Source organism: Tubulanus polymorphus, chromosome 5, assembly GCF_964204645.1.
Source record: "Tubulanus polymorphus chromosome 5, tnTubPoly1.2, whole genome shotgun sequence".
NCBI lineage: Eukaryota > Metazoa > Nemertea > Palaeonemertea > Tubulaniformes > Tubulanidae > Tubulanus > Tubulanus polymorphus.
The window spans coordinates 1,826,601-1,936,409 of record NC_134029.1 but is presented as its reverse complement, the minus strand read 5'-3'; the positions used below and the strand labels follow the sequence as shown (position 1 = coordinate 1,936,409).

The 109,809-nt window shown below is 36.2% G+C and overlaps 16 protein-coding genes and 1 non-coding gene across 24 annotated transcripts; 10 read left to right on the top strand and 7 right to left on the bottom strand.

The window, feature by feature from the left end:
* The first annotated feature begins 3,864 nt into the window (after positions 1 to 3,864).
* On the top strand, positions 3,865 to 10,964 carry LOC141905306 (centrosomal protein of 120 kDa-like). The gene is made up of 21 exons (XM_074794143.1): positions 3,865 to 4,040; positions 4,708 to 4,976; positions 5,529 to 5,670; positions 5,784 to 5,944; positions 6,033 to 6,350; positions 6,443 to 6,541; positions 6,610 to 6,768; positions 6,831 to 7,173; positions 7,250 to 7,382; positions 7,459 to 7,608; positions 7,875 to 7,992; positions 8,091 to 8,158; positions 8,233 to 8,329; positions 8,404 to 8,532; positions 8,618 to 8,707; positions 8,793 to 8,885; positions 8,987 to 9,099; positions 9,180 to 9,228; positions 9,311 to 9,433; positions 9,521 to 9,765; positions 9,846 to 10,964. Exons 1-21 carry the CDS (start codon positions 3,995 to 3,997, stop codon positions 10,072 to 10,074), a joined length of 3,174 nt encoding a protein of 1,057 aa, XP_074650244.1. The 5' UTR covers positions 3,865 to 3,994; the 3' UTR covers positions 10,075 to 10,964.
* A 1,119-nt stretch (positions 10,965 to 12,083) lies between these two features.
* LOC141905883 (stAR-related lipid transfer protein 5-like) lies at positions 12,084 to 21,327 on the top strand. The gene is made up of 8 exons (XM_074794965.1): positions 12,084 to 12,104; positions 12,187 to 12,308; positions 17,600 to 17,733; positions 19,027 to 19,076; positions 19,551 to 19,677; positions 19,995 to 20,109; positions 20,203 to 20,296; positions 20,379 to 21,327. Exons 2-8 carry the CDS (start codon positions 12,245 to 12,247, stop codon positions 20,536 to 20,538), a joined length of 744 nt encoding a protein of 247 aa, XP_074651066.1. The 5' UTR covers positions 12,084 to 12,104; positions 12,187 to 12,244; the 3' UTR covers positions 20,539 to 21,327.
* Positions 21,328 to 24,125: 2,798 nt separating this feature from the next.
* LOC141905367 (histone H1.0-like) lies at positions 24,126 to 25,274 on the top strand. The gene is made up of 2 exons (XM_074794209.1): positions 24,126 to 24,329; positions 24,569 to 25,274. The coding sequence occupies exons 1-2, from the start codon at positions 24,191 to 24,193 to the stop codon at positions 24,943 to 24,945; spliced, it is 516 nt and encodes a 171-aa protein (XP_074650310.1). The 5' UTR covers positions 24,126 to 24,190; the 3' UTR covers positions 24,946 to 25,274.
* Positions 25,275 to 26,125: 851 nt separating this feature from the next.
* Positions 26,126 to 31,765, top strand: LOC141906068 (thyrotroph embryonic factor-like). The gene is made up of 6 exons (XM_074795245.1): positions 26,126 to 26,306; positions 27,162 to 27,470; positions 27,865 to 28,002; positions 28,170 to 28,214; positions 28,759 to 28,838; positions 29,459 to 31,765. Exons 1-6 carry the CDS (start codon positions 26,213 to 26,215, stop codon positions 29,681 to 29,683), a joined length of 891 nt encoding a protein of 296 aa, XP_074651346.1. The 5' UTR covers positions 26,126 to 26,212; the 3' UTR covers positions 29,684 to 31,765.
* Positions 31,766 to 34,769: 3,004 nt separating this feature from the next.
* LOC141906086 (semaphorin-2A-like) lies at positions 34,770 to 47,030 on the top strand. Of its 2 annotated transcripts, none has more exons than XM_074795279.1 (18): positions 34,770 to 34,906; positions 40,454 to 40,940; positions 41,938 to 42,043; positions 42,125 to 42,167; positions 42,256 to 42,306; positions 42,384 to 42,491; positions 43,089 to 43,176; positions 43,694 to 43,834; positions 43,954 to 44,078; positions 44,157 to 44,274; positions 44,354 to 44,411; positions 44,493 to 44,646; positions 44,729 to 44,915; positions 45,051 to 45,175; positions 45,333 to 45,487; positions 45,746 to 46,044; positions 46,128 to 46,243; positions 46,320 to 47,030. In XM_074795279.1, the coding sequence occupies exons 2-18, from the start codon at positions 40,805 to 40,807 to the stop codon at positions 46,419 to 46,421; spliced, it is 2,112 nt and encodes a 703-aa protein (XP_074651380.1). In that variant the 5' UTR covers positions 34,770 to 34,906; positions 40,454 to 40,804; the 3' UTR covers positions 46,422 to 47,030. The 2 variants fall into 2 exon arrangements, with proteins under 2 accessions (XP_074651380.1, XP_074651379.1); XM_074795278.1 differs by lacking the exon at positions 34,770 to 34,906 and adding an exon at positions 37,040 to 37,196.
* Positions 47,031 to 47,637: 607 nt separating this feature from the next.
* Positions 47,638 to 49,036, bottom strand: LOC141906156 (uncharacterized). 2 transcript variants are annotated; one of them, XM_074795374.1, is made up of 5 exons: positions 49,017 to 49,036; positions 48,655 to 48,848; positions 48,313 to 48,353; positions 47,960 to 48,089; positions 47,638 to 47,772 (listed from the first exon to the last, which is right to left on the bottom strand). In XM_074795374.1, the coding sequence occupies exons 2-5, from the start codon at positions 48,742 to 48,744 to the stop codon at positions 47,671 to 47,673; spliced, it is 363 nt and encodes a 120-aa protein (XP_074651475.1). In that variant the 5' UTR covers positions 48,745 to 48,848; positions 49,017 to 49,036; the 3' UTR covers positions 47,638 to 47,670. The 2 variants fall into 2 exon arrangements, with proteins under 2 accessions (XP_074651475.1, XP_074651474.1); XM_074795373.1 differs by lacking the exon at positions 49,017 to 49,036 and having other exon boundaries at positions 48,655 to 48,963.
* Positions 49,037 to 49,511: 475 nt separating this feature from the next.
* LOC141906079 (phosphatidylinositol-3,5-bisphosphate 3-phosphatase MTMR2-like) lies at positions 49,512 to 56,995 on the bottom strand. Its single transcript, XM_074795269.1, has 18 exons — positions 56,610 to 56,995; positions 54,711 to 54,789; positions 54,531 to 54,625; positions 54,343 to 54,453; positions 54,075 to 54,176; positions 53,910 to 53,993; positions 53,678 to 53,752; positions 53,515 to 53,589; positions 52,895 to 53,083; positions 52,089 to 52,180; positions 51,915 to 52,008; positions 51,729 to 51,827; positions 51,540 to 51,647; positions 51,364 to 51,456; positions 51,165 to 51,278; positions 50,892 to 51,071; positions 50,445 to 50,594; positions 49,512 to 49,745 (listed from the first exon to the last, which is right to left on the bottom strand). The coding sequence occupies exons 1-18, from the start codon at positions 56,871 to 56,873 to the stop codon at positions 49,734 to 49,736; spliced, it is 2,016 nt and encodes a 671-aa protein (XP_074651370.1). The 5' UTR covers positions 56,874 to 56,995; the 3' UTR covers positions 49,512 to 49,733.
* A 177-nt stretch (positions 56,996 to 57,172) lies between these two features.
* LOC141905543 (phosphatidylinositol-3,5-bisphosphate 3-phosphatase MTMR2-like) lies at positions 57,173 to 61,521 on the bottom strand. Of its 4 annotated transcripts, none has more exons than XM_074794439.1 (17): positions 61,414 to 61,521; positions 61,192 to 61,225; positions 60,947 to 61,019; positions 60,760 to 60,869; positions 60,588 to 60,665; positions 60,385 to 60,483; positions 60,218 to 60,301; positions 60,011 to 60,085; positions 59,853 to 59,927; positions 59,585 to 59,770; positions 59,398 to 59,492; positions 59,229 to 59,322; positions 59,054 to 59,149; positions 58,692 to 58,799; positions 58,158 to 58,250; positions 57,957 to 58,070; positions 57,173 to 57,869 (listed from the first exon to the last, which is right to left on the bottom strand). In XM_074794439.1, the coding sequence occupies exons 1-17, from the start codon at positions 61,440 to 61,442 to the stop codon at positions 57,702 to 57,704; spliced, it is 1,611 nt and encodes a 536-aa protein (XP_074650540.1). In that variant the 5' UTR covers positions 61,443 to 61,521; the 3' UTR covers positions 57,173 to 57,701. The 4 variants fall into 4 exon arrangements, with proteins under 4 accessions (XP_074650540.1, XP_074650541.1, XP_074650542.1 ...); XM_074794440.1 differs by having other exon boundaries at positions 60,760 to 60,866; XM_074794441.1 differs by lacking the exon at positions 61,192 to 61,225 and having other exon boundaries at positions 61,414 to 61,497.
* A 239-nt stretch (positions 61,522 to 61,760) lies between these two features.
* On the top strand, positions 61,761 to 61,832 carry Trnam-cau (transfer RNA methionine (anticodon CAU)). The gene has a single exon. It is a non-coding gene; the product is annotated as a tRNA-Met (tRNA).
* A 400-nt stretch (positions 61,833 to 62,232) lies between these two features.
* LOC141906081 (mitochondria-eating protein-like) lies at positions 62,233 to 72,274 on the bottom strand. The gene is made up of 11 exons (XM_074795272.1): positions 72,164 to 72,274; positions 70,848 to 70,953; positions 70,278 to 70,500; positions 70,104 to 70,199; positions 68,923 to 69,093; positions 67,636 to 67,852; positions 66,551 to 66,709; positions 66,277 to 66,452; positions 65,892 to 66,018; positions 64,965 to 65,127; positions 62,233 to 63,815 (listed from the first exon to the last, which is right to left on the bottom strand). The coding sequence occupies exons 1-11, from the start codon at positions 72,248 to 72,250 to the stop codon at positions 63,778 to 63,780; spliced, it is 1,563 nt and encodes a 520-aa protein (XP_074651373.1). The 5' UTR covers positions 72,251 to 72,274; the 3' UTR covers positions 62,233 to 63,777.
* On the top strand, positions 68,366 to 75,627 carry LOC141906080 (GH3 domain-containing protein-like). 2 transcript variants are annotated; one of them, XM_074795271.1, is made up of 6 exons: positions 68,366 to 68,404; positions 73,129 to 74,205; positions 74,286 to 74,547; positions 74,666 to 74,808; positions 74,894 to 74,988; positions 75,063 to 75,627. In XM_074795271.1, exons 2-6 carry the CDS (start codon positions 73,236 to 73,238, stop codon positions 75,279 to 75,281), a joined length of 1,689 nt encoding a protein of 562 aa, XP_074651372.1. In that variant the 5' UTR covers positions 68,366 to 68,404; positions 73,129 to 73,235; the 3' UTR covers positions 75,282 to 75,627. The 2 variants fall into 2 exon arrangements, with proteins under 2 accessions (XP_074651372.1, XP_074651371.1); XM_074795270.1 differs by lacking the exon at positions 68,366 to 68,404 and adding an exon at positions 72,573 to 73,033.
* A 229-nt stretch (positions 75,628 to 75,856) lies between these two features.
* LOC141905200 (transmembrane protein 144-like) lies at positions 75,857 to 79,305 on the bottom strand. Of its 2 annotated transcripts, none has more exons than XM_074794003.1 (11): positions 79,212 to 79,305; positions 78,777 to 78,948; positions 78,562 to 78,684; positions 78,262 to 78,361; positions 77,900 to 77,980; positions 77,697 to 77,787; positions 76,965 to 77,059; positions 76,783 to 76,880; positions 76,430 to 76,647; positions 76,293 to 76,343; positions 75,857 to 76,211 (listed from the first exon to the last, which is right to left on the bottom strand). In XM_074794003.1, exons 1-11 carry the CDS (start codon positions 79,212 to 79,214, stop codon positions 76,128 to 76,130), a joined length of 1,116 nt encoding a protein of 371 aa, XP_074650104.1. In that variant the 5' UTR covers positions 79,215 to 79,305; the 3' UTR covers positions 75,857 to 76,127. The 2 variants fall into 2 exon arrangements, with proteins under 2 accessions (XP_074650104.1, XP_074650103.1); XM_074794002.1 differs by lacking the exon at positions 77,697 to 77,787 and adding an exon at positions 77,188 to 77,290.
* A 132-nt stretch (positions 79,306 to 79,437) lies between these two features.
* Positions 79,438 to 82,206, bottom strand: LOC141905057 (beta-hexosaminidase subunit beta-like). The gene is made up of 12 exons (XM_074793788.1): positions 81,797 to 82,206; positions 81,598 to 81,716; positions 81,407 to 81,517; positions 81,231 to 81,332; positions 81,053 to 81,161; positions 80,775 to 80,979; positions 80,613 to 80,699; positions 80,435 to 80,513; positions 80,190 to 80,361; positions 80,022 to 80,112; positions 79,820 to 79,924; positions 79,438 to 79,729 (listed from the first exon to the last, which is right to left on the bottom strand). The coding sequence occupies exons 1-12, from the start codon at positions 82,203 to 82,205 to the stop codon at positions 79,663 to 79,665; spliced, it is 1,656 nt and encodes a 551-aa protein (XP_074649889.1). The 5' UTR covers position 82,206; the 3' UTR covers positions 79,438 to 79,662.
* A 23-nt stretch (positions 82,207 to 82,229) lies between these two features.
* Positions 82,230 to 85,180, top strand: LOC141905056 (small ribosomal subunit protein eS6-like). The gene is made up of 5 exons (XM_074793787.1): positions 82,230 to 82,304; positions 82,539 to 82,670; positions 82,921 to 83,131; positions 83,438 to 83,587; positions 84,736 to 85,180. Exons 1-5 carry the CDS (start codon positions 82,299 to 82,301, stop codon positions 85,125 to 85,127), a joined length of 891 nt encoding a protein of 296 aa, XP_074649888.1. The 5' UTR covers positions 82,230 to 82,298; the 3' UTR covers positions 85,128 to 85,180.
* A 238-nt stretch (positions 85,181 to 85,418) lies between these two features.
* Positions 85,419 to 89,006, top strand: LOC141905371 (uncharacterized). Its single transcript, XM_074794215.1, has 5 exons — positions 85,419 to 85,465; positions 85,867 to 86,118; positions 86,196 to 86,813; positions 87,285 to 88,068; positions 88,426 to 89,006. The coding sequence occupies exons 3-5, from the start codon at positions 86,213 to 86,215 to the stop codon at positions 88,616 to 88,618; spliced, it is 1,578 nt and encodes a 525-aa protein (XP_074650316.1). The 5' UTR covers positions 85,419 to 85,465; positions 85,867 to 86,118; positions 86,196 to 86,212; the 3' UTR covers positions 88,619 to 89,006.
* Positions 89,007 to 89,273: 267 nt separating this feature from the next.
* On the bottom strand, positions 89,274 to 106,444 carry LOC141905800 (C-Jun-amino-terminal kinase-interacting protein 4-like). The gene is given in 33 exon segments (XM_074794836.1): positions 89,274 to 90,915; positions 91,209 to 91,337; positions 91,973 to 92,014; positions 92,182 to 92,358; positions 92,510 to 92,671; positions 92,746 to 92,917; positions 93,000 to 93,151; positions 93,285 to 93,352; positions 93,436 to 93,516; positions 93,863 to 94,115; positions 94,737 to 94,823; positions 95,171 to 95,386; positions 95,896 to 96,073; positions 96,151 to 96,306; positions 96,643 to 96,874; positions 97,261 to 97,308; positions 97,794 to 97,982; positions 98,336 to 98,368; positions 100,354 to 100,398; positions 100,578 to 100,777; positions 100,984 to 101,131; positions 101,223 to 101,279; positions 101,357 to 101,414; positions 101,693 to 101,710; positions 102,174 to 102,203; positions 102,963 to 103,003; positions 103,164 to 103,277; positions 103,418 to 103,523; positions 103,758 to 104,015; positions 105,121 to 105,396; positions 105,446 to 105,604; positions 105,762 to 105,882; positions 105,993 to 106,444. Coding segments are annotated over 33 exon segments (4,440 nt in total). The 5' UTR covers positions 106,311 to 106,444; the 3' UTR covers positions 89,274 to 90,799.
* Positions 106,445 to 106,732: 288 nt separating this feature from the next.
* Positions 106,733 to 108,846, top strand: LOC141905677 (exosome complex component RRP43-like). Its single transcript, XM_074794646.1, has 11 exons — positions 106,733 to 106,795; positions 107,050 to 107,086; positions 107,232 to 107,295; positions 107,367 to 107,440; positions 107,516 to 107,561; positions 107,643 to 107,748; positions 107,828 to 107,873; positions 107,965 to 108,061; positions 108,164 to 108,284; positions 108,362 to 108,468; positions 108,684 to 108,846. Exons 1-11 carry the CDS (start codon positions 106,779 to 106,781, stop codon positions 108,794 to 108,796), a joined length of 828 nt encoding a protein of 275 aa, XP_074650747.1. The 5' UTR covers positions 106,733 to 106,778; the 3' UTR covers positions 108,797 to 108,846.
* Positions 108,847 to 109,809: the final 963 nt, after the last annotated feature.

Sequence of the window (109,809 nt, the reverse complement as noted above, 5' to 3'; positions counted from 1 at the left end):
TTATATTTTAAAAAAATACCAGTTTTACTGGTTTCGGTTCATTGACTCGTCTGGAGTAGGCTAGTATCTGTACAAAACGAATAAAGCTCGTACGATTTGATGGGGTTCTGGCAGCACCGAGTCTGACCCTTGGTAAATGGTAAATATTAAAACATGAGTGCCTTTGGCGCCCTGCCCTGACAGATTAAAAAAGGTGCAATTGGCAATTTGCAACAAGCATGTCCCTCAGGTCTTCCATACAAAACAGACATTATAAAATGTCAGGGCGAAATTCAAAATTCAAAATTTCAGTCACGGTCTGACTACTGGGGTTTGACTTGTTGCTTTATCAAATTCAACCAAACGAATGACAAATTTCAAAATCATATTTATTCTCATACAACAATTATAGAAAATGCCAGGAGTGCTTGAGGAATTATAATGTGAGCTCCTCAAACACGTGGACTTTCAAAAATGACTAGTCCAACTTCCAACTTCATTTTCATAGGTTTTTTTTTTTGTTTGTTAGTATAACTAAAACATGAAGATGAATTGGTTGAATTTTTATGTGGACAAATATATAATCTCAGTTACACCTGGCCACTTATTTTGGATGATGATAATTTTTTCCTTTTGGTTTACAAGGGTAACTGTATTTGGGTTGTGTCATTGCCTGGACTCTGCTCTGATGTCAAATGTTGCATGTTACTATCATTGTGTCACGAAGTTATTTCCAGTCAGTAATCGAAAGATCTTCAAAACAGAGAAATGCACTTGCATTACTTGCAACTTGCATCACCAACTGATCTTCGGGACGCTATAACTACACAACACGTCGCTACTTCTGTTCGTCGCAGAACCAACCAGAATTCGGGGATTCTCTGCAGATCATTCAAAATCACAGTTAACGTATTATCGCATCGTCCGTAAATAACGACAACATGTGACTCTTTCGTGAATGACTGAGAATCCGGATATTACTGTCCAACGTTTGCACATTTTCGCACGGTGGAACTCAATTTTACACGTTCTCGCAGTGGAAGGGGTTTTAATGAAGTTATAGCATCTGCGTTTTCCGCAAATTTGGAGGACCAAATTTAATTGGACAAGGGGGCATCTGTCACCCTGATATAATTTGCATATTTCATAATCATATAGATCTACAATGTCATATCGAACAGTTCATAATATTTCATAGCTCTACTACATATTAATGATAATAATAATAATAATAATAATAATAATAATAATAATAATAATAATAATAATAATAATAATAATAATAATAATAATAATAATAATAATAATAATAATAATAATAATAATAATAATAATAATAATAATAATAATAATAATAATAATAATAATAATAATAATAATAATAATAATAATAATAATAATAATAATAATAATAATAATAATAATAATAATAATAATAATAATAATAATAATAATAATAATAATAATAATAATAATAATAATAATAATAATAATAATAATAATAATAATAATAATAATAATAATAATAATAATAATAATAATAATAATAATAATAATTATAATAATAATAATAATAATAGTAATAATAATAATAATAATAATAATTATAATAATAATAATAATTATCATAATCATAATAATAATAATTATAATAATAATAATTATAAATATAGCTGCAAAGCAGCGATAACGGGTTTTCTGGATGCATGTGATCGAAATGAAAAATTACCGGGTATTCGATGGAAAAAATAAAATGAGATGATTTGGATATTATCGGAGCAATCCTCTTTTTGGTTGAATGGTCTAACCCAGTAAAGTCCCCGTGATTTGGAAATTCTCGGAGCCCTCCTTTATTTACTTACTAAATGACGTCACAAACTGTTATTTCGCCGGTGCTTGTTGTCTAACAATTCAATTCAATTCTTTATTTACAGTAACCTAATAAGTAATTTTAAGTTTCAAATAGGATGGAAAGTACATTCAGACAATCTGTTGGTTCAGAGAGACCGTTATTACAGTATCAATTTATACATTTCGTTTCGAAGCTGTCAGTTGCCGAATCTGAATGAAGATGAATTTTATTTGACGAAATCGGCGGAAAATATATAATAATAATAATAATCAACAGAATTTCAAGAGGGTTTTCGACGAAAGTCAGAAAACCCTAATAATAATATAATATAACTTATGACTATAGTGTCAATATGTGCTTTAAGGTCGTAATCAACATGTGACATTACTCAACATGTTTTCACGATAATTAGCTATTAGTCAGTGCTCATCGATAATTAATTAATGTCTCTCAAACATGTCACTAGGTGTTTGTTTGTGAGTCCTGATGTCTACAACTTGTCTGACACCTAGTTCTCACATTATACTCATGATTCTGTATATAAAGACTATGTAAAGCTATGATAATCATTTTCTCATTCCGGGATGCAATAAAGATTGTACATATAAGGTTTAACTGCCTTGTTGTTCCTGCTGGATGGAATCCTGTACCGCTGGTGTAAATGCCAGTTCCCCAGCCAGCCTGCCGATACATCAACCAGCCGCTTACAAATGACATGTTTAAGAGCTCCAGGCTGTTGTTTATTAAGAAGATTTTTTATGACTGCAGTATTTCGTCTTGACTGTTTCAGGGCCGGCGGAAGGAAAAACACATTGGTCCGGCCAAGCACTGGTAGGGGATTCGGGGGTCCTCTATTTGAAAAAGCTTTTGAAATATTTAAAACCAGGAGGAGCGTTTTAACGAAATTCTGGCATGAGATATATGAAATAAATCCCCTTACATCGGGACACAATTCACGGCAAGATGATACTATAGATTTTATGCAAAATTTAGTACGATTATTATCAGCATTAACATATATTAAGTCAAAAAGTGAAACATGGTCGGCAAAGTTTTGGTCCGGCCAAGGCCGCCACCGCCGGCCATGAGTTTTTTGGTCATTGTTCGGAAGGTTGACCACATTTCATCTGGGTTTGCATGCGGCAGACTTTTCTGATTTGTCTGCCCAGGTCTTGTTAGCGTTTTGAATACAAATTGGTGGTTTCCTTAGGAGATTGTCGATGGAGTTTCTTTTTATGTAGCTCTCTTGTATCCTAAGCCGCCCAGTCTGGATGTTTCAGTCTGGTGGTTATTAGGCTTTTATGTTGTTTCACAGAAAAAACCTATTGTAATCGTCGTGATTATTATTCATCCACCTGTTTTAACAAAAATATATCCTGATCTTCACGAGTCAGATTCTACTACTGTCCATCCTCAGTTATGTATGTTTGTATTGGAGCAGGCGGATCCTCGGAAATTCTGCCGTTTCTTGTCTAATTTAATCATGAGGATCTGACCACAATCAGTTCACACTCTACACAAAAATCCCCACGTTGCGGATTGCCGGTACTCGGACTCATTTGGTCGCCTAAATTGTAACTTTTCGACAATTCTCGATCTCGATCTTTCTCGATCTTGAAACGCAGTAGATTATGTATAGGCCTATGCATTGTAGATTGTATTTTCAAGTTTAAAAAGTGACTCTCCTATTATGTTATGTTATCATTAGTCGGTGTCTCTTTGTATTAATATCTTATTGCCGTGTCGGTCCCATGTAATTTTGTCATTATACGGATGCAATAAATCTTGAATTGAATTGATCGGTGACAAGGAGCAGGGGATGCATATTCAAGAATCCTAATCCGGATTTACGATATTTTTGCTACTATTGACTCGAATTTTTGTTATCCCGACAATGAATAAAGTACATAAAGCATCAGCTGCATATGGCATTCTATTTTCCTTTTATTGGTTACCACATGGCGCGCAAGGCCCCGACAAGCCTAGAACGAGGCAGTGAGCTCGTGACGCCATGTGCAACAGTTCGCCTTGGCTTTAGGTGGAAATTTGAATCGATTCAAAATATATCGAGATATCTGAGAGAGTTTCCGTCCGTTTGTTGCAGATTTATATTTGTATCTGGTTACAATACACTACAACATAAAGCCCCCCAATTTATACAAAATGCCGATTAAAGAACGTTTTTTAGTGGTTGTAGCAGTTTTAGAAGGTGAGAAATTATTCTATTCGACCTAATCCGCGCGAAAATTGTGGTCGAGCCAACAAAAAAAAGTCCAACAACAGTCAACATGGCTGGAGACGAGTGAGGCCGAGGGGGGACCGAGAGCAAGTGAGGAAAAATGAATTTGAGTTGGAGGGTTGGGGATGGAGAGAGAGAACAGAGGGTGAGGATTGATAAAGAGTGTGACTCCTGACCTGGAGGAATAATAGCAACTCGTGTATGAACATGGATCAAATCGTTCATTTAAGCAACGCGATTACAAGGATTTGCTCACCCCGTCAATTTATGTAAAACGTAACCTAATCGTACCTCATAGCGCTTTGATTCGATTTGAATGATGGTGCCCGTGACAGTAGAGATCATTTGTACACCGAAAAACAAAATGGCGGCTTTTTCAATCGCAGAAAATTCAGATTACGGCTCTAGAGAGTCATTTATTTAAGGTGATTTGATTCGTATCACATGAAAGTAATTGACGGATAAAAGCGATTTAATACGAGTTGCTTAATAAGAACACCTCGAGTATCTAACCATTGTTTAGCGGGACTGTAGCAATATTCTGTAGCCATACTAGAAGGCTTTAATTACTTCCCCATTCATTAGTTATGGCTGTTGATCAGCTGGCGTGCTGTATCTGTTAAATTCTGTTATGCAGGGCGCAAGTTTCCCCGTCGGCCGAAACATAAATTGATAGCGGAAGCTCGATTCGACGGAGAACTGCTGGCTACTGACCCCGTGGAACACTCGGAGAATCCTGATTTTACTCAAGAGATCGCGTGGGAATTAGATAAGAAAGGTTTATCGCAGCACCGTTTACAGAGGAGTTCTATTAAAGTTCAGTATTATGCTGTAGATACTCAGAGTACAATGAGGGAACCAGTCGGGTATGTGATGCTTGATTTACGATCTGCATCGAATGTTCAGGTGAGTAGTAGAACTGGCTGTTTCGTGGTCACTTACCGGGAAATCGGGAGAAAGTTGGGGAATTTTCATTTCTTTAAAAAAAGTCAAGGAATTTTGTTTAAAGCTAAGTAAAAAGTCAGGGACATTAGTTGCGATTACTAGTGTCTGTATAATCAAACCATTTTCTCTCTTGTATTTGATTGTGTTAATGAGCAGTCGAGGAAATCGGCGTGCATATCAGGGTGTGGTCAGGGATACAGCAAGTCAAGTATTAATTCTGATATATCTTAAATCTGTCTCGCATAGGCTACAAATTTGTCTTGGACTCATTATTCAGGAATTATGGGTTTGACTGCTGGTTGTGGTAGAGTTTCTAAGTTATTCTCTGTCCCCTTAATTTTGGAGAAGAAACTTTGAACCTGTTGATAATGCCCTGAGTGACGCTCAGCGGGTTGAAACCTCAAACGAGTCAATGATGCCCTGAGTGACGCTTTTAGTGGGTTTGGAGGGATGAATGAAGCAATATCCATAGTAAAGTTGAACTTATCGATAGGCTGTAATTGAAATTTTCAGACCGCTAAATGGTATCCACTGCTTCATGGTAAATACAGTCGATCGAAACCGGAAGTTAGAATCGGTATTTATATCGATGATGATTCTAATACTGAGCAACAAGGATTCAAAGCTAGAAACGCTCCAGGCAGAATTGGACAAGGTTTTACTTTTACACTTTAAAAAAACTTCACAAATTCACAATTTCTATGAATATGCTGCCCATTTTACTGTATTTGATGCTAAAAAATTATTGTTCTTCATTTTTCTGTGTAGCGCCGACTTCAGGAGCGGCTTCACTTCAGAATATTGATGTACAGTTATTGAAGCCGGTATTGATTGAAGAAGAAGGTTATTATCAGATCGGTCCCGATGATTCATGCTCGGAATTATTTTGTTTAAGCGTAACGATTGCATTCGCTTCAAATTTAACACAAGTGCGTATTATTCGAATCGCTATCCAGTTTCAACTTCCGACAAGTTTGGTGAATTTTATGCGAAAAATCGGTTAAATTTATTTTCCAGTTGGTTCCATCAAGTCAGCCATTGCCCGCCGGTCCGGGTGGATTTTTCTTCTATTACTCGTTGCTAGGAAATGACGTGACAATCGAACCGTTTTACGATTTGTTGGACGCTAAATTCGCGGCGGAGCGTTCGACCGTGCGAGTGCGCAGCAGTCTCGACGTGCTGCGAGCGTTTCTCGAGAAACAGCCCGGCTTACAGGTTCATCTCTGTTGCGGGGATCAGTCTCTTGGTAGTACTAACATCAGTCTGAATCAACTGTTGAAGAAAGACAGCACTGAAATATACATGAGACCTGTGCTGATTGAAAGTATATTCGAGGTATTTACTTATGATCTCTCAATAGATGTTTAGTAGTGAAGCTTATGTCGTTATCTTATGAAGTGATCTTTTATGATTTGATTTGATTTTAGTTATTGGCACCCGCTCGAGTTCGCAGCCAGATGGCGCCTATTGCACCGGACACAGCTCCGTCTGTGGGAATTTCAATCATGCTTCGTAAGGAAGAACAGGTAAAATATGTGATCGATCATGATATCATAAATGTAGTAAATTAGTATTTCAATATCTCTGGGTGTAGGAATACTGTATGGTTCTTAAAGATCAGGGAATTCTGACTCTTCTTGAAAAGTCAGTAAATTTGAACTTTTGGTGTCTTTTTCTTGCTGGTTTCAAGTGGCACGTAGAACCTCGTAAAGAGAAACCGTCCCCACTGAGAATATTTTATGATTTAATCGCAGTAATTTTGGATTCCCTGGACTGTAAGAACCCTCAAGTATCATTGGTATGTAATTCTACTAGGTGTCGCCGCCGAGTCCATCAAAACAAGAAGCAGATCAAGCCACTGCAGTAGCAGGAGCAACTGAAGAAAAGAAGAAATCTCCACCAAAACCAACTGACGAAAAGAAACAAAAATCAAAAACTAAAACGACTGAATCGAAACCTCAACCTGCTCCAACAACGAAACCTCGAACGGATGATGATTATACCGAGGATTTCATTAGTGAGAAAACAGAAGAGAATGTTCCCAGTATTCGAGAAGAACAGAAGAAACAAACACCTGAAAAAACTGTTCACGTGGTTCCAGCAGCAGCATTACCTCCTAGTTCACCAGTTCTACCTACGCTACACTCAGTAGTTCATGGTAAATACAATTTTATATTCACACTTTACTCAACAGCTGATGTTTGTCTGCACAATGTAATGTTATATATTTTCAGATGCAGTTTCTCAAAGTAGTGCCACACAACACCACGTATCTATCCCACCACAGGCTCATCATTTTAACTTCTCTATTGACCTGAGATTGATTTCAAATCTCGATTCAAACGTACCGCTGAATGTTTATACGAGGTCAGTTAGAGTTTAATCACTTACAATTCACAGACTTCTGTCAGGCAATTATCAAATGAACGTTTTGATATTGTAGATATGTGTATCCATTTTTCGGGAGTTCTGCGCCAGTAATGACTAGTCCTCCTGTAGAAGTGCGTAAAGGAATGCAAGTCGCTCTTCCGCAATCATTCTGCGCGTTTGATTTTGCCACAACCGTGAAACAGTTAGAGGATACATTCAGAACGTGAGTTTATCGAGTTTTTACTGTATTTGAGTAGTGGATAGTCATCGGCTTCTGATTTCAGTCTGAGTTTTAAAACGAAATTATTCATCTTAATTCTTTGTCAAATTGATTGATAATTTGATGTTGAGTAATTGTCTAAGGCTTGCTGAATTTTTGTCTCCTTATGTAAAGTGCTGAGATAACATTGAAGATGTTGCGCTATATGAAGAAAGTAACTTATTATTATTTTTCAATCTCTGTTTCTAATGATGAATTCTTTTCTATAGTTTACCATTAGTTGTTGAAGTGTGGGATCGAGATCGACAGAAATCACAGGATTTTATGATTGGTTTGTGTCAGTTACCATTGCAAAGTGTTTTGACCGCTGATAAATCTAGAGTTCAGGTATGAATCTAACCTAACTGATTATGTGAAATAGTTTACCGAAGACTTGTCAAATTCCTCCTTTCTGATTGGCTTCTTCCCTGTTTGTTATTTTCTAGCAACCTAACAGTTCTATTGGTTGGAGGCAGGCATTCAGTTCTTTAGTTCCCGTTAATGCTAAATCGGGGTAAGATTTGGAGAACAAAACAGACTTAGAAAACCTCGAGCTGATACTATAAACTATTCTCCATCCATCTTCAGGGCCCAAAAGAAAATCGCTGATCTTTTTGTAACTCTGAACCTTGAAGATAAAGGTAGTGTTCAAACCCAACAGGTCACATACCCATCTGAATCACTAGTAAGTAAATATTCCATTCTGATTCATGCTTAAGTTAGTAAAATGTGTTCTGATAGTTGTAAATTTTCAATTAGACTTTGTCAGAAGAAATTGCGAAACCGACAGAACCGACTGTAACTGAACAGCGAGAAACTGCTGAATATCAGGCAGCCATGGAACTAGAAATGTGGAAGGAATTACAGGAAAATATGTTCGAGAACAAGGTATGTTGTTACCAGACTAGTGCTGACATCTACATGTCTTTACATGAACTATCACTCATTTGAATGTAAACTCATTCTAAATTAGTTGAAAGAGAAAGAATTCCAGCATATGAAAACACTGGCAGAAGAGTGGAAGAGAAGGGACAGAGAAAGGGAATTACTCGTCAAAAAGAAGGTAAAACACTACATCCTTAATGTGTTAATAAAAAGTAGTTGCAGTCATTGTTTCAGTTAACATATTCCTGGTCTCATCTATACAGGTTGCTGAATATACACAACTTGAAGAACATTTGAAACGAACAATTGCAGATTTTGAGAAAAGACAGAAAGCATTAACTGATGGTGAACAGGAGGTATGAGATAACTACAACACCTCGAACTGGATCCAGTTCCGCAGTTCTTCGGTTCTAATTCATTCTACGATCGTTTAATTGAAAATGAATTTTCTCTTCAGGTTTCCAAACATCGCTCAGATCTAGAACGTCAGCATGAGAGAAAAATTCTCGAAACGCGAGAAGCGTCAAGACGCATGAAAGAGGATTGCGATCATCAGATTGAAATAGAGAAGTGAGTAACGCTTCAACGGCTGCGTTTGAGTTTTACAATTCACTGGTTAAAATACTGAATAACTGTTGAATTTCTTACAGAATGAAGAACAGAGAACTGCAAGAAGTTATCAATAAATGTAAAACACAGGTAAGTGTATTATTTAAAATTCACACAAACATGAATGAAATCTTATTCGGACGTTTGTTGAGTATAAAGCGTCTATTTTCAGTTGGAAGATGCCGAAAGAAAAAACCAAAATCTGGACCGTGAATTTCAATTGTATAAAGAGCAACAGAACACGAAACCAGAAGTACGATTACAATCAGAAATCAATCTGCTTACGCTCGAGAAGGTAAGATTCAGTGCTCTAATCCTATTAGAAGGTAATATCCCTGAGGAAGGAGTCTGGTTTCTCTAATCTCATATATTGATTATCCAGGTGGAATTAGAGAGGAAACTCGACGCTATCACTAAATCTAAAGTACACTACAAACAGCAGTGGGGTCGAGCGTTGAAAGAGTTAGCGCGTTTAAAACAAAAAGAGCAAGAACACGCGAAGGCTTTACTGAGAAAACAACACCAAGAATTAGAACACATGAGACTGAGATATCTGGCGGCCGAGGAGAAAGAGGTCGTCAAATCAGAAATGAAAGAATTGGAAGATATTAAAAATGAAATCAATAAGTGAGTATCGTCGTAACAAATGAAATCTAGTCAAATTCGAATAGATTAGTTACAACTGTAGGAAATTATTTGATCTATAGGTTGAAAGAACAAGAAGAAAAGAGATCTAAGTCAGTGAGTCCGGAGAGCGACGAGATGGAATTATTAAAACCGGATTTAGACGCCAGTTTTGATGATCACATCGCGAGACTGATTGAAGAGAGAGATGCTCTGCTGAGAACAGGTGTTTATACGAACGAAGATAGAATCATTTCTGAATTAGATCGCCAGATTCGTGAAGCTATCCAAACGAACAAAGCTGATGCTTGAATATTTCGTTTGTTTTAAACCCAATAAGAAACTGTGAAAGCATTTACGATGATTTACAGCTGGTCTGTTAGTTATGTAAGCATTTATATATTCTGTTGGCTCTTTGTACTTAATCTACGATATGAATGTATCTATGGTAAATGGGGTTAGTTTTATACTTGTATTCTCTTTCTCTGTTGGGGTCATTCGTTTATTACGTACACGTTAGGGGAGGGGGAGGGGTCGGTGCAATTGCGTACTGTAATGCTTAATGTATATGAAAAAATGGCCGATTTTGCGTACAGAGGGGGAGGGTTGAAAAATTCAATTTTCGTACGTAATGAATGAATGATCCTACACATGATATTGATGATAGTATTTTCAATGATTTTAATCAGTTTTATAGTTTATTTTGTCGGTATTAGTTATAAATCTCTAGTTTATCGGAATGACAACTGGTTGAGTTTCTAATATTAAGCTATGGCAAAAAATGGATTTGATATGGACCCTCACGGTTGTCTGATGAATGAACTAATTCAATTCGTATGGAGTCAACTGTTTTGAGTTTACTGAGGAACAGGTCCGTGCTTTAAGTAATTTACATGTAATAGTTTTATAAACTTCAATTTACCTTGTGTAGAATGTTGTATATATAGCTCTAGTTTTAAAGTCTATGTCTTTAGTTTATTGCAGCGGCTTTTTTCAATTTTATGAATAACTTATTAATCGATTTGTCTGTGCTGTGTCTATTAGTAAAATAATTCAGCTGAAATACATCTCGAAACGGATTCAAAGCAGCTCACTTATGTATATAGACCCCTTGTGTGTGAGGCTGGTTCCTTATGCATTTATCATGTTACCCTCACATGCATTCATTCATTTATATCTTTTTGGTCGAATAAAGTTTTATATGTACATGTACATCCTAATAGAAAACATCTTCATTTATTGTCTGTGGCTGTCATACTGTGGAGGAATCCAGGATTTGACTTTATTTCGTCTACCCTTGATCCTTAATCCTCTTTCGACTTCTACATTAGGACCACTTCAACTGTCGTAACAAGTCAATAATTATCTGGCCAGTACCGCTGCTGCAGAGATTAAAGCCGCTGATTGATTGAGTGAATGAACATAATATTGTACGTTAGTTAATTGCAGATTCTCAGTGGAAATCATCGGATTTTATTCAATTTTTAAATATCAATGATATGAACCCAGAGGATGAGTAATTATAGAAGGTCATTAGTTAAACCATTAAGGGAGCAATAAAAGTCATTCCAGAACTGATTTATATATTCTAATTTCCTCCCTTGAATCTCTTAATGAAGGCATTCAAAACGATGTTTCTCTAACTCTTGGGATTTGACTACGTATGAATTCTCGACAACAATTCCATGCATTTCCTTTAAACACCGTTATTCTGATGATTGCTAATTCAAAATCTTCACTCTTGACATCTGTTCCGATGCTATCAATTTTGCATAATCCGGTCGACAGTTTGGGATTTGGCCACCTGATGGCAGCACGCAATGTTACTGCGACGACAGTACAGATGGTAGAACACTTAGCTGACTAGCTATCATTCACACGTGTGTCACCGCTTGTGGTTATATGTAAAAACAATCAGGATATTTCAACCTCAAATACGGAACATACATACCGTTACAATCATAAATATACCATATATAGTAAGTAAGAATCTGTTTTCTGAAGTACTGAAAATGTGTCTTTCAATTTAACTAATAATAGAACAAATTAGAAATGAACTTAATGGTTGATTATTTTGAAACAGATAATAAAAATCAAAATATATGGATTATGGAACATGATTGGAGCGAAGGAGCATTCCAATTTAGAGTCGTTACAAGTTTTTGTGCCTTATGGGTATTTGAATTATTCAGAAGAATTGCGATTTTGTTTATACCCAGTATAGCCATGTTTGTTAATTTAATGATTGATTTACATGCATGCATCAATCGTGATTTACTGTGAAATTTCAATTAATTTTCGTAGATTGTTGTGGAACTCAATCCATTTTTCAAGTCTTTCAAGTCAGTCTATTAATCACTAACACGGGGGGGGGGTTGGTCGAGAGGATAATATATACAGCTTTCTGGATTTTGTCGCTTTCAGTAGGTTGAATATCCTAGAGGATCCACTCCGTCTTTACACGAGTCTTCCTATTAGATACATGTTTCCCACAGAAGAGTTACAGAGAACTGAAAATCTATCGGAACAAGCGACTAACATAAAAGGTTTGCGTTCTGAGTGTATGATAAGTGTGGTCAATTGGTTGTACCCCTGCCTCAGTTCTCATAAGTCCTTGGTTCTATCATGGACTATTAATCGATTCATTTTTAGTCCATGGTTCTATATAGGCCTACCAATGTGTAGGGGCTGACTAAAATAGTTGATCAACCTTGGGGTTAAGGTCATGCCTGAAAACTGACCCTAGTGGTAAATATACTTATTTCATTCGCTTTTCACCTCGGCTTGGTTGTCGTTTGGATTATGATGGTAGTTGGATGACCTCATAATCTATGAATTGAGTTGATAGCGGGTTCAATAGGGAATATCATGTTTTTGCTCGAATTTATAGTTTGAAATATCAGTCCCAAACTCTGCTACAGCTGTTTGGTGTGCGATTTCTTCTGTGATTTTTAAAACCATACGACACAGTCAGCCCACGCAATGAATAAGTGACGTTTTCACAGCTCATCCCTGTATTATTCAGGATATAAATTCTCTCTTCATCATTTCAATGATAGGACTACATTGTCCACACAGTATAAGCTCGCAGCGTGTTGTGAAGCCATAAAGCCATAGCTTGTCATTTCAATGGAAATGCGTGATTGCAAGTGAGATTTATTCCCCTGCGAGAAGAGGAGTATAGTACCCACCCGCGTCCCGCACTGAGGAACAGAAACAATATTACTGTGGTGTTAGCGAATTGATTATTAAGGTTAGGGGATTGGTCTTCTGTGATAATCTAGAAGGACACGGAATTTTAGATCATAAGAAGAGAAGACTAATGTAGTCTTACTTTGATGGAGAAAAGAGATTCATGTTGTCTTAAGTGGTTGCCCATACCGATCCCTCCCCCACCGCACGGATTCAATCAAAAATCCATGATTCTTTTATGTATACTATGTATAGCTTCATTTTTTCCTAGCCCAAATTTTGCCAGGTATATTTCCTAATGTAAGCGTGGAATACAATATTCATACCTTCAGAATTTTGTGCTTGAACTTGTTTTTTTTTTTTTTTAATATTTGGGTCAAAACCTACCCTGGGTTGGTAACCACATTGTTCTAAGTTCGAATGAAAAGAGAAAGGTTTCGTGGTCCTGAATGGTTGTTATCGAATATTATCTGAAATGGTTACAAGGATACGAAAAAATGGCGTGGTCTAAAACGTGGTCATACTTATTTGTTTTTGAAGGTATTAATTAATATTCATTGATTTGACATTAGATTTACGTATAACATGTCTTACTGGGTGACTTTAAATCAATGTCTTCTAAATACACACCATCGATCCGCCGATCAATACCAAGATTCACATCGAATCAATGCCGCTAAAATATATAAATGTACTTAAAAAATCGTTGATAATCTTGAGTTTTTTAGCATCCACGGAAATGATGTCGTCAATAGCTGATATTTTCGCTTGGGTTGATTTTGTTTCGTGTGGAATTTTCTGGTGCGGAGATACAACATCGCATTATTGCCGTAACTCGTTTGACTCTGAAACTACGTTCCCTTCAGCTGTTATTGAAGCGTAATTACGGTTCTAGTTTATCTGATTAGCTTCTCTCAATCAAGGGTAACTTCTTGAATGGTTCCATCTTCTGACTGACCAATTCCCCGTGGGTCAAAATACTAAATCAGCTTAAATCATTAGAATTTGAACTGATGGGATACTGAAATGGAATTGCAGGTCTTGCAACACCGTTTTCTCCCGCGTAACTTTTCTCCGATTCATCGTTGGAACTGTCCGCACCCTTGTAGTGGTGCCGTCAAGTCAAGTTTACCAACAAGAGGGTTCCACTAACTTTTACAACGTTATATTGTGTTACAGTTTAACAATTTCATGTTTCACGAAGACATTATCTCGTGCGAAATTAGGAATTTGTGTATAGGGGCACTTAGCTAAATTGATGCTTGGTTCGATATGTACAGTACATATTAATCAACGTGAAGTCTGTGTGACACAGTGTCATTCAACTGAATCGATTACATCTCTTTCTCTCGCTCTCTTAAAGTTTACAGAATTCTCGGATATTTTATCTATCCAAAGATCGGTATCTGTCCCTGGCCCGTTGTGGTCATGTGACCAGTGTACTGGGAATCAATGGGCTCATTCAATATAGCAAGTTGTAACAGTCTTTCATTGTTTGATTCGAAGGATAAGACCCCCAGGAAAACAACTTTATGTAGCAACTCTTTCGAACCAAGAGACAAACGTGATTATTCATACATTATTTGATTTCATGAACAATTAATGACCTTTAAGATTTCTTGAGTGTAGCTTTTGCTCGCTGTCACATTCACAGATGCTTCATTATCTGGTTTTATTTTAAAAAGGGTTAATGTTTAAGAACACGTACACAGCGAATCCGGTTTAAAAAAATCTCAATGGATCGAGCAGTACCCGCTCTGCGGGTGGTAATTATTATGCAAACACTGATTCTGATATTTGTCGAAGTAAATTGAACAATGTTGTGAACATTTTGAATAAGCAGAATGCATTGAAAACTGCTTGAAATAATGTATATTGTTCGACTATATTGTTGTGTTCACAACGGGCGTCGATGACAGTCACTGGTTCCATCCAGTGCTAATCGTTCATTTTGCAGGGATTATTCTAGTGGAGCAGCCTTTAATCACAGTGAATCATACGACGAATTCAGTCAGTATTTCATGGAAATATGCTGTCCGGACATGATGACTGTTTTGGCTGGAAATCAAACCGGCTTAAACCCCTAATCCCAACGATTACGTGCGTAATACACAAATAAACAAGGCACGTATAAACACTAAATCTCAGGGTACAAATATAAAGGTTTTTTGTTGAGATTTTTAATCGTTAACAATACATTCTGCATTTAAGGATTTCGGGTTATTGAATTTTTTAAATTCTTTTCATTCCTTCAGTATGTTGGTTGATTTTCTGTCTGGCGCATGCCATTTTATCGATTGCTGTTTTGAAATCAGAGTTTTTACCTCTATTGATATAGAATAAAGCATCCACTTATATTAACCTGTAATTGAACTGAGTATTTTGTGTAACAGCTTGAAACTGGTGCAGTACTACCCCTTACACTTTCCGCGCACTGATATTCTATCAAGATCAATACACTGTTTTATGGATATCGATCTATGATAGTGATTTATATGCGACACACGATTTACAGCGCTACTTTTTATATTGCTTCCATGTGAGTCGGATGATTACTGTGTATCCGTGAGGAGAGTGTCCGGCTGACCTTTACCCTCCAGCCCTACTACATGCTATTAGAATTAGTCTGGGATTGTCTTCGCAACGTCTCCCATCTTCTCCTGTAATGCTGTTATGTATACGGCATATCTTGACCTTGGAGAATGTCTTGTCATACCCGTATAGAATTTAAAACCGCCTCTTTAACCCCCTTTTCCTTCATCAAGTCTATTATACTGACAGGTTTATCGTAACATACCGAACATACCGTTATGCCTCTATATATTCGCTCTTCTAATGAAACCGCTATTGTTAGTAACATTAATTATTCATAATGTTAACATCAATGTGTGAATATATAGTAAACTGACCAAATTGACAGTAGGTGGACTGTTACACATGCAGTTATACATGATGTTAGTTGAATTACACAAAAATCAATTATTAATCGATGATTGATAAGATTGGAGCTATGTATTGATCTATTGGCGAAATAATAATGAATATCTCTGGTAGTTCCCGACGACGGAAAAACCAGCTCCATTAAGGACCCGCAGATCAAGGGTGACGGTGACATCGCGGGAAAAACGTGAGGACGCGCTATTCATGAAATCTCTATTAAAACGATTACCCGTGTAAACACTACGTCTCTACAGGGCTGCAGGACATCCATTCTCTTAGAACCATTTGAATTGTAATTCATCGATTTAGAAAGAAATGAAGAATTAATCGATTAGTTTCCCGCCGGGAGTTGAACTCGCGCGGGACTGTCATATAATAAAACTAAACATACATAAGAAAACTAAACGTGTTAAAAATTGATACAAGCAATAGAAATAAATAGATCAATACCCGACCAACACTCGCCTGTGTGCCACAACGATCATGTAAAAATGTCCATTCACTGAAAATGAAATTATCAGCAGAAAATCTTTGAAAAATTCGCCGTTTTTCCATAGCATCGACGATGCTAATGAACTAAAGTCATTATGTTTGATTTCGATTCTGCGAATGCCTCGAAGCTTTTGTTCGATCTTATGAAAATTTTCAATGCTGCAATGTTTTGATTAAAATCTATAATTTCTCTATGATCCCCTTTCGATTTATTCGTTTCTATGTAGAATCCCGGAGAAACACCGCATATCATAACATATCGAATACATGAATATGAATATATGAATACGTATGTTTTTATGGTTAATGACTATATGAACATGACTAAACCAGTAACCACCAATACAATACAGTGATATTCAGTACTTTAGGGTATTACTGAGTTCATTCACTATGAATTGTTAATCTCTTGATTAAAATCCCAGTAAATCTAAGAGAGTATCGTGGTTAACTGTAGTGTATCGTGCAGTTAGTGGCATTTCTCCAGATTTTAGTTCATCGAATGTAAGTAACACGCAGTTCAGTTAAGAAGGTAGATTTTATTTTACGTTGCCGATTACGACTGGTTAGTGCTCGTAGATTTCCGTCGTAATTCTTAATTTTGCCAAGGTTTGTGCGCGATCGCCACAGAAAATGTGCTTACTTCAATTAATCTATCTAGCAGGTAACTGTCATTAGTTCGTTAGTATTGTATATGAGGGAGGGATTCCTTATTTATTCGCAACGGGTTTTTACTGTTTTTCAGTCGATTTTAACGTCGTCATTTTTTTTCATTCAGATTGCTATAACTTGTTCTATTGTGTAGGAATTATAAAAACTGGTCTACAGAGACCCGCTTCAATCCGTAAAACATTAGAATTGTTGTTATGTGTTCGTATCCCAGGAACGTCGCGAAGGCCTTCGTACTCGATAAAGAAAACATGAATTTGAATATACCCATTGCGGGCATGTTTGCGTGTGTGGTGCGGGTTACTTGAGTTCTGTTTCTTTTTATCGCTCTAACGACAGGGTTTTTCAGATTACTAGAACTTGGTCTAAGGTGTAGGAATTATTTTTTCAAAACTCGTCTACAGACCCGCTTTACCCAGTAAAATACAGATTAATGGGTTTTTTACTTTTTTGCTAGTCTATCCAGTGTATAAACTCCCTCTTTTCCGCTCGCTCATTACCGTTTTATTTTCTTTCCTTTTCACAAATATTCTATTTTTTTCAGTGGAAGAAAACTACAAAATGGGCCCATCTCGGCAACCTACGATTGACGAACTTACACAACTCGCTCATGAAACTGCCCGAAAGATTGAAGGCTACGTTTCCGAAGATCGGCAAACATGGGCGAAAAAGAAATCGGTGGGTTCCCCGGACAAAAGGGCGAGACGCTTTTTATATTCTTCGCAATGCCGCCATGTGAACCCCACATAACTTATAAATACATACGTTGAGGAAATTCATATATATAGGGCTTACATAAAAATTCCAATAGAAAAAAGTAATTTGTCCGTCCGACTGGTTGTGTCTAAGACACGTCAATTTCCAAGGTTTCCGTGTTGACTGCGTCGGAATTCTTACAAATCCTATTATAGAAATCCTACAATTCCAGCAATAAGAATATTGGTAATAGATCAGTGGTTAGAACGGCTGCGTGTGGGTGTATACTAGCTATAAACAACCGTAAAAACCTTACTCGCATAATCTCCAGTCAAACATCCTCACATTGTAATTGATTTTTTTTTACCGTGGTCTTAACTGAGACTGTCTGAATTACATCCTTATCAGCCTCTTATGGTGGCTGTTTCGGGCGGGCCATAATAAAAACTTTTTCTGAACGGCTAAAGGCACGATAAAAGAATTTTCATGCTGGCCCTGCATTTTTTGTTTTCTCGCGCGAGAAAACAAGACGTTTTGAATTCTAGGATGAGAAAATAAAAAATGGGCCAATATAAATTTTTTAAAATCATTGCTTAAGCCGTTCAGAAAATGTGGCCTGAATCAGCCTCTACACGTGGACGTCACCGTACACAATCATAAATCTATTGTTTTTACTATTGAATAACAGCAATGTTCCAAGTTCGGGCAAGATCAATATAATCCGATGTTGTGATAGTTCAGTCATACACTGGTACACAAAACCAATACATTTCGATTGTAGACCCCTGAAGCTAAAATACCAGTTCCCGTCGGAATTATGACGGAATTTATCGAAATTTTTTCTGATGTTGCTGTAAGGAGAATACCATCGATTACTTGTCAACAAATCACGGCTAATTTCGCTCTACAGATGTTCTTGTGATCTCATTAACGTAACGCGTCACTCGCACACGCACTGTGCGTGGTATTTCTTCATTCACTTCATTCAAATAAGTAGTCTCGTCTCTACAATAATCAATATCTAATCAGAAGAAGTGATTAAATGCTCTTCACATTTCCTGAAACCGACACTCGATCCCCAAACATCGATCATCAGAGATTATCAGAAATAGGTCCTTCGCGGCCATCTTGAATCTCTGTATTACAGTTGTTTTCGTAACCACTTCACTTCATGCTTATTGAATATATTGTATTGAAACAGGATCTACAAATTCTTCATACTTATCAAACATTTTCGACTTTTCTTATCTGATGATTTGTTTGGTTGTATTTCAGAACATGATTATTGTTCACTCACGCTCATCGACTGAATATTCTGGTAAACTGTAAGTATACTTGTAATCAATATAAACCCCGTGGAATAAAGATGAAATTGACGAATTTATCCCTGAAGCTCATAATAACATTCGTTTGTGATTTCATAAGTGATTGCGCGCATTATGCTTGCATTCAATCATGCGATGAAGGTGTTCCCGACCTTCAAACCCTCTATCTCATTTTCTCGTGGTACGCACGTCTATAAATCATCATTCCTCCTTGAATCTATTTTATTTCATTTTTACACATTTTCGATTCGATTTTATCCGCGAAAATAACGCGGAAGAAAAACTAATTTCAAAATACACGATAATGAGGTTCATTGAAGCATCGTTTTATGGTCCATGATTGAAGGGAAAACCCTTTTTAATATGGCAATGTGCCATTAGGGATGTGAATGAGGATTAAGCTACTATTCACTCCACTTCACTCCACTCACGATCTCATATTTTATACCGACTTATCATACGTGTAATTAACAGGTTTGTAGCGGAATCCATAATAAACTTCAGCCCCGAAACGGTTTTTGAGTTCGTTAGTACAGGATCCACACGTGTAAAATGGGACAAAGCAATCAAACATATAGAAACTTTAGAACAACTTGATCAGGTATGCTACAATAATTTCTCCTATATACGCGTTTCACAGACTGTTGTTATTGACGAACTGCGAGATTTATCATTTGAAGAGATTTGATATACAACTGTTTATTAACAGTCAATGACTAAAATGATTACAATAATTTGATGTAGTTTCGATGACAATCACAGCTGTGATATAAGTTTACAGTCACAGCCAACAATCATCGAGTGTAATTGATATATCGAACTACATTTTATCAAAAGTTAGCTAGTGTCTTAGTCTTACAGTAGATGGCGACACTTCCTGATTGTCATATATTGAAATGATTTATTTGATTTCTTTAGGATTTATTCATACAAAAATGTTTAGTGGGAAGTCAAGCTGGAGGAGCGATCTCATCTCGAGAATTTGTAGATTTGGTGCTAATAAAACGATCTACTGATTCTTTATCACATACAGGTTTGTGAAACATTTCATTTAAAGCCATGATTTTTACTTTCTGATTCGTTCCACCAATAGTGATCGTTGTTTTCACTCAATTCCTTTTTTCAGCTGTAAGTATCGACTATCCCGCGTGTCCTCCGAGTCCAAAGTGTATTCGAGGTTTCAACCATCCTCTCGGAATCATTTGCTCACGAATACCGAGGTACGTTGACAAATCAAAAATATTCCACCATACCATCGTCTTCGCTGATTTTAAAAAAACCTTTTTTTGCGCTCATTTTCAGCGATCCGAATAAATGCCGAGTGACGAACATAGTACAATCAGACCCGTGCGGTAAAGTGCCTCATGGATTAATCGACACAGTTATGCCTTCAATCGTTTCGGACTTTTTCCCGCGGTTAGAAAAAGCTCTAAATAAAGCGAAGTCTGACCAGCGTATATAACTGTGATAAACTGCAATAGATTAGAACATTTATATCCACGTTATATATTTATTTTTTGTACCAGAAAATATAATGCGTAGCTATGTATATTTTGATATGTTAGCAACGAAATGTTGTTATATACAAACTATTATATATTTTACGTTGACATTATAAATGTATATATATATATATATACACCAGAAACTAAGGACTTTGAATAAGAATTAAAGATTGGCGAACAAGATTTTTGGAAGTTGTAAAGAATGGAAAACCAGGATATAATGTGTAGGTGATCGTTGTATCCGCTTGTAAAAAATGGAGAAAGAAAAAAAAATAAATGGTCACAATATGGATGTCTGTTATGTTAGAAAAATACTGTCGGTGTAAATGTTCTTGGAATGGTGAATGATGTCTCGCTAGATTAAGCATCGATCAAACCTCACCTCATTGAGATGTAGCTAAAAGATACTTTAAGCAGCAAACTATTAAATTAGAGCAAAGTTACGAATTCACCCTCCTGGATTCTTTATTTTTATCATAGTCGATAGGAAGTTATATATATATATTTTAGGAGGACAAAATAATGTCGCTGCTTGTTTTATACTTATGAATATGTGATGATTTTAAATTCCACCGAGAAATTAAATGTGATAAACGTCTACCAAATTTGGTCTTAATCTATAATTAGGTAATTGATGATCAGTTACTCGGGTTCCCGCTTATTGGGTTCTGTGGATTCATGATTGTATCATATCTATGTATCAAGAGTTTATGTTTATCATGCGTGTTATGTACACTGTGTTGAATAAAATAATGACTAAGTATTTTTTTGTATTTCGAGAGATGATATCGATTGGTTTTACCCCCTTAAGGATATTCAAACTACCACAGACTGATTTATCTTACGTATCCGGATACATCCAGATTAATCTAAAGAGAATGGCTCTAAGTGGTCACAAATGTTATGATAGAAGGAAAGAGTCTGTCTAAGCCACCCCCGTGATTAATACAGTTTCAGGGGTAGGTCTTGGGACCTGTTGAGGGTAGCACAACTTTAAAAAAAGGGCACGATCCACGCCCAACGAAGGCAAATATTGTAGAAATTTACTGCTTTTTCGTGCAATCTACAAGCAATGAATGCAGTCCTACAAGTTGATTGCTTTCTAGACAATTTACTGCATTAAGATGTAGTTCCCAGGCAAAAAAAAGATGAAATCCTGAAGATGCTATGCCTTTTTGTTGAAAAATCTCTCGTCTTGTAAAAATGTGCCCTTTTCTACATTTGGGGTTAAAAGGGACGACTTTATAAATGTGCCCTTGTTACTTTGGGGATAAAAAAAGATGAAAGAGGGCATGGAATTTTCGCGACGGTGTAGCCCGTACCTAAACGGTGCTATACCGTCTGAACCTGTTCCTGGTTTTCCAGAAAGATTTTTCTCAAAAACCAAATACATGCGCGAGAATTTCCACAGCACGAGGTCTGGTTGTCTCTTCCCGCCAATAAGCCCTGGTTGGACGCGAGACGCGCTGTAAGGATCATTTCGCGCCGGCGGGAAAATCAACAATTGCATGAATCTCTAAACAAGAATTGCATTTTATTATTTCAATCAATCACTTAGTTTTTGAATGATACGGTTTTCTATAGACTCAAGGCGGACCTAGGATCTGATTCGGGGAGGGGTACACCCTAAATAGGATAATCGAAAAGGATTTTTGGAGATTACCAGAGAACATGCTTATGAATTCCAAATTTCTTAGTATCAGTTGATATTCTAAAGTTAGTAAATATTTTTCATTTTCCCTTAAACTTCTCACGGCAACTTGACATCTAAGGGGCACCCCCTTCGCTCTCCCTTTGGATTCGCCCCGGGGAGGAAAACCATTTTGCGCACAAATTTATGTTATAACTTCATATTTCTGAACAGTTTTCATAAAATAGGTATCAAATTTTCAATTATTCTGCATCAAATTCAATGAAGCAGGTGTAAAATGAAAAATAAAAAGTAAAATATTTTGTTTGCGATGATTCTTTCATTTTTGCCTTTCTGTTGTACACGAAAGGATATACTATGATTTTGGTACTTGCCAATTAATTCAAAACATGTATATTTTCACTCAATGAAAGGCGGCGCGATCGGTCGCCCACTTGATACAAGAAACACAGTGATAATGGATACATATATTTAATCTTATGAAGTTGAAATTGATTCATTTGAAAAGGTGCAAAAAACTGGCATTGAATGCAAGCTTACAGAGTGTGAAACCTGCATGGCCGCGCGACGTGCTTTCGTAAAGGTCTAGAACACTGGAAAGAGTGACCGGTCTCGCCACATGCATGTATGAGTTCATCCTAGCGTAATAGAAGTTATCTTTCTAATTTCCACATTTTCAGGGACTTAATTAATGAAAACTATTGTCCATAGATATTGTTAAAAAGGAAAAACCAAAACAACATTCTATGCGGCACCTGGCGTTGTTCGTTCTTACTATGTAATTTTCAAAAGGCTAAATTCAACCCCAAATTAAAGTATCTTAGACAAGACGAAAAAGCTTAATGCTAATTTTCATCGAAGATGGGGAACTCAAATGATAATTGGACAAAATATAGAGTAGATTCGACGAGTCAGTGATGAGTTATTCGGGTCCGAAATTTCAGTTTGAATCGCTTCCAAGTACGCAATTGGCTGCATAAATTTACTCGCACAATGACGTTCACGAAGCAGAAATTTGCTGGCTGATTTTCTATGCAGTCAATCGTCAAATTGATACAAGATTTATGGCATAATAAAGCTCTTCTTTTTAGCTTTCATCTGATACTAAATACTAAATATTGCCGGGTCCAATCATTAGGAAATTTTGGATTTTTCAAATCAACCCTTCGCCTTTATCTGACGGTGTATCGGTAAACGACGCCATTTTCCAACGAAGCAAACCGATATCCACAAAAATAAATCATTTTGTTATGGACCACCCAAAGTCAGCCTTCTGTCGTCTTTAAGGCTTCTAATCAATGAATTACCCTTATAGCTGTTAACCAAAAGCAAAAGTCGACAAAAATTCGGCAAAGTAGGAAAAAACTGCGATTTGTGAGAAGTGTAGTTAATTGAGTAATATGGCGCTTGGGGAAGTTTGTGTTCATGTTCTCAGAGAAAACGGCGATATTTTTGTTTGGGTTCACCGGCAACTATCGAGACCAGTCGCGACTTATGGAATGGTTTTCGGTGTGACTTTTTTCACTCATAGGATTTCTGATCGAAATTCGATCGCTACAAATGACGCGTCGCTTTGTCGAAATCACCAAAATCTCTATCGTAAACATTGCATAAATATCGCCTAATTCGTCGTTAAATGGCGATGACGATTCGAATAACGCTTGAAATATCAAAGTATCAGATCTCTTCCGTCCGTTGCGGAGAGTTTCGTCTGGCGCCGGTTAAAAGAGAACGCCGAAAAAGTGTCTGGAATTGTGTATGCTAGCACAATCGGTAACACGGTAACAGACATTTTACAGCGCTCGAGCTAGCTAGCGTGCGACGTTACATTCGCGTCGGCAATCGTAGTATGTTAACGTTGAGCGCTACTAGCGAGAGTTCTAATAGTAGAGCGAGCGTCTGCTAGTCACGATACTTCACTATACTGTTCATTCTTCTCATCATCAACTACAACTAAAATGACGGACGGAGGTGACGCTACACCAACCAAATCCCCGAAAAAGGCGGCAAAACCTAAAAAGGCAACTAAACCCGCGGACCATCCGAAATATGGAGATATGATAAGGGCAGCAATTACTTCATTGAAAGAACGTTCAGGTAAAGATTTTTTCAAAATATCCTTTTTTTAATTTTAAACAATGATTGTAACAATTGATGCGTTTTGATTAAATGGTTATAAAGATATATTTAGTTTGAATTTAAACAATGGAAAAAAAGGAAAAACATTTTAATTCTTGTACTTTCAAATGAATAAATTTTAATTACAAACAAATTGAAGATGTTAGTGAATTTAGAAAATGAATTTGAATATAAGGTTTTCTGATTTTTATTTTCAGGTTCTTCGCGTCAGGCAATTATCAAATACATTAAAGCTAATTACAAAGTTGATGATAAATGTAATACATATGTCAAACTGGCGCTGAAAAATGGAGTTGTTCATGGGAAATTTGTACAAATGAAAGGTGTAGGCGCTTCGGGTTCATTTAAATTGCCATCAGATTCGAAGGAAGATAAACCGAAAAAGAAGGTGGCAAAGAAACCCGCAGCAAAAAAGCCTGCCGCCAAAAAGGCACCGAAGCCTAAAGCGAAGAAACCCACCAAAAAGGTAGCCACAAAATCGCCGAAGAAGGCTAAAAAACCTGCAGCAAAAAAGGCTGCTTCTAAATCTAAAAAAGCAGCTAAGAAACCAGCTAAAGCTGCAAGGAAGAAGTGAATATAAACTTTTCAAACTTTGGGAACGTGAAAGCATTTGTGTATCATATCTTGTAAATATCAATGTATATATAACAATAATGTAACTAGTTACTTTTAGAATTTATATTTTTTACGTGTAATAGGTGTCCTATTAAGTACGTGCAATTTTCAAGGAATTAGACCCAATTTGGAAGTAATTTTGGTGAATCTCATTCGGAGGGGTTCTCATCAGAACTATCAATACTAAGTATTGGGATGTGAAATAAGTGGAATATAAAGTTATAAGTGTATCATTTTGTAATATATTGGGTAATTGTTAATAAATGGTTCTTTTAGGACACAGTTGTTGGTAACCTAAAAATCTATTATTTGTGTCTATTTGTTATATTTTCTACGCTTAGAAGGACCGTGGATTTTCTTAAATAGTGGAGCGTGGATTGAATTTCCCAGATATTTTATCTTATTCGCGAAAGTTTTGAGGAGAGGCGGAGTTCTCTGCCAGATGTCCCTGAAATCATGCGAAACCTAATCGGGATCGATCCGGACTCATCTCTAGCGAATTAATTTAGTGAATGGGGCCGGGCTACTGATTTTATACGAAAAAAGACTAATGTGCTAGTCTATCATTAATTTTTCTGGTTTATTTCCGATTTACATGGCAAAACTTATAGACAAAATGTTTCATTCGATCGAAGCTATCGACGAACCCGACTAAACAAATCATGATTCGACCCTAACCGAAGTGAACGTCCTACGATTAGAAACAGAAACATCGTCGTCATAATACATGTTTACATTATTTCTCCATGAAAGAACACATTTGAACGGGCCAGGCCGCAGCTTGCTGCGCGTGAACTGGATTCGAACCCGTATTGATTGTAGTACGTCTCACGCGTGAATCCATGTGACAGCGGTGGACTTATGGCTATTATTCGTTCCCAAACCTCAAAACCACGTAAAAGCATGATAATAAAGAAAAATACGGTATATTTAAACGTATATGCAACGTTAATTCATTCTTAGATACTTTTAGAATTCCATGATTTATTGAGTTATTAGGTATGAACTTCAAAACAAAACTCAAAACAATTCGCGCATAACTAGACTAACGCGATTGTTTGGGATTCGAACCCGAGTGTTTGTTTTTCAGGACTGTGAACGAACATGCAGGTTGGAGTGACGTGTAGTAGATCTAGGTCGAAGCTGTTTGTATACATGCATACATTGGCACTGCGTGAAAGATAGAAGATACGTTCTTGCTATTTGCTACTGTAAGTCGCACAGAAATGGATCAGGCTGGAGCAGGTTTTGGTGGCAGTTTAATACTGAAGACACTACTCGAAAATCCGGATCTGTTAAAGGCACCAGAGCCGAACGAAGGTAAAGTACCTTCCTAAAAATTCAATCCAAAATTTTGATTGGCAAAATATCCACTTTCAAGGGCACTTCCTATTTTCATCATGACAATACGTTATTATGTTCACCTCATCAATCGATTATATTATTATATTATGCGTGCATGTAAATACAAAGTATTGAATAGAAGTTGGTGTTTATTGTAACAAATTGTATACAATTTTATAGAAATATAACAACAGCATAAAAATCACCTCTACTACCAGTGGTGTGACCTTTAGAACATCGGTTGGTGTTAACCCTTTTTCTGCTGCATGTAACCCGTGATAATGAATGTGACACATCCATTTGGGCCCCAAAAAGATATTTTAGTTTTTAGATGACATCTTCAGATCCTATTTCTCAAACATATTTCAATTCAAAGCTACTCATGTACTAGTGTTTCATATAGTGTTACAGGTGTTACAGGGCGTTACAAATATTCACTTACGTTTCATTATGAAGAACTGGGATTTCACTCATATTTCACTTTTTCCAGATTGAGATGAAAGGTTATATGCAATATCAGGGGCTGACTGCCCATCATATATAATGTTACAAGTTACATGTAACTCGACTAAAAGCTAAGCAATTTGTGGTCCCATTCTAAGCCACTCATGTCAAAGCTGCGAGAATATTTTTCATATCAGACCTACCTTCAAAATGTAATAAATGGGCCAGATACAACAAAACTAGATAAAAACCAAGATTACAGTATGTTAGTGTAGAGTGTGGCAGTGCTGTGCTGCAATTACGATCCCCTGCAATCATTTTAGAGGCTTGAAAATGAACTGTTTTAAACCGAAGAACTTGTGTCATTATGACTTAATCGTTTTCCAGATAAGAAGAACAAAGGTGAAAGTGGAATATACGATGCGTCGGCTGCGTTCCTCGGGCCGACATTGTGGGATAAAACAATCCCTTTCGACGGAGATGATTTCAAATTTGAATATATGGATCTCGACGAGTTCTTGCACGAGAACGGTTTGAATAACAATGAACAATTAAAGGGTTTTAACGGATTGGATACGTATGATATGTTAGATGCTAGCAGTCTTGATGATAGTACTGGTATCAGTTCTCCTCCCAGACTGCTCCTCGATCAAACTCCATCTCCGCAATCAAGTCTTCATTCATCACCACGACCAGGTAGGCCTAAATTATCACTCATTATCACAATTTATTATTTAGGGATTTTTCTTTGAACTGGAATGTCTGTAAGATGGAAATTCTTACCTCCCCCCAGCTCTCTGCAACCCCTCAAACATTAGATATTCCATTATTATTCCTATTTATGCTCATATCCAGAGTATATATGTGTTCAGAACTTCACCTTAAGACATTTTTAATTGAAAATAGTCCTACACCAAGCATTAGACATTTTTGAGGGGATTGTTTCAGGCTGCAGATTGTATCAGGTAGGGAACTGTTGGAGGGGATGTATCCAAGTAGAAAATTGTTGGAGGGGATGTATCCGGGTAGAGAGAATATCCAGTCTGCACTAACAGTTTTCATCAAAGTCCATAATCTTGTATTTCTGTAGTTGTGGAAGATGATAAACCAGTAGAAACTCAGCTGCAGCAGCAGACTCCTATTCAGAGTCCACATGTTTCACCAGCGAGATCAGAATCACCAGATTACGACATTCAAGCCCATGATTTGGCTCTGGCTACAGTTCCAGGTATGCTACTAAATACTCTAAGTTCATTTCATTGACGACGAATTAGACATCGGCTTCACATGGAGCTAAGACAGTGAAATGTTACCAAAAACAATTAATAATCATTGGCCAGAATGCGTCGTACCATGGTTTGGTACGTACGGTAATATTTTAAATCTGGCTCCTAGGTTCATGGACTCCTCCACATCAGCCAGAAGATATTCACCTGGATTGTGAGTTTTATATAAAGGTTTCTTCTGCTACTGTGCTATTAATTGTAAATCCCTCGTAGTTTGATTCTGCATCAAATATATTTCATCCTAGATTATGACTAGATTGAAGAAACTGGTGTTTTCACGTTTGGCGATAGTTTCTTCGCAGTCATTTTATTTCAGTCTCGATGCACAGTTTTGACAGATTTTTAGTGATTCAGTTCATGAAAGAAAGTGACAAAAATCAAAATAAACTTGGATTTTAGTTGTCAATGTTTTTCTGTAAACATGATTAAGGCCCGTAGCTGTGATTGAAAATGTAAGAAAGCTTTTTTTGCTACAAGTATATTTGCATGTTGCAATGTCGCCTAAAATGCGCTATTGAACCTTAAAGTATTTCGCTAAATTTGAACGAAAATTTTGTTGTATGATGCAAAAACAAGTTCAGCTTCTGTGATCTAGTTAAGCTTGCTTTCAGCTGTGTTTATTCATCAAATATTGAGTTTTAATACTGGATAAATCATCATTGCCATTTGAAGTTTATTTCATCGTGTTTCTCGTGTAGGCCAAGATTTCGACCCACGTAGGAGGCATTTTTCTCCCGATGAGCTGAAGCCACAGCCAATGGTGAAAAAATCAAGGAAGGTAAAAATGAAATCGATTTTTAGAATCCACAACATTTTTCACGTAATGAATATGAGATCATCCCTTTATTATGTACTAATTAGGGGAGGGGTAAGTGCAATTGCGAACTGTAATGCTTAATGTATATGAAAAAATGGCAAAAAAATTTGCGTACAGGGTGGAAAATATCAAATATCATGCGTACGTTATAAATGAATGATCCCTATAGTATTTGTAGCCGCGATCACACGCGCATTTTTGACACAGGCCAACCATTCACACTGTGCCAAATTGGGCCAAAACGTTGGACCAGGCCTGTGTCAAATTATTTCTTATGAATGCTAACTGGTTCTGCGAGTGACTCGCCTCACTTGGCACAGCGTGGTAGCATTATAGTAACACATGAATGATTCACGTGTGAAAGCGTTCTCTTATTAGACGTGTTCCAAATTTGATTCGGGTCCGCTCCGGGTTAGTTTGACCAGCGCCAAATTGTCATCGTAGTTGGTATGAAACTTGTGAAGTATATCTTGTTATATTCTGTGTGCTTTATCAATTTTTCACCTGATAACAGCTGTGATTAAACTGTTGTAGTTTCAATGAATCTTCAAATGCGGAGTTTCTCTTTGATTTATTTTAAGATTTTTGTGCCTGAAGATCTGAAGGACGACAAATACTGGAGTCGACGCAAGAAAAACAACATTGCAGCGAAACGATCGCGAGACGCTCGCAGAATCAAAGAGAATCAAATTGTGCTGCGGGCTCAATTCCTCGAGAAAGAAAACAGCGGCTTGAAATCGCAGTTGGAGAAATTCCGAAAGGAAAACGCTTCTCTGAAGGTCAGGCTGGCTAAATACGAGGGTTAAATCCACTCGCTCTCAACGCTCGTCAATTCAACTGTTGTCATTGTTTATTTTATGTGAATTTTATTTAGTCATTAATGTAATGATGTGTTAAATACTATTATCCAGACTCCTGTGTACTGATTTCGTGTTAGAATCGCACAAGAATTTTTAGAGCTCGATCAAGTAGTTTCTCAATTGTAATTTCTGTTATTGATATTAGTTGTGTTTGTTTGGCTGACTGAGTAAACTGATGCTTCATCTCAATACAATATATTCCGTCACTATCGATATGGCTGCTCCCAGTATTACTCCTATTACTCTGAAGTTTTCTTCAGCGTATCGATTCATATCGAACTGGCTGAGCGAACTGACCCTCTTGAGCCGGTTCGCTCGGTCATGACTGGTTTAACAGAGTCACCATGAACGACGGATAAAGAGTCAGTCGACTCAAGTCTCCCAAATGAACACAGTTGTAACAAGTCCATTCATTCATTCTACAATGACTGACTACTATTCACTTTTCACTCTGTATAAATGTCATACAATTTCATCATTAAATACTTCATATATGGAAAGGGATTATTTAAATGACTTGTAACTGATTAAACGGAAAGGTTTTTAGATTCAATACGGTATTTGTATAAGGGGGTCATTCATTAAGTACATACACATCCATGGCTGAATTAAGTTGAAATTAGTCACTTTTCTATTTGTACATAATGTTAGGCTTTGAATTGCAGAATTTTGTGTACGCGTATTTATGAATGGCCCTTGACTCTATTTAAATCGTATCTCAAAGGCATTGATTTATCTCATTTAGTTTTCAGTTGTTTACTGTAAATAAGGTTATGATACTTATTTAGATAATTTGAGTTTTAATTTCTTCACATATTCTTCATTATATCGTCTTCCTCTGTTGTAAATGATACGGGAATGACTCTTTGTCACAAATTTACTAAAGGTTCTTCATAAATTCGAACTTATATTTTGCACATGTATTTGCAATAAGATGAAGTGATACAGATTTAAATGATGAGTACGGCTGTAATTAAGACTGATAGGGAGTGGCGCTTGTATTTAGCGAAAATCATGTGCTGTTTGATATTCTTTGATGTGATATCGTGAAGTCAGTGAAATTTGATCGCGTTGTTGTGAATTCTAAACTCTGCACGCTTCACTTTCGAAACTTTATTACAGTTTATGTTATGTAAAACCAGGGACTCGAGTCCGTGGTCAAACGGCATCAATTCTGTCTATTTCAATAACCGCAGTATCAATTATCACCAGTGACAGTGATAAGTGGATTGATTTCACGGCTTAACTGAAAGGTTAAACTATGACATATTGTATAATGTAACCTTGATAAATCCTTTAAGTCTAATATAATAAGATATGAAGTGTTGTCATATATGCGCTGTGATATTTAGAATATATAAAAGCCGGTGAATTATGTGAGGTGTCAATGTGACGACTTATATTTTGAAATAGCTTTGTTGAATGATGTAAGAAGTTGTTTCGTTAAGGAATTGTATGAGTTGATTTTAAAAATGTTGAAGGTTGGATTTAATTTCAACTGGAAGAAAAATTTAGGAGGCAGCCACCTTCCTAGGTGAAGATTTAGGATTTTCAAAAAGGGGGTGCTCTACTGAGAAAAGGTAGTGAAAAATGTTCACGCATTCTGAGCATTTAAGGTACTGTTTCGATCATCCCATTCATCAAAATTCTACCCATCTCTTGCCCCATCATAACCCTAGAATAAGAATTTTAGCCAATGGGGATGTTTTGCTTAAGAGTGGCGGCGCTCTAGCATCCAAAGCACCTCACTGAATCCGTGCCTGTTGAGATATGATGAATTTCTCTATATTGAAGATTATTTTCTATCAGCAATGAGTCTCAATAGTTTTGAAATAAAAATTCTTATGTAGACTGAAACTCGTTAAGAAATTCTTTGAAATTTGAATATTACTTAAAGTAGGTGATCGTTTTCAAAGAAACCTTTTATTCCCAAAATAAAAGCAGGTGTTGTATCTAATGTACCCTGAAATATTCTGCCTTTGTCGTTGTAAAATTTTGAGGCTGATTACATGTACAAATTCCTCTGTATCCAAACTTTATTGTAATATAGTTCGTTTATATTTTACATGTAAATTCTGCTAGTTAGTTTTTTTGTTTTCATGGGAAAGAAATCAAATCGGTGATTCAGCGAACTCTGCAGTGCGCATGATGCCACCACACGATGGAAAATGAAGTTCCGCTCGCTTTTAATTCAAAAGTGCTGAAGAGTAGTACTCTTTTCGACTCAACCTGGAGATCAAATAATCATCAATTCACGCATACATCACTTCTTGGCAATCAATATATCCTAGTGCATGAGTGATGAAAAGTGAAATCTATTAGTCCAGTGAGATCCGAGAAAAGTGCAAACTACTTAGTCAGTAAAGCAGAAAGATATTTATTATTATGATCTGTGGTTTGATTATTATAATCTTTCGCTTTAAATTCTTGCTGTGGCATGTGAATTTGCCGCTTTACTGGGTGCTAATACATTCGCTGAGCAAAGAGTTCTATTAGAAATAGCTTGAAAATCAGCTTCAAAGTAGATACTCCTTGAATTAAGCTTCAATATTAATACTTTTATTCATTTCAAACAAATCAGTGCTGAGTGGCGAATGAAATTTGACAGTAATCCTCAATATCTATATTCCTCACATGCCACAGTAGAATAGCGAGGCCGTATTAGATCTTGACCATGCAGTGCTGCCTCTATAGATAACGATAACGGAATTTCTGTGAACTAAAGTAGTAGCACATCTACCGCCGGTACATAAATTTCCTTTACGGAAATTGTGGCACTATATTCAATTTTTAGCAAAGCTCACTTGCTTAACGGAATAAGTTATTCAATTAATTTTTGGGAGGGGAATCATTCATTGACCAAATAAGCTCCCACTGTTTCCTTCCATCAGTCTTTTTGCGAGAAAATGATCAAACATCCGAAAGTAAAAATGCAAATATCCCGATACCGACTCTTTCAAAACCAATTCTTTTGTAGAAATATTTCCAGGTTGTCGCCGTTGCCAGAGTTTCTGAGAGTCTGATCATTTCTCCAGGCCATTTTTTGATTGAATGTTTTCAATTTGTTTTATCCGATTTTCATTTTGATTAAAAAGATAGCATTAAACCATGATACGGTATACTTGCTACAGGGCCGGGTTATCATTGTTAGGGAGTTACAGTGTGAGGTTTGACACATGGTCCATCCTCAATTTCCAGGGTTGGATTGCCTCCCGCCGACTGAAGCTCAGGCCAGGTGCAATTCAATAAAAAATACTGTTTTATTGAAACACGACATTTGACCACGGAATAATCCTTTCATTACGACTGGGATGGATATTATGATGCTAATGCAACTACGTAGCAAGTAGTGACATCTAGTGTACATCTAACAGACGACGACTCCCTAAAGTTTTACTTCAATCATCTGCTGTTGTATCTGGCGGTAAGTGCGAGCATGATGAATCTTGGTACGCCACTTTTTGTTTCAGGCTTTCTTGTAAGTAACATTAAGAATCAAGTCAATAATTGCGACTGCAGAGTTCTGGATCCAGTTCCACTTTCCGAGTTAGATTTGACTGAGCTCTTTTTGATACAGCTGTTTATCTCGATCGGCCTATCGAGGCTTCTCGCATCTGCCAACTTGAATGTATTTTCTTTATCAAACTATTACGATTTGGCTAGGTTATAGTCATTTATCGCATAGCGTCCAGTTTGCGATGACCTTTCTCCAGAATCTAACAGGTCACGCGATGTCCCCATCAAACTCTTTAACAAATTTTTCTCAATTCAGATATCTCATTATATTGCTATTAGGGAAAAAAACTTAGTATTCTTTTGCTCTTTGCAACAATAAATATTCAGAGATTTTTCTGGTTTTATGCATGTATTATTGTACATAATACTTCATGCAATGATTGGAATGCTATTGTTATTATTTTTCCGTTATAATTGATCACATGCCACCGTCGATTATAACAGTTCGTGTTAATGATGGTGACAATGATTTATAAAGCGTCGCAGTAACTTGAAAAACAATCTCTTATTATATACGCGTAATTACACAACCTCAATTTGTCTCGTTGCGCATAATTAATAATCTCTTATTAAAAATTAACGTCTAGCCGATAGGATATCCATAAAGGTGATATGATTTATTCTCGATAAATGATTGGCCTTTCATTCCAAATAGTATTGATGGCAGAAAGGTGAACTTGATGCAAACTTGGTGCAAAGAACCTCCCTTTCCTTGCCATTCTAGTGACTATCATATTATTCCGTCCAAACAAATAAGAATCCAAAATCAGTTTCTATTCTGAAGAAAATCCCGGGATTGTTTCAATTGAATCGATTCTTGATCGGTTCTTCAACGTGGTGCAGGAATGAAAAATGGTTTGAGATGAAATCGTGGAGACAATCTGGAGGCATTTTTATCGATGTTTAATCAGTTCTGATTATTTTCCTAAATTTTCCACCGTTCTGACGATGTGAATGTTAACGTCGTGTAATTCTTTTTGAATGATTTATTGTATTCAGAAGGTTAATATTTGTTCAGAAAAGTGGCTACTTATGTCACAGTGAAGAACGAAGAAAATAACTGAAATCGAATCCAAATGCTAATAAAACATCTATAGCGAATATGTGGTATCAAGGGACTTTGTTTCCTCAGTATTCAGGCATATTTATTTTCTTCCCCACCTAGTCATCACCTATATTATTTACCTGTACATACGCGTACGAAAAACCATTACACAAATTCTTGAACCTTGACTCGCGTGAATTGCATTTACGTGTAGCGTTTCAATGAAATGATTAGATATATATTGATTTTGAGGGTCGGTTCAAATCTAAAAAAAAAATCGTTCGTCGAATATTGATTATGAATCGTTTTAACATCATATCTGTCAATTTAATCGATACAAGCATAAAAATGTTTTTCAAGAGGAAAATTAAGTGCACAGATAATTCATGGTAATCTGTGTATAATTAACCTAATTGTGGTTTTTATTATTCCCTTATCAAAATGTCTCCCAACTATGAGTCAAAATACACTACACGGCACACCTATATAGCACTTCGATGAATAAATATTCCTGGTTGAAAAATTGCGAAAGGTTTGTCCCGAGGATCGGTCGAATCCGTCATTCAATTTTCATTGAACCCAACAACGTGATATCATGTTAGATGCGGGTAAGTAAGTCATCGATAATTCTGACATTTTAGTGGAAAAAAACATCTCTGTATAATCGGTTTCACACTGATGTTCAAGTCACTATAGACACTGTTTATAGAATTGATACACTTGAAAAACACCGAATACCCGTCGTCGTCACAGAGCTGTAGGATTAATGCAGTTAAGTCATTACGTCTGATTTTGTTCCAAATATTCAGCAATTAACTTCATGTTCTATGGTGTATTTGTTATCGGAGGCGGGCGTTGTTTGTTCATCAGTTATTGATAAAGATTTAACTGACGTGTACGTATCAAAATTACACAACCTTGGATTTTCAGACTTAATTAACTCATTATACGATCTGGATTGCCATTTGTTCGATAAAAGGTGTTAATATAACCGTGTCACTGAAATCTGGCAATAATCCCTGAACTCAGTCTATAGCGGCCATCACTGAAGATGATTTGCCCCGGGACAAACTGGTCTGGACCAGACCTGAGTCAAATTCGGCCCGTGCTTGATAAGAATCGAACGTAATACTAATTCTGACGTAAATCACCCACTCGTTACTAAATTGCTGAAAATGCTTTGAAGCATTCACATGGAATGATTTGACCCGTACTAGAATTTGGCAAGCGGGCACGGACCTACGCGGCACCAGTGTGAACGGACGACACGGGCAAAAACGTCCGCTGATCGGGCTTAGGTTATTCATGTGACGTCACATCAGATCAAGCGGCTAGCAACTACTTCACAGTTCACTTGTCATTTGACGGACTATGTGACGTAGATGAACGATTTGCGTGTCGTGTATGGCGTAATTCTCTCGTTTTCATCTAGTTTTAGTATATACCATATATCAATCTTTGAATAAACAAAAGTGAATTGATTATATTTGGCAGTGCGGGTTAAAACGATCAGTCCAAATTTAGGCCAGAGGCTGCATTCATTATCCAATTACAAATCCCTTCCTATAGTTACTGGCTAATTTACAACTACTTTATACGGGTTATCATAATAATACGTATATATTATATGTAAGCTTCTGAATTACTGAAATGCTGCCAGGCATCCTTTTAGTTATTCGATCCTCCAACATTTGCATTATTTGACTCGATCGGTCCCCCTGTTTTGATTCAGGCAGGTGTGGTGGGTTTGTATGGGACACCAAATCGAAACAAAAATGAAATGAAATCTACCAATCAAATAAATAACATGGTCAATCCCTATTGTAAGATTTAAGAAATGCATTTCTGAAATCGGACGGACCACCGTTTATGCTCTCTGTCATCTCGATGGACATGTATCGATTCAAAAACATTCAGTTTTTATCTTGTTGGTTTAATTGATTAAATCATGATTCCATGATATTCCAATAACCGAGTTCATATAAATTCCCAGTGTCCAACAACTTCCTGATTCCCGGTTCAATGGTTCACGAGAGACTTCACCCTGATCGAATATCGCGGATAACATTTTTCTGCCCTCAGTTGTGTTTTCTCATCTTGACTTTTTGTTGTTTTTGATTTTGTAATACACGATCTGCTTCTATCTGAGCGGTATATGTATATATATACCCACTTACAGCTACCTCAGGGTGGGGGAAATCGCCAGCCGAGGAGTGCTTTACCGCTTTCAACTGAGTTTTAAATAAGATAAAAAATGCTTTGATCTTTTATCTCTACAATCTTTGATCAATACTCTTTTTATTCTTACTTGGCTCAAAATCTACCGCGCACGTTTGTTCCGTTTTTATTGAAAATAATATGTAGATATAAATATGACGTAGATATCTTCCAAAACTTCCCGAAGCAGAACGGACCCGCCTTGTTCATTACCATCTACTAAAATATATATGTTATCTTTGAGCATATAAGAAACCACTAGAGGAGATTGTAATATTATATTTCATTTCAAAATTGAGACACACACACGCGTGCAGCCGCTGTTTCTATATTAGATCATCGGCACATTGGTGTGATCTGTTTTTCCAACCAAAAATACGTTGCTATGACGTGATTCGAAATAAATGCAGCCCGTAATATCATAATGCGGTCTTATTACATAATTGACACAGCACGAGTTTTCAGAACAGCGTATATATAATATCTATATATACATATTTATGGCGCAGTAGTGCTGATTATCTGATCCAGTTATATGATTATCACAAGTTCATGTACCGATTCTTATGAATTTATGTAGTACTGTTCTAGTGTGTATACTGCATATAACGTCGTAACGTCAGCAAACTTCATTTGGAACTGTTTTCAGGAATACCTTACAAAGCGTAACACCACAATCCGGTAAGAAGAAGCACGACGGGGATCTTAAGAAATATAATGATTCGTAAAATTATCGAAATGCATGGTTCTTGCTTGGGTTAACACTTACTTGGAAAAGGCTTACTTTATACGTACAGGGCATGGCGTAGGATATAAAAACATCTTTTTTTCATACTTGAAAGGTTTAAGCTTTGTGTACGAAACCCACTTAAAAGTTTTGAACAACTTTTGTAACCCCCTTTTCATTCCTGAGGAAAATGCTTCAATCTTGATAGCCGTTTAATACGATTTGGGAAAAGCTGTTTGCAGTGCTGCTGAATGAGAAGAAAATCGAAGAGCGTGAGGAACATGGCGTAGATCCCATTCTACAGCTCCTAATCGTACTAGGAGGATAATATAAAACATTCGCGAGTTGGTTTAGATCTTACAGAGTTTACGTAACATAACGTTCACTTTTTAAACGCCACGAGGAGAGGTTGAATGGCGCTGATGATGATGTTGTAGCCGTGAGAACCTGACTCTGACAGGTTGTAATTGCGTGTACTGATTTAATCCACCTGCACATTTGATTTGATATTCTTGTCTAATTGCCAACGTTGAAATCATTAGCGAATAGTATTCAATGTTCTGCTGGATTTTCAAGCTATAAATTGATTTCAGATTTCTCCTCATTCACATTCATTCTCTCTCTGACCATAAACGTTAACTGTCGATAATTCATAACGTGTAGAAATCGAACATGTTTCTCCAAAATGTTTTATATTTTGCCTTATTTACCAATTCATTTAGGCAAGATGTTGATACTGTGTTTGAAAGCTCGTTGGAACAGATAAATCCTGAACACCCAGAACATTCGAAGTTCGTGCTTCTCCGATTCTGATGAAATTCCCAACCCTCGATTCCCAGGTGCCAATACATACAATCCTGATAGACATTTATATTTCAAATTCTTTTGCAGCATGCTGGTATATTCGCCGTATTTTCAGATTACCTATGATTAAATGCAGGTGTGTTGTATACTGTCTGAGTAGTAGTTTCTTTCACAAGTGTCTGTTCAATTTCAGCCCCCACCCCTCACCTCACCGGTGTAGTGTCTGTTCATCAGACCTCAGTAATTTACAGGTATTTTGATAACCTGTTTGGCTTACCCAGAATTTTTACCGCATTTATTTGATTAAGGTTGAGCTTCTGGAGAATTATAGTGTAGTTTATTGTCTGAAGTTATGGGGAAAATATTCCGGTGTCCAGCAAAACATCCGGATCACGCTAATGATGACCTTCACGTACCTGTGGTCATTTCCTGAGAATCAGACCTTTTGGCCTCAAAAACATGTATGAAGTATTCTACTCGCTTTGATTGATAAAGGGTGGTCCATGGACCTATTTTTCCTTTCAACAGGATGGCTGGTTGTGTTGTAGATACAGACTTCAAAGCAATGAATCAGTTTGTGGTTTGAGTTTTTACGATCTTGTTTTTTTTGGTGTGTGGAAATACAAATTTACGATTATAAAACCTACAACAACACGTTCAACTGAATTTTTCAGCCATGTTCGTTTTTTCTGTATTTTACAACCGAATTAACTGGAATGTTATCGATAGTTTCAGGTAAATGATTATAGTGAGTCTGGTGGTTGTTGCGATATTCTTCAGACTCTCCGACATTTACACCTTGTAAAAAGTTCAAACCCGTTTCTTCAAACAAGTTTCCAATGTCTGCAAGTTATTACTGCTTGATTCTAAATGAGTTCGGAGATTAATAGATGACACAATCCCTCGTGTTGTAACTGTTCATGTTTCGTCGTATTTTTGTCGACTTATCCAAAATATTTTTTCTAGAAATTTAGTCAGTCTAACAACGAAGTCAATGGTCTATCGTACTATGCAAAAGAATTTTGTATGTTCGCAGCTTGAAGAAACCCGTTCAATGTCTTCCTAAAAGATCAAAGTCTTCTTTCTTCCTACGCAATCTTTTTTCTTAACTTCATCGTGTCTATTCTGTAGTTCGTTGATGCAAGCTTCACATATTCTTCAAAATGCTCGTCATTGTTTTCTTTATTTTCGTGTTTTCCACCTGCACGTCGAGATTCGTTTTTATTTTCTAAAATCTGCCATATTTCCTACGTATACGATACACATAGAAATGCGTGAACAGATGGCAAACAGTGAGAAGAGTATCTTTATAGACTGCGCAGACCTGGGAATAGCCCAGGCAAGTTTTCCTCCATATCAACATATTTATTGGTCATACCGAATACATCTAGGATTACAGAGGAGCCACCATTTTGGCAGTTCAGGACCGCAAGCTCGTGTGAACATTCACTTAATAAAGCACTTCGTATTTCTATGGAACATACCATGTTTAAAGAAGAACTTGAAATATTTTTCACATATTGCAGAAATAGTAAATATTTGCTTCAAACATAAACGTATTCATTGTGGGTTTCTAGCTGCAGGACTTCTCTCATCGTTAAGATATCATCCACTTATAGAACCACTAAATGTCACTTTTTAAAAATCATACTTGTGGATATGATTCATGTATAACATTTTCTGGGAGAACATAGACTACGTAAGAATTGAACAAAACTAAACCATCTCTAACTAAGCACCAGGCAAAAAAGATCAAAGAAATATTGATATCATGAATGTAGTTTCATTCTAATGTCCGGCGTATGGCCGGAGGCCAAAATGTAACGGTTTTCTGAAACGATGATTCAACTAGTTTACGTAACGGTTGATTAGGTACAAACTCTGACAGTAAATCTCGTATTCATTACATCTTCATCAAGATTACTAAACATAACTTTACGACCAATTGAACCCAATCTATTTCATGTGTATATTAATCTGTTATACAGGTGTTTATAACGATGATATTCCTGAGAATGATTTTTCTAATAACTTAACAGTTTCATTCAACCTTGAATGTCTTGTACTTTGTATAGGCAAAATTACTGTTTTGTTGAGAAAATTGAATCAAAAAGTCGATTCAGTAAAGGAAAGATAATACGATGACCACCATCTTAGTTTTACATCCCTTGGGGACCCTTCGGGGTTACCCCAGCTCAGATTAAAGGGATAGGTGTTTCCCAATCAAGTTCATGTTCCGATACGGCATTAACTGTCGGATCCATTTTTGATAGATTGTTTGAAACGTGTAATTGATCGAAACAATTCAAAATTCTTTATAACCGGCATCCGTCATACGTTACTTGAAGAATTAATTAACGAATAGTTCATGTAATGAAAGCATTACAAATACTTTGTTTACTTACAGGTGAGGTTTACTACTGAAATACTGAAGTAACAACTACTAGAACAGACTGTAGAAAGAGGGTGAAAGAGAGAGAGTGAGAGTGAGAGGCGCAAGAGAGAGAGAGAGAGAGGAGAGAGATATTCTCTTCTGATTCACAGAAACTTAGACGATGCTGACGATGCTTACACGATACGTATAATGTCATGTAACGCATCATAGGATTCAACTCTGAACTGTCTAGAACTTCTTAAAACACGATCGAAATTGGTTTTCATTACTTCGGAATTCTGGTTACAGAATTATCCAGACTATGATCGGTGAACTACTGGATTGTTGTTTTGAGGTCTGGTTGCTTGATGGATTATAAGAATAATGTTGACTAGTTACGCAATTCTAGGACCATGCCGGATATCGTGGAGCTGTGTTCTTCTTGTGCAATTTGTAGTGATTTTCAATTTGTGGACATTTGGAGAACCAGCGACGTATCCTATTGTCATTCCCAGAGACGGTAAGCTCTAGATGAAAACCTTCATCGTAAATTGTATTTTTGTGCATGTCTTTCAGAACAGTTCAACCGCCTCATTAGTATTCTGTCTGTCATTCTATAAAAACAATGATCTACACTGATTGATAAAAAATGCTTCTGCAATAACGATAATTAATTCGTTTATACATAATTACAATTAATGGACTCTTACGTGTTTTTGATGATGTGGAGGAAAATTATTCAAATCAATCACCAGTTTCCGGACACGAGAATCCCACGCTTTTTATCATCATTTATACGTGAGAATCATTTGTAGAAACCGCAAAAACTATTGTAAAAAAGAACTTTATTGTATTCGAAAAACGTTTCACGGTAACGATATCAAACCGCAATGAATGAGTACCCGGTAGATTTTATAAAACGTTGGTGTTATCAAGTACTTCGATTTTCTACCCGTATGTATAGAGAGGGATTTCATTCACTTTCATCTGGTTCCGAATTACAGTTCAAATCGCAGTCGATGTGGAATCCTGCTTTATTAAACTGTATTTATTTTTAGCGAGAAAAAAAAAACTCGTATAAAGTGGTATAAATTGATGTCAATATCTGTGGGTATGATATTTTTAACGGTAAATTCTTCCAACTGGTGTGCGTTAATCACTAGTTTTACCTGGTACTGTACTCCTTCCATACCTGCTTTACCTGTTGAACATCTCTCCAAGTATGAAGTACATTCTATGATTCACTGAACATACACCGTAGTGGTGAGGATCCCTCTTCCCCTCGACCAGTTCTGAAAACAACATTTTCCTGAATTCTCCTGGTTATGTACACAATTCTCTGTAATATCATGCACTCGCGCGTAAAATGGCATTTTTTTATGGGAAACCCATTTCCACTATATGCGAACGAGTAAGATTTCTTCGTAAAACTAAAATTTGTTAAGTATCTTATACATTTCCACATCCTTGTAAGGTTAGAATTTAAGTAATAAAAAAGAACTCCTTCTGTATTATAGCTCTTCGTCCTCGCTCATTTGTGAACGAACAACTAAAATCCAAATTTGGTTATTACCGATATTTGACTGTGGATGAAGAGAGTCAAACACTTTATGTAGGAGCTCAGTAAGTTACTCGAAATTCAATTCTACCCGTGATACATTTTTTCTTGAAAAATTAAAATTTGCGTACATATTCTGTTTTCAGAAATTATGTCTACAGGCTGGACCTGTCAGATATTAGCAAACAGGTAAAAACGTGAATCAGAGACGAGCATGTTGTGGTAAAATTAAGGATGTAGATGAACATGTGCTATAATATATATATTTTCAATTCAGCCTTTATCATCGGAAGAAATAAAACCATCAGTCGCATCAACGTGTAAAACTGTAAGCAGAACTGCATTACATATTGAATCTTATTGATTTAGTGATGATTTTATTTGAGGAATTATAATTTTTTTCAGGATAAGCTTGAGTGCCAAAATCATATACGTTTCATCGTACAAGAAAAGGATTTGTTGTTTATTTGCGGTACAGGGGGACAGAGTCCGATAGCATTTACTCTGAACCAGGTTTGTATAGGACTTACCCATAGTTCGGAGTCTGCATACGAATAACCGTAAACCTTTTTAATCGAGCAGTTTATACAATACGAGATTATGTTTGATATTCTGGTTTGACATTTAGATGATTATACGAACACATCGCAAACTGTGTTGTTTAAATTGATGCCAATTTATTTCTGTCTGACCTCTGGATAACCACGTATATTCAATACAACTGTTATCAGGATCTGTTGCATGTCTCATTTCGAAAATTGTAAATCAAACACATTAAGACAGGCAAATAAATATTTATTTATTATTGCTGGTCGACAAAGTATTTGCTTATGGCATTATTTTCATTGATTGAGAACGAGCGCTCGTCTATTGTAAACTTGCTGTAAACGTTCCCTCACGATTGGTTTATCTATTGTTTCCTCGAGGAATCCACGAATAAAGAATACAACTTACAAAAAGAACAAACATTTAGTTGTAAGAATAAACATTTTACTGATGCTAATGCTGAAATAAGAATAGTCTTTTTGATTTCTCAGACCTGTTTTCGTCGATTGCTTAAGTCACATGTTTCCCTTACTGACAGATTATGTTTTCACTGTTTTTTTTTAGAATAATCTTACTCATTCAACCGTACCGAATAAACTTACAACGAAATGTCCCTACGACCCAAACCATAATTCCACTATGCTGTGGGTGGGTAAGTTAGAATTCTTGAAATGTGAAGGTTTTTCGTCGTCACTTAATAAACTAGTAGACCTATATCTATTTCCCGATCATGCAACCATAAATATACAGTAATAAACATACAGATAGCTGCTATATGCTGTAATTATCGTGACGAATGGTTGATAGTTCAAGGTGACCTCTAATTATTCACTATTTACCAAAAGTACTGAATACTAATTGAGCATTCTGTATATGCACTTGTCTTCATGGATATACATATAGTATTCCGGGGCCCGGTTTTATGTACTGGTATTAACTTTAACCCGGGGGCTAAATCAATTCATTTCCAGTCAATTTAACCCCCGGGTTAAAGATGATACCAGTCTATATGTAGTCTATGGCCCTGTATTTTGGCTGAAATCAACACCCCTGCAGGACCACCCCACCCCACCAGTTCATTAGTCGTGAGTTGAGTTACGAGTTGTATCCCTCGTTAACGTATCAAATCAAGCATTCACCCGTGAACGATCATTGTTTTTTTCTGGCAGAAAAAGGAAACCCGAAGAACATTCCAATGTATTACTATGGTTTTCCACAACAGTCAGTGAATGATATGGATCCAGTGATTTCTAGGATTGAAGATGTATTGAGAACTAAGAATCAACGACAATCTAGAATGGGTCTGAATGGTGGGTGGAAGATTGACAAATCATTTTACGTACTTGCTCGAAATATCTTATTTTGCTCTGCATGAAATTCCACCAGAATCAGATCTTTTGTTAATCAGGCTTTGTTTGATTTATTTCAGCACCGGTTGATTTTGTTGGCTCCTACGAATGGGGCGATTACGTATATTTCTGGTATAGAGAAGTAGCCGTGGAACTAGGAGATGGCCATTCTAAAAGCTACGCTCGAGTCGCTAGAGTTTGCAAGGTATATATACACATATAATACCTTCTACAAATTTCAAATTGAGCCGGTATAATTATCACAACTTCTTGGTTTTTTTAGAATGACAGTCAAATCCCTGCAACATATTATTTAAATTTCTTTGTGTGGTTTACGTATGTTAAGGCAAGGCTGAAATGTACCATTCCAAATTATAAACCGAATGCATTTGATCATTTGCGTAAGTGAAATAAATTTCAATATCATCTGAATTTCTGTCTTGATTAACGCTCAATGAAAATGATTGAAAATCTCTTCAGAGGATGTTTTCCTAATTAATGACACTTTCTATGCCACATTTGCGACGAATTCCGGATTGTGAGTATATATCATATGAATTATACCTCCATCATTTGCCATTTCTTATGGAAGACTTCTAATGTTTATCTACGATTTCAGAAACGGAGGTTTAGACGCTTCAGCAATTTGTGAATACGATGTGGAGAACATCAACAATATATTAGATAATTCAAATTTGCTCAAACTCAATGATATGAAAATAGAACCACTTCCTGTTGGTCCAGACCTAGTCAATCTGCATCGAATAAAGAGGGTATGTTTTAAAAAGCATTAGTATGAATTCAATTCATTCACGATTTCAGTCATTGTTTAGTTCTATACATGATATTTTCTAGTGTGGTCGCACAGATGCTGATGCTAAAAACAACACGCTTTTAACGATGACCCACGATTATCTGTTAACTGAAAAATCTGTCGAACCAAACGACAACTTGGACGCTGTATATTACACAACATCCAGTGTTTACCGGAAAATAGCCGTTCATATTGTCAATGGCAAAACTGTTTATTACCTAGCAACCGGTAAGTCAATGTTAGGCACAGCAAACAATGATAATTTTTATGCCATCAAGCTTGATAAATCTAAAGATAAAAATGGAATTTTGGGGGGGGGAACAGTATATGATACTTTAGTTACGTAATATGATATTTCTGTAGATCATGGTAATATTTACAAACTGGTTACATGGACGGAGAAAAATCCCACACGAGTACGACATCATTTGTTGGCCAAATGGCAGTTATTCAATAAACGGACGCTAATTTGGAGTTTCAAATTACACGTATGTACCAGACAAAATAAATTGCGTTCATTAACTTAAAAATGCTATTGTAGAAGCGATTTTTAAAAGAATACAGCAACCACATGTGTTTGTCTGAATAATCTAAATGTGTCTAAAGTCATTTGTTTTTTATGGAATTTTATGGAATTTTTTTTAGGGTGATAGTTTGTATATAGGAACCGATGAGAAGGTTTTACAGTTGGGTGTGAATCAATGCTCCAATGTACATTATCAGTCGTGTCATTTGTGTATAAGAGATCCTTATTGTGGTTGGAATAATTCGACAAAAACTTGTCAGAAATTCACCCCTGGGTAAGTCGTCGAATAAACACCATAATCCGTGTACACTGCAGATAAATGAAGAAATCCCACACTTCGAATTTAAAATTATACGATAGAATTTATTATTTTGACACCACTGGTTGTTTCTTCATTTAACCCCTGGGTAAGTCGTACAGATCGAGCTAAACTAATTCTCCGTGAAGAGTATGGGTTTAACTATTCACTTGTTGACTAATATTTCTGACACAATAAACTTGATAGCAAAATTCATTGAAATATATTTTTCAGACTTCTCCAAAATATTTTGGAACCAAGCGTTTGTAAGTGTACAATTCAAGATGTTCATGTAACAATGCCCGGTAATGCCGCAAATCTACCCTGCAACGGTCGTCAAACAACGAGCTCACCAGTAACCTGGTTCCGCAATGAAGTTGCTATCAAACCGAGTTCAGATTACCTATTCACTAAAGACGACGGATTGATAATTTTGAATGTAACGTTGGATATGAGAAATAATACATTTACATGTCAATCCAGCGAAAATGACATTAAATTCAATCTTGTCAGATATAAAATCATAATGACAGGTAACTTACTTCACTTCCTTCAAACTAGTGAGAACCATTTGATATAGAACTCTTGAAATCCCTCTGTTAATTGTGTTCTGTAGAATGTGAGGGGTCTGGTGACGATTTTTTGAGGTGTGAATTCATAGAATCGTATAAGAAATGGAAAATGCATTTCAAATTAGTTCAGCAAGTACAGAAGAAATGGCAATGCATCGCGGTAAGTTTGAAACTGATGAAACATGATTTGAAAGGTCAATCCAGGTTTTACTGTATGTACATATATTTCATTTCAGAATAAGTATCCTTCATGCACTGACGCACATAAACCAGCACTTCCGTGTGGTATGAAGCATATTTCACCCGAAATTTCGAACGAAATACCGAATAACAGGTGAAGAGAAAATACTTGGTGGTGATACCCCCTTGATTTTGACTGAGATGGTTTGAAGAGCTGGACTTTCTGAAAAGCACAGCGTTCTAGCCTAAAATTTGAAATGCGAGGATTTACTGTCTAATCAAGACTGTGATTTGAAATGCATTAAGTCGGTAAGATCAGTGTTGTTATCTCTCAGCTTTTTATAGAAACTGCTGTTTTGTATAAAATATAAAGTACATTTATAACGTCATGATTCTCATCAATGCATGATCCATTCTGAAAATGGCTCAAATGCTCCGTATATCTTTCCATGAATCGTTGAAGATAGAGATTAATCTTTAAATACCAACATCGTTATTTACTGAAAAATGAAATGCACAACGTCAGAATTTTAGCGTTCTGAAAAATGTTTGTTTTTTTAATTGTTTTTCTTTTCATTTATGTAAATTCTGTAAATACATGTACTCGATATTGATTTTATAGAGCGAAACATTAAAAATGTTTAAAGGAAATAAATATTCTAACTTATAATTTATTACCATTAATAATACTATTGTATATTGTATAAATAGAATGCTTAATTTTCTGTTAGGCTAAAAATCTTTATATAAACATTAAGATTTCGTTAATGAACTGAAGAATAAATATAGAATTGTAGTGAAAACAGTTCGTTGTGATGAAATGTTCTATCCATTTCTTGCAAAAATCAGCACAGAGCCGAATTAATCCTGGCATAAGGCTAAAAAAAATTGATACCTTGTTTCTCCGCTCTGCTGAGCTTAAATGTTGACCCGGCCGCCTATCTACCCTATATATTACTTTTTTTAAAATCGTGATCAATTTTACCATAACAGACCCGGCCGCTATAGAAATGAACTGTTTATAAATTTTATCATATTTTACAAAAATGACCCGGCCGCTGCGGAGAAACAAGGTATCATTTTTGTTTAGCCTAATCAAATTTGATTTGATAGGATAAATTTCGCCTTGGATACAATCCATGTGGGAAGGAGAATACCGGGTAGTTTCCAATGTACATGTAGTTTGAATCAGTAGTCTTGGTAAAGTCATAGCTCCCCATCTTGCTGTCTGTATCATCAAGAACGTCACAAATCTAATTTCACAAAACACTGTCAAGTAGTTGAAGCTTTGTAAACTTTATTGAAATACAAAATATACATTTTTCTTAAGAATTTTTACAATACTAAAGATAACAAAGTACATAATACATCGATTATCATTCACTCAATAAATACACCACAGACATTTCACAAACGGTTGATATAAAACGCAAGTCCCCTTTGACCGAGTTCATCTTCATATAGAGCATATTCTTTTTGCAATAATTGTCGCAGCTGAGCTCTTCTTACCTAAAATGTATGAAATATCCAAAGAAGCGATTACAATATATCTCATTTTCTAATGAGTGATAACAGTTTATTAACGTTTTCGGGGTCCAATGACCTCGTCTGCAGGCGAGGTGATCTCCCCTCATCAGATGAAATACAAGTCAATCAAATTAATAAAACTAGGTCTACAAATTGATTTGACACCTACCGCAATTAATGCCTTCCCCGCCATCTTCAACTCTCCTTTCGTTTGTTTTATTTCATTTTTTACTCGTTGGTTTTCAGCTGCTACCTGTAATGACTCGTTCCAGTTTGATTTCAAATTCGTTTCTTTCTCCCTAAAAAATCAAATACAAACGGTTTTATTTTTTTGAGGTAGTAAAGGCAGTAACTTCTTGTGAAACTGACTCAACATGACTTTGATATCAATCTCATTCTCAGTACTTCAGACTCAAAACCATCAGTTTATGGGATAACAATTTATTCTGACAGTTTCGAAGTTTTGACTAAATCTATTCAAACTCATCGAACAAACGAAAACCTCGAGACAGATCGACTTACTTCCTGACTGTATTTTCCCTAGCTGCCATTAATTCATCTCGCTGAAAATGAAATTGAGATTGAAATTGAGGAAGACAAGCCTATAAATAAACTAAATACATTTCTAGTTATTCCTGCTGATGATCTCTCTAGAATGAGATCGAAACATTTGTCTTTCTGACTGAATGAATTCTAGATTTCAAAACTTTTCATCTGTATACAGGCCTAGGGACGGGTTTAGTGGGTTTTTGACTTAGAGAATGTCAGATCCAGGTAGGTTCAGCAGATGTCAACAACGTTTTTTAATTGAAGCCTAAACTAAAACAGAAAAAAACAAAATGATGAGAAAAATATATGCCTTACTTTGATTCGTTCTTGCTGCCAATTTAAAGCTTTTTGTAAACTTTTCTTTTGGAAGGATCCTTCGTACCTTTGTGAAGTATCTAAGCTCATTTTGTTCGATTTCAACTTAATTTATCACTCAAAATCTGTCAGACCGGTTGGCTCAGGAGATGACGCTATATCCTTCCGGTCTCTAGCAACCAGAGAATGTAGTCCTATGGTAAATAATCAAATAGATTCATGAATAACCAAGTGATTACAAATATCATCAAAAAAATGAATTACAACTATATGGCATGTTGAGAAATTGTAATTAGATTATTAGATTTAAGTAATCATGCTAATTGCTGATTTTAGTAATATCAAAATCAATACGCATATACGTTGATGATGATGGCAGCACCATACGGTACTAGTGGAATTCCTACGAACTGACACTTCCTGCGGGCTGGCGCAATGGAGAGTTTAACATCGGACTGTTTAGACTATTGAACTACCCTGATCTAAATCCGACAATAAGATGTTCATTCTTAATGTTGAATTAGCTGTATTTGGTTTTTCAAAAATAGTTTAAGGCTAGTCTTCAGACCGTGGCATTATATTAGTTCCGATAAATTCCGCTAGTCGACCGTACAGTAAGCTACTGTGGCAATCGACGTTTCTATCGCTGGCAGTCAAGGATTGAGATCGACAATTCAATTCAATTTATATTATATTCATCCACTCTACAGACTAGTTAAAATAGCCATTGGCAAAATAGCTTTTACACGAATAATGCCGCATTTGCAAAATAACCACCCTCTATAATTTTTTAACAATGATTTATCCTCATGTATATTTCCAACGAAGTAAATAAAGATGCATTCTTCGTTATTGTTATAGTTTATTGAAATAAAAAAATTATTTACATCATTCATGTGCGTAACAACAACAAATTGTACAAAATTATTATCATTACAAGCAAAAGATTATCATGCACCATTATTTAATATCACTTGTACATTAATTATTTGCAAGAAAGCAAACAGATTAAATAATCTAGAAATAAGAGTTAATCACAAGTTGTCATCTATGCTTCAACTGCTGCACATGGACACTCTTCAAGGAGGATGCTACAAATTGAAGAGAAATATAAGTCTTAGGCTCGAAGCAATTGAGATTCCATCTACGAATTACATTATACAAGACACTGAGCAATGATCTATAGAAACAACATGAAACTATTACATGTACTAAATCAAAATCCATGAACTATTAAGATACAACACCAGTTTGAGTCTTGACCTACACAACACAAGAGAGCAAATACTTAAGTTTTCATTTTTGAAAGAAGAGATTTTATCATGATTTACAAAAATAATGAAGCAGAATAGAAAGCAACACCTGCAGAAATAAGTACATAGAATAACAAATCTTATTCACTTAAAATCTAGGTATTTCTTGGTAAATAAGAGCGTTGAAGGGGGGATTACAGGTAGGTATAACAAGAATTGAGGTAACACTGAGTAATACTAAACCAACATCGATTAGACTACGACAATTATCACTTACTCTTCCTCATCCTAAAGCAGCATCATTTATAATCAATTATAATTAGAGATGATTTGATTTAGTGAAATATTATCGGATAAATACATTGCATATTCCAATTACATAGTTCAGGTACATATATATGTACACAGTAATAAAACGAATATCCCCGGTAGTTCTATTATTGATATTCATTGAGAGAATGAATACAACTAACATTCCTCTTTAAAACACAGAGAGTCAATTGATTGCACTAAATAGGAGTGAGAATTGACTCATACCAGGACAGCTGGAGATAACTGTGGAGAGGCTGAATCAGGTCGATTACTACGAATATGCTTCTGATCCAAACTTCGCTGCAATTCCTCCAATCTCTTTTGCAGTTGAGCCTTCAGCAATAACAACTCTCGATTTCTAAGATGAATTGGTTCCTGTAACAGAAAGATATTATATTCAACTTCTCTAATTCTAATACACACAAAAAGCCTGTGTAGAAATGAAAATTTTTCTGTAAGCTATGACTACATTCCTGGACTGAGTTTCATTAATGTTGGAGCAGAATAATCCTTAGAGACACTTTGAAATTTCCATGGTTTCTCATCCAGGTTTTGGATTAACCCAATTTAACAAGTTCAATCAAACAGAGCTATTTGTAGTATACCCGGTCATTCTTTTCTTTTTGACCCCAGCCCCAAACATTTGTTCATACTTAATGAATGGTCCCTTACCTGTGGGCGCATGCGAGGATTCCAGCGTATGTAATAACGGGTCCATAGTTCAATACGTCTAAGACTGGCTACTGGTAATAATACATGTTGATTGAGATATGACGCGTACAGTGGATTCATATATTCCTCTATATCAGAGTTTATATATGACCATACTGACACCGTTCTAGTCTTAACCTCCTGAAATGAATCGAGAGCATTTAAGAATTAGACATGTGCGTAAAGAGATCTAACCTCATACAGTTTAGTTCAGATCTGCTACAGAATTTTTACCTCTTTAGTTCGAAGCATGTCGGAATTGAATAAGAATGTGCCGAACAAACAACTGTACAAATGATCCAGAATCGTAATCAGGAAATGTTCGTTGAATTCAAATGCATTCGGGTACTGAAAATGAAGTGAAATTTCATTGGAATTAACCATCAGTATTTGCAGTTATTTGCAATGCAAATTGATGATGTTTAATATTTACTTGTTTAGTCATCTGCCAAACACAATCAATAAACTGTAGGAATACAGGTGATCTATCGGCATCAGTGTGTTTATCTTCTCCGTGACCAACACGCTGTAAAATATAGTAAACCCTGCATTAGAGAATCTTTAGAGAGGCATTCATCGAAGGAAGTGCTCAAAATTCAAGAATTTTACCAGTCCGAATTTGTGTCCAAAACTCAGCCATTCCTTTTCAATCAGAACTTCAAATCCTTTTATCGTTCTAAAGTATGGATCTAACATCAGCATAGCTAGTGCCGTCAACTATAATATAGAACATCGGTACATAATCAATACTGGTTTATTAAATACACTGAACTGGTGAATTTATGGATGAATATTCACCTGTGAAGAACGATCCCAACCATCGCTACAGTGAATCAACACTGACGTTTTGTTACTCTCAACTTTATCCGCTATTTTCACGGCTCCAGCCAAAATTTGCTAGAAAATAATCATCAACATATCACTTTCACTTTCCTAAGTCATTTACCTAGGTAATCTCATTAAATTGGACGAACAGATATCTACCTTGATGTGTTCGAGCCAATGTGTTGATTCAATACTAGTCAACCAATGGGCATCATCGATGTTTGGATAAACAACATCTTTCAATTTCCTCAAACTATATAGATTAGTGAAAAATAGGTAACATTTAAATTAAAACTACAGTATTTTCAGAAGATAGGCCGGCTACGATTATACCTTTCCCTCATGACATGAATGTTGTGAATATCCAAGAAGACTAGTTCAACATTGGAATACGAATCTTCATTCTCATAACCTCCTCCTTTCGCCTATAATAAACAAGATAAATCTTTCACTCATAAACCGAGTGAAAACCCATGAACTTTATTTCATTTTCAGGAATATCACTTTCCCACAACAATCAAATATACCAAGCTTTATAACATGCTTTAATATACAGACAATAGAAGGTTGAAAGCTTAGAATGAGTTGGGGGTGAAAAAGATACACAAATTCGTTTATGAATTATTATCTAAGTCCGATCCATGAAGGCCACCAATAGTAATGTGTAATGGATGTTAGTAATAAAACAACAATTAGAAATCAAAAACAAGAATATCAAAAAAATACTCAGATCTTAGAGATTTATCGATCATGCATCATGAAAATCTCAGCAATAACCAGAATTTCAACCAGAGTGTACAATTCACCTAACTGTTATATATACATTAACTGTTAGAATTTTACCAAATGATCAAGTTTTAAATCGGACAGTTTACTGGGAGAACCCAGCTGAGGACAACTTCTCGACTTTTTCTTTCCATGAATCGGTTTATCAGCCTGGAATGTGTTAGTCATGTCATTTTCATGAAAAATGAAACAAATCTATGTTTTTTCAGTTGTATTTTTCATTTATTTGAATAGGTTTACCTACAATTGGTTTTTAATGTGACTTCTATATATTTTTCTCATACGTATGATGCAAATTTCCAAACCCTAATGCTACCATTCCTTAGAAAAAGAGTTGTTAATGGAATTGATACCTTATTAGCGACAGCATTAACACTCGGTCGAGCGTCTAGAATATAGAGTTTATGAGATTGCGCGTTCGCATCCATAATCATCTGTATATACCGTTCATCATCTTTACTTCTCTTGCCGGCGACTCCGACGAGAGGTTGAGCTGAGCGGGTTATAGTCGCTTGACTCTCCGGATGAATCCACGATAAAACCTATAAAAAACAAATAATTCATACAGCAAACTGAACGTCTCTATTACAACTGGTCATTCCATAATCATCAATGTGAGGAATCAAGAGTATGTCATCCATCGACCATAAGAGATCAAACAACACCAGATTCCATCTGAGTGTTGAAGATAATGAACGATCCAATAATTGATGATATCTTCATTAATTGATGATATCTTCATTTATTATTCTGACAGTTTCAAAATGGTCTAAATCCCATCTTCAAAGAAACAGTAATGAATGCTCTAGATTCATTACTGTTTCTCTGTTCATTAGGAATTTCAGTGATCAACTTTGGGTTTAAAATTTGACGCCTTAATGCGTTTTTTATGGTGGACAATATTTGTAATCAAAACCAGTTTCTACCGCAGAACCTCTATAACTAGTAATTTTTGAGGACGTTAACAACTTACAGGCAGACGTCCACGACTACGGAATGCAGCGACATGTCTGACATCTTCATCAGTAGCAGTCGCCGGAACGCTTAACTAGAAATACAACATAACATACAAATCTGATACTGAATCAGTGAATCAATAATCAGTCATAATAATAACTAGAGATCAAAATACTTACTATCTGTGGATACGTATCACACAATTCATAATTCTCGTTCGCTCGAGTGATCCTCCAACTGTCATTAGGAATTCCCTGTAAATGTACCAGTATTAAACAACTCTTCTAGGAATGCATTACTGCGCACACAGTATTTACAGTTAAGAGTTAGGAATTGACTCAAATCAAGCCAATTGAAAGCCTTCAATCTCACTCACAACTGTGGAACTGTGTCCTGAACGATTTGACTTACCATACGTTTATATTCAGAAATCGGATCATAAACTAACCAGCCGTTCTCTTCATATTCTTCATCGAAATCAAACGCAAAAATTGGCTGAAAAACAAAAACATTTTCATCAACTCAAACACCGAACACAAACAACTGAAATTTGTGCCTTATATGAAAAATACTCACTAATTTATTACTGATAGGAAATGCGTATTGACTGATTCGCTCAAACACTTGACGTCGAGAATGATTCTCTTGTTTATGAGCAAACCGTAAATTTCTCATATCCTGAAAACATAAAGTCAACAAATCATAGAATTAAAATCCATACCCGACGATGGTCTCTACAGAGAAAATCTGAAACATTCTCATTCAACTTTTGATTTAACTGGATTTTCTGAAGGATTCATTCATTTCAAATAAATAACACAGTATTCAGAATTATTCTATTTACCTTGCAGAATATTTCTATACCGTATGAGTTCTCTCCACGACTCATAGCGCCACCTACTTTCTCAACTCGACTGACCACACCCAGAGGTACGTCCAAAATCAAAGCTGGTTCCTATAAAACAACAACGATGACGAATTTAAGAAATAGATGATAGTTTTGATACCCAAAATGAACGGTCTTATACGTACCCTATCAGTGCTACGGAAATATAGTTTATAATTAGTAACCGAGAGAGTTCCTTTCGTTGGTCCGGTGTATGGGCAGAGATAGGTGACCTCACGAGCTAAAAACAAACCACATTCCATTCATAAAATCATATTAAAACAATAAGATTGGTGAAATTTAATAATTTATTAATTGTAACTTACTCATGCCCTGTATCTTTTCACCCTGTAATAATGGTGGTTCATCAGGAGCAGCTTTCTGAGTTGTATCTCTATTAGATACCTGTAAAATACAAACACTTTCCATTTCAAACACCGGGTATAAACTCAGGTTACTGTTATATATCGTATACAGTTTGACTCCCTCCCCTTCAGCAATGTTAATTACTTCACTGACATTTTCTAATGAATGTGGAAAAAGTAATTTGGATAAATTAATCTCAGTATACATTTCACACCAGTCTATAGAGCAGGTTCATTGATTGTATATGTGACACATATTTTTTTTAATTCAAGGAATAATTGGATGACAGATTTAATCAACAGTCAGAACCCGGTTCCACAGTTGTTTCAAGTTTTAATTCAGTGGTAATACATAACACAGTTAACGCGTAGAACTGTGTTCTGAAGTTTAGATATGAAATATACATACAATCGGATGTTCGTGATATTCATTGCTGAAGAATTTGACAGTAGTTAATTCTAGTTGTTCAGAGTCAGTATCACCGGGTATTCCATTATCCATAACGGGTTATTATATATATTATAATAATAATAATCCAGCGAAATATAATAATAATCACTCAGTGAAAACAGTCTTCAGTATAGAGAGAACGGATCAATATTCCTCCTTACACTAGATATATACACATTATCTGTGTGTCATGTGATAAGAATTATCTTTTCCACGACGACGTAATTTTATCACAAAACATGAATATACGCGTTATGTTTGAACCCAGTTCCACAGTGTGAGTCTAGTTAGCAGAATCTAGGCGTAAAATGAGTCGTGGTTGTATAAAACTGTGCGTTCTGTTACAATGAACAAAACAAGGTAGGAATGGTTTTTCTAAAGTCAGTATGTAGAGGGTGTGATGTCGTTAAGCCACAGCTGTGTCAAATTACATGAGCCTATATACAATATTTATTGTAAAAGATGGCAACAGAAGTAAGTTATTTCTTCTATGATATCAAGAAATGATCTGATACCAAAATTCATCAACCGAACAGGGGTGAGATTAAATATTCAAACAAATACAAAAACTGATATTTTAGCTGAACATACCCCTGCATCACTTTTTGTCCGAAGAATATTTTTTTTCTTTACACCGTTTTCGCTGTTTATTTCCTCAGGAATTGAATCCAGATGAAATATTGTACTTGCATAACGAAACATTTCAACAGCTTACTGTATAGTAGACTGAGTCACTGAGACTGCAGCAATAACTTCCCTTCATTATAACTATTTCATTTATTTCATATATTTATCAGGATGTAAATGCGCTTCGTGTTTGGATTTTAAGCGCGAGGGAAACGCAAACAAGGAAGTCATTAACACTCAAGAGTTTATTATGCATTAACAACAACAAAAGCATAGAAAATTTAGGATAAAAAGATAAAAATTGTACGCACGTATAAAAACGAATAAGGGTCTATTTTTAGTCATGTCAGTCGTAAACAAGATAAATAGGGATAAAGGACCCTAAATTAGTACCACAAATCCAGTTTAGAGGTGGTATCTCTAAAGATTGTCCCCAACTAATACCACAACCTCACACGGGAAACGAGTGAATGTAAGTATTTTGTAAGTTTAAGCTTCAAGGTAGCTAAGCCTTGATATAAAAGGTAGGGCTAAATCTAGTCTAGTATTTGGAGGTTGTCCCTGAAAGTGTCTCGTAGTCGAAGTTCACACGTATTGTCAATTAGTGATGTAAAATGATGAGAACGTAATTTCCAAAATTATGTTAAAACAAATGAAATTTGAAGAATTGATTCCCATTACAACAAACGAATTTCAAAGACGAAGTAAAAGCTGTAATAGCACTGACCAGCCAGACTCCGACTGTAAAAACTGCAAAAATTATCTAAAAATTTATTGCCTACCTTTATCATAGGAATATGCTCTACGGGCGCATTGTGAAGATTCTCAGTTGATGTAGAAGTTGATGAACAGAGAGATTTTGAAGGAGATTGTTTGCCAGATAAACTGACGCTACTGCTAGAATCGGCGTTACTCGCAGTAGCACTTTTCAGGGAGCCAGATTTCTCAGATATTGACACAGATTCACTATTATCTTCAGGATTTTCAAAACGTTCACTTTGACCTGCAGTTTCTGAATACTCTTCATTCGTTTCTTGGGGGTCCATTTTATCGAGCGAGTGTTGTTTGGGGTGAATTATCGATCAATAAGGTGTAATAAATCAGTAAATTCTGATTAAAAAGTCGGAAAATGGTTCACATCGGGATAGCCATATTGATGACGTCATGAATCTCGCACCTGCCCGTAGAAATCCTCGTCTACCTCGAGTGCCAGAGTAGGTTATTCAAGCGGAAAGTCGCTATTCGGGCGGAACCAACCACTAAAGGACGACAATAAGTAATATGATTGGAAGATTTTTATTGCTACTCATATATGTGCCATAAGGTGTATAACAGTATAGAAATTACATAAAAATATATTAATCAAGAGGAATGATCGAAATATAAAATGGAAGACAATTAATTCTACCAGAAATCTAAGAGTATTCACCAATTCAGTACATTGCTATCTTGTCAAGACAATAATTCGAAGCTTTTGAGTAGTTAGTAAAATATCCATTAGATTTACAGTAAGGCCAAAAAAAATTGATACCTTGTTTCTCTGCTCTGTTGAGCTTAAAACTTGACCCGGCCGGCCGCCTATCTACCCTGTACATTACTTTTTTTAAAATCGTGATCAATTTCACCATAACAGACCCGGCCGCTATAGAAATGAACTGTTTATAAATTTTATCATATTTTACAAAAATGACCCGGCCGCTGCGGAGAAACAAGGTATCATTTTTGTTTAGCCTAAATATCTTAATAGCTTTTTTTAAATATCATTATCATATCAGGTAGAAAGATAGTACACTATAGAAAATTCCTTGAGACACATTGCAAATATCACAGTTTTCAATACTAGTTAGTCCCTGATTGACTGAGAGATAATTGCATCACAACGGATTCCATCTAACGTAGTAATTAGACCAAAACTGAATTCTGCTCAGACTCGCTACAGGAACAATAACATGTTTACCAGACTGACGATACAGCGGGTTTACATACCGCTCAATATCTGAGTTTATATACGACCACAGTGAAACCGTTCTAGTTTTTACTTCCTGAAACAATAAACCATGAATATTCTCTTTGAATTTACTCGCATCGCACCCCAGGAAATGATTACGAAATGAATCACGAATTTTTACCTCTTTAGTTCGAAGCATTTCGGAATTGAATAAGAACGTGCCGAACAAACAACTGTACAAATGATCCAGGATCGTAATCAGGAAATGTTCGTTGAATTCGAACGCACCAGGAAACTAAAATAGACAATATATCAGGGATCAATCATTTTTGAAATGATGAATTGTTGACTTTTATTCATCCTGTATACGGTATATATTTACTTGTTGAGATATTTGCCAGATACAATCGATCCATTGCACAAACATAGGTGATCGATCAGCACTATTGTGATTATCTTCACCGTGAACTAATCTCTGTAAAACAACGCACATAAAACTAATCTAATCAATACTGTTAAACGAAGGCCGGTTCACAGACGGTTGGTTGACTGTTTTATTGCAGAAAAACTTCACAATATAGACTTGACTGGCATATGGCTGACAACAAATTTGTTGTGAGAATGGAGTAGCCTAGTGATCTTGCCACCACCCTACTCAATCCATCCACTAAGTGCAAAATCCATTTGAAGAAATTGGCAAAATCGTGAACAGTGCTTTGATCAGGACAAAGACCTATACAGGCCTACCAGTTCCTGAACTTGATATGATATATAAGAGAGAATTGTTGCTATGTTTTCCATTCAGCGCTGAATGACTCATAGCAATTGAGTCGAAACTTTACTACTCTCCTAATCATTCGTCAGTATTGTAGGTTTTTTCTTCACTAGACTGTCAGATTGAGTATGTGATACTCACGGTAGAATACTTATGTCCCGTACTAAGCCATTCTTTCTCTATCAAAACTTCGAAACCTTTGATTTTCCTGTAGTAAGGGTCCATCATAATCATCGCTAGACTCGCCAACTATAAATACAAATATCATCCATTCTACAAGCACCGGTATCTCTAATAGAATGGGATCATTCATTTATTACGTACGCATAAAATTTGAATTTTTCAACCCCCCTCCCCCCCCTCTGTACGCAAAATCGGCCATTTTATCATATACATTAAGCATTACAGTACGCAATTGCACTGACCCCCCCTCCCCTAATGCGTACGTAATAAATGAATGACCCCAATAGAATTCATCTAATATACCGGGTAGTGAAATATACCTGAGGTGTTCTATCCCAACCTGCCGTACAATGGATCAATACTGATGACTTATTAACAATATGATTTGTTACTTTTACAGCACCTTCTAAAACTTTCTGCAAAACCATTAAAATAAACAGTCAACAATTTTTCCTGATTTACTGTACTCTGGTTTGCAAACAAACTGGTACTTACTTTTATATGATGAAGCCATTGGGTACATTCTAAACCTATTACCCAATCGGAATCATCTTTTTCAGATAAACATAAATCGCATAATTTATTGACGCTGAAAAGTAACGTCATAAATTAAGAACAGTTAAGATTCTGCGAGAAAAATCTATCTAAGAAGTTGGTAAATTACCTGTCTGCGATTACGTGTATGTTCTGTATATTGAGAAACTCAAGTTTAGAATTTTCGTAACATTCTTCTCTTTCATAACCACCACCTTTAGCTGTCTAAAATATCAAATAAATACAATTAATACCAACATTTACTAAAGAAATGGCAATTTGGATATAAAATGCTTCAAATATTCATCCATAATGACCTTATTTGCCTCTGCTCTCTGAAAAGGACGAGCGTCCATGATGCGATAAACATTCAATCGATTAGTTTCGCTAATTTTTTTGATAAGTTTTTCGTCGTAATCATTCCTCTTATTTTCGACTCCGACCAGCGGATGAGACGACCGACAAATAGTAGCACCATTTTCAGGATGGATCCACGACAAAATCTATTCGAATGAAAGTAGATTTCTATATAATATACAGCATAAAAGCGATCGTAATTTTGTGAACAAATTTGAGCACACTGACAGGCAATCGACAGCGACCTCGAAATTCAGCAGCAAGTTTTAAATCTTGATCAGTTGAATCCATTGGAACGCACAACTACAAGAATCAACATAAATTGACATGTGTTAATACCGGTATTGTTTATAGAAGAATAGATTTTAGCACATTAAGAAACTTACTACTTTTCCATATGATTCACAAAGCTCATAATTGTTGTTTGTACGAGTGATCCTCCATTTATCATTAGGAAGTCCCTAAAACACAAAAACACTAATGGAACTGTCATTTCTCATCACAGTAAGCAGATAATATAGGGGGCCATGTATTAGTGAATATATTGACCACTTCTTAAATCAGTAAAATTTTGTGTATACAATGTTTCTTACCTGGCGTTTGTATTCCTCAAGTTCATCGTATATTAACCATCCATCTTCTTTATACGTTTTTGAATAGGCAAATGCAAAAAATTGCTGTAAAAATCAATACATTTATAAAAGAATTTTGAACACAAATCATTTCCGTCGATCATAAACATTTTGATATGTTTACTTACCAGATCATTTGCAGTGGGAAATGCATATTTTTGAAGACAAGATAAAGCTGTATTGAGGACATTTTCATCATCAAATATGAATTTTACCCGTCTTATATCCTGAAAATAGACAGCAGAAGTCATCAGTGTTTTGTCTCGTTTCATGCAGAACTATTGGAGAGAATGACAATGATACAGGCCAACATGTATCAGGGAGATCTTACCTTACAAAATAAAGCTATTTGATTTTCATTATTCTCAACTTTTGCTATCACACCTAAAGGAACATCTACAACGGGATTCTGAAATTAGAAATGAATGAAGCTTGTTTATCATAGTTGATTCTGCACGACAAAAAACACAGAATTAAGATAAGGGCAATATTTGATGGTTTACCTTCAGTGTATCTAAACAAAGGCTTTTAAAGCAAAGTCTGTAATTGGTTATAGTCAGGAGTCCTTGTATAGCTGTGCTTTCTGATGGTATATATGTGACTGGTTCACCTGCTGATAAAAATAACACAAAAATAACAACTCACTATCTGAGTAACACTGACAGTTATTCAAAAACGATACATACTTACAAGTAGTATATTGTATCTCTTCACCAGATAAAAGCACTAAATCTTTCATGACTGCAATATCTCCATTAAACACCTGAAATTCGGTAGATTATAACAACAAAATAATTTTCATTTTTCTTTTTATAGGCCTATTCAACAATAAAACCTAGAATTGCAATTGCTATTTGGTTTGCTGGAGGTGGGTTACTAATCTTATGATCTTGCGGCTATGGCATTTAGAATGTCTAGTAATTAAATTAATCTACCTTGTTGGATTGGTCAATCTCACGATGGTCAATTCTGAAAATGTTATTAATAATTTAGTATGACACAGTGACACAACTGTGTATAGTATGGACTGAACAATTTCCATACAGACTAGATATTTCAATATTTCAGGAACTATTTTACGGTTTTCTTCAAAAGATGATTTCTGAATTCTCTTATTTGTGATTGTTAGTAGTAAAAGAGGGGTTGTAATTCCTTACTCTGTTATATTTGATGTAAAATCTGTCATTGTATTAGGAATAAATGGTAGTTTTGAACAGGTCAGGTCTAGTCGTCAGGTACACGTTCATTCATTTAGTGGTGACAGGTGAGAGTGCGGAGTCTATTTCTTGTACCTCAGAACCAGGCCATATCAATTCGAATCCTGATTAATAAAGTCTCGGATATCAAATGATTTAATCAAAATTAGTACATTTCTGACACAAATCTCATTCTTTCTCGAATCAAGTATATTGTGCAGTACAGTGTTAATTTACGAAATACTGCAACGGTTGCACCTTGCACACTGACGGGAATATATAATTTATCTACGCGGCGATTTCCACCGAGCAGAGTGGCGCAGTGGAAGCGTGCTGGGCCCATAACCCAGAGGTCCGTGGATCGAAACCACGCTCTGCTAACGTTTTCTTTTTGGGTTAGAATATTTTTCTGAAAGTTTTCTTTCAACTTCTTATTCAGTTATGAGAACACATTCAATGTGACACATGCATTTAGTCCCAGGAAAATGCAGGCCTAGATGTCTGATAGTTAGTCAGGGGCATTTCTCTATCCTTTATCAAGATAGTAAACTGAATGTGTATACAACTAGGCATCGGGTATCGCATTGTATGGATTCTCCCTGTTAGAAATTCCTGGATCGATACCAACATCAGTTGGGATTCATCAGTCTTTGCATGAAAACAGCCTTTCGATGAAGCAGTTCAACATGGCTTTGTCGGGGTTCGAGCAGGATCTGCTGCAATGCATAGTTGCATGAATTTGATCAGAAACAATCAAACAAAATCACAGCTTTTAGACTCTGGATATTAAGTACAAACTTTATTGTGATGCACATGAAATGTCAAAAAGCTTCAATCTATGATTTACAATATGACGAAAATAATGCCATTAATAGACATAGACCTGTTTTACTCATGAGAAAGTTTAAAAATATCCTATTGTTCAGTTCGAATGAACTTTCACTTTCAACCATACAAGCTGTTATAACATGTTTAAAATCAGCGAATATTTGTAACAATATCTATAGAACTGTAAAAAGAAACTATTGAATAGGTGGTTAAGGAACTTCCCTGTGAAAGCGAAATTGTATGGAACCCTAGTTTACTGAAATAGACAGTGCATTAGTACATCTGTGGATCCAACTCAATGAAATTGAGTAAAACTAAGGGAGATATAAAAGGAGAAACTGTTCCTTTCTCCTTAATATTGGAAGTTGAAATCTCAGGGAAAACCTCAAACCTTGTCTTGAAATAAATAAGATTTATCGTCTGTAAAATACTAGGCATATAATAGGCATCACAGAAAGCTACTGAACTTATTAGATAACAAGTCAAAAATTCACCACCAAGTATCTGAAGAACTAACCATAATTCACTAAAAAATCATCACTAAATATATGCAGATTATTTTTACTAGAATAAATTACAATAAATAACAAACATTCGAGTTCAATAAATTGATATAATATTAATGTTAAAAATCTTAAACTGTCCTATAAATGATATCATACAATATGTTAAAATAAAGGATTTCTAAAGTTGTAAAGTTCAGATCTAACATTGAAACTCGGTGCAAATCGATACAAAAAACTTGTACAAAAAAATCATTATACATGTATTCAAAAACTGATGCATAAAATAAGAATGTACTCAGATCTAACAAAACATCAGCACAAACAAACAAACAATCATAAAATATGGACGGCTAAGAAATCATCGCATAATATCAGTTTATCAAACTGTATATCAATAATGAGTTTATATGAGAATTCATTGAAACTTAGTTCAATTCACAATCAAATCACTATAATATTTATAAGATTTTAAGTAGAGAATCAAGTTCAGACGAATAGCATGGCAATAAACATTTACATACCAACATGCTACAAACATTGCCACCGTTTCAGATAAAAATTGCATTTTCAACGAAAAACTTAACAAACAAATGAGACAAATATTATCTAGATCAGTTACTGAATCAAACAGCTACAACAATATTCTCATATAAACTCATCGCAATAATTTGGCATTTAACAATATATATGTTTCTAAAAATAGATTCATCAATTTTGTAGTTACCTATTCGATGGTTATTATGATGATAATAAACAATGACAAGATGTTGGCTGCCTTTAATAATGTCAATCTATACACGTTAAGACTAATACTCAGTAATTCATTTATATCTGGTCCACGATGTTATTATAAATATGGTCCCAGTGTACATGTGCTCTTTCTATTACCAATCTTTGGTTGTTTAAACAAATCTACAAAAATCTACATTTTTGTCATAAATACTATGATATTTCTACTGGTGTGTTGTGTAGAGGATCTTCACAATTCTGTTTAGAATGTACGTAAACTACTGCGAGTTGATCGGGCACCTGAAACACAACCGCAACATAAATAATTAGTTATCATTGGTGACAAGAGTCTTTTATTAATTCATGACTTAATTTTCAAAACATGCAAAAACATCCATGTGTACAACATGATAAAAGAGATTTCATGCATAATACTGGAGTCAGTTCCATGATTCTCAGTTAACAGACTTGTATCTAGAGTGAAAACAGTGGAAAGGAACTAATTTAAACGTAAAGTGAATTCTAACTTATAACTATGGAACCTGGTCCAGAGTTTTAGGAATAAATGATACCATGCGTTTGTAATATAAAATCATCATCAAAATATGAATGCATTAAGAAAGCTTCTCTTTACGAGTTAGTGCTATAACCTAGCTTATATTACTGTTAGTGAGGAGGGCAGCGATTAATTTCTGAAATGTGATGATGAACCTTGAGGATGAACTGGTTGAGTAGCATAGTCTTAAACTAATCATTAACCTACATTCAAAATTAGAAATCAATGCTGAATATGTAAAGTTGTCACGCAGCGAGCTTAGATAAGGATGTAAAATATTGTTGGGGTGACGCTAAATGATAAAAGCGGGATCGATAAGATTGATACCTTCATCATCTGAGAACAATGAGGATGGAAGGGCGGTACTTCGTAAGCTCGAAGGTGGTACAGTACTAGGAGCAGCTCGTGAACTGGTACGTGCTGTACCACTACGAACTGCTGCTGCTGAGGATGGATGAAGATGGGAACCTACAACATCATACATTTTTATGTTTTTCAAACGATGATAAACTTTGAAATTAGTTCTGAAATTCTACTAAAGGGAAAGATTGAGGGAAATAATTAGAAGCGATGATTACAAAGATGAATAGTAGTTGACGCATCAAGGAGCTGAAGAGGGAGCCATTGATGAGGTGGAAGAGGGAGCCGTTGAAGAGGGAGCCATTGATAAAGGAGCCATTGATGAGGGAGCCATTGATGAGGGAGCCATTGAAGAAGGAGCCATTGAAGATGGAGCCGTTTAAAAAGGAGGTGAATTAAACACTTACTACTAGAAATAGAACTACTTCCTGCTGCACAGTGAATTGCGTACATCAATATGAATTTATCAAATGATTTGAATCTAATGAGTTTTGACTGAAATTATTATATGTTTTTTTTTTTTCAATGTTTACCTGTAGGGGTGCTCCTTCCACCGTTTGTACTGAGATTGATAGGGCTCACGGCCCGTCTAGGGCTCGGGGAGCGACTACGGGCACGTACTCTAGCCAGGGTCGCGGCAGCCCGGGATGGACTCAATGATCGCACAGGACTCTTGCTTCTACTTCTGGATGTATGCTGTTAGAGATGGAAGGAAATACTAAATGATAGATAGGTATGCAATATAGCTAGCGAGTTAAAAACTCTACAAACGTAAAAGAGTAAACCGAACCTAGGTAGGTTTTGATTGAACCTACTAAATCTAGAATTCTCTTCAGGGTGCATTATTTTGAACAGAAAATGCCTGGAATATTCAACAAACCAGAGTATATTCCATCAGAACCAGCCCTGTGATTATAGATCAGTTCTACTCTTTTCAGTGTAGTCGAGTTTGATAGAAATTGATAGCAGTCGATACACTTTACAACGTGTGAAAACGGCTGTATCTAAATAAGAAACACACAAGAAATATAAATGAAGTTACCAACTAAAAAGTGCCGCTTCAGTGTAAAAGGACTCGATGTTAGCTGAATGGCACGCAGCCATAGAGAATGACTGGTGTTACTAACTGGCACGCTTTCATTAATACAGAAGCAAAATGTTCTCAATTATGAAAACTTGAACAAAAAGCTTTGTGTGTTTGGTGTTGATTTAGTATTTAGGAAAGCATGCCAGATAAATAAACAGTCGATTAATTGTTTACCTTTCGTATTGACACCGAATTAACGACTTAATATCTACGCTGAAACATGATAGATCTGCGCTGCAGAATTCACGTACAAGGGTTCAAACTTTCATTGAAATTTGTGCATTGAATGAAGTTGAAGAACATATAAATACATGCAGCCTCAAAATAAAACATTTCATGCACTTCGAAAAAGAGTGAAGTCTAGTGAACCTACCAGAGAAGCACCTCTTCTTGTCACAGCCTCACCCTTCACGATAGTATGACCAGCTTGTACGAGAGCGGGCCAGACGTGATGATCAACGAGAGGAGCCGTGAATTCAGAATCATAGCTTCGACGATATCTGCAAAAATAGTGTATCACACATTGAAAAGTTTACCCGGGTGAGGACCGGAGGCTCAGTGTACAAAACCAGAAGGATATGGGTCCCGTCACTGAAAATATTGAAGTTGTATTTGTTTCATTATTTAGGGCTTATGGCTTTGCTAATTTGTTGATTGAGTTGGGAAAGCTTGTAAAGGTTGATTGTTGTAAGTTTGGTATTTTTCGAAGAGGGTACTAGAAAATGATCAGATAATAATTTTTCGATGATAAAACTTACTTGGTGTCGTCAAATAGTTCAGCTTCAGAGGTAATGGCAACGTCGAGAGGATGAGCTAGAGCTGACATTCCCCACGAGATCTGACACGCTTCACTAATAAACGGACGAATCAATGAATACGAGGCATCAACCGGTAGATATATACGCGGGTTATGATTCAAGTTTCTGATAACAGCCTGCAAAAACAAATATATAATATACATATATCACAATGAGAAAATAATTGTCTTTTCATACTTTAAAATCAAAGCTGATGATTATATTTGATACATACAGATATCAGTTCAGCTAAATCGTAACTATCGGGATGTCTATTGATGTGGCTTTGGACGGCTTCTTCCAGCGTACTCGGACCGAGGTGAGTCAATGCCAAACTTGATCGAACTTTCATCTTGTGTTGACGGAATCCCATTTTAGCCGCATTAAACGCTTCCTATGAAAACAACATGCGATAATCTAAATCAAAAACTGGATTCAACAACACAGTTATAATCATTTAAATAGGTTTGTTCATCGTTAAGTGAAAACAAATCAAGTTTTAATCGGAGGGAAGGCAATACTTTTTACATTACAGTTGTTCATTTTGGTTGATTATCACAGAGGACTGTGAATTGATCAGAAATAGTAAAACATTTTCAAGGATGTTCTTAACTGACTCAATTACTGGTAGTTGTAACTCAACCAACATTTCTATTAATGACAATAGGAACTGAATTTAGAAATTCAATTTCATGTTGTACACAAACCAGAGTATTCTCAATCATAAAATTGATTATGAAAATGTACAAATATTTGATTTCGATGTGTAAATCTTTATGTATTAGACACGACAATCTTTGCCGTAGTTATTTGAATTCATGGAATTTCTGGCACTCGACCAACTATAGATAGCATGTCATTCATAGATATTTCAATGAACATGCAAATAACACGTCTTGTGAATGTTTGAATAGACCATACAGCAATTAATGAAAATCAGTAGGTTCGTCTTTTGTCGATGTCAACTAAATGAATTGAACCCGGCTGCAAACGTTAAAGTCATACATATCTCTTTGACTAAAATTTACTACAAATGAAATACCCAGGCACCTTCCTTCGTTATACCCCACTGCTGTACAGAGCACTTCAATAAATGAATGTGTGAAAATTTATCGGAAAACTCTTCATTACACTCTGGAATAAGTGTTCAGCTTATACCATACGATCGTAGTACTGGTAACTCAATGAACAACATTCCAGATTTAAAAACAAATACTAATTCACAATCCATTCATTCTGATCAATTTGATTCAATATTTACAGAAATTCAATGTCTAATGATTTTCCATTCATTCATGGTAAAGTGCTAATAGGTTTTACCGTTAGAGCAGCGAAGACTATTTTCTGATTATTCTCGTGGTCTTGAGAGTAAGTTCTCAGAGTTTCCATAGCATTGATACGATTAATCGAATACATGTCGTTAAATCTCGAGATGAGATTCTGTTGTCTGTATCGCTGAGTCGGGTCTTCAGACGATAACGGAGAACCAACACGAGATAGAGCGCGTGGAGTTACTTCATCCAACGGAGCCTCAGACCTAACATAAAAATATCATAATTGTATCAAACAGAATCAATGATAGATCCAGTTCCACACTCAGGAACCAGTTTGTTCCACTGTTCTAACTGATCTTCAGATCCTGAGGTTTCAGTTGAGACAAACCCTAAAATTGTGGAACTGGATCGTGAATCTTTGAATTTCTCAATGAATTTGATGACAATTTCGCAAATAAATTTCAATAACTAAAACTACAAGCGCTAAATAATTGAGATTAAAAAAGGAGTTAGTTTGATAATGATAATAAATAGTTATAAGTTAATGATAGGTTAGAATAACCAAATAATACACTTAATAAGTAGTTAGTTAGAACTGGAATGATTTTGTACCACACAGAATGAAAAATCCTTTATTCATTTGTTCAAATTCTGAAGTCAGTGAAGATTGAGGTTAATTCCTCATAGTATCTAAAACAGCCGGTAGAATCACAATGAAGCGGTAGATCTTAAAACAGAAGCCGGTATCTTTTTCAGATTGAAATATAATTTAATCAGATCTAAATCAAGATGAAATGAAGGCCAGATTGATGAAGGTAAGAGCTCCTGATATCTTACCAATAATCTGAATCCTGTAGGATTGATATTTTATGTTTAAGATATCTGATTTCACTTCTGTAATTGTCGATGATTCTCTGTTGACATTGTATTTCACTGATAGCACCCATTAACCTGGTTAGTAACGCACGTTAGAGAGACAACAATAAAACATGGGTTAATAATATCAGTAACAAAGCATTTTCCTGCTGCGTACAAAGAAACCTTACTATAACTCAATGTCAAAGACAACCTTTAAAGCATTCAAGAAATTTGGCTTCGGACTACAGGACCCAGTTCATCTCAGTTTGACATTCTTGGTTAATATTTGAGTTAAAACATTGAAATGAACATATTTCAAGTTAAGCCTAAACCATGAACTATTGAATTGGGTCCAGTGCGTGTTATTGCCCTAAACTATTAATCATTCATAAATCAAATTATGAATCCCACAGCATTGGATGAGTTATAGACAGGTATCGCGTTCATACAGGGCAGTCGTTGAAGCTCTTCTTACCCATTAACTAGAATGGCCGGAGGAGGGGGAGGGGGGATATGTCGTAGAGCAGAACGTCTGCCCGATAAAACTGCCACCTCTTCACGTAATACACGAACTTGACGTTCATAATCGTCCAGTAAGTTGACGCGCGATCGATTGCGAATATTCTCGTCGTTCGCGAGATCTAGCCTAAAACATTCATTGCACAATACACAATACTATAGTGATATCTCTGATTCAGCGTAGAGAATGAAAACAAGATACAATCATCAGAGAAAACTGAAAACTTTTCATATTTCACCCGCAGATTTATACCTTATTTTCATCAGATGAGAATAAGCGAATTAAACTGAGTCTCGAGGTCAACATGTGATCAGAAAACTAGCGTTCAGCAAGATCTGTGAATCTAGTATTTTGGCGAAATGTTTAGAAGCGACCGAGTAGCTATTGATTAGAACTACTGGTTGCTTGTGACGGAGCCGGAGATAGTGACCAGAAACTCAAACCCTTCACATCGATATACATACATATTATAGTTATATATAGTATAGTATATATGTGTATACGTATATGATGTCGTTTTGTTGGAGTCTTACCGCTCAATTTCAGCGGGTTTCAAACATGTACACTTGTTGTTAATACCCGTAGCCGGGTAACTACTTTTACCGGCACTGTACATGTTTCGTACGCACAAAGAAGCATTTTCTTTCTTTAAATCTTTTATATAACGTTCATAGTCAGAGATCACAGCAGTGCGTAATTTCAGCTGTGATATTTGATTATCTCTTTCAGCTAGTCTGAAATGAATTTCACGCAGACCATACTGATCAGCAATTCAGTCTAATTACCCAGCCACAATTTACTCTAATTGTTCATGTAATAAAACTTTCATTCCTGATCCATTACAGTGTAACCTTCCCCTGTATAAGATCATATCCATAGAAGTAATAATCTGAACCTTGACTATTTATTTCTAGCAATACCCTCAAAATGTGTAAGTTATAGAAATATGGACTGTGTGTCTTAATCCCTGCAATATAAGACTTGACCATTTCACCGGTGTCATTTAACACTTCACAGGTTTATACTAATACATTTCAATTTACAAAGAGCAAATATCTTCAAATGTCCATTAACGCATATCTTGAATAATCTAAACATACCTGAAATGTATTAGAGAAGGTTAAATGGAAACTTACTTCGTCTTAAGTTCACGAATTTCGGCTTCGGTGAACATTTTATCACTCGTAGAAGATGATTTCGCTCGATCCAGTTCACATTTTGTATCGTCCAATCTAAGAAAAAAAATATATTGAGTAAATTTCTTCAACGAAATATACAAAAACCCTCACGTATTCATACTCAATACTTACTCAGCCTTTAGAACATTAGCCTCATCTTGAGTTACCCTGAGATCAGTTTCTAATTGTTGAATCGACGTTTCGTACATGTCCTGAATTTCGTTCATTTCTTTATCCTTCGCGACGCAGTCAGAGATGAGTTTATCATCGGTAACGCCACCTGTATGCAACAATCCCTGACTCAACCACGGCAACAGACGTGATTTAATGATACTCGCACCTCCGTACGTACCACCTGTAATAAAACAAGTTCAAATTCAAATTGCAAATATATAAAACCTTTATTCATGATATCAGAATGATTCGGTTAAATACAGTTAGAAAATTGGGGAACGATGAACATTTGTTTGTTCATCCCTCACTGAACATCACTCAGGACATTATTAGAGGACCTTCGACCAAGAAACTCTGCGCCACCACCCGGATTCAAAACCTTGAACCCGGACTGATGAGACCAGTGATTGATGATTCTAAACCATTTAGCTAGTACAACTCAGAAATTTGTATGAAATTTTGACAGCAGTTGACATAAAAAATGTGGGGAAAAATTATACAGTGCTCTTTCTATAATCAATAACTTACCTTCAGCAGCGCATTGGTGTAAAATACGGAATAACTGGCCTTGAACTTTAGCGTTAAGCTCAATAACCTCACAACCACGAGCTACATTCTGATCAGTCGTATTTAACTATGAAAATACAAAAAGATAATTTTACCCGGGCATTCAGACATGCTGGAAAAGTTTTTTTTCAAATGTTTTCAGGTGCAAACACATAATTGAAACATGACTTTTTGGACAGTATCTATGGACGACTGAGATTTTGTTATTCAATTTTTTATTATAGCATTCTACTTGAGAGTTGGTAATTTAGGAACCGTGTAAGATTTGCTACTGGAAAGTCGACAAGTTTATAAATGTTTAAACTGCTTTATAATCCCGGACCTAGTATATGGCACTGATAGCAAGTGAACTGTAAAAACAAGTTGCTTTGTTTAAACATGAAGAATAAAAGTCATATTAAAGAATTAACCCCCAATGCCTACAGTAGGCTTAATACTGTTCATTCTACTATTGGTGGCTCATAATACAAATAAGACCTATCCCGTACTTATACTGTCAACGTTGTTATGACTACTGACAGCGATTCAAAAACAATTCTAAATGCAAACTTTCACAATGTCAGTTTTTCAGACGGCCTAAAGGAAATTTCAATATCTTTTTCATGATTCGGTTTTTATCTTATTGATAATGAAAGAAATAAGGATTTATTAATATTTGATGATAAGTCATGATTTTAAGTAAAAAGTCACAAAAATCCAGTGCATCTTTCGTGAAATAACAAATTCACAAGTAATTATAAATCTAAAAACTTTTGAAACAATTCTAGGATAGGCCTGGAGGCCTCCCAAAGAACAGTGTGACAGGTCAGAAGTTATGGCATCGGAGCCTTGAGAAAGGCCAGAAAACATGAAAATATCATTAAAACGTGCCTATCAAAGCCCTGGAAAACTCTGAACTCGCAGGATTATGTGGCTTGCGCTGTGGTGAGATAGAGAGCCAAAGAGCGAGGAGGGCTGACACACCCCCTCCCAGTCTCACCACCAGCAAACTAATTAGCACTAGCTGGCAAAAAATACATTCAAAAATACATATCTTATAACCATTTCATTGCACTTCTTGCAGATATAACAAACATAAAATATCGAACAGCATTAAGTATGGCAAGGATTATGAATGAATTGAGCACAATTTGAACAGACTACCTAACCCAACGAAAAACCTAAGAATCTTCATAGCAACCGGTTGAATTTCGACATTTTTGCAATGATCTTCAGAATATTTTGCATACTATTAAAGCGTTGAAGTTAGAAAATTATACGGTTAATCGAATGCTTACCTTATAATCGTCGAACCACTTTTCTAATTTTTCCTGTAAGACGGAAAATGTACTGATATTTACTAATCTCCTCAGTGATTCCGCCATTTTCGACGCGCTAGTTAAGAGCTTCTTGACTACCGACTGGTGACAGTGCGCTCCGGTGCGCGCCTTATATACCCCGCGCACCCGGGCTCGACCTGCCGCGTTGACTAGCAACCTCAATTAGAACAAACCCACTAATTACGGGGTTTTAATTAATTGGACGTGCGTGAAATGACCTGTCTGTCTGAACCCGGACGGGAAAATCAATTGAATTAATTTTGAATGAACCGTGACGATATTTCTTTACGGAAATCTTTGGCTTGAAGTGCAATAAAAGAAAAAACAGCCCAATTAACTTAATTCAGCCCAAGCATCTGATAATTAATTTGAACGGCCCGGTGATTGATATTTGCGGGATTCGAATCTGATGGAGGCAATTTTATCACACATCGGATTCTGACAATCATGTTCGAATCCTTGATTCATTGAGTTTTGGAGAAAACTATCCGGAATCGGACTGAATTCTGGTCCGGTGTTAATCGGCGACACGGATGACAGGACAGCGCCAATACGCGCATTTCTATTAGATAAGGCGACGCAGAGACTAAGTTGAATAGTTCAGTAGGCCGATTAAACACGTCGAGTTAAGAGCTGACAAGGAACAAAATATATTCAACCAAGAAGCGTAGTAGAAGAAAATGACGTGCCCGGCGAGTGAAAGTATTTACAGCAATTTGTGGAATAGAAGATTAAGTGTTTCAATGACTATTGGATCATTTTCGGTCTCAATCTTCATTGTATTATTTTGCTGTGTCAGTGATCAATATCATTTCCATGGATTGTCAGGTTGGTAAAGCTTCCTTTCCCCGATAATCTAGCAGTGCTAGACTGTATTTTGATTTTGGTGACAATTAGGGTTTCAAATTGTGGTATATTTTCAGGTGCTTTTGCGTTGTTTTGGCTTTTGGTCGGTATCATTTCGTTCGATGTTTGGCGTCGGAAGATTTCTGTATTTCACAGCGGACGAAGCGCCATTGATCAATACATAATGCTGAGAGCCGGTCAGTGTTTCGGTCGCATTATCAGAACGAAACTCGATAAGAAAACGACAAATTTCATCGCTGTCCAGAATGAGTTATTGATGTCTCGAATCAAACTCAATCAAGACACGGTTTATGGACGCGATTATGACTTCAAGAATATGCATTCGAAAGAAGATTACGTGCGCCTTCATCCGTTGACCGAATACGACCATTATAAAAGTTACATCGATCGCATCGAGAAAGGCGAAGAGAACGTTCTGACAGCCGAGAATCCGGTTCAACTATCCGTCACTTCAGGCACGTCGGGCTCGAGTAAGGTTCTACCGATGGTGAAATCTCAACGGAAACTATTCTTCGTCGAAGGCGTGGCGATGATGTATTCGTCCTTATTGAAACAATTTCCCGGATGTCGAAATCTTCAAAAATCGTTGAAAATATTCTACACGCCGCGTTGGAGAAAATCTGAAGGTGGATTGTTAATCGGCCCCAACTCATCGTCACCCACAAACTCGAAACATTTGTTGAATCTTTACACAACGCCTAAGTATGGGTTTGAAATTCTCACCGAACCCGAGGCTCTTTACGTTCATTTATTATTTGCGTTGGCTGATCGAGAAGTCGGGATGATCGAAGGTAATTTTGTCTCGCTCATCTACCAGATGTTCGTCGCGCTAAAAACTCACTACCGACAAATAATCGAAGATATCAAATTAGGAAGAGTTGATCCTAAACTGGAGATCGATCCAGAAATTCGTAATCAACTGAATGGTGTTCTGCCGACGGATCCGAAGAGAGCGGCCGAGTTGGAGAACGAATTCGAGAAAGGGTTTGATGGAATAGCTAAACGTATTTGGCCCGATTTGAATATCATTCTGGCAGTAAATACAGGAGCGTTTGATTTGTATGGTAAAGCGTTGACGGATGAAACATGTAAAGATGTTCCGATATATTCTCCGATATATGCTGCAACCGAAGGTATAGTTGCTTTACAGCGGCAAATATAAAGCCTTTTATGCAGTTTACCGACATATAGTTTTTCTCGTATATTTTTTTAGGATTAGTTGGTTTGAATATATGGCCCGAGTCGGCGCTTACTAAGTATCTCCTCGTACCGTCAGCGATGTTCTTTGAGTTTATACCTATAGATGATTCTGATAAACCACAGCCCGGTACACTGTTCATGGAACAAGTTGAATTAAAGGCAACTTACGAACTTGTCATTACAAACACTAGCGGTTTGTGTAGATATCGATTTGGTGATGTCGTTAAAATCGTCGATTTCTACAACGGTTGCCCAGTTGTAGAATTTCAGTACAGGTAAATTCTGTTCAAAACTATAATAGGAGTTTATGAAAAGCGTGAATTGTATAACTTTATGGGAAACTTGCTTGAAAATTAATCAAATCATCATCGCATCTTTAAATGATTCATTTAGACGCGGCCAGATGTTGAATGTTCGCGCTGAGAAAACATCAGAAGAGACGTTTTACAAGGCGTTGACGTCAGCTGTTGACAAGTGGAATAACAAACTAGTGGATTACTGCTGCGCTGAAAGTATCGCAGTCAATACTGCTTTAGGTAAAGTTCTAAACCACTATCAGAGAAATCTTTAAAACAGAATTGTATGTCAGATATCGTTGAATATTATTTCTGGCTTTTGAAGGTAACGCAAGTGAAGAAATTGCACCATTTTATACGACATTCATCGAAATATCTGGAGAAGGAAACAAGATTTTAACAGAAGAACAAAAGAATCAGGTTAGTGCTGCTTGATACATGAATCTGTCTGGTAAAATGAGACCAATCATACGTAAAGCTATTTCAAATTTCAGATCGACGATGAACTTCAGAAGATATCTTATGTTTACTGTTCATTCCGTAATAAAGGTAGTATTTCTGCGATGAGAGTTCATCAAGTGAAACAAGGCACATTCCTACAACTGAGGACATACATGTTGAAGACGACACAAGCATCAGCGAACCAGTATAAAGTACCGAGAGTTTTAAAACGCTCCGAGCCGATCCAGTTCTTAATGAATTGTGTCATATAGAATATATCCACATATTATGATAAACATTTATTATAAATCTATTCATCGTTACTAATGCTAGATTGCATCGATAATTTTGTATTCCAATGCTTGTATTTTTATAAAGGTAATTCCTCTATATTGATAACATATCTAATATACAGGTCTTTAAGATATTTGATAATACGATTCTTAACCTTTGCTGATTTCGGCGAAAACACTTGTATTCACACGTCGCGTTGTTGATAATGAAGATTGCTCTCCGACCTTGACTTTTCAAAGGTTTATGGTAATTAAAATGATCTCTGAAAATAACTTGATTATTTGATATAATGTTTGTGTGACTGTGATTCATTCAAATTATCATTTTCTATACATTTATTAATAAAGAATTAAATTTCAGTTGTTTACTAAAAACGTGTTTTTTTCTGTTGTCTCTTTTCATAGTATAGTATTTTAGTAGTTTGTTTTATTTGTAGTAGTTTATTTGTCGTATCGTTATTTGTTTTTAAACCTATGTAAGCTGATTCCTCGGTGTGAAAAAAGGACGACAGAAAGTGGACTCAAAAGGTATAGTTTTTCTGTTTTAAAGATTATATTCAATCTTCAGCTGTTTACAGTCACGTTAGCAATAATAGATTCGTAAGTTTCTAGTTGAAATTGAATTGAAATCGACGTGAAAAACTCTTGATTCTCGATGAAATTATCATATCCTTTAAATCACGCTTGCCGCCTGGCGCCCTACATCGCAGATTGTCTAAAGCACCAAATCGAATGTCTTTTAATTGATCACAGAGGCTTTTGTTTTGTGAAAGGATTCACTTGAGTCGATCTTATTGTGAGTAATCTGACTACTCCAAGATTCTATCAACTCTTTGAAAACGCTGTCAATATTGCACCAGCTATTGTCACCGCAAATGCGAAAGCGAGTATCAAAAAGTTCCGCAGTCCCTGAAATGAGACGATTAACATGTGTATACAGTATTAGAGCATACACAATTGATTTTCGAAACGAGGAAATATAGTATTTACCCTAATTTCTTTAAAGGCAATTCCCCATATCGCTGCAATGATTCCTGGTACCTACAAACAACCAATGCAATCATGTTGAGTTTCGTTCGTCGATAAAAAGGGCGAGTGATTAACCCTGCAATCTGATATATACTTACAGTGGTTATAATAGGAAAACTAATGGCTTCGGTTAATGTACTGTTTGCCACAAACCAGCAAATATCACCAACTGCCCACATGACACCAGACACGATACCGGGTAAAATAGCCTGACCATATATATTTGGCTTGTTCTTCGAAATCATGCAGTATATCGTAAAATAAAGGAAGCTTGTTGCGTAGATTCCACAGAAAAATCCAAATACATAATCTAAACCTGTGAAATAGAATAATTCACGAAGATAAAAGGTTCGTTTCCCACGTGCGACTGGAAGCCATTCATTAGCATTGTGTTAATGGCTACACATTAGTAATTTATGTAATCTACGAAAAATGGAACTGTAATATTTACCATCTTGGCTAGCTCCTTTGTAGTTGTTTTGAATGTAAATGCAAGGAGTAAACGACAATCCATATAACGAACCAGAGAAAACTGATAGTACAATACCACTACAAATTTAAAACAAACATATTGAATATAACATTATCCTTCTCACATCGCAACGACAGTTTGTCAAATATGTCAAAACTTACATGATACGTTTTTTCAATGGTGTTAGACGGTCGATGTAATTGCCTTCATTGATACCAACTATTAATGTTCGGCTGTCTGTTAATGAATTTACACCCTGCAAAATCAACAGAATTGAACTGCAATTCTTCACGTTTAATCCCCATCGTGGTAATTTACAAGTCGGACATCCTCAATCCTGATGAACAGAAACAGTTGACTAACTCTTTGTCACCGTTAACTGACCTTCATCGATTGATATAAAAGCGGTTGGCTATCATTATCTACAGATTGTTGTTGATTGATTCTTAAATCCGACTCATTCTTCACTAATAAGAATATGAATCCCCTAAACAGAAACAAACAACACAATAGCAAACTAGATAACCTACGTGCTAACTAGGGAGTAACTAGCTACCTCGAACCATTGTCCCTAAAACAAGAATTCTAGGGACGTGCCATTAGTGCATCTATGGGAATTCAGACACATGCTAGAGATGTTAAAATAAAAAGTGAAAGCAATAAGAAATGTTTCCGATTATACAGGTCCTGTCGCTGTGTGGAGGAAGTGCCAGGTCTATGTTTCCCGATACCGGTAAACTGAGTTATCAAGCTTTTTCTCAAACAGTTAATAAAGCAAAATACGAAAAATGTTATTTGTGCTTTGAATTAATGGAAGAGAGATTTAAAATGGTTAGAAATAAAATAGACATACTTTCAAAAAAACATGCATATAATACAGTTATGTGACTCACAGTTGGACCTAGTAATTCGTCTTGGCTGTTTGATCTAACTAGTTCAGAGGACCCTGTCACATCTGGCTTTATAGTTACTAACACAAGAGCGCTGAAATTTCGCCAATATCAAAACTACTCAGTAAGAAAGATTCTATTCTCGGAAGATGATCGGGTACGATCAAGATACGATTTATGAACAGCTTGATTTTTTAATCGCTTACCTAAAAACTGCACATGCAACTCCTGCATAGTTCAAAGCATAATTAGTAGGATATTCTGGTGTAAGACCGAACCAACCAAACCTGAAAATGATTTATAACAGATTGCTGCTATTTTCTTTATCATGATCGAACTGATAACAAAATCCTTCCCTACTACTGCCACTTTTTTAAATGTATAGTAATGATATAGTAATATGCCAAATTGTGAGAAATGAATTGCAAATTGAGTGCATTCAATTAGGGACAAAGAATCCTTCCCTACTACTGCCACTTTTTTAAATGTATAGTAATGATATAATAATATGCCAAATTGTGAGAAATGAATTGCAAATTGAGTGCATTCAATTTGGGACAAAGAATACCTTCCGCTAGCCCAGCCGCTTAACATATTGGTGGTTCCCCAAATCAGGATACCAAGTCCTAATCCAATAGTTTTGATTATAGGTACAACGCATATGTTACCTGAAAAATAATTTGAGCAGTTGGAACACCGGTTAATTCATATGAATTAAAATGACGTAGTTATTGCTTTTCACAATTATCTTTGAATTGATCAAATTATGACTTTGTGGGATATAATTGAGTTGAGGGCATTGTGCAAATGTCAATTGATATATTTCCGTGTATAAGTGAGATTTTTAGATATTTTGATGCTGAAATACCTGTAGCCCATAGTAATCCACCAATCATAGTTAAAGGATAGAAAGTTGGAAAACCTTGAACTGCATTTACTATTAACCCACACATCCAAATAGTCGAACACAAAATCCATTGGAAGAACATTCCTAAATTTTCATAACAAAACAAATACATACAGAGTACAAATATGTATTATCATCATTATTATGAAATGAATATTCATTCACATCAGGCATACCATCTCCTGTTTCAAATTTCTTCACTGGGACAAAGTTACTGCCAAAGAATAAGACAGAAATTGCACAACAGATGTATCCAGCATATTTAGGGAAATCAGCTGTTGGAGCGGTGGTAGATGATACATCTGGGATGATGCTCGTTAATGTTGTTACATTGTCAAACGTATACATCTGTAACCAAAAGAGTTATTAACCCGGGTAATAATGATTTAAATATATGGGTAGGCGATGCTTGAATGCGATATCGATTTGCTGTGTGCAGGAGTACTAACTGACAGCACAGTACTGTACAACTCGGCACAGTGTACGCTTGTTTGCAATATAGCCTACATGGTTACTGTACCCTAAAATATCGGTGTTCAGGCCGTTTTTATGGAAATCATTAACGTTACTAATTCTGAACTAATATCAAACGAAGAAATACTAAATCTTACCATGGAAATCGAAGAATTTAATTTTCTATTAACTCGTATAGCGCCACAATGTTATCTTGCAGGCATATGACAGGTCTCATGATTTCCAACAAGTGCTGACGCCTTTACGTACATATATGAACTAACCCACGTTGACAGTTGCTATTTATATTCCTCAATGCAATGGAAAAATGTACATGACAAAATCCACAAAAAAAACAATACTTATGACATTTTAGATAATTTTATTAAAATATATGAAAGCTGATAATTACATCAGTAGATACAAAGATGTTACAAATCAACATAATGAAAACATGTATTTGATACATATATTTGATACACATGATTTTATGTAAATAGTCATTAATAGCTCAATAATTAGATACTTCTTCAAGTTCATTGGAGATCATTAATATAGATAATTCATAAGTGATCAGCTGGAAGTTGATGCAATTCGAATATATCGTTGCTACTGTCTGGTGACTTCTTGTCTGCAGAACCCGGGTCCATTGATAGGCTCAACATTCAAACCACGACTGAAATCAAATACAGTTACTTTAGTCTTTGGTGATTCAACTTATTTGTATTAACTATTATTTGTACAATCAGATAACAGTTAAACTTACTTCAGCATTCGACATCGATGTTCTTCAAGTCGACCAGCAGCTGCATTAGGATTCTTGTAAGATGCTGGGCTCCACAGTCTTTCAGCTATTGCTGATGCACGAGGCCTGCATCGTAAATTTGAAAAAAAAGATCAAATCATCACATCTTTGAAAAGATTACATCATATCTTTTAAACAAGATAATGAAGAATTATTAACTTACCACAATCTTGAAATAAGATTAGTTCCATCAACATATTCCCCCCACATACATGCTTCACCACCAATTATCAATTTCTTTTGGCTTGCATCACCTAATAATATAACATATTGGTGATATTATGGTTATCAACTAATCAAGAAGTTCAATTCTAAAAGCCTTTCAATATACCTGGAAAATCCTGTGGATCACACTTATAATACTTTGGCCAATCAATTCCGTATGATATCTCATTCAGATACCAACATGAGGAGAGAATAGTTCTGAGACCTGCTTTAGTAACCTTCGCCAACTCAGCCTGATAATTTCCTTTCCATACTTCAACTATTGTATCCGATTTAACCTGTAATAAAATCATAATTAAACACTGGTTACTGATGATAGGTTAATGATTAGAATTGTAGCTTCAATGTTACCTTGACAGCTTTATCAATAACTTCTTGCCAAATGATATAACCATCATCTTTATGAAGGTCATTGACTATGTTCAAAACCCTCAAAGAAAAGAAATAGGAAAGATAGGTTTATGATGAGCCAGTATTGAGTACGGTAATACATAAAGTAATATTCTCAAGTAATGTGTAATATGCTTACTTCTGAATATAATATTGTTCAAGTTTGGCCACATTAGTACCCCAGCCATGATCCTTTACAAACTTCATGACATCTGAATTGCTCAGCCTGAAAAACAGTCAGCGAGATTGAAACAATGACATAGGCATAAAAGAATTAAATTGAAATTACAAATTAACTAACCAGCAGTTGAATGAAACTTCATCACCACCAAGATGAATATATTTATCAGGGAAAACTTTGAAGACCTCTTTTATAAGTGCAGCGAGGAAAGTGTATGTGGAATTCTTAGATGGATCGACTGGACCATAATTTCCATTGAAAGCCCCCTTTGTGTAACATTTTGTTAACAATCCTGGTTGTCCTTTGCCCCACGATTGTGTATGACCTAAATTTTTACAAAACATTCAGTGTCATTTTTCTCTAGATTGATAAATGTAGCATTTCAGCGTTTAACGAACCTGGACTATCAAATTCTGGTACAACTCGGATTCCTCTCATGCGTGCGTATTCTATGATTTCTTGTACATCTCTTTGCGTATAAACATGAGTTTCAGGTTGATATGAACCCTAAAAACAACATAGCAAAATCAATATGAACTCAATTACAAGACAGATAACGAGGTGTCACTCACTAACCTTTTTGCTTAGATCAGGATATGTAAAGCTTTCATACGGGAATGAAGGATCATCTACAATGTGCCAGTGGAAAACATTGAATTTATTCTGAGCCATTGCTTCCTGAAAATACGAATTCATCTTAAAATATCTGTTAAGTTTTTCATAAAAGGAAAAGATGAAAGGTTTTAACTTACAAGATTCTGTAAGATGACAAATTTAGGCAGGAAATGACGAGATGTATCCAATAGAATTCCACGATAAGAAAATCTAGGAGTGTCCGAAATCCTGGTTGCATTGATCAACACCTGAAGAAAACCATTAACAATGAATTATTCACATAAAACAGAAAGCAATTGAAAGTTATCAAATCAAGAGCTGATCTTACGGCTCTAGAATCAGAATGATATGTGAGCTGGGAAAATGTTTCTAATCCTCTCAGAATTCCCCAAACACTGTCACTTGATAGAACACTCTTCCCTGCTGTTTCTGATATAATCAGATTATCTACAATATACAATAGAAAAATACTCAAGGAATTACAGGATGTATAGATTGAATCCATAGATTGAACGAGATATACGTACAGGACTCTTTCATCTCAAGTGAAGGATAGCGTTCACATGGTGATGATAGATGAACACTGAGGCTGCCTAAATTACCAGGAGCCGTCACAAATGTCCGGAAAGATCTGAACCTTAACTTGTCATCAGCCTTATCAATTCCAAAAATATATTTGTAATATCTAGCAAAAGCGGCATCAATGATATCGCAGGTTTGACCAGTTGAAATGAACTGGAAACTTTCTCCAATCGATAAAACACTCGTAGAAGACTTCACACTCGATGGCATAGGCCATAAAGCGCCCCTTTCAGGCTTCACGATATCCAGCGGGGGATCATCATTCGCATTATGTCCGTTAACGACATTTAACAGAAGAATATAAGCGCATAACGCGAAAAGTTTGCGAACTGTCACTTTCATGGTGGCCGCCATTTTGGACGTGTCACATGACTCACATGATCCCGGAAACCCGGAAGTGAGCCTCTTTTCCAGCATAAGTCCACAGTGAGGGGACGAAGGTGAAACATGAAGGTAAAAAACAATATTTCCAGCCACTCCCTCTAACTCCACCGCAAAACTACTCTCATATTCCAAAAGAAGAGGTCTTCTTCAATCTATATCAGATATTTGATGATTTTATTCTACTGCTGAAGGTCCAGATTGAACCGATTTTAACGCGGCTCCGGTGAATCAAAGATGGCAGCTCCCATGTAAAACGATGTTCAACGATTGAATTATTGAATTCGTGACGTTTTTGTTTTGTAGTTGAATATTTCATATCCAGCCACTGGCTGTCAGAAACTGATAGAAGTGCACGATGAGCACAAACTTCGTAATTTCTACGAGAAACGTATGGCTACTGAGGTCGGAGCCGATTGCCTCGGAGATGAATGGAAGGTAAGTTTGGGATTTCTTCAGCATGTCTGAAGCTTATTTCACTTTCATACCCGACACCTTTACTTAAAGTTGACTGATGCCAAATTATTTCTCTATATTGTGATTAATCAGGCGGGTTTGAGGAATCTGAGCCTCAATACATTAAGACAAACATTAGATTAAAAATAGTGCACAAAACTTAATTATTTTTGCAAAAAATAGAGTTCATTTATATGTGCTAGTGATATATGAATGAATTGATTATTTACAGGGTTATGTAGTGCGTATTTCTGGTGGTAATGATAAACAGGGATTCCCGATGAAACAAGGTGTATTAACGAACACTAGAGTTCGATTGTTGCTCTCTAAAGGACACTCGTGTTACCGACCGCGTCGAAGCGGAGAACGTAGACGTCGTTCCGTCCGTGGATGTATCGTTGATGCTAACTTGAGCGTTCTCAGTTTAGTCATCGTCAAGAAAGGTATGTTTTACAATACAAAGAATAATTCATTCACTGCTGTCAAAACTAATTGCTTTTTTGCGAGATGTACATATGCTTAATTCATATCGAGGCATCCTATCAAATCGAGATATTTACATCGGTCCACCTATAGATATTACAAATATTACAATGTGCTTAATATACTACGGGGTATCTGATTCGAATTTTTTAGAAACTTGATAAATTTTGAAAATGATCCGATGAGTGGCTTCTTCTTGATTTAGATGTTGAGAGTTCAACATTTCTTCGTGTAAATATTGTTATTTGGTTTCATTGTATGAATAGGTGAAGCAGAGATCCCAGGATTGACCGATACGACTATACCTCGTAGACTGGGTCCGAAGAGAGCCAGCAAAATCAGACGTCTGTTTAATTTGGGCAAAGAAGATGATGTTCGTCAATACGTCGTCAGACGACCTCTCGCTGCCAAAGAAGGTTAGTTACATTTCAAACCGTATCAATCAGTTGCCTGCTACACTGCCTCAACCCGTACCGAGAAACTTCAATCTGTACCCTGCATCCCCCTCAACCTGTACCGAGAAACTCTTCAATCTGTACCCTGCATCCCCCTCAACCTGTACTGAGCAACTCCTCAATCTGTACCCTGCATCCACCCTCAAACTGTACTGAGCAACTCCTCAATCTGTACCCTGCATCCCCCTCAACCTGTACCGAGAAACTCCTCAATCTGTACCCTGCATCCCCCTCAATCTACTGAGCAACTCCTCGATCTGTACCCTGCATCCCCCTCAACCTGTACCGAGAAACTCCTCAATCTGTACCATGCATCCCCCTCAACCTGTACTGAGCAACTCCTCAATCTGTACCCTGCATCCACCCTCAAACTGTACTGAGCAACTCCTCAATCTGTACCCTGCATCCCCCTCAACCTGTACCGAGCAACTCCTCAATCTGTACCCTGCATCCCCCTCAACCTGTACTGAGCAACTCCTCAATCTGTACCCTGCATCCACCCTCAAACTGTACCGAGCAACTCAATCTGTACCCTGCATCCCCCTCAATCTGTACCAACTAACTCCTTAACCTGAACTAAGCAACACCTCAATCAGTACCCTGCATCCACCCTCAAACTGTACCAACTAACTCCTCAATCTGTACCCTGCATCCACCCTCAAACTGTACTGAGCAACTCCTCAATCTGTACCCTGCATCCACCCTCAAACTGTACCAACTAACTCCTCAATCTGTACCCTGCATCCACCCTCAAACTGTACTGAGCAACTCCTCAATCTGTACCCTGCATCCACCCTCAAACTGTACCAACTAACTCCTCAATCAGTACCCTGCATCCACCCTCAAACTGTACTGAGCAACTCCTCAATCTGTACCCTGCATCCACCCTCAAACTGTACCGAGCAACTCCTCAATCTGAACCCTGCATCCACCCTCAAACTGTACTGAGCATTAGACGTTTTATCTGCACACTTTCAAAAACTGATCATTCACACCTAAACGCTGTACTGGTGAAACGGTTCAGGGCATTAAATTGATACGTTCAGTAGATGCATTTATGTAAGTAATAACTGTTGATTTAGAATGAATTGTGTTTCAATGTTTTATAGGTAAGAAAGCGCAATCTAAAGCCCCTAAGATTCAACGACTCGTCACTCCAGTCGTTTTACAACGTAAGAGAAGACGTTTAGCTCTAAAGAAGAAACGCGCCGGAATGAAGAAAGAAGCCGCGGCTGAATACGCTAAATTACTCGCTCAGAGAATGAAGGAAGCGAAAGAACGAAAATTAGAACGAAGACGATCAGCTTCAGCTTCTAAAAGCCGTAGTGATTCGATGAGAGATTCGGCTACAGTTCCAGCTACTACTACGACAACTAAGGCTCCCGCTAAAGCCCCGGCCAAGGCACCCGCTAAGGCCCCAGTTGCAGCTAAGGCCCAAGCCCCGACCAAGGCCCCTGCCGCGAAGGCACCAGCCAAAAAAGCCACCAAGGGGAAGAAGTAAATCTGTAAATTATGTATTAAAAGCTTGCGAAATAGAAATGAGCAAGAAGTGAATTTTTGATTTGTTGTTTGTTAGATTTGAGGATTGCACAGTTTTAGTCTTGAGGAGTTCTAGTATTAATACCGGTCTGATCTCTGGAATTGAGGAAGTAAACATTTCATCAATATGCCCCGTCCGTCCATGATATATGTATTAACGAAGAACAACATCATACGCGCAGGGACGACTGATTATATAACAAAAATATACGATAGATGGCGCATGTAGCACTTCTAGAACCCGGAAGTGAATCGAGAAATTGAATGAGGAAATTGCTGATATGTTATGAAGGAAATCAGGTATAATCGTTTGTTGTTGTTCAAGATCCAGTATATCTGAAATGAGTGTTTTTAGTAAGATGCCCAGGAAAGAGACACATTATTGATTTTATTCCTAATTAGCTACGTTGATCTTTAAAGCAATGACAAACGAAAAAGGTCCAAAAACAAGAAGGAGGAGCTTCCCAATGATCACTTTTTTTAGTCTTCAGCAGGTGTTGAGCCTTGCTGAGTGCCTCTCATAATATTCATCAATTCTGAGAAATGAGATGTGTTTTCATTTCTAACATCCGCATCTTCAAGAAAGCTGAATTCCGGTGCTATGTATTATTGCAGGATAAAAAAAATAAGTTATTGGCTAATCTGATCAGTCTAGCTACTAAAACTCCTTTGATGAAAATGTTGTTTTGGGTTCCATGTAGATTGTCGTTGTTATTGCTGTTGATAAGAAGAAGTAAAGCTCCATGCGATGTGCTAACAACAACTGATATTATGATGCTGAAAATAGTGCACTGCTATATATAGATACTGAGATCAGCTGCTGCTCTCTGCGGGGGAGGCAATAACAAGTTTTCTGCGTATGATGAATTTCAGTTGAAAAGTAACATCTATCGAGGTGTGAAGTGCTTCCTTAAATCATCCACAGACAGTGATCACTATTAGTTCAGATAGCGGTAAGATTTTTCAAATTATGCACAAATTATGTTTGAGGTCAGAAAAATACGATTTTTTTTCTACTTGTCATTTTTAGGAGGAGACGACGATAAAATGGGAATCTTGGATAAAAGAAGTGAGTTAGAACCGGAGGATAAACAAGACACGTTTGAAGAATGGTTAGGAGGAACTGTGAAACGATACAGAAATCTTACAGAAGAACAACGAAATGTGACATTGAATACGTTGATTAATCGCAGTACAGGATGGCAGTTATATTACCTGTCTCAAAATCTTCTCAAAATAATCTATCGAGATTTTTTCGCTCAGTTACCGATCGAAATAACTTACCGAATTCTCGAGTATTTAGACACCGAGTCGTTGGTCTCTTGTTGCGAAGTAACGGCTGAATGGAATAAAATAGTGAGCAGTTGTCAACCGGTTTGGCGTCGAGCTTGTCTCGAGGTCGGAGTCAAACCTCACGATTCCGATCCCCACGACGATGATTGTAGCGATTATGACGATGATTCTGCGAGCGAGAATTTGCTCGGGTGGAATCAGTCCGAGGACGTCGATTATAGGAAACTTTACGAGACTCAAATTGCGCGTCTGAAGAAAATGAAAACTGGATCGACGTTTGAAATGAGATTTTTAGATGGTCACACCGGTGCTATTACTGCGCTATATTATTATAAAGATAATAAAGTAGCAACAGGTAAGAATAGCTTCCAGGGTCATTTACTTAATGATTTGTTTACATCTTTAGTTAAGGTATTAAATTGTAGGAGTCGCCACCTAATCTATGTGGCAATTAGCCAGGCTCGATTGGTTAAGTACAGTATCCCTCTGATAGAAAGTTATCCAAAGATATTTGATATAATATTTTATGTATTTATAACTGCAGTCATAACAGCAACTATAAATGTTAGTCATCTGTAAATTCTAACCTTTCTATTTATCCTCCACGTGTTTTAAATCGCTATTCTATCAGCTCATTTTTATTCTATACGCAATTCAGATCTACACTTGTGAGTTAAAATATGACTCTAGGGACAAACATTGCAAACTCAGAACTATGGAACTGGCTTCTGGGTTCTGATGCACACATCTTAAATTGAAATTTCTATATAGGAAAATAGATTATTATTATTATGATTATTATTATTAACATTATAAATGATTTCAGGTTCAGATGATCATTCAGTTCGTATCTGGGATATAAAAGCTCGTGTTTGTCTGTTAGAAGTAAAGACCGATCACACGGTGTCAGCCGTTAAATTCGATGATACAACGATGTTAATCGGATCGTTTTTCGGAACGATCGTCCGCTGGGATTTAGAAACTCGTGAATTCGTTTGCGATTACGTCGGACATGTAAACGCCGTTCCGTCGTTAGACTACGATACCGATCTCGACGTCTTGGTTACCGCTTCGTACGATACAACAATCAAACTGTGGTCGCTTAGTAACAGTACGCTGATTCGTTCGATAACGCAGGAAATCGCGCCGTTCCCGATATTCCGTCCTTTAGTGAAACTGATAAAGAATCGCGGCCCGTTCGGAGGTGATTGTTATTATACGGTGTTGGCGTGTTACAGCGGTCGAGGTGGTATGAATTCCAGCGTCGATCTGCGCTGTTCTATTTACCGCCTGACGATCGAACATACGATCATTAAAGTGATGGATCACGGTGATACCGAGGTCGGAATGCCTCGCTACGATCTGCCGTACATGGTCGACATTCTACGTTATAATTTGTATCACGGTTTGAAGAAACTCGACGATTCTTTACCGTTACTCGATAAGTTACACACTATGCCACTAATGCCGCATGAAGTCGATGTATTGAAGACTACTGCTACCTACGGTTCGTGTTACGGTCTCGTTTTACACACGGCTAAAGGAGAAATCGTTATTTATGATCGAAAGACGTTGAATATCATTTCTCAAATAACGCTTCCAAACTGCAGGTATGTATTCAAATAGCCATTCACACTGATACATGACCTTCGGGCTGAGTGCAGGTTATACATGGATATACTGTCAACTTTGGGAACAATGTATCGTTAGTGGATAATTGAGTGCAGGGGATAACTTAAATGAATTAACTTCTTGCTATCAGGGACTCAAAATTTGGGAGAAACTGAGTGGGGAGAATTGAGGGATCAACTATTTTCAGTGATAATATAGACACTGAAATTGTTTTGTGTGTATGGAATGATTTGTAAGTCAACCTTCGGGCTGGGTGCAGGTTATAGTAACTCATACACATTACACACTCTAGTCACTATGATGAATAGTTGATTGGTATTATCTGTGTATTGCAGTGTCCGAGGTCACGGTTTGGCGATTCTGTGTCAGAAGGATTGGTTGAATGGTATGAACGAGAAGAATTGTAGCGGATTATTTTTCCTGATCGCTCGCAACTGTCAATTGTTATTGTTAAAGTGGAAATCCCCGCCGACTCCAAGAGCTCCGCGTACGAGTATCTCTGAGCCAGCAGCAGCAGCAGTACCATAAACCAGACGCCTTAAGTGCCACTCCCTTGACATCGCAAGACTGCTGCGGCATCAAACCCTGCGCAATTAGTCTCAGTGCGCAGGGACATGCACAAGCAGCATGAAAATGTGCGCCACCTATCAGATTTCCTGTAGTATTATCTCAGGCAAATCACGGATAGCTTTAGCTGTGCAATAGGGCTTATCAGGCAAGGTTTCCTGGAAACTACTGCAATTCCATCAGGTTCGAATCCCTGCTGAGGGAGGACGCCCAAAGTGTAGATGACATAGACTTGTGATAATGATAATATATTCCACAGATATATAGTCTATACCTTGTGATGAGTGTATTTTGTTATTTTTACCCGAGTGATATTGCATTTAGAAACATAATAAAGCTTCCTACAATAACCTCAACAATTATCGTCTTGCAATCATTGCCAGGAATAGTCAGCCAGGCACCGTTCAAAAAAGGAAGGATTATTTAATGAAAGCTTTCTACAATGATCTCAACATATTTTCTTATCATCGCTTGTATCTTCAAAGAATGGATTCAGCACCAGGCGCCGTTCAAAATGGGAGCTTCCTACAATCACCTCAACAGCTACCGTCTCAAAATCATTGTTTTAATTGCTTTAGCCAGGCACCGAATAAGTAAGGAACAAATTGGATGCCACAATGCAAGTCTTTTATTTATGGGCAAATAATACATAGAATATATTCATTTATTACATCGGCGTAAACTGTGACTAAAAAGCTGAAATTTGGTTAAAATTAACGCCCAGTCGTACCTGAATCATATATACAACATCATTCTTTAGAAGCACAGGAATATAACAATAAGCTGAAATCAAAAATACCTCTCAAAACATTTCAATTTAAGAGTCGACAAAGACTTCAGTCAAATAAGGATTTTTTTGATTTGTTGAAAAAATTGTCATGAGAAAATAATTCATTTTTGTACACGTATAATTAGTGGAGATGTAATTGACTAGGAAACAAAATACTTAAATAATACATACACTACAAATTCCAATGAGTCACTTAAAAACAGACCCTATTCAGCCTAGTCGCATGTGCCATATTGTCTGTAAAATGTCAATCAACTGTGGCTTTACTTTGGATAACTGTTTACGCTCACTTTTAACACAGCTGAATAAGGTCTATAGCTAGTCATCTGACCCAGGCCAATAAGTAGAACCACCTGAAACTGTTGCTGCTAATATAATAGAAGTTGCATCTACACTTCATTCTAAAATCATCAGAAACCAGTGTGAAAGGAAGCTTTAACACAATCTCAGTTATAAACCATTAATGTGTGTACTGAAAGTGGGCAAACAATGAGAGTCCTTCTGTCTGTACCTTCAAAATTTGACTCGTACATTTCACGGGTGTAGATAGCATCTCTGATCATAGTTCAACGTTCTTAATCAATATATGAATTCAAAAAACATAAATATCTATCACAGAAATAGAACAACTATTGCACCTATATAAAAAATCATTTATCAGAATAAAACTACATCATAATAAAATCTGTGATTAGCTGGTACCGTGTATATATATATATATCATTTCATGCCCCGTCTGGCCTACCCCTCTCCAAAAATCCAATGAACTATTGAAAGAATCTAAAACAATTTACAACAAATGTAAAGTAATTTATACATTAAGTTTTGAAAGGATTATTTACATCTAAAAATTAAATATACAAAATGATTCTATATAGATTCGTTATATAGGCAGTTATCAGCTGCGATCTGAAAACGTTTTTATTTGAAACACTGCAAACTTCAGAGGTTTCTCGAATGCGATTTTCAAATCATTCGTTTTCAACCCAGAATTGAAAGCTTTCGAAACGAAATATAATCATTAACAAACATAAAAGCGCAAACAAGCCAACACCAACTCCATCTAGTGGTGGCTAATGTGTTTAAAGTCCAGGCAATGGAAAATACAAATGTCTATTTCTCATGCAGGATTCGCGGTCACTTTCCACACAGACGACTATATAAATTAGCCTCATTAATCCAGTCTTAGCATAATATAATCCAAACAACCATACAGTACAGTAAGTACAGTACAGAACAGAATTGCGTGGCCACGTGTGATGCAAAATTCTGATGACAATATTCTATTACATGACAAACATATATACTGGAGGTGAAACTAAATCATAACATTGTCGTCTGTTTTCCGCGAATCAAGAAGGTGCTGACACCTGCCAGACAATAAGGTGACTACGATCGGCTCGCCCTATATTACATTTCCTTTCTTCATCGACTCCAACTATAGTCGTTTCATCCTCATCTCCATCACCTGAAACAGTAAACAATCATTTATTCACTGCTCTCATTCCCTCATGAGTGAGTTATGACCAGTTATTCATGAATGACTATCTATGGTTTTGAGTGGGCTCATATGATTGGCCAGCTAGGGTTGTGACCAGTTGTCCGTGACTTTCTATGGTTTTGAGGGGACACACGAGGGCAATTGTGTCATCATAATTTACGTAGTTCTAAGGCTCACTGGTCATATACTAAGAGCCTATAGGGCACACAATTGAATGAAACTCATTCATTTCCAAATGCATTAAACACAGTAAGACTCACCGATTCTGAAGTCAATGTATCCCTCACCACCAGAGATAACTAATTTCGTTTTACGACTCGATAATAAGTTGTTTTTATCGTCAGTTGATGAGGAAATTGATGCAGAACTGATTCCTTTGGCAAGAGGACCTACAAGTAATAGAAATCCTATCAATCCTTATCTGTAAAAATCACATTTCAGTTGATATTGTCTAATTAATTGAATAACATAAACAGAATCCAAGACTAAAATAGGTTTTTTAGATAATGTACAACAATAGAATAGAAAACATATCAAACATATGATAATCATATGATATTATTATACATAGATTATTATTATATACTTAAGTTCTTTGCTGTTTGACCAAACTAAGAGATCGATCGGACCACCATACTGTTAGATTTAATTAATGCACATTATTTCAAACAACCTCTAGTAGCTAGTTTCAGGGTTAGCAGGGGTATGTTCTCTCTCAACTGACTGAAGGGTTAGTAAGTATTTAGTGATTTTTAGGCTGTGTTAATGCAGTAAAGTTTGCAGATATCGTAAGGAAAGTAATTTTATAAGGTATTTTACATTGCTAGTATATTTTGGCTAGATAGAGTATGTAAAAAGAAAGGTGTTTATAAAGGTTATCTAAGGTGCAAAAACCTGGCTGAAAATAGACTTATTGTAAACCAGTCTAGTAGCTAATGCAGACGCACAACTTTTTCACCCTGTACTAGTTATATCATTCCCGAAACAAAGATTATGCGTATGTAAATATTATATAGAACCGTACTGTTAGTGTCCTCAGGTAGTAAGCGTTTTGACTTAGACACCGCTGAAGAAAAACAATACAATATGGAGATAACTTATATGTGAATGTCCCATTGCCTTTCAACTGAATTGTTATAATTTTTCTACTGTAAATGCACTGCATCATAGATAAAATCAACTCTTAATTTCAAGTTAAATATATAAGTGATTAGGGAGGATCAATGATTATACCTGGAACTGCTGCGAAGAATTTGACAGCATCGCGATGACCGTGGAAGGAAAGCTGAGCTTGCGCCATCGTGCAATAAGGTATGAATGTACCGGGAGTTACAGAATCACTGGCTGCATCGCCGTAAACACGTATGACCCCTCCGGGTTTACCAGCCGTACCAGACGCGTTCACTGGAACTTTATTACCTGAAATATTCAGACAGAAATTGAAGACATTTTCAATCAAGTGGTTTTCGTTTGATAGTATAGACGAACTGCTGTCACTGAGTCTTCATTCATATTTCTGATTCTATTCACTAAGTCAAATTCATCTTCTGGTTAAGTCAACGTATCAATGATTGTCCCGGCTAGGATGACTTTGACTGTAAATACATACCTTCTGAGAGAGGTACCGAGATGATGACTCCATTTCCAGTTCCAATCCACAATCGATTGCACGATATCAGCAGTGATGTTATCCTTACAAATGAGAATCCAAGTTTACCAGTTCCTATAAACACACATTCATTAGCATACAGTGCCCTCTCCTCGAGTAATATGACTGGTTTGTGTATTTCTACTTACCTAACATTTTGCTGACGTAAGGTTCAATGTCAACATCTTGTAAATGTTCCTGTGTGTACGCGTGATACAATCTGAGTGTACTATCTAATCTAATAGATACCCAAACACCATCTCCAACCCAAGCCATCTGCCGCACTTGACTCTCTTTACGCGGATGTGCATCGAATGATTTCTTAAAACGAACATGATTTCATATTAGAGATCAGAAATTGAAAGAGCAGCAGATTTTATAGATTCATACAATATAAACTGACCTCGAGTTTCATCGTTTTAGGATCAACGACATGTATTTTATTTCTATAACCACACCACACATATTTGTTGGCTACTATTGTCATACAGCGTATCGAGTGATGCGGTCGTCCGAGGTCTAACAGATGATAGTTCGTTAAATCCCACTGTCCATCTATGAATATACAAACAGTAACCGGAATAAAACTCTGCCACCATGAATCCTCGATCGATGAGGTAACCTTTGGCTTAATCCAAACAGCTGCTATATTTGTGAAGGAGTGAGGGGTAAACCAGTGTTTACATACCTGTAGCTCTGTGGAATATTGCAACCGTTCCGTCTGCTAACGCCGCTAATACCCGACCTTTCACTGACCTATAATTCAATTAGAATATTTCAAATTATTTCTATATGGTCTTCATAAGGAGCACAGCGATGTATCACAGCTAGACACTTACACAATATGAAGTACTGAATCTTTCAGTTTGACAGAATGAAGACATCTTCTCCAGTGAGAAACAGCCGAATGAACGTATAAACTAGAATAAAACAACATACAATTCTATAATCATCCACTGTATCTTTAAATCCTGCCGCGTATAAATTGATGATGGACTTTGTTAGTACACCGCATTGCGATGTATTGGTGTAAATAGTTTTTATCTCCATTAAAAGATGCCAGCACCAGTCACATATGAAACTGAAACCAGTCACACACTGAAATGGTTAACAGGTTTCTTCAAGTCCTGAATGAATGTAGTTCACTGCAGTCCTTACGATAATACCACTGTCACTTCAGGTCTCAGTATTATAGCATGAGACACTAACTAACCTGCCACTTTGAGACCCTAACCACATCGTTTATAGCATGAGACACTAACTAACCTGCCACTTTGAGACCCTAACCACATCGTAGGTAAAACGCTAGATGACATTTTCTCCACCTCTGAAACGAGGACATTATCTTCGACTCCATAAATTCCATCTCTAACGACATCTGACGGTTCATTCAGTAATCGTTTCTCATCTGGACTGATTGCAGTCGGACTGGTTTTCCCCGAAGATGCCGGTTCTCCCGTCGCGCGGATTACTGTAGCTTTAATCTGTGATCCATCTACAATAGCACCGAGAGGATCTCCTGTAATACACACACCATACAACACCTATATACCACATATACGCTCTATATACTATACCAATATACATACATATATATATATAGGCCTATATATATATATATATACATAGACCTGATATGCTGAGTTCAATGTACCATCCATACAGAAAATATTAGCAAGAACTTCCATGAAACAACTATTTTGATGAATTAAAATATTAGATTCACTACACTCATGCATTTCTTATACATCTACTCAAATAGCGTTGAATGCTGTGCGTTCGATTAGAAAGCAAAAATACACTGAAATATTTGTCAATTTCCCAACAACAAAAACACGGCACAAACAGGTAATTTACCTTCATCAGAATCTATTCCAACTACTGGCACTGTTAAACCCAGAAAAATATAATAGGTGCTGAGAATCAGACTCAATCTATCTCTATATAACTCCTCAATTCAATTGATTGAAGCAACTTATTCAATCACAGAAACCATGATTAACTTATTCTACTGTAGGGACAGATTGATCGTAGATTATCAAATGTTCACCCGAATTATAACCCAGTCTTGAAACCGGACCCTGAACTAATTACTTGAGTTATTTGAAGGGTAAGGGTTACACGCAACATGCTAAATTACCTGCTGAAGCTTTATTACGTTTTCCAGCTACTGCCTGTATCGCTGCAGATACTGCAGCTAGATCCTCCGTATTTTCAGGACTACTCTCTGTGTACAGACAGATACAGAACTTAATACTAAACACTGTTTTTCATCTCATGAAATCAAATTCGTGCAGTTTTCAAGATCATCCTCATCATTACAATGATATATATATACGTATATGTACTAAAGGACGATGGAATGGATAAAAGGGAGATTAATGTGAATATAAAAATACGTTAAATGAATTATTTAAATCAGAAGCAAAATATTCAAAAACTTTTTAATGAAAACCATCTGTGGAGTTTGGATTTCTGTACAAACCCCACAGATGTGTCGCAAGATCCCTACAACCCCAGATAATCTGTAATATGACTAAATGTATTTTCATAGATTGATAGAATATTAATTACCTTTACTACGAGTTAGTGATCCAGTAGGTGATCCTGAGACAGGTGTTGTACTGTGACTAGCTCCTCCAGTAGCACATTGAACGAATGTTATACCTCCGATATTAGTCGACTCTTCAGTAGGAGTCGTATTAGATTGTTTTACTGGACTAGCTTGTAGATTGATATCCGGATCGGGGATAACTGGTTCCTCTATCGGATAATCACTCTCTTTAGCTCCTACAAAGGCACAAAATCGATAAATTTACCAGAAAATCTGATAACAACAGCAAAGGAGCCAGTTCCAAAACAAGCAAATCTACTAATGAACCGCCCTGAACAAAATGACCCTTATCCCGAGTTAAGTAACACTTTTCGAATAAAAGGCTGACTAACTATTTAACAAGCACATAAAAGCAGATCAGGCTGGCCAGTTTTATTTGACATGCTTTTGCCCTGACATGTATGTCGTTTTCCACAACTCCATCTGCTAAGAATGTAATCATTTAACAGACAAATACATAAGACATACCCGGTAGGCGGAAACTGTTTGATTTTACACGTGATCTAGCAATCTCAACAAATTTCCCCGACTTTTAGCTTTTATACAAATATTCTCTGACAATTGTAAAAGATAATTTTCAGAAATTTTTTACAAAATTCTCTGACTATTACAAAAGATAATTCGCAGACATTTTCCCTGATTTCCAAAGTAAGTGGCCACATTGGCAGATGTGAACGAGTATTACCTGGAACACTAGTGATACAGAGAATATGAGTCGATGATACATGAAACGATTCTAATACATCTGCCGGGTTATTAGCATCGATAACAGTGACACGACTCGACGCGTGAGTTGACGTTACTATCCATACAAACGATGACATATGTTGATCGTCTTCTTCTCGTACATTTTCTTCGTGATCCTAAAATTTCAACCGAACGAAAATCAATATCGATCGGAAAACATCGTTTCATCGAGTGACGATTTGTTTAAAGTTACCTTCAGTTCTTTGTCTAGTTTATCGATCTCGGTTTCTGGTGGTTTGTCGGTGGTTTCACTCTCAGGGGGTTCCGAATAGAACACACTAGCACCGACAATAGAACCACCGTCGCGAGTTCGTCCACCCGTCAGATTTACACCTGCCGCGCACCAGATCTTCAACAATAACAATCACATATAATCATCTGAATACCTGCAGCGGCCGGTCACTCGAAAGTTGGTTAGAGTTAATTGGTTGATTAACACAATGCATGTCCAATTATCATCATGGCATTTATCCAACGGTTTACTCAACCAACTTCTGAGCAACTGGCCTCGTCGGGTAGATTCAGCTGTGGCCAGTCGCTCAACAGTTAGTTAGAGTAAACAGTGGGATAGTTGACAATTGAGAGTTCTTTTGTAAAGTTCAATTGTAGCAGTTGTATCTATCCACCAGTTATGTTTAACCATCTTCTGAGCAAGGTGGCCCCTGTATAGCTATTTGTTTTGTACCTTCATTCCGGGATCTTTCTCCAGTAGGGGGCGACAGTATACTGGTACAGGTACCGGAACGTGACTCTTGTTTCCCCCCGATGGATCGCGTAATGAAAGCGGTTGAAATTTAGCCGGTAAACTCCAGCCGTACGCTTGCATTCTACCGTCATCTTTCTTCACGTGAGCTCTCACTTGTTTATACTGCTCTCTTCGCTCGTTTTCGCGATGTTTCTTCGCTTTTTCGTTCAATCTACAAAAATAATGATCCTTCATCGTTAAATACGACGTTACCTCGTTTATACCCAGGTGATGAATGATGCGTAATTCTCGAAGAAATTCTTTTGCTAATCTTCAGCCTTCACCTCGTAACATTGAAAAAGCGAAGCAAAAGTTATTATCTGTTCAAAAGCAAAATCCGAGGAATTGATCAAATATTCCACCATTTCCCAAGCAGATGTTTAAATAACAAAATCAAAAGAAGGAAGCGAAATTGAGTTGCTCATAAACTCCAGAAAATGTATCGATGGAAAGAGTTTTAAAAATCCCAAACCATTTCATTCTGAAGCGAATTTCTTTTTTCTCTTAGAAAAGTGTAGAATATCAGAAGTTGTGATAATATATGGGAATATATTTTACCCGGATTCATGGCCTATCATTTCAAATGAAGATGAAGAATCACTATCGCTGTAAATAACATCGTTAAACAAATCTTCAGAAAATTTAGTTGATATTTACCAGAAATACGTAAATTAATAGATACTTTGATGTATGACTTCAATGAGGTATGACAGCAGAATCAAAGCTTAAGCCATCCAAGGGCGGATCTACGGAGATGGATTGGGTGGAGGACTGGTCTAACACATTCAAAATTCAAATTTACCCTCCAAAAAGTCTGGAATTTTTTTTGCCAAATCTGCCCTTTTCAGATGAAGCGCCCATTGTAATTTTCAGGGCCTTCTACAAATCCTAGATCCGCCCTAGCAAGTGTATATATAGCTCAATACTGGTAAGGTAAAACTAAAGTTACAATGACAGTTTTAACCAAAATGTCATTTAGAATTATAGATCTTAAGAAGTTACTATTACCAGACTATTTTTAGTTCATCTTTATAGAAACCAACCCAGCAGAACTGGATGTCGATCATTAACATTTAAGACCTAATACTTACGCTTCTTCCTGTAAGAAATCATACGCTTTCTCTTTATCACCGAGTTTATAGTTCTTTCTGTTTTTCTTGTTCGGGTCGCCGACTGGTTGAACGTGAGTAGTAGGGGCGTTATAACGAACCATAGCCGTCTGTGAACTTCGTTTAGCGCTACCTGGTGGCTTACTCGACGAACTAAACAAGTTACTGAAGCTACAAATAAATAACAAATAGTATGGATTTCTCATCTTGTGAATAATATATTTTCTCATCAGAAGCTTCTTGATTTTTCACCTCCTTCTTCCGCATGCATCCAATTTCAATATAAAACATGTTAATCTGGGATATTATAAACATTAGGGGAAAACCAGAAAGTTGACCATGTGTAAATGAAAAGGTAATTTTAGAAAGTAGAATGTTGTTGTATTATGTCTGGAGTGATGTGTGTGCGTCTTACACCAACAATTTGACAGATAGAATTAGAATTTTTGTTAAGGTTACTATAAACTGGATTAGTTTATTCCACTAACTCGATTATAGACAATATGATTATAAAACACCCATACCGATCCCTCTTATCTTTAGGTATGGCTTTCCATCTGAAATATACAGTAAAAGTTCCCCATATGATAGTTTAGTCAGTCAGTTGTCAGGAGGCAGTGTTGTAAGGAGGCAGTTTTGTGCGGGGCTTTTGGTTTCCTCAGTAAGGTATCACGGTTAGTCTCATTCAATCCTCAAAGATCACGAAAGCCACAAGTCAAACATTGTCGATCCGTTAGTCTTACAACTCACAATTCAAGCAAGGTCATGATGATCATAACTGAGGGAAAAATCCTGAGAGGTTTCGAGACTCCAGACGTACAGTAATAATGAGAATTTAGATTTGAGTTGGATGAAAGAAGGACAGAAAATTGATGAATATAAACTCCATCTACTCAATGAGATTCAATGTTAATCATTTATAGATTTAGAATTAAATACTTAAAGCCTCTAGAATGAATTTGATGCAGGATTATGATCAGACATATTTAGATTTCACACAATCGTTTCAATGTAAATCTCATTGCATAAATGTAGCTTTTAGGTTGAAAAATGATTTTCTGTAAAATTCTGTAACTCTGAAAAGCAAAATGATAGAATTACAAAAGAAGGGAGGTACCACTATGAGCCATATGTATCACACGCACACTCTGATCCCTGGTGATCCCAATAACCAAAATTTAAAAAACCAACACCAAAAACTATGTTACGATAAAAAATACAAAATCAAAAAGAGACAAATTTTCTGAATTCAACCATTTATTGTTTAACAATGTTCAACATTCACTAATCAAACATCATCTATGAAATTATATATTTATATATGACTAAAATTTGCTCCGTTTCCATAAATAATCTAAATTTGAAGTTAATTAAATAATAACATTCAACTTCAATTTATCTTAAAATATACACTTTTCTCAAATAAAATATGATCTGTTTTCTATGATGTCGATCCATTTTCTGAGTTTATACATTATTACACAGAAAAAACACGAAAATGAAAAAACAAAAAACGTAACATTAAACGATAATAACGAGATATTTCTCAATAGGGATCAACATGGATCAGAATATGGCACATAGGTGGCAGCACAGGGTAGTCTATAAGGCCTCGGAACCTGCAAGAGATATGGAACTGTAATATCAATGATTCGATTGCTTGTTATATATGAAAATCATGCATAAGGTGTGTTTAAACTAAACTATAATAATTTGAAAGTTGAAATACTGATCATGCGGCGACCCCTATTGATAAATACTTTTGTCCCTCTATCTCTATCACACGTAGAGACACAGGGAACTACAGAAATTTCAAAATCGAAAGCTGCCTAATCAATAACCATCCAATTTAAACATCATCTTAGTTTCTATAAATGCAGCAAAGATTAAAAAGAGATTTGACTTAAATCGATCAAAACTTCAACATTCTGTTTAAAAATGAACTTCGGAAAATTACTTTCATTATTGATGTATATTTCTGGCCGATATACATCAATAGATTACACTAAAACGAAGTGGTCATCACAGATAATATCTCTGAGCAGTTTTAAGTCAGATCTATACTGAATAAGCTGTATTCTATACCAGAATTTATCTATGCGAAATTGTCCGTGTTGATGTTGATAAATCAGTACATGATTACGTTTAAAAATGAAATTTTCAAGCTAAGGCGTGACATTAGATTTCTGATAATTTCCTACATGACTGTGGAATGTAAGAGAAGTTTTGAGGGTTTTTCGTCACACTAATTTAGGAAGGGGGCCGGAATGTTTTTTATGAGATGAACGTTGATGACTGGGTTGTGGGATAGGCTCTGTCGCTTGCTCGGGAGCTGAAGACCAAAACATATCTCCGAAACTGAAATAAAATCACAATAATTTTCTTCAAAAATCAACAATTAATTTAGACGCACAGAATAGCTATATCCTGTAGTTTATACCCCAATAAAAAATTCTAATTCTATCTATAAAATCTACTCTAAACTGATTGGTCTCTTGAATAGTTCATAGTTGATGCAGATGTATAAAAGATTTCAACGCACAATCTGGAGACAATATCAACTATAAATACAGCCGCGTCTTCAAACCTATTGTTATATTTCAGAACAGATAATAATTACTGGATACCAAAACTAGATTCCATAAATCTCTCAGCTAATTACGATTCTTAGAGTTAAAATCAGATGAATTCAATGTTTTCACTGAGTGGAGTTAAATCTAACCTGAGAAATGTGGAATCGACTTCGAGAGAATGTTAAATACTTACAAGTTCCAAATGGACGATTTTTTCTTGCTGTTATTAGCCGTAGCGAGGTCAGGATGTTCGCGAGAGGCTCTGATCATTTCTGTCCACCGTACGGCTTCCTGCAGTTCCATTAAACGCTCTTTATACTGATTGCGTTCCATGAGAACTCGAGCCATTTCAACACGAGTAAATCGTTTACGTTGAGCCATCGGAATCTCATCCTATAGAAAAACAACAAGTTTCGTTTATTCATACAGTCAAATTCAAACTAAATGAAAAACCGAAAGACTTATTAAACACTCAAGAATTTTCAAAAAATTTTCAAGGAAGGAAACCTTTAGTTGAAAACCGAAAAATTTGGAATTTTTTTGATGTCTTAAAATCTTTCATTTCGTTCATTGTGGATTTGATATTATAAGATACTAACATCGTCGTCATTATTGAGCTGTTGATTCTTTTTATCCAATTCTTCCTTGAATTTCTTTAACTCTTCTTCTAATTCCGTGATTCGTAATTTCATACGAGATTTCACGGTCTGCAACGAGTTGATCTCTTCGCGTAGAATTTCCTGTTCGCTGATTAAAGAAAATAAAAAGTTGAGCATAGCACAGACACTAGGGGGAGGTTAAATCAAGGCCGGGAAATACAGGATCAGACGTGACGTACCTCGTAAACTCATCCACTTTAGCGATCAAATCATCTTTCACAATATTCAACGCATTCCTACAAAATCAACAAAACAGCATAATTTCAATAATCTGAATTAATGATCTGTCCGTAAGCTAAAGATTGTTACTTACTTTGTGGCAAGTAATTCAGCATTTTCCTGTATTAAATTCTCCACCTCTTTACCCATACCTAAACACACACAAAAAAACCAATTCTTTAACAAGTGTGTAAAAAATTGATGGAAGGGTCAATTTACTAAAATTCATGCGAAAAAGTAACCAAAAATTTCTAAGATGAATCATCAAAATAGAATACATTGTTAAGCACTATCACCAGCATTGATCTACATGTAAATAAATACCAAGTATATTGAAATCATTCTGTTTAATTGATGAAATAAACCCCAGAAGCGACGAACAAAAAGAATAAACAGAACGCTGTGAATGAAAACGTTATCAAAATCTTACCGAAGAAATTGTCACTCGCTGATTTAATGTGGATCCAAATTAACACACAATGCAGCAATAAATGAATGCATAAAAATAAAGATTAATGAAAGTAAGTATTAGAGACAGCAAGCAGCACACACTTCATCAGTGTTTTAGATACATGTATAGATGTTATGGCTTTTAACACATTTCTTTGAGGAGATTGAATTAAAGATTAAGGGGAAAATACGTATTAAACTTAGTATGTAGAATTCTAGCTGTTAATTTAAGGTGATTCCGTTAATTCTGTGAATGTTTATGTCTTGGTTAAATATGAAAAAGACAAATACCAGGAAACACCACCCAAAAAACCATCACTTATCAAACAATGTTTATAATACAAATAAATAGAGACCAAACCAGAAATTCTATAATCCAGGGGTTTAGCAGATTAAACATTGGTTAATAAGGTTTGACCTTGAACCTATAAGGTTAATAAAGGAGGATGATGATGACATACCACTGATATTAGACTCAGAATCCTCGTCATCTTAAAAAAAAACACGAAAAAAAAAAAATAACATTCAATCAATTACAACATCTAAAATACATCATAGTGAAAGCGGCCGAATAATGAATGATGTGTGAAGGGTTTGTGTCAAACAGGAAATTCATATGTGTGTCAGATTTTATGTGTTTATACTAGTTGAATATAGTTTTAATTGTACAGGAGTAATAAATGTATGTCCCGGTCCTATATCCTGTGTGAGTATAGAAAAACTAACAAACTAAAGCGTTCTATCGAAGTGGTTAGGTTCATTATTTACAAATAAAAGCACCAATTGCTATCCCCTACCCTATATTACTAATGCTACTTATTTTTGTATCTTTCACCCTATTCTTCATGTATTTTGGTATTAAATGAAAATGGGGCCTTCTCGAAGAACAATGCGCTAATAATAAACCGCTTATATTCGGTTTAGATAAAATAATGAGCTAAAGGTGACAGAACGATGAAATAGGTTCGCACTAACTAACATGCTACTAATACTACACTACATCACAGAAGTATAAATAAACTTGCTATACAACAATAAATCATATTTTTACATAAATGAAATATAGATTGCAAAGAACATAACCGAAAATCTGGTTGAAACTCAATACTCAAAGTATCTAATTTCTAATTTCAAGTTTTTGAAGCCCAGTTTTCAGCTGTTTATACATGCAATAGGTGGTGTTTATTACAACATATATGGGGTATAGATATAAACGAAATACACAAGATGCAATGATTATAGAAACTAACCCGGGGACGCAAACTCTCCTGGATGGATAGCTTGCCCTAAAAACACCAGAATAAAATATCATCCCTCCTCATATCAACATTACGCATGAATATATTAAACACTTTTAAATGTTTTGATTTCTAGAATTTGTTAAGATTACAAATGAAACGAAATGAGCAAATAAATTATTTAGCTGAAATATAAGGATAGATAAGAGAAGTGGTGTTGGAAGGAGGGAGGTCTGTTTACCGGTTATATCAGCGCCTTCATCGATATCACCAATAAACTCCTGACCGTGAAACGTTAATTCATCAAATACAGACGGTTCATTACTACTGAAAATACATACAACATTAATTCAGCATTTATGAGAGAGATTTAAACAGAGTTAGTCGTTATAAACCGAGGCACATCCAGGATTTAGGAAGATGAATGATCCTTCGGTAAAGCCGGGTATACCAGCACAATAATTTACCTAGTTCCTGGCATGCCAACCGGGGCAGATTTGGATTTATTAAACGGTTCATAATCGTCTAATTCGGGCGTAGAAGCCACGATATCATTCAAAGCCTGATGCATACCTGCAAAATATCAAACATTCATCCTTTAATCTCAAAACACATCTGAGAAACTCAGTGAATATCAAACGTGATCTATAACACAACAATGTACATATTTCTAGTCTACTCTAACACCCTGAGAAATATTATAGAATATTTTACAAATTTGATATGCAATAAATAAAAAGACCACTTATCAATGAAAGATTTCATTTAAAATATCCCTGATAAACCATGGAGGAGTGATAGACTCACCAAGCTGTGATTTCATTGCAGGAGGTGTCATTGATAGTTCAAAACTATCTTGAAAACTAGCCCCATCCCGACTGGGCACTTCTAAAGTGTTTTTCCTTAATTCGGCGATTTCATTCACAGTATCGGAAACTTTCCGACTCAGAATCGCAGAATCAGATTTACTGTCTTTAACTTCCACAGTTTTATTATTGTCCGAAGGTTCATTTAAATTCACACTTATAGATGGCGTGGTTGTGGTAGATATTTCCTCTGCGTTTTCTGCGTGTAATAATAGCAAGCACATATAAATAAACTTAAAAAACACATGCAAAAGAAACAACACAGCGAGACATAAAAACATATAGATAAGAGAAAAGCAAATATTTGAATAGTTTCCCTACGAAGGATATTTAATTCGGGTTAAAATGGAGGGATTTGAATTCCTGATCTGTTAACTACCCACAACAAACGGACGACAAGAACACTTTCTGAAATTGATGCGCGGCATGACCTATTGAATAGGATTGAAGATATTGAGATGACAGGGTTTGTATCCCTTAAGCAAGCTACATTTTAGAAATAATTCGGGCACCCATAGGTAAATGTGCTAGTCTCTCTGTACTTCGCACTATCCATCTACCCGTGTGGACTAGGACTAGTTCCTGGGCAGGCAGGCTTAGTTTATCCTAAATATTCCATCAACAAAGTCAGGAAACCACCAACAGCTCTGATGTTACAGTATCAGTCTGATGCAGGGTTGGACCCCTGATATTGAATAGGTAGCTCATTTAGTTATTTTCATAGAAAGACCAACTATTCTTCACTGAGATATTACAATCACATGATAAATGAATATATCTATATTATGTTAAGTAGCTCGCATTTCTAATCATATTAATAGATAATCCTAATCCTCTTAGATCCATTAATCCCTTCATCCAAGCAGATAGTGATATATAAATGAATATACATATATATATATATATGTGTATATACGAAGGTGAAAATTAAAATTAAACTGAATAGAAAAATCTAAACCCTAAACAAATATGTGAATAAACATTGACGAAAGCTGTTTTACCTTTAGGGGCTAATAACATAGAAAATAAAATAACACGGAATTCAATTATTTACACTCAAGTTTCTGTCTCTTTGTATAAAAGGCAACACCGACGTACAAAGCTGTGGGTATGAATTTGAATTCATTTGCGAAACTAAATAAAGTCACTCGCGGTAATTTTCAATGAAATGAAATGCTTTGCAAACCATGCATCGGTGATCAGAGAATTTAATAACATTCAGAATGCATATCAATTCAAAATACCTGGAAACTTTTAAAGCTTAAGAATTAATAGGAGCAAATATAGAGGCACGAAGAACTTACTGGTTCCTGATTCAGTGACTTGTACAGTATCAGTAACCTGTCCACAATCAGTAACCTGCGTCACACCGCGCTGATTACGATTCTTATCCACGTTCAGTTCGTTCTGTAAATTCTGTGAATTATCGGGACCCTTCATCGGAGAGGTGATGCTGAACGGCGGAGAACTGCCCGATTTCGGGGTATCCCCTGACACCGATCCGGGCGTGGCCGGGAATACGTGGCGCAAATTCGGTAACGCTAGTCCACCCCTAGAAATAGAGAGGCAAATATTAAAACAACGTCGACCGATGCGAAAATATGAGAATTGTTCGAAAAACTCACCTGACTTTAGGACTAATTCCCATATCAGCTAGACGATCAGTTCCCATCAGCATTTTAGTGCGTTCCATGTAATCCATGTGGGTTTTAAATAATTCCGTGTATCTCTCGTGAAGTTTGTTGTATTCCTTTTTCATTTCTCCTTCTTTTTCTTCCAAACGAGTAACTGAAAATAATACAAACACCCACTAAACAATCAGCTCGGTGCGGTAGGCTGACCAGTAGGCGTAGGCTGACCTTAGAGACAGCTGTAGGCTGACCTTAGAGACAGCTGTAGGCACAGCGGAACAGCCACTGGATGAAGATTTATTAAGAATATTTACCGTGATCTTGAGCATTCTTTCCCTTCAATTCAAGCATACGCGATATCGATTCTAAACTTTCCACTTTCGAAGTCATTTCTTTTCGTTCTTCTTCGCTCTGGTCTTCGATCTCTAACAATTTCTGAAAATGATTTTAAGAAGTTGAAACAAATCAGTTTTATATCGATAGCGGAAATGGGGGCCCAGTGCCACGAGTAGTTCCTAATTCGGCGTACTGTTAGATATAAATACCTGTTCGGCTGCTTTTCTCAGCTGTTTTTCACGTTCGTACTGCGTCAGAAGTTGTTCGTTATCGTCTCGTAATAATTCAACTTCCACTTCATTTTCCTGTTTGTCCAAAAATGACTGATCCAAATTCTCTAGAATTCCGACAACCAGAGGCATCAACGCTTTCACTACGTCTTCGTCATATTTTTTAATCATCCGTTCGAACTCCTGATAAATACTCGCGGCTAAAGACTGTACCCTTTCAGACATGACGTGACTGTCACTTTCTAGGGTCCCCATCGACCCGTATATCGTCTCTCCTTTTTCTTCTTCCGACTCCATTTCAACTCGTCCCGAAGGACAATTATTCGATACAAGTTTTAAATTAATTCGATGACCTGTTTGGTGATTATAGACGTGCCAGTTTAACTGTAATTATGCTGGAACAGATTTTCATCGTTCACATCCCAGCAGCGGCCATTACACATACGAGTCATGTGACCTGTCTAATGACAGATATGAAGATATTTCATAAAATCATAAAAACAGTAAATCATTCTTATATCAATATTTTAATCTATAATAGAAAATGATTGGCTTAATTGTAAATTGCTTGTACTAAAGGTTCTGTGGCGTAAAAGCTATTCGTCTCTCCAGCTATGAGCGTTAGTGTTTTAGTGTAATGGGTCCCTAATCGTCTTGAACTATGTTTACTAAAGTGTACGCCGAGCGGCCTTGGAGTATTTTACGTCCTCTCCGTCCAGCTGATCATCATCCAGTGGCGCCATCTAACCCGAAAGTATTTACAAAATGGCTGCCGATTTCAAGTAAGTTTACAAATTTATCAATATAAATTTAAACTGGGACCCTCAATTATTCCTGTGGAGTTTGCCATGGTTCTTAAAATATCTATTTTTATATGTTTTGACGATTCGATCGGAGTCTCCGGGTTTAAACTGAGGAAAACGTCGTCTTTAACCCTAAAAACAGCAGTAATCGTGTCTGATTAAATTCAAATGAAGTAGTTTTATTGGACATGAAACGTGCTCATCTGAACTAAATTATTTTTGTGATGTTTCAGAGTTGCCCAACCGATCGAATTCTACAGGAAATTTCTGGTAAGTGATGCATTATTGATTCTACTGAGGTTGGTGAAGCTTTTCAAAGGCAACAACAGGCCAGGCCTATAGACTAGACTTCATGGACATCATAGCCTATTCCCGCTAACTTACTGATATCTATCTAAAAAATCTTCTGAAATAGGAACAAGATGTGCGCCCTGATGGAAGAGAATTAGGAGAAATAAGACACACAGTTCTTAATATTGGTAAGTCTATTGATCTTCATTAAATGCATTCTATTGTAATTTCACAACTGTATTTTGTATTTTGTTTGTAGGTTCTATAACAACTGCTGATGGATCTGCTCTCATCAAACTAGGAAATACATCAGTTATCTGTGGTATTAAGGGGGTAAGTCGACTCAATCCGAGTATTATCAGCTATATCACATCTAATACAACTAAGTGTTTGTTATCAATTTTTTAGGAATTAACGGTTCCAAAAACGGAAGAACCAACAAAAGGATTCATTGGTCAGTCTCTCCGCTCTCAATGGACCAATATCTTTGATTCTTAAAATAGAGTGATTTTAGAATATTGTTTGTATAATTCAGTTCCAAATGTAGAACTATCACCAATGTGTTCACCTAAATTCAAACCCGGTCCTCCTTCAGAACAAGCCCAAGTTCTCAGTCAGTTTGTTGATGATATCATGAAAAGGTAATTAAATTAGTTCCACATGGGCGATTTTCTAAAATTTCCTAATTTTCATGTAAAATTTGTATTTTTCATGTTTTAGTTCTAAATGCGTGATACCTGAAGATTTATGTGTAGTTCCGGGGAAGGTAATGATCACCTTCTAACATATATCAAAATGTCAGCCATTTTCCATCAGTCTTTATTTCAAAGAAATGTTTTATGTTGTCTTATTTTCAGTTATGTTGGGTTTTATATTGCGATCTGATGTGTTTGGATTATGATGGTAATATTATAGATGCTTGTATCACAGCATTACTGGCTGCTTTAACTACAGGTAATAGCAATAATATGAATGGTTAGTCAAAGATAATTCTTAATAAATCGTATGAATCACTCTGGAATTGAATTCTTCATTATTCGTGTATCATATTTCTAGTACGTCTGCCCACAGCTGGTATTGATGAAGAGACGGGAGCAATTACAACAAATCTACAAAAAACTTTATCAATTCCAATTCACTCTCAACCTGTTTCAACGACTATCGCTACATTTGACGAGTATGTATGGTTTATTTGTCTATCCAGCATTTAAAGGGTAAATTCTATCTGAAATTGTCAAGTTTATCATTTCTTAGGCGTGTGTTGTTAATTGATCCAACTGATGAAGAGGAGACTTTAAGCACAGGAACACTAACAGTAGTAACATTAGCTGATGGTCAACTATGCAGTATACATAAACCGGGTTAGCATTCATTTATAACGTACACATAAATTTGAATTTTCAATCATCCTTGTCCACACAGTCAGCCATTGCATTAGCCCTTTCCCCTAATGCATACGTGTTAAATGAATAATCTTATTTATTCATTTGGACCCAAAACAAGCATGGCAGAGTCTATATTCGTAACATCTATCAAGTATTCTAATATAATCATATACCTGGTATTTATTTTATAGGTGGAACTCCTCTTAAACCAAATCAGTTACAGCATTGTATTTCTCGAGCTGTTACACGTGGTGTCGAGGTGCGGCGACTCATTGAAGAAACTGTAAACAGTTTAGATCGATGACGATTATATTTTATACTCGATTACGTTCAATAAATTCAATGCATTTATCAACTTCATAAATTCAACTTGTTCTTATTGTTTGAACCGTTATATATTGATTGTATGACGTAAGGGTTGCATGATTATGTAGAGAAAGCATGGACGCTATGAAGAAGTTTGAGATGGAAAAAATAATCTAAAGCTATCTTAAATCGAAGTTTATCATCATTTGTCCTGCAAGGGTTTAATCCACTCGATACTCGATGCAAAACAGAGAGAGGAGATCAACAGAACAGCGGAACATCCTATGATTGCAGCTGAACTGCAGGATGTTTATTTATTTCGGGTCAAACCCCTTCATTCTCAGCAACTGAAAACATCCAACCACACGTATAGATTCTAAGACAAGACATTTTGTGCATAGGAACATTTTATTTTCAACTCGGTATGAATTCTCAATTATAAATCAGTAAATGGGCTATAAATGTGACCACCATAACAATTCACGAATTACTCGTCCTAGGTAAAGATATTAGTTGTTTTCGCTCGTAGAATAATTCAGAAATTTTTCAGTTCGAACCAAAATCAAGTGACTATTTGAGAAATTACAATAAAGGATGAAGTTTTATCATACAAATTGAGTTATGTCAGATCTTAACAATAAACAAATCTAAATCTTAACGAATTCAATAATAAAATAGAACAAAACCAATTAACAACTAATAACAAATTCTCTTTTATATGTGCATGTGTGAGATATAGAAAATCAGATCAGTAACCAGATATTTTATCACAATTGAGAGACAGGAATATACCTGGTAGTTGCATAGATGACGATCAAAATACAATAACTATTAAACATTTCAACTGATAAACACCAGACTGCAAATTATGTGATAGCTCAATTAAACAGGAGGAAAAACTCAACTTATATACAAGGCACTAGTTGTTTTCATGCTTCAGACTGAAGTCTACACCGGATTTTGAAGGTACCTCGAGTAAACTTCAGCCTTATCACAGATTATGACATTACA

Coding starts and splice junctions, on each gene's coding strand:
- LOC141905306 (XM_074794143.1), top strand. CDS start 3,995: ATGCCGATTAAAGAACGTTTTTTAGTGGTTGTAGCAGTTTTAGAAG. Junction 5,671..5,783: donor TCCAGGCAGAATTGGACAAG/GTTTTACTTTTA, acceptor TTTTCTGTGTAG/CGCCGACTTCAGGAGCGGCT. Junction 8,330..8,403: donor CATACCCATCTGAATCACTA/GTAAGTAAATAT, acceptor ATTTTCAATTAG/ACTTTGTCAGAAGAAATTGC.
- LOC141905883 (XM_074794965.1), top strand. CDS start 12,245: ATGTTTCCCACAGAAGAGTTACAGAGAACTGAAAATCTATCGGAACAA. Junction 17,734..19,026: donor CATGGGCGAAAAAGAAATCG/GTGGGTTCCCCG, acceptor GTTGTATTTCAG/AACATGATTATTGTTCACTC. Junction 19,678..19,994: donor CTTTAGAACAACTTGATCAG/GTATGCTACAAT, acceptor TGATTTCTTTAG/GATTTATTCATACAAAAATG.
- LOC141905367 (XM_074794209.1), top strand. CDS start 24,191: ATGACGGACGGAGGTGACGCTACACCAACCAAATCCCCGAAAAAGGCG. Junction 24,330..24,568: donor TTCATTGAAAGAACGTTCAG/GTAAAGATTTTT, acceptor TTTTATTTTCAG/GTTCTTCGCGTCAGGCAATT.
- LOC141906068 (XM_074795245.1), top strand. CDS start 26,213: ATGGATCAGGCTGGAGCAGGTTTTGGTGGCAGTTTAATACTGAAGACA. Junction 28,215..28,758: donor AGAAGATATTCACCTGGATT/GTGAGTTTTATA, acceptor TTTCTCGTGTAG/GCCAAGATTTCGACCCACGT. Junction 28,839..29,458: donor TGGTGAAAAAATCAAGGAAG/GTAAAAATGAAA, acceptor ATTTATTTTAAG/ATTTTTGTGCCTGAAGATCT.
- LOC141906086 (XM_074795279.1), top strand. CDS start 40,805: ATGTTGACTAGTTACGCAATTCTAGGACCATGCCGGATATCGTGGAGC. Junction 43,835..43,953: donor ATCTAGAATGGGTCTGAATG/GTGGGTGGAAGA, acceptor GATTTATTTCAG/CACCGGTTGATTTTGTTGGC. Junction 46,244..46,319: donor AGAAATGGCAATGCATCGCG/GTAAGTTTGAAA, acceptor ATTTCATTTCAG/AATAAGTATCCTTCATGCAC.
- LOC141906156 (XM_074795374.1), bottom strand. CDS start 48,744: ATGAGCTTAGATACTTCACAAAGGTACGAAGGATCCTTCCAAAAGAAA. Junction 48,354..48,654: donor GGCAGCAAGAACGAATCAAA/GTAAGGCATATA, acceptor TTTCATTTTCAG/CGAGATGAATTAATGGCAGC. Junction 48,090..48,312: donor AGGGAAAATACAGTCAGGAA/GTAAGTCGATCT, acceptor TTGATTTTTTAG/GGAGAAAGAAACGAATTTGA.
- LOC141906079 (XM_074795269.1), bottom strand. CDS start 56,873: ATGGACCCCCAAGAAACGAATGAAGAGTATTCAGAAACTGCAGGTCAA. Junction 54,790..56,609: donor AGCATATTCCTATGATAAAG/GTAGGCAATAAA, acceptor TGTATTTTACAG/GTATCTAATAGAGATACAAC. Junction 52,181..52,894: donor TTAATGCTGTCGCTAATAAG/GTATCAATTCCA, acceptor TGTTTATTATAG/GCGAAAGGAGGAGGTTATGA.
- LOC141905543 (XM_074794439.1), bottom strand. CDS start 61,442: ATGACAGATTTTACATCAAATATAACAGA. Junction 61,226..61,413: donor TTTACATCAAATATAACAGA/GTAAGGAATTAC, acceptor TAACATTTTCAG/AATTGACCATCGTGAGATTG. Junction 59,493..59,584: donor AGAGAGCAGAGGCAAATAAG/GTCATTATGGAT, acceptor TTGATATTTTAG/ACAGCTAAAGGTGGTGGTTA.
- LOC141906081 (XM_074795272.1), bottom strand. CDS start 72,250: ATGGCGGAATCACTGAGGAGATTAGTAAATATCAGTACATTTTCCGTC. Junction 70,954..72,163: donor AGTGGTTCGACGATTATAAG/GTAAGCATTCGA, acceptor GTATTTTCATAG/TTAAATACGACTGATCAGAA. Junction 66,710..67,635: donor TAGTCTTCGCTGCTCTAACG/GTAAAACCTATT, acceptor TTGTTTTCATAG/GAAGCGTTTAATGCGGCTAA.
- LOC141906080 (XM_074795270.1), top strand. CDS start 72,886: ATGACGTGCCCGGCGAGTGAAAGTATTTACAGCAATTTGTGGAATAGA. Junction 74,206..74,285: donor GATATATGCTGCAACCGAAG/GTATAGTTGCTT, acceptor ATATTTTTTTAG/GATTAGTTGGTTTGAATATA. Junction 74,809..74,893: donor CGCAGTCAATACTGCTTTAG/GTAAAGTTCTAA, acceptor TGGCTTTTGAAG/GTAACGCAAGTGAAGAAATT.
- LOC141905200 (XM_074794002.1), bottom strand. Junction 77,981..78,261: donor AGCGGCTGGGCTAGCGGAAG/GTATTCTTTGTC, acceptor AATCATTTTCAG/GTTTGGTTGGTTCGGTCTTA. Junction 76,881..76,964: donor CCATTGAAAAAACGTATCAT/GTAAGTTTTGAC, acceptor TTAAATTTGTAG/TGGTATTGTACTATCAGTTT.
- LOC141905057 (XM_074793788.1), bottom strand. CDS start 82,205: ATGGCGGCCACCATGAAAGTGACAGTTCGCAAACTTTTCGCGTTATGC. Junction 80,700..80,774: donor GAAGTTTCATTCAACTGCTG/GTTAGTTAATTT, acceptor ACTGTTTTTCAG/GCTGAGCAATTCAGATGTCA. Junction 79,925..80,021: donor AATCTTATTTCAAGATTGTG/GTAAGTTAATAA, acceptor TTTACGATGCAG/GCCTCGTGCATCAGCAATAG.
- LOC141905056 (XM_074793787.1), top strand. Junction 83,132..83,437: donor TTTAGTCATCGTCAAGAAAG/GTATGTTTTACA, acceptor TTGTATGAATAG/GTGAAGCAGAGATCCCAGGA. Junction 83,588..84,735: donor ACCTCTCGCTGCCAAAGAAG/GTTAGTTACATT, acceptor AATGTTTTATAG/GTAAGAAAGCGCAATCTAAA.
- LOC141905371 (XM_074794215.1), top strand. CDS start 86,213: ATGGGAATCTTGGATAAAAGAAGTGAGTTAGAACCGGAGGATAAACAA. Junction 86,814..87,284: donor AGATAATAAAGTAGCAACAG/GTAAGAATAGCT, acceptor AAATGATTTCAG/GTTCAGATGATCATTCAGTT. Junction 88,069..88,425: donor ATAACGCTTCCAAACTGCAG/GTATGTATTCAA, acceptor TGTGTATTGCAG/TGTCCGAGGTCACGGTTTGG.
- LOC141905677 (XM_074794646.1), top strand. Junction 107,562..107,642: donor ACCAACAAAAGGATTCATTG/GTCAGTCTCTCC, acceptor TGTATAATTCAG/TTCCAAATGTAGAACTATCA. Junction 107,874..107,964: donor TATGTGTAGTTCCGGGGAAG/GTAATGATCACC, acceptor TCTTATTTTCAG/TTATGTTGGGTTTTATATTG.